General features: G+C 35.5%; 32 protein-coding genes and 1 long non-coding RNA gene across 42 annotated transcripts in view; 16 read left to right on the forward strand and 17 right to left on the reverse strand.

Moving 5' to 3' along the window:
- Positions 1-112: 112 nt before the first annotated feature.
- On the forward strand, positions 113-789 carry LOC18012519. The gene has a single exon (XM_006395781.2). The coding sequence runs from the start codon at positions 167-169 to the stop codon at positions 683-685; it is 519 nt and encodes a 172-aa protein (XP_006395843.1). The 5' UTR covers positions 113-166; the 3' UTR covers positions 686-789.
- Positions 790-793: 4 nt separating this feature from the next.
- On the reverse strand, positions 794-2,580 carry LOC18012561 (pentatricopeptide repeat-containing protein At2g01860). Of its 2 annotated transcripts, none has more exons than XM_006395782.2 (2): positions 2,511-2,580; positions 794-2,338 (listed from the first exon to the last, which is right to left on the reverse strand). In XM_006395782.2, exon 2 carries the CDS (start codon positions 2,282-2,284, stop codon positions 833-835), a length of 1,452 nt encoding a protein of 483 aa, XP_006395844.1. In that variant the 5' UTR covers positions 2,285-2,338; positions 2,511-2,580; the 3' UTR covers positions 794-832. The 2 variants fall into 2 exon arrangements, with proteins under 2 accessions (XP_006395844.1, XP_006395845.1); XM_006395783.2 differs by having other exon boundaries at positions 794-2,365.
- Positions 2,581-3,412: 832 nt separating this feature from the next.
- On the reverse strand, positions 3,413-5,749 carry LOC18012562 (probable xyloglucan endotransglucosylase/hydrolase protein 27). The gene is made up of 4 exons (XM_006395784.2): positions 5,396-5,749; positions 5,203-5,303; positions 4,812-5,020; positions 3,413-4,161 (listed from the first exon to the last, which is right to left on the reverse strand). Exons 1-4 carry the CDS (start codon positions 5,577-5,579, stop codon positions 3,654-3,656), a joined length of 1,002 nt encoding a protein of 333 aa, XP_006395846.1. The 5' UTR covers positions 5,580-5,749; the 3' UTR covers positions 3,413-3,653.
- A 10,089-nt stretch (positions 5,750-15,838) lies between these two features.
- Positions 15,839-16,915, reverse strand: LOC112083421. The gene has a single exon (XM_024151446.1). The coding sequence runs from the start codon at positions 16,913-16,915 to the stop codon at positions 15,839-15,841; it is 1,077 nt and encodes a 358-aa protein (XP_024007214.1).
- Positions 16,916-17,117: 202 nt separating this feature from the next.
- On the reverse strand, positions 17,118-19,342 carry LOC112083561. The gene is made up of 3 exons (XR_002897697.1): positions 19,214-19,342; positions 18,370-18,434; positions 17,118-17,248 (listed from the first exon to the last, which is right to left on the reverse strand). It is a non-coding gene; the product is annotated as an uncharacterized LOC112083561 (long non-coding RNA).
- A 7,684-nt stretch (positions 19,343-27,026) lies between these two features.
- Positions 27,027-32,166, forward strand: LOC18012645 (histidine kinase 4). The gene is made up of 11 exons (XM_024151783.1): positions 27,027-27,157; positions 27,798-28,336; positions 28,596-28,832; positions 28,922-29,091; positions 29,260-29,478; positions 29,562-29,800; positions 29,893-30,122; positions 30,211-30,309; positions 30,391-31,094; positions 31,179-31,688; positions 31,772-32,166. The coding sequence occupies exons 1-11, from the start codon at positions 27,124-27,126 to the stop codon at positions 32,007-32,009; spliced, it is 3,219 nt and encodes a 1,072-aa protein (XP_024007551.1). The 5' UTR covers positions 27,027-27,123; the 3' UTR covers positions 32,010-32,166.
- Positions 32,167-32,726: 560 nt separating this feature from the next.
- LOC18012646 (receptor-like kinase TMK3) lies at positions 32,727-36,130 on the forward strand. Its single transcript, XM_006395786.2, has 2 exons — positions 32,727-35,213; positions 35,324-36,130. Exons 1-2 carry the CDS (start codon positions 32,918-32,920, stop codon positions 35,872-35,874), a joined length of 2,847 nt encoding a protein of 948 aa, XP_006395848.1. The 5' UTR covers positions 32,727-32,917; the 3' UTR covers positions 35,875-36,130.
- A 2,604-nt stretch (positions 36,131-38,734) lies between these two features.
- LOC112083422 (glutathione S-transferase T3-like) lies at positions 38,735-39,613 on the reverse strand. The gene has a single exon (XM_024151447.1). The coding sequence runs from the start codon at positions 39,611-39,613 to the stop codon at positions 38,735-38,737; it is 879 nt and encodes a 292-aa protein (XP_024007215.1).
- Positions 39,614-44,449: 4,836 nt separating this feature from the next.
- LOC112083423 lies at positions 44,450-45,784 on the forward strand. Its single transcript, XM_024151448.1, has 2 exons — positions 44,450-45,269; positions 45,375-45,784. Exons 1-2 carry the CDS (start codon positions 44,450-44,452, stop codon positions 45,782-45,784), a joined length of 1,230 nt encoding a protein of 409 aa, XP_024007216.1.
- A 3,160-nt stretch (positions 45,785-48,944) lies between these two features.
- Positions 48,945-51,058, forward strand: LOC18012654. The gene is made up of 4 exons (XM_006395787.2): positions 48,945-49,057; positions 49,560-49,823; positions 49,999-50,157; positions 50,751-51,058. Exons 1-4 carry the CDS (start codon positions 49,049-49,051, stop codon positions 50,982-50,984), a joined length of 666 nt encoding a protein of 221 aa, XP_006395849.1. The 5' UTR covers positions 48,945-49,048; the 3' UTR covers positions 50,985-51,058.
- A 2,115-nt stretch (positions 51,059-53,173) lies between these two features.
- LOC18012655 (PHD finger protein At2g01810) lies at positions 53,174-56,347 on the reverse strand. The gene is made up of 3 exons (XM_006395788.1): positions 56,035-56,347; positions 55,566-55,812; positions 53,174-54,740 (listed from the first exon to the last, which is right to left on the reverse strand). The coding sequence occupies exons 1-3, from the start codon at positions 56,345-56,347 to the stop codon at positions 53,174-53,176; spliced, it is 2,127 nt and encodes a 708-aa protein (XP_006395850.1).
- Positions 56,348-59,120: 2,773 nt separating this feature from the next.
- On the forward strand, positions 59,121-61,350 carry LOC18013284 (vacuolar iron transporter 1). The gene is made up of 4 exons (XM_006395789.2): positions 59,121-59,408; positions 60,094-60,179; positions 60,273-60,387; positions 60,911-61,350. The coding sequence occupies exons 1-4, from the start codon at positions 59,155-59,157 to the stop codon at positions 61,206-61,208; spliced, it is 753 nt and encodes a 250-aa protein (XP_006395851.1). The 5' UTR covers positions 59,121-59,154; the 3' UTR covers positions 61,209-61,350.
- A 90-nt stretch (positions 61,351-61,440) lies between these two features.
- Positions 61,441-63,468, reverse strand: LOC18013285 (two-component response regulator ARR14). Its single transcript, XM_006395790.2, is given in 6 exon segments — positions 61,441-61,751; positions 61,754-62,048; positions 62,126-62,202; positions 62,302-62,694; positions 62,792-62,944; positions 63,035-63,468. Coding segments are annotated over 6 exon segments (1,119 nt in total). The 5' UTR covers positions 63,144-63,468; the 3' UTR covers positions 61,441-61,659.
- Positions 63,469-63,620: 152 nt separating this feature from the next.
- On the forward strand, positions 63,621-64,211 carry LOC18013151. Its single transcript, XM_006395791.2, has one exon. It carries the CDS (start codon positions 63,651-63,653, stop codon positions 64,188-64,190), a length of 540 nt encoding a protein of 179 aa, XP_006395853.1. The 5' UTR covers positions 63,621-63,650; the 3' UTR covers positions 64,191-64,211.
- A 138-nt stretch (positions 64,212-64,349) lies between these two features.
- LOC18013144 (F-box/LRR-repeat/kelch-repeat protein At1g09650) lies at positions 64,350-65,180 on the reverse strand. 2 transcript variants are annotated; one of them, XM_024151411.1, is made up of 2 exons: positions 65,025-65,180; positions 64,350-64,954 (listed from the first exon to the last, which is right to left on the reverse strand). In XM_024151411.1, exons 1-2 carry the CDS (start codon positions 65,048-65,050, stop codon positions 64,462-64,464), a joined length of 519 nt encoding a protein of 172 aa, XP_024007179.1. In that variant the 5' UTR covers positions 65,051-65,180; the 3' UTR covers positions 64,350-64,461. The 2 variants fall into 2 exon arrangements, 1 of the variants encoding a protein (XP_024007179.1); XR_002897651.1 differs by having other exon boundaries at positions 64,479-64,958; positions 65,025-65,173.
- An 829-nt stretch (positions 65,181-66,009) lies between these two features.
- On the reverse strand, positions 66,010-70,127 carry LOC18013145 (microtubule-associated protein 70-3). Its single transcript, XM_006395793.2, has 12 exons — positions 69,988-70,127; positions 69,594-69,886; positions 69,333-69,418; positions 68,460-68,525; positions 68,200-68,370; positions 67,927-68,097; positions 67,672-67,827; positions 67,414-67,560; positions 67,208-67,279; positions 66,596-67,123; positions 66,308-66,504; positions 66,010-66,172 (listed from the first exon to the last, which is right to left on the reverse strand). Exons 2-12 carry the CDS (start codon positions 69,853-69,855, stop codon positions 66,133-66,135), a joined length of 1,896 nt encoding a protein of 631 aa, XP_006395855.1. The 5' UTR covers positions 69,856-69,886; positions 69,988-70,127; the 3' UTR covers positions 66,010-66,132.
- A 1,244-nt stretch (positions 70,128-71,371) lies between these two features.
- Positions 71,372-73,196, forward strand: LOC18013146 (pentatricopeptide repeat-containing protein At2g01740). The gene has a single exon (XM_006395794.2). The coding sequence runs from the start codon at positions 71,431-71,433 to the stop codon at positions 73,108-73,110; it is 1,680 nt and encodes a 559-aa protein (XP_006395856.1). The 5' UTR covers positions 71,372-71,430; the 3' UTR covers positions 73,111-73,196.
- Positions 73,120-74,756, reverse strand: LOC18013129 (E3 ubiquitin protein ligase RIE1). The gene is made up of 5 exons (XM_006395795.2): positions 74,205-74,756; positions 74,000-74,119; positions 73,780-73,912; positions 73,540-73,698; positions 73,120-73,449 (listed from the first exon to the last, which is right to left on the reverse strand). Exons 1-5 carry the CDS (start codon positions 74,696-74,698, stop codon positions 73,285-73,287), a joined length of 1,071 nt encoding a protein of 356 aa, XP_006395857.1. The 5' UTR covers positions 74,699-74,756; the 3' UTR covers positions 73,120-73,284.
- A 287-nt stretch (positions 74,757-75,043) lies between these two features.
- LOC18013084 (cleavage and polyadenylation specificity factor subunit 3-II) lies at positions 75,044-78,326 on the reverse strand. Its single transcript, XM_006395796.2, has 13 exons — positions 78,148-78,326; positions 77,878-78,055; positions 77,701-77,773; positions 77,486-77,603; positions 77,284-77,357; positions 77,040-77,176; positions 76,890-76,953; positions 76,705-76,770; positions 76,511-76,580; positions 76,307-76,411; positions 76,044-76,185; positions 75,841-75,937; positions 75,044-75,748 (listed from the first exon to the last, which is right to left on the reverse strand). Exons 1-13 carry the CDS (start codon positions 78,170-78,172, stop codon positions 75,044-75,046), a joined length of 1,854 nt encoding a protein of 617 aa, XP_006395858.1. The 5' UTR covers positions 78,173-78,326.
- A 170-nt stretch (positions 78,327-78,496) lies between these two features.
- On the forward strand, positions 78,497-81,797 carry LOC18013085 (dolichyl-diphosphooligosaccharide--protein glycosyltransferase subunit 1B). The gene is made up of 9 exons (XM_006395797.2): positions 78,497-78,668; positions 78,758-78,869; positions 79,201-79,245; positions 79,544-80,175; positions 80,418-80,565; positions 80,776-80,955; positions 81,058-81,126; positions 81,217-81,306; positions 81,523-81,797. The coding sequence occupies exons 2-9, from the start codon at positions 78,765-78,767 to the stop codon at positions 81,646-81,648; spliced, it is 1,395 nt and encodes a 464-aa protein (XP_006395859.1). The 5' UTR covers positions 78,497-78,668; positions 78,758-78,764; the 3' UTR covers positions 81,649-81,797.
- Positions 81,798-82,284: 487 nt separating this feature from the next.
- Positions 82,285-83,722, reverse strand: LOC18013002. The gene has a single exon (XM_006395798.2). The coding sequence runs from the start codon at positions 83,571-83,573 to the stop codon at positions 82,578-82,580; it is 996 nt and encodes a 331-aa protein (XP_006395860.1). The 5' UTR covers positions 83,574-83,722; the 3' UTR covers positions 82,285-82,577.
- A 1,482-nt stretch (positions 83,723-85,204) lies between these two features.
- LOC18012901 (protein VAC14 homolog) lies at positions 85,205-90,266 on the forward strand. The gene is made up of 20 exons (XM_006395799.2): positions 85,205-85,638; positions 85,770-85,883; positions 85,970-86,035; positions 86,209-86,298; positions 86,392-86,511; positions 86,591-86,619; positions 86,728-86,870; positions 86,967-87,061; positions 87,194-87,280; positions 87,415-87,522; positions 87,611-87,702; positions 87,794-87,875; positions 87,964-88,029; positions 88,143-88,258; positions 88,338-88,458; positions 88,646-88,807; positions 88,899-89,027; positions 89,115-89,183; positions 89,285-89,575; positions 89,680-90,266. The coding sequence occupies exons 1-20, from the start codon at positions 85,549-85,551 to the stop codon at positions 89,821-89,823; spliced, it is 2,214 nt and encodes a 737-aa protein (XP_006395861.1). The 5' UTR covers positions 85,205-85,548; the 3' UTR covers positions 89,824-90,266.
- Positions 90,267-90,433: 167 nt separating this feature from the next.
- On the reverse strand, positions 90,434-92,827 carry LOC18012902 (ankyrin repeat-containing protein At2g01680). The gene is made up of 3 exons (XM_006395800.2): positions 92,352-92,827; positions 91,550-91,959; positions 90,434-91,470 (listed from the first exon to the last, which is right to left on the reverse strand). The coding sequence occupies exons 1-3, from the start codon at positions 92,671-92,673 to the stop codon at positions 90,601-90,603; spliced, it is 1,602 nt and encodes a 533-aa protein (XP_006395862.1). The 5' UTR covers positions 92,674-92,827; the 3' UTR covers positions 90,434-90,600.
- A 7,384-nt stretch (positions 92,828-100,211) lies between these two features.
- LOC18012153 (nudix hydrolase 17, mitochondrial) lies at positions 100,212-101,920 on the forward strand. The gene is made up of 5 exons (XM_006395801.2): positions 100,212-100,618; positions 100,734-100,839; positions 100,985-101,068; positions 101,180-101,308; positions 101,412-101,920. The coding sequence occupies exons 1-5, from the start codon at positions 100,533-100,535 to the stop codon at positions 101,556-101,558; spliced, it is 552 nt and encodes a 183-aa protein (XP_006395863.1). The 5' UTR covers positions 100,212-100,532; the 3' UTR covers positions 101,559-101,920.
- A 5,092-nt stretch (positions 101,921-107,012) lies between these two features.
- On the forward strand, positions 107,013-109,574 carry LOC18012279 (cysteine-rich repeat secretory protein 12). Of its 4 annotated transcripts, XM_024151422.1 has the most exons (4): positions 107,013-107,818; positions 107,998-108,126; positions 109,098-109,159; positions 109,437-109,522. In XM_024151422.1, exons 1-3 carry the CDS (start codon positions 107,095-107,097, stop codon positions 109,151-109,153), a joined length of 909 nt encoding a protein of 302 aa, XP_024007190.1. In that variant the 5' UTR covers positions 107,013-107,094; the 3' UTR covers positions 109,154-109,159; positions 109,437-109,522. The 4 variants fall into 4 exon arrangements, with proteins under 4 accessions (XP_024007190.1, XP_024007191.1, XP_024007189.1 ...); XM_024151423.1 differs by lacking the exon at positions 109,098-109,159 and having other exon boundaries at positions 109,437-109,574; XM_024151421.1 differs by lacking the exon at positions 109,437-109,522 and having other exon boundaries at positions 109,098-109,412.
- Positions 109,575-110,113: 539 nt separating this feature from the next.
- LOC18012280 (plant UBX domain-containing protein 2) lies at positions 110,114-112,034 on the forward strand. Its single transcript, XM_006395803.2, has 3 exons — positions 110,114-111,143; positions 111,253-111,531; positions 111,626-112,034. Exons 1-3 carry the CDS (start codon positions 110,253-110,255, stop codon positions 111,857-111,859), a joined length of 1,404 nt encoding a protein of 467 aa, XP_006395865.1. The 5' UTR covers positions 110,114-110,252; the 3' UTR covers positions 111,860-112,034.
- LOC18012512 (putative ribosome biogenesis protein slx9-like) lies at positions 111,956-113,185 on the reverse strand. The gene is made up of 5 exons (XM_024151766.1): positions 113,036-113,185; positions 112,874-112,932; positions 112,717-112,766; positions 112,377-112,525; positions 111,956-112,292 (listed from the first exon to the last, which is right to left on the reverse strand). The coding sequence occupies exons 1-5, from the start codon at positions 113,053-113,055 to the stop codon at positions 112,100-112,102; spliced, it is 471 nt and encodes a 156-aa protein (XP_024007534.1). The 5' UTR covers positions 113,056-113,185; the 3' UTR covers positions 111,956-112,099.
- Positions 113,186-115,041: 1,856 nt separating this feature from the next.
- On the forward strand, positions 115,042-117,802 carry LOC18012513 (glucan endo-1,3-beta-glucosidase 3). Its single transcript, XM_006395805.2, has 4 exons — positions 115,042-115,219; positions 115,951-117,204; positions 117,312-117,339; positions 117,444-117,802. Exons 1-4 carry the CDS (start codon positions 115,114-115,116, stop codon positions 117,604-117,606), a joined length of 1,551 nt encoding a protein of 516 aa, XP_006395867.1. The 5' UTR covers positions 115,042-115,113; the 3' UTR covers positions 117,607-117,802.
- Positions 117,297-119,161, reverse strand: LOC18012663 (F-box protein SKIP28). 5 transcript variants are annotated; one of them, XM_024151163.1, is made up of 4 exons: positions 118,725-119,161; positions 118,325-118,561; positions 117,958-118,228; positions 117,297-117,611 (listed from the first exon to the last, which is right to left on the reverse strand). In XM_024151163.1, exons 1-4 carry the CDS (start codon positions 119,052-119,054, stop codon positions 117,592-117,594), a joined length of 858 nt encoding a protein of 285 aa, XP_024006931.1. In that variant the 5' UTR covers positions 119,055-119,161; the 3' UTR covers positions 117,297-117,591. The 5 variants fall into 5 exon arrangements, with proteins under 5 accessions (XP_024006931.1, XP_024006929.1, XP_024006930.1 ...); XM_024151161.1 differs by having other exon boundaries at positions 117,958-118,234; XM_024151162.1 differs by having other exon boundaries at positions 117,424-117,860; positions 117,958-118,234.
- A 3,745-nt stretch (positions 119,162-122,906) lies between these two features.
- On the forward strand, positions 122,907-123,692 carry LOC18013451 (pectinesterase inhibitor 7). Its single transcript, XM_006395810.2, has one exon. The coding sequence runs from the start codon at positions 122,967-122,969 to the stop codon at positions 123,573-123,575; it is 609 nt and encodes a 202-aa protein (XP_006395872.1). The 5' UTR covers positions 122,907-122,966; the 3' UTR covers positions 123,576-123,692.
- A 2,101-nt stretch (positions 123,693-125,793) lies between these two features.
- LOC18012688 (HMG-Y-related protein A) lies at positions 125,794-126,891 on the reverse strand. Its single transcript, XM_006395811.2, has 2 exons — positions 126,680-126,891; positions 125,794-126,585 (listed from the first exon to the last, which is right to left on the reverse strand). Exons 1-2 carry the CDS (start codon positions 126,785-126,787, stop codon positions 126,052-126,054), a joined length of 642 nt encoding a protein of 213 aa, XP_006395873.1. The 5' UTR covers positions 126,788-126,891; the 3' UTR covers positions 125,794-126,051.
- A 442-nt stretch (positions 126,892-127,333) lies between these two features.
- Positions 127,334-131,067, reverse strand: LOC18012689 (putative clathrin assembly protein At2g01600). The gene is made up of 15 exons (XM_006395812.2): positions 130,784-131,067; positions 130,582-130,651; positions 130,372-130,469; positions 130,123-130,261; positions 129,889-130,016; positions 129,696-129,788; positions 129,552-129,602; positions 129,341-129,406; positions 129,187-129,252; positions 129,016-129,096; positions 128,845-128,925; positions 128,582-128,758; positions 128,405-128,483; positions 128,177-128,292; positions 127,334-127,897 (listed from the first exon to the last, which is right to left on the reverse strand). The coding sequence occupies exons 1-15, from the start codon at positions 130,871-130,873 to the stop codon at positions 127,517-127,519; spliced, it is 1,716 nt and encodes a 571-aa protein (XP_006395874.1). The 5' UTR covers positions 130,874-131,067; the 3' UTR covers positions 127,334-127,516.
- Positions 131,068-132,691: 1,624 nt separating this feature from the next.
- LOC18012690 (uncharacterized protein At2g29880) overlaps positions 132,692-133,516 on the forward strand; it is a 992-nt gene continuing 167 nt past the window's right edge. The window contains 3 exon segments of the mRNA XM_024151820.1: positions 132,692-132,931; positions 132,933-133,040; positions 133,120-133,516. The exon segment at positions 133,120-133,516 is cut by the window's right edge and continues 167 nt beyond it. Of these exon segments, the coding sequence (XP_024007588.1) occupies positions 132,692-132,931; positions 132,933-133,040; positions 133,120-133,516 (745 nt within the window).

Genomic DNA, 133,516 nt, shown 5'->3' on the forward strand with positions numbered 1-133,516 from the left:
GAAGGATAATTTTGAAGGCCCTGATAAGTTATAATCAGTATCAAATGACAATAAAACCCCTCAGAGAAGTCGTATCTTACTCATCGACATCAACGATGTCCACACACAAAAATTTATCATTACAGCCTACACAGAGCTGTAGAAGAAAAAACAGAGGAAACAGAGAATGGTGGTGCTAAGTTTACAGTCTCTTAATTGGTACGGACATGGAGGAATCATGGAGAAGAAGAAGAAGAAGAAGAGACATCTGACTGGTATTATCAGAGCCACTGACAAAAACGATTCTTCTTCTTCTTCTTCTTCACAGAGATTCGAAATCGATACAGATAAAGCTAGAGAAGCTCTGAAACAGCTTGATCAACAAATAGAATCTCAAGCCGATGAAAAACCCAGAATCTTCATCAAGACATCGTTGGATGTTGTCAGATCAAGTACCGGAGATTCATCATCAGTTGATCCATACACGTTTGAAGAACCATCTGAGCTCTCCGGATCGTTCCTCACAACTTTAGCTTTTGTTCTCTTAGCTCTTACTTTGTTCTACAACATTTTGTTCATTACAGTGATAAAACCATCGATGGATGGGCCACAATCAGTTCCAGAAGAAAACAGAGTCGCAATGTCTGATTCTGAGATTGTTCAGTTTCCACTTTCGTCTTTCCCTGAAAAAATCTTCAAACAGTAATACTACAAAGTGTTTTTTATATGATTTCTTCATTTTCTTGTATCTTAATTCTTGATTATCTTTAGTACTAAAATGTTACATCTCTAATCGAAGAAGACACAAACTTACAGAAAACAAAACTGGAACTTTCTCTTCAGTGCAAAGTGTTTATACTTGAAGAGACATTACTTGCTTTTCGAGCTGCAACAACCTAAATGAAGTGTCACTATCCAACCTCAATCCAGCATCTTCAACCTCTTTACATATCTCTTTACACTTTGTAAATCGCCCGGAAGCAATATATACACTAATCATATCTCGATAAATATCATACGTTGGAGAGAATCCAGCTTCCTTGAGTTTCGAGTAATACCTCATTGCTCTTCCCAAATCATCCAATGCCACAAACAGTTTAATGACTACTCTATAAGCTGGAAGATCAAGAAGACAGTTAGATTCCTCCATCTCCCAAACCATACTCATCGCCTCCCGGTATTTCTCTTCCGAACACCGGCTATGTATCATCGTAGTGTACATCACAACGCTCGGTTCTCTGTTCGATTCTTTAAACCAGTCAAAGAGACATTCAACGAGCTCGAATCTTCCCAGTTTCACACAGATCTTCATAACACTTGTGCAGTCTTGTTGGCTCAATCTCAAGTCTTCTCTTTCTTTCAGCTCGTCGAGAAGTGGAACAACGAGATGGTATTTGTCAGGGTTTTTAGCTATTTCCACAATCATCTTCACGTAAACACTCGAGTCGAGTATACGATTGTTGCTCTTTGCGATCAGTATAAGCTTCCGTGCTAGATTCAGCCATCCACCTTCGATGCACCCTTTGATCATTGCTTCGATAACGTTCTTGCTAGCCAAACTATTGTCGAATTTAAGAAGTTTCAGCTCGTGGTGCTTGGCCAAAACCTGAACAGTTGATGCCAGGATCCGGTTATCCGGGAACAGATGAGAATGCTTCTCAGCCCAACGATAAGTCTGCAAAGCTCTCTCAGGCAAACCCATGTGACCCAATTCTCGAATCGTCGTGGAGAGTGATCCTTTACGCAAGAAGCTAACCCATTTGTTGAGAACAAGAGAGACATCAGCATCAGAAGAAGGCAAGCTTTTGATCTCTCTAGCTAAACCGATGAGAAAGCTTGGATCTTTACACACTTGCTTCGATACAGAAGACGATGCAGCTGATTTGATGTTGTGCTTTGGAGTTGGAAGACCCAAAGGTCGTAACTTGTGAGGTTGTGGAAGCGGCAAAGGCCTAGCTCGGATCGGTTTCCCGGGTTTTTGAGGGATCCTTTTCTGGAAAAGCGATGAAATCGCCTCGATTTCTTCTGGCTCCCAGACATCAGTATCGTCCACTTGCTCCTCTTCTGGTTCTTGATCTTCTGCTAATGGTTCAGTAACTGGTGGTTTCCTCAGAAACAGATTAACACCGAAATCAGGAGGAAGCTTGGTGCGGCGTGGATTACGGAGATTCTTAGTGAGTTTCTTGGAGTGATTTCTTTGACTTGCGTTGACTTGAGCAGAGACTTTTGTTGCTCCGATACTGCTCGATTGAAGATTCAGGTGGAAGCTAAGTGACGAAGAAGAGACAGGACAATGCATTATCATTCCTAGAATTTAGGGTTCTAATTCGCAGCGAATCAGCTCGAATCCGATTATATCCTGAGTGATCTATAGGTCAGAACGTTTCTACAACAGAGTCGGAGAACAGCTAGGGTTTTAAGATGGAACATAAAGCTTAAAAAAAGGAATCCGCTTTAAGTCTAAAAACGAAATTACGTGACGAATACGGAAGCACTATATGAGTCTAGAGAGGAGAATCAAAGAAGCTTACCTCCTCGTGAGAGGAATCAATCAATCGACAGTATTACAGAGTTTGAGTCATTGAGATAGAGAGGGTACGAGGAAGAAGAAGATTTGTTTTTTTTTCCCTTTCTCAATAATCAAATCATCCGACCCGACCCGATCCGTCTCGATCTGACCCGGAACGTCCCGACCCGACCCAATAAAAGGCAAAATAGTTTTCTGGATAAGAACTAGATGCGTGGCAAAACCTTTGGAAGCATGTAAAGGTTTTTCCCAGTTGGAAAATAGCTGGCAAAAAAAAAACAAACATCGACGTCTCAACACAATGGGAATGAGCTAAGCCAATTTTGTCCAATTTTCCGCATTGTCTTTATCTTTTGGATGGTCCCTAAAATGCGAAATCCGATAACGAAAATGAGCTACGCCGAAACTTTTTGTTCATTAATTTTGTTTTCAAAATTTGTGTTGTTTTGATGAATTATAAATACGAACCAAACAAAAATAAATAAATAAATAAATACGAACCAAACTCGAAACAACCAAAAATTGTTTACTTAGCTCAAAATTTGTTGATCTGTCCAATGTTTTTCAATATCATGCACAACATTTAGAATTCCTGTGTGTTTTTTTTTGTTAATATAAGAAAAATTATTCAGATTTTGTTTCTCAAAACTGGCGTTAATTTTTTTTGAAAGTTATCATGATTCATGGCTTCTTCTCAGTATGCTTTAGACCCGGCCTAATGATTATATAAGTTGTGGTCATTGCTAGTATACATATGTGCATGAACATCACACAGAATTAAATCGAATGACATTCATTGGACCCAATTGAATAAAACAAGTACAACAGAGACAAAACTTCCGGTACTCAAAATTGAATTAAATAAGATCGTCAATCGACGAAGAAATGGAGAATAAAATATCAATGAAAAGTGAAATTACAACGCAAATATACGTAAATGAAAATATTCACAAAAACAAGAACTACACATAATCATATAAGTGTTCAAAACTCCAAATCTCTCAAATAAAAAAATTAATAATTTTATTTTTTCTTCATATACAAGCAACAAATGACAAAAATGCATTAAATCATAAATACCAATAGATGAACTTATTATAAACCCCCACTCTCCCCAAAATCCAACACCATATAATACTATAAGGAATCATATCGACTCTGTTCCATCAATCCGGCTTCTCTTGCTCCGGTGCTTTCCGTTGCGGTGGTGCCTCGGAATCCCTCCAAACGTCACCGGATCATAAACCCTAAGCCGTCGAGCCTCTGCCGGATTAACCACACACTCCGGTAAAGCAACCTTGTACCTTGTCCGATCATAGCAATAAGAGTAAGTCATGAGTTTCCGCCTGAAAATACCCATTTTAACCCTCTGCGACGGTGTGATCTCCTGCGCCGCACGAATATCCTCGGCCGCTCCTTCGTCGCACTTCGGAAACTGCTCGATCGGGTCCACGGCACAGCCGTGAAGGACTAAGTCGGAGAACCGAGCTATGTAAGGGGCATATTTGTAATTTACACCGTACTTGCCACCGTTTGTTGCCCATTTAGAACCGTCCCATATTGTAGTGTAGAGAGACATCGGCTTTGAGGGGAAGTCACCGCCCATTGACTCTGTTCGCTTCACTTCTCTGATCGGTACATTGTCTACATAGAATCTGTAACCATTAAAAAATTTACAATTTTGATCAGTACCCACATAAAAGATTAATTATCCAAAACAAAATTAACATTTAAGGCAGAAAGAACATCTTTTTATGAGCTGGGTTAGATTCTGTATGAGTCAATAATGCCAACTTTGGGGAAAAGAATACGAATTTGATCAATACCCTGAAATTTTTAACTTAAAAAGATAACATTTTTGGTATAAAAATTCCAGCTTTTGATGAACTATAAGTAAAGATTCTCAAATTGAATTGGACCCTCAAAGGAAAACATACTCTCTATGGGGTCTTTGTTGATGCCAAAAATCGAAAGCTGTAAACCATTTTGGGGGCTCACAAACTTGAAATTGACAGGAACAATACAACCAAAAGCAAATGATGTCCCAAGCATCACAAAACTTTCCACAAGAAGAAAAAATTAAAATTAAAATCCACCAAAGCAATTTGGGCATAAAAGAAAACCAAAAGATCTCTCCCCAAACATTAAACCCCACTTGGGTTTCCTTAAATAGAAGATGACATTATTGAATACCCAAAAAATACTTAAATCAAATGGGGTCAAGAACCTAACCTCCTTTCAAGATCCTAAGGTTTTTTTGATTTAATAACATCAAAACAAAACAGAGTTTTTTGTTTCAACTTACATGATGTGAGAATCAGACCAGAGGATGCCGTATTGATGAAAATCTTCAGTTGGATCAAACCAGAGATGATATCTCTCTTCTCTACCCGAATGTGTGCTTCCATTTCCGTAAATGTTTGTCTGAATCCTCCAATCTTTTCCTCTTATGTTACCAAGAAACTCAAAATCTATCTCATCATGGTTCTTCTCATACATATCTCCATTTGACATCTGAATATAACAAACAAACAAAAATCAGCAAACCTAATCCCAAAATCAATACTGAAATTAATCATATTTATCAAGAAAAATATCATTAATTGATTAGTTCTAACCATACCCAAGAGCTTAAAACAATAAATTTAAGCCAAATATGGTGAAATCTAGCTACAGAAGGAGGGTTATATACTTACATAAAAGGCAACAACAACTCCAGCTGAATAATCAGAAGGTAATTTGATTGAAGCACTGAAGAACCCATGTAAGTAAAGATCATTTGAGGCAAACCCAGAACCTGCAAAGAAAAATTAAACCATCACTAAACCGAGGAAAACAAATAAGCAAATATCAGGAAACGAGAAAACAGAGGAACAATTAAGATCGTACCGGTCCTTTCATCGAGTGTTAACCGGACAGATTTGCCGTCTTTATGAACAAGCAAGTTCTTATCACCGAAAAGTTGCGTGTAACTTTCTTCAAACGATGTGATTGGAAGGTTTTGTAGAGAAAATCCAGAAACCAAACCGGAGAACAGAGACATAATCACTAAGAAACGACTCAAAGTCTCCATTTTTTATAAATTATATCGTTTAGTACCAAACGCTTCCGTGTGTGTATAAACTGAAAAGCTTTTAGAGAAAGAGAGAGAGTAAAGAGATAATAGCTTGCGTAGGAAAGCTATGGATGTTTAGTGAGAGAGGAGACGAAAGGCTAATGGGAGAGAGAAAAATGAATATGAGGTTTCCATCTGGCTTTGGGTGGGTTTATATTTTCAATTTACAAATTTCCAAAATATTTTTCTTTCTATATTCCTTTTAATTTGTTTTTATCTTACGCGGTGACATGATCTTTAGCGAATGCTGAATAAATTAAAATCGTAAATTGATTACAGTACTTGTATTTTTTCGATATAGTTGGATATTATTGCTAAAATTTACAATTTTTTGGTTTATTATAATAAACATATCACTTTTCCTAATATTCTCTATGGTTCGCTTTTAGTATATATAATTCGGACTATAGAGTGAACAAAATTGATTTTTATAGAGATTTATCATTTATGTATTCGATAATTTTCATTTCGCTAGAAGTAGTTTTACTTATTAATCAATAAAATTGACATTTTAATTTCGGAATCGCATTAATGACCCTAAACCCGTGTCGTAGTTGATAACCCTAGAATAGTAGAATGTGGATACAGCCTAGAAATATAATAATTGATAATTTTAAATTTGGTACTAATAGTAATGATCCTAAAGCATTGGCATAATTACTTATTTTTGTGCACATTCACTTTCTTTTACTTTTCAAATGAATATAGACTCATATGAAAGTTAACATTTTAATATGATAAAGCTAAAAAATTTTCCAAAACAAAAAAATAATATGATAAAGCTTTCAAAGGCCGTGAAGAGAAAATATATATACACGTATAAAGTAGTAATATATCGATATATGAAAGACGACGAGAGAAAAACAAGAGAAGCAAGAAAGCATGAAGGGCTTTGCTTCTTACACATGTGTCCCGACAAATAGTCACAGGTGCTATGTCAGCTCTGTTCAACCAACACTTCATTTTTAATATATTTAGAGATTACAAACTCTGTAAGCAAAAATGTCTGATGAATTCTATTCCTACAAAATCTGAAAATGGTATGAATATAAAAATTGCCAACAAAAAATTGAGAATAATCGACCCATGGTGTAATCATTAAATACATTCTAATCGTTATCTTTTTTTGTTTTGCGTTTTAATGTATTGACAGTATTGTAGAGGTTTCTTTGAGGAGGGATAAAGTGCAAAAAAAAAGAGACTAAAATCAAAATACAAACCGAAAAGAAAAGAATATAAATTTGTAGTTGTCTAATAAAAAGCTGTGGACCAGAGATCTCACCTCGAAGACAAACGGGGTACATTTTAAGAAAAGGTGAATCATTAGGGTTTAAAAAACAATTTATCTTGAGACTTTCGGGGTCTAAAATAAAAGGAGTATCATTGAATTTTCAACTTTTAATCAGTATTTCGAGTTTTAAACTAATTGAAATTTCCCATAAAGCGCATAACGGAGCAAACAAAAGTCGGATTGGTTCAGCCGCCCCAATACACCGTCACTGATGTAATTCTCCGAAATATCCCTCTCCGTTAATTAAATACACGGATTTGCCATTATTTGAGAAACACCATTCTAGTGGGTATTTCCGTAAATAAGTCTGACACTGAGAGGACAAATGAGAGAATTGTGCAACGGTAAATTTTTAAAAATCGCGGCTCCATCAAATGAGAATCGCGTGAAGAGAACGCGGGTTATTTAAATCAACACTTGGCAAGTAATGTGTGAAGCGGGAGGTCAAAAACGCAAACATTTGGCGCCGCGGCTCTGTGCCAATGAATGCACACAGAGAAAACTGTGTCGTACCGGTTACTTAAACCACACTGCCGACGTTAATTAGCTGCGTTAAAAAAGATGGGTCCTACTTTCACCTAATATATCCGTGTTTGGATGTAATTTAAACCATTTAATTAGTTGTATAGTTTAAAATTTGTATATTATATTTTGCAAAAGTGCAGTAGGTATGGCAATTTTTATTTTAACGATCGTTTGGCGAAATGTTTTTGATTTCAGTCTCATATCCGACAAATATCCTTTTTGATTGGTTACACTAGTGGCTTTGACATAATTTTAGTAACAGTTATGTGTTTTGGCCGATTTTACGCACAAAAATTAGTGATAATTTGTTGATGTGGTGAAGGCTTTTCCGTTGGTTTGTTTTCCAAGATTAAAGGTGTTATATGTCCTCGATGAAGCTATAGGTATTATAATTTGATATAACTATTTGAAGACTTTTTATGGTTCTCGACTTCTCGGTTACTCTTGTCAATTACGATTCTAGCATATTATTTTTTCATGGTTCGTACCTTAATTTCTAAGTTTAACCAATTTTTTCGGTTTAATTTCGTTTTTGTGATTTTCTTTATTTCTACTTTGCGCTGTTGTATTTTTTAATAATTTTAATTTTTTCCTTAGTTTTATTTTTGTAATCTTCTTTAAAAAAAAAGAAGAAATAGTAGAAAATTTAACATTTTAACCCAAAAAAACAAAAATATATTTTCATACATACACACATACATCAATTATATATTATACAATATATTACGTACAGACACATGTCTTCCACTTAAGCACATAATAGCTCTTGGATCTTTAAAGGACCTTACTAAGATATCATATAAACGAACACGCATATAATCTAGCCTGCAACCCAATTAACGGCAACGTTAACGCCGTTAATTACTCTCTCTTTTTTTTTCTTTGGTAACAGACGCGTCAGAGGGGTCCAATACTCCACGCGTAAATAAATAATGATAATTATTTCTAAGTGATGATAATTACATTTTGTAAAACTTTGTTAGTCTTATTATTTTTTATTTTTAATTTCATATTTGGTGGACAAGAAGGAAAATGCTTCTTTTCGTATTTAAATTTATCTCGAGAAAGGTTACAACGGTCATAGTCTCAACTAGTATGTTAGGCGCAATTTAGTGCAAGAAATGTACTCCATGCTAACGTCTGCGCGATTTAGCATAAGCACATGTGAATCTAAACTAAAAGATCCCGATGTAGAATATTCACGTGAGGTTTTTGCATGCGTCTAATCCCCACGGATCAATCTGTCGTCTGAGCGAATCACAGCCGTCGATATCTGCATGGGGATCTTCTACGCGACTACACTCGTTTTTGGGGGAAGCGGCTAATCCCCAACCTCAACTGACACATATGATACAATTTAATACTGGAACTTTCACACTGTGCCGAAATATACTTCAACTGTTAAAAAATGGTCATTTTGTACCCAAACTCATGTTTTTTTGGCGAAAAACTACATTGACCCAAAAACCGTTAGTCAAACCCGTTATTCCGTTAACAGAAATGACTCATTTGCCACGGTAGATCTGCGTCAGTTATAGTTATTAAACGTCATCGTTTTGAATAATACGGAAGAAAAAAAATTTCCACTCTCTAGGAATTGAACCCTGAACCCATTGCTAATAAACCAAGTGCTGAAACCAGTAGACCAAAGGAATTTATCAATAATCTACCGCATGCTTAAACATATAAACAATTGTAATGCCCAATGGTTTAATTAAAAAAAAACTGATGACGTCGTTTTGTCGACATTCTGTCTTCTTCTGTTCGTGATTAAACAAACCCAGAAAATTGCATCATTTACATGTGAAATAAATAAAATAACAAACCCAGAAAAACATTTGCGACTTTGTGAAAGATATTGAGAAAAGGGGTTACGCGATTTGCCAATAGTGTGGTGAATATAGAGAAAAATTGATTGATTTCAAATAAACTGAAGGAAAATCTAAGATTTGTGTACTCAATTTCCCCTAAAAAATTGTACTCAATTTCTCTAAAAAAACTGAAAGAATTCACTGAGGAAGTCTTTTGATTCGATGAAGTAGCCATTATCTTGTGATTTCTTCAACCACCAAAACCCTATTTTTTCCCCAATTTTCTGTCTAAAGTCTGAACTCACGAATCTCACGAAGAAGGAGAAGACTGATGTCTTTTTTTCTTCAATCACAAATGTCGACAAAACGACGTCGTCAGTTTTTTTTAATTAAACCATTGGGCATTATAATTGTTTATATTGTTTAAGTATGCAAAAGATTATCGATAAATACATTTGGTCTACTGGATTCAGCACTCGATTTATAAGCAATGGGTTCAGGTTCAAATCCTAGAGGGTGGAATTTTTTTTTCTCACTTTCTTCAAAACGACGACGTTTTACAACTGTAGGTAACGCAGAATCCACCGTGGCAAATATAGTCATCTCCGTTAATGGAGTAACGGGTTTGACTAACGGCATCCGGGTCAATGTAGTTTTTCGCCAAAAAAATATGGGTTTGGGAACGAAATGGCCATTTTTTAACAATTGATGTATATTTCGGCACAATATAAAAGATCGGGTATGAAATGGTATCATGTGTGTCAGTTGAGGTAGGGATGAGCCGCTTTCCCCTCATTTTTGGCAAAAAGGTTTATAGATCTGACGGCTTAAATCTAGGATGATTGAATGATCAAACTGTAATTACCTTTAAAAAAACCCTAATAACCATTTTTATATATTTCGAATGACAAACATTTTCTTGATATAACTATTCCCCCTTTCCCACCGATGAGTGTTGAATTTGTACAAAGAAATTGAGATTGTTCAGTTCTTTAATTTTAAAAAGAAAACCCAGCGCCTAGTATTGAAATATACCAAAATAACAACCAAAGTAGTTACTCAAGAGCAGTTTATTTAAAACTTTACCTGATCTATTTTAATCTTAAGTTGAGCTAGCTGTACGTCAGCCACATAAAAAAAAAATTACGAATAACCTATTGCAGTTGTTGTGATTGTGTCACCTACCATTCAACATCATATATAATTATATATAATTATAGTATATGATAAAAAGCCTCGTCGTGATATTCAAGAAATAAAAGTAAAATACAAAAGTCTGGAAACATTATTACACACACGAGGACAGATTTGTTAGGTAAAAACGGATATATATACATATATATATATATATGGTTTGATCAGTGAAAAACTGAAAATCATTTCACTTGTATTTATTCAAATTAACAAGAGGAGATGACTATACGAATGTAGTGCCACTTGTTTTTTGTCAACAAAAATGAAAGATGACCGAGATACCCCTGTCAGGGAAGTCATATTACTTGTCTTCGTTGGATTCTCACACTGCTTACAACCAACGTCTTTGTCTTCTTGCGAACCAAACTAGTGCATAACTGCATATGATATAAATAAATTTATTATTTTACCCTTTTCCCTGCAAATTTCTACTATTATTTTGTTCTCAAAACTCTACAAATTTATGCTGAATTTGATCCATTCTTGTTTACTTATTTATTTCAAATAACGCTATAAGTTGCCGACAAAAATAAAATAACGCTATAAGTTATAACAATAAATGGAACGTTTGTGAGTCTTCTATAAAATAACATAAAGCATTCATAATATGCAATACTATAATTCTAGAAAACATTCATTTAAATTGTATATTATGTTAACTTTCAAACAAAATTTACCACTACTTACTCTGTTGAAATAACTTTATAGTTCCGACATAGTCGGGTTCACCGTTCCTAATGTGGTGTACAATTAAATAATAAGCTTCGCGACTGTATAGCTACAAAAATACACGAAAGCGACAAATGATAGATCAATAACCATGTGATTATATATCTTAATTTAAAGGAATGTAATATAGTGCATCATGTGAATATTATTGCTTTGTATTTAACTAACATGTTCCTGATCATATATATATACTATATCTTCAAAATAATACTCCCTTTATTCAGAAATAGTTAATGTTTAAGATTTCTACACACAAATTAAGAAAGCTTGTATAATACCATTTTTAACCTTTTAATTATTGTCATTATATTATTTGATTTTTAATTTGTTAAATAAATTAAATACGTAAGATTTTAAGAAGGTCAAATGTTGCTGATCCCAATTTCTTTAATTCACAATATTAATAACATCACAATTTCACATACTGGGATAAATGATCAATTTATTCTTCTTAATCAAATTTATTTGTTTTTGACTTGAAGATGGAAGAACACAGGATGGAAGAACACGTACAAAGAAAAATTCATTGTTGAAAATTTTTAAAAAATTTAAACATGGAACCAAATCAACAAAACATAAAATTTTTACTAAAACTTTTAAATTTTGTTTTGGAGCCAAACTTAAATTGACTATGCTTATAAATATCTACGAGACAAACAAATGAATCACAATTTCATTCATGAATTCTAATATTGATCTGAATCTTCCATTTATAAGTGATGAAAGAGAGTTTTTGTTTGATCTAAATGAAACTCCACCAAATGAGGAAGAAGAAATATATAATAACGAAGATGATGATCTTCCAATCATTAATAATCCAAGCAACGACTTTCTTCATGCAATTGATCCAGGTATAATTTTTGTTTTCATTGTCTAATCTATAAAACTAACAATTTATCATAATTATATAATAACTGTAAAGTTTGCACTTTCTGATTATTTTACAGTCAATAATTCCCATAATGGAGAAAATTAATAATTAATGTGAGTTAGGAAATATTTAATGGTCAACAACTTGGAAATCTATATCCTTCGTAAAACACTAAAAAATAGGAGTTAATTATGGAATATATTATGAGTTTTTGACTAAAAATGATCTCAAAAATATAAGGGTAAAAAAAGTCATTTTATGGTAAAATTTGCATTGAAAAATGAAAACATCAAATAAATCTGAACAAAAAAAACTCTCTAAAACATCAACTATTTCTGAACAGAGGGAGTAGTAGATTTAAGAAAATGATGATTGGTGTTTCTTTTAAACGGTTTACCATTAACTAGAATTTAAGACAAGGAGCATATATAACGAGAATCATTTGACTCTACTATTGTATCTACCGGCTTTATATAATTATTTTATTAAGTGTATCATCAATATATCTATCTATATATACATATATATATATACAGTGACAGAGTCAGAATTGTTTTTGACTGGGGCATATAGAAGTATATATAATTTAATAAATGGGGGCATTAACATTGATCACACTACTAAATTACATCAACTTTTGAAAATTGGTTGGGCGCGAATGACCCCATGCTAATGCATGTGGTTCCACCACTGTATATATATATATATATTAATAAATTAAATAACTTACAAACTCAGTATTTTATTATGTGACTCATGCTTCAAATTCTGGAAAAGAAGAATCGACTCTATGCATGAGTTTGTTTTCTTTGGTTTGTTTTGTTTGATTTTTTTAATGTTTTTATGTAGCTCTGCATAAAATATAAATTACGAATGCAATGTCCCTCTCTCTTATATTTTGCAAGTGGGTGGATTTTAACTCATTAGATTCCGCCGGACCAAAGGCAACGAGGCCAAAAGATATGTACCATGGTGGGGTGCAATTTCTTCAATATCAAATAGAGCATATATGGAGAAGATCATTTATTACTTCTCATGATTTTATATTTCTCTGAAGAATTTTGGTTCTTTCTTCGTAGGTCCGTTTTTCATCATATATTCCCGACAATACAAACATACAATGCAATCCTTCGGCGCAACCACTGCATATATATGTAGAAATCAAAGTCATCATATACCAAAGTTATACGCAGATTGATACATAAATTGAGTAATTATAACATATAATCATAAGTAATCTCTTTATACACAATAGAATCATATTAAAACTTAAAGGTTCATGATTAACATTCAAGAATAATTTTTTACAAACTTTTTAAAAATAAAATTTATGGCAAAATCTATACGTAATTCGTCGGAAAAATTGTTCTCTTTCAAGTGGGTATCGAACTTGGGAATTTATTATTTGCTATAATAAACTTATGTTCAAGATGACTTATTACCCAAAAATGGTTTATCAAAAATAAATGAAAAAATTGGAAATTTGTTGATCAACTATAATTTCGACATAAAAAAAAAATTGTTGTAATAGGTGTTCTTAATTTCTTTGTTTCATATATGGTTATCTTGTTAGTTATAATATCTGTTTGATGTAATAAGCGAACATTTATATTTTTAAAACTAATAAATAATGTTACATGGTAAAAAATTTACATTTGTTGTGGCTCCATGGCGGATTTCATTTAGTTGCTATATTCGAAGATAGGTATCTTGAGTTGACCAGAAAACAAATATCTTATTTAAATTGTTAATATGATTGTTTTTTTGGATAAAATATATCAGATTGTTTGTAGGTTCCTTTTGCTTTTTATGTTAGTGGCCGAGCGCTGGTGGCTGAAGAGTTATAAGACCACCTCCATCAGGGTTTCGTACTCATTTTTCGGTCTAATTTCCTAGACAAAATCGATTAAAATTAAATGAAAAGTCCAAAAATTTTGATGGACTGATCTTTAGCTAAGAGGTGTAGAAGACAGTCTCTTTAGCGATGTGGAGGAAGGTGATTGGTTCTTCAATTTTAATGTAATTGTTTAATAAATTTTTTATTTTGGAAATTCATAAAAAAAATCTAGATTTTCTTTTTTTTTTCTCTCTTTTGTAACGACGATGTTGAGATCGCCCTTCAAACTCCTCCAACTTACGCCTCTGCCATCGTCTCGCAGTTATCTTCGTCGTTCTCTATCTCCTACACAATCGCAAAGGACCCGGCTGTTCGCATGGCGGAGGCGGAGAAGACAAAGGCCGCTGGATCTGATTCGACCCTATGGCAACGACTCGATTCGTTCGGTCGGTTCGGGAAGTTTGTTGGAAAGTACATCCCTGAGACCTGAACCACACCGGTGCTCACAAGATCAACAATGCGGTGTCTCAAGCTCTTCTCGCCAAACGTTTAGGAAAGAAGATAATTATCGCAGAGAGAGGAGCTGGAATAAAAGATAAATGCTTTTGTCTTCAATGTGAGATTAAATTTTTTAAAAAATTTTCTAAAGATATCCAATAAAGGATTCACTAATAAAGAACAAAAAAACAGGAGTCTTTTAACCCAAATCAACTCTTCAACAAAATTAATAAAAAAATCTTAAGAGATTCATATTAAGTTACACTAATGGAACTGCTCTAATTAAGCAGTAGGGTTCATCATATTTGGATGATCCCGTCGCAAATCATTTGCTTTTATTACAAAAATAAATTTTGAACGATTTCACAACAGTCATCAATATCATCATCGTAACAATTTTTTTTTTGAGATTCTGAAAGGGTAAATTAGTTGTATTTAACTGTTCAGCAGTCTTATTTATTTGTACCTCTTTTTTTGTTAAAAAATTATTTGTACCTCTATGTATTTTATTTGTCTATCTAGTTTGTCAAAGTTAATTACTGATTTTTTAAAATTTATCAATATAAAGGTTTTGCTAAAAGATTTCTGTAGAAAATATTTTTTATGAAGCCTGCTTTTTTGTCGAATATATATATTTTTGTATTGGTCTCGCGTGAAGTTATATAGGATGTTGTCGTTTTATACTTCAAATAAACCAGTTGTACGAATCATTTACGCTGTATGAAAATAGCATTAAAATATATGAAATATATATAGATTATACTTTAACAAAAAAAGGAAATTATGACCTCGATATATATATACATACACATGACACATCGCTATAAACAAAGGATCCTTGATAATGTCGTTGTTGGGGGTTAGAGTTACGTACAAGTAACTTGAATGAAATAAAAGCTTTGGTAGAGACATAGACAGCTAAGATAAGAGCATCTCCACTAGTGAGACTCACTTAGTGTCTTTTAACAATTTTTTAGTATTATTTTTTGGGGAGAGAAAAGAAACAAGAGACTCATCTATTTGTAGTGTTCACTAGTGTTCTCTTTATGATGTCTCTTAATAATAAAATAATATTTTCTTTCGTGTTAATTTAAATTATTATTTTATTGAATAATAAAATTTTAAACATACAACTTATTGAATAAGAAAACATTAAACAATACAAATATCTTTTAAATAATTATTGAAGTAGAACATACAATTAAGATGTGAATTACGCGGGAATTGTGTTCCAAATGTGCTCCACTAGATCATCTTTTAAACGTTTATGTATTTGTTGATCACGAACTTCATTACGAATGCCGATCATATTGTTGATGTTCGTAGGCATATCTCTTGAATACGCCATATCAACATGTGATGATCTGCTTCCGTCTGCTTGTTGGAATCCAGATATATCGTACAAACTGCGGTTACCTCGTTCGTTTTCTACAATCATATTGTGCAATATGATTGATGCCCTCATAATCTTTCCAATCTTTTCCTTGTCCCAGATAGTGCCGGATTTTTAACAATAGCAAACCGAGCTTGAAGAACCCCGAAAGCACGCTCGACATCTTTACGGACATATTCTTGAACTTTGGCAAATTTTTGTTCTTTTTCACTTTGCGGAAGGTTAATAGATTGGATAAACTTTGCCCATTTTGGATAGATACCGTCAGTTAGATAGTAAGGCAACTTATAGTTGTGACCGTTCACAGAATACCTAACTTTCGGAGCCCGACCTTGTAATATGTCGTCAAAAACAGGTGAGCGGTCAAGAACGTTTATATCATTTAATGTACCTGGAGGGCCAAAGAATGCGTGCCATATCCAAAGATCGTATGATGCCACAGCTTCTAAAACGATTTTCGGTTTTCCTGCACCCCGGGTGTATTGACCTTTCCAAGCGGTTGAACAATTCTTCCATTCCCAGTGCATGCAGTCGATGCTTCCAATCATGCCGGGAAAGCCCCGTGACTCTCCAACATCGAGCAGGTGTTGGAGATCTTCCGGTGTGGGACGTCGAAGGTATTGATCTCCAAACAATTCTATTATGCTTGAAGTGAAATTTTCCAAGCATAAAATTGCGGTAGATTCACCTATACGCAAGTATTCATCCACCGCGTCTGCTGCACAGCCGTACGCCATCATCCGAATTGCGGCTGTACATTTTTGAAGTGCTGTCAGCCCTAATCGACCGGTAGCGTTCCGTCTTTGTTGGAAATATGGAACCTCTTCAGATAGCCTATCCACAATATGCATGAATAAAGTCTTGTTCATGCGAAAACGCCGTCGAAATATGTGTGGAGGATAGATTGCATCTTCCGAGAAGTAGTCATTCCATAACCGGATTTGACCTTGTTCCCGTTGTCGTTCAATGTATGCTTTTTTCTTCTTTTTCTTCTTGGCAGTTGCTAGACGTTCCATGATCTCTTCATACGCTTCCTCGAATTTTTGCTCAAATATTACATTAAAAGATTCTTCAAGTGCATCTTCAAATTCATCATCTTCAAAGTCATCTGAGTCATCAGAATTATAGTGCGATGAAGACGCCATGTAGAAGATATAATTTGGTGAAATGGTTTGCGAGAACAGATGAAGAAGAAAGAAATGTGTATTTCTAAAATTTTGGGTTTAGGATTTGAAGATTGAGAGAATAGATGTAAACGAGAGAATAGATGTAAAAGAGAGAATAGATGTAGAAGAGAGAAAATTATATATACAGCACCAGTTTACATTACACTCGTGATACCATCGTCAACAATTATTTTAAAACATCACTAACCACTAGTTTACAAACATACTCGTGACACAAGTAAACAAAAAAAGAGGAGCTCGTGACAGAATACTCCAAAACTTCTTGCCCCACATAAAGCACTCCACAAAAACCTGAAAAAAAAGACAGAAGTCATAGAAAACAAGTCAATAATTGCACTTCAAGCATTGAAACGAACAAATAAAATCAAACATTGAACATGACTTTCAAGCAAACATATCCGAATATATCCAAATATTGAAACAAACATACTCGTGACATTGAACATGAATTTCAAGCAAACATATCCAAACATATCCAAACATTGAAACAAACATATTCGTTTCAAAGGTTTACACGACTAACACAAGAACATGATATTGAAAGAACATGATATTGAAAGAACATGACATTGAAAGAACATGACATGATATTCAAGATAACAACTCAGAAATCAACTTGTTCTTCAGGGCATTTTCGATGTCAGATAGTGGCTCAGGTTTCGCTAGGAGATTGTCCAGTGTTTTGTGCTTTGCGAGTTTTGACTTCATCTCCATATCTTGTTGTCTACTCTTAGCAATTTCGGCCTTCAACTCCAGATCTTTTTGCCTAATACTCCACAAGTTCTGAAACTCGACAAGTGCCTTACCCTCTTCTGTACAGCCGTTTTGCTTCTTGGCTTTTGCTTTAGAAGCTTTCACTCCTGGTGGTCGCATCTCTGCAGCATCAGGGACTCCGGCCTCCACATTGTTAGACGACTGACCCGATCCACCTTCATCCAGCTTTTTTCTTTTCGAGCTTGCACTATCTTTTAGAGCAGAGGCTATGCACCATTTCTGGTCGTGTCTTAACTCGCGCCATGCATGTTCTAAGACAAACTTGAAGCCATGATCATTAAAAAAAATGTCATGGGCGCCTTTCATGACATCATTTTCATTCTGGCCGCTGGTCTTCTCTTTCGTAGCTGCTTCATAGCATCCTAGTAGGCAATGTTTTATATTGAAGATTTTATAGAGGAGTTAAAGTTTATGTTGTACAAGTTTTTTAAAGAAGTCAGAATTAAGCAAAGTGTCATTTACTAACCCTAACCTAACAAGCATTGATCACAATAGATCCTAAAGCACACGCAAACTTTCTATTTTCATTCAAGGCATTACAAAACTAACAACTTTAAGCTAACTACTTTATGCAAGCATTTATACCAACTCAATGCCTAACTACTTCCGCAAAGACAAAGGGGAAAAAGGAGACTAACCTCGTTGAGAAGACTCGATGATAGGATGCCATCAGTTGTTATCTCGAGTACCCCACCATGTTAACCTCAGAAACAAAAAATTTAAATAAGTAATGGACATATGACATTCATTTACTCCAACGACTAAGCCTTAACTCCTCTACCTAACCAAAAGCGAACTAGCATTAAACACAAACAAGTGCAAACGCAAACAAACTCAAACAAGCGATGTTGAGGCTCACTTAAGTAAACAAGTCTCAAACACATATGCCAACTTCATCGTATACCCTAAACCACGAATTACTCTTCAAAAAGTTGCAATTATTTGTAAACATAGGATGTGTAGTGTGAACAATGTTCTACAGATTCTATAGATAAGCCAACCAAATCAACAGAAACAAAAGAGATTGATTAATTGACAAAGTACTGATACTAAAGCATATTGAGCAATTGGCATGCCTGGAAAGTCAAGCCTCATCTCCCACCTTTATTCTCAAGTTTTTCCTCCAAATTCAACAAACCCTAAATTTAAAAATTTCGACAAACCACACAATTCGAGTGTAGCCGTTGTTAAAAAATCATCTACATGCAACCGCTAATACAGATAAACCCCTAATTTGAACTTTCAAACATGTGAAAAATTTCCCCTAAATTCGAGAAAACCCTAAATTCGAAAATTCAATTTACGAAAATCAATAATTCGACTGTAAACGATGTTAAACAACATCTACATGCACACGCCGATACACAAAAACGCCTAATTTGAACCGATGATTAACCCGATCAATTTCTCCCAAATCGACAAACCCTACTTTCCCCCAAATGTTCATCAAATAAAAGAATTAGAGGCTTTGCGAGATGTTACCTTACACAGATGACGGAAGAGATGGTCCCGCGGTGCAGAAAACGACCGGAAAAACGATCTTCAGGCATCGACCAAATCACCTTAGTCGTCGCCTTCGAGAGAGGAAAAAGAAGAGAGAGTTGTTTTCTGTGTTTTCCCCGAAAAAAAAATTTGACCCCCAAAATAATTTATTAAAATTGTAAAAACGTTTAAAATCAAACACCACTAAAATTCTGCCACATGTCCGACGATACGAGCTCGTCCGCTTCTAATATTAGGAGCGCTCCGTCTAGTTTTTAGCCGAGAATCATTTTAAAAATGACTGAGTCATATGAAACTGTGCCGAAATTTTTTTAAAATCTCTTACTGGAGATGCTCTAAGTGTGAAGTCTCGTATTATGGATAAACTGTTTGTATTGTTTTGTGGATGTGAATTTGTCTCAATATCAAATTGCCCCGTCATCTCTTTCGAACCATTGTGTGGCAATATCCCAAGTTCCCAACCCTCGTGACGCTTTTGATTTTGAAAAAGAAAAAAAAATCGAGGAAAGCATAATCGCTTCCAAAATATAATAAATGAAGAAGAGCTTGCGTTATGTATTGGTTTATTTAGTTAAATATTAATTTATCATGGATTTTCAACTCTGCAATTACTAAATTGGTCTGTTTTATATATAACTTTACACACTATCTGATTATCGATTTTCACTGACATTTTCTCCTCACGCTTATTAACATCTGAAATGTAAACTTTTGTGGGAACAACACCAACGAGGATGGTCCAACAATCAGATGGTTTTGATAGCATATTAATTAGAATTGCAAAAATCTATTAAAAAAAATCATAGAACAATTTTGAAATTTTGCTGCGTATTAAACCGATGGCGGTTATGTGCCAATATATACAAACGAGCGTATCATAAATTACGCTAGGATTCTTCATGTCTAAGAGAACTATCTAAACTAATATCATATACATTAATCATATCATATCAAATCTCATTAGCATCTTAATCAAAAATATATAATATAGACAGAGCCGTGCCCAAGATTTTAGAACACGTAAACAGTGTTAAAAAAAAAGGCCCTATTTAACTATCAACGTCTCAAATTCATATAACATGATTCATATAAAATAAATAATAACAAAAATCGTTCTAAATTATATAAAATCAATTATATATAAATAATTCTCATTATTGTTTTTAAATTCACAAAACTATAATAAATATCTATGATATAAAACTTGGTTTAATCTAAACTTTCGAATCATATTTCTTTGAAGTTGATAAATGAACCAATTATTTAAGTTTTTGTTTGTAATTTAATCTAAATTACAAATCAAACCAAATCTAATATTAGATAAAAAAAAATTATATTGAAAAAAATTCAAACTAAATATAATATTAGATAAAAAAATATATTAAAAAAATACTTAACTATTAATTTATACTACATGAACAAATGTTATCTTACTAATATATGAAACTAATAATTTTAATTAAAAAACTAGACCTTTTAATTATTTTTTAAAAAATTAGCCCGTAGGCGAATGTTTATTATTGTTGTACATAGGCACGGCTTTGAATATAGATACTCCATAACTGAAAAAAGTTGTTTGCCTTATCCATACCTTTGAAATGTAGCTCGTGTGGACCAGAGACACAAATGGGTCCATTGTATGTCTTAAGAGTCAAAACATCAATCCTCAAAGTTCGAATATGCATCTTATGTACGTTTCAAGTTTAAGCTATGCAAGGACCAAGGAGCCAGGGAATAATGTTCTTTTGATAAAATTGCCAGATTTGATTTTATTTTTTGTAACAGTATGTAATATGGTTTCTAAATTAAGAAAACGTTGGAATGTTTATGGATTAAGCAATTAATTGGTAAAATGTGTAACATCCAATTAAAAAAAATGTTCGATTTAACTAGCTAGTTTCAACAATGGTGGAATGTGTATATCATTTTCAAAAGAGCTAAGAAATGAAGAGAAAACAGATTTACCAAAAGTATATACATGTAAGTTGCTCTAAAAATGAAGTTGCTCGAAAGAAGTACATATATAGCTTTCATGACAGCTGTGGACCAAAATATTAGGCAGGTTATTTCCCATTCATTTCATTATTATTTTCCTAATATTTAAAAAGATGATTAAGTTACACTAATTGTGGCTGTCGCAGTAGCTTACCTGATGGTTTCGTAAACGCAAAATTGATCAAAGGACAAATGATTAATAAATATCATTTCGTATGAACACGTATAAATATTAAAAATAACGAAAAGTACTACAGGAAACTATCCAATTTAATAGATTGGCAATATAGATCTCATTCGTATGATTTATTTATAATTTTAAACTTTATAATTTTAAGATTTTCAGTCTATCCATTTGATTAATATAGTACTACATATTGATTTGCTGAACTATTTTCTGTACCACAACAGGGGCCCATTTAGATAGAACCAGAGGAGAAATATGGGCCAAAATTTATCAAGCCCATACTCACGAGTCACGATGAGCACTATCTTAGTACAGTATCTGATATATTTTAATCTATAATGGACATTTCTCGTCATAGAGGAATTCCACTATATCTAGCTTTTACAAATTAAATACCATAAAAAACCCATAGCAAAGAACTAGGGGTGAGAAAAAAATAATCAAAACCGAAAATACTGAACCGAATAAAAATAAAGGAAATGATTTGTTTTGGTTGTGGTTTAAAGACTAATAACTTACAAACAAATGATTAGAACAAAGACAAGATAGTTCAACAACAGAGCAACAACAAAGTGACGAACAATTGTCTCCATTCCATAAGGATCCACGACTACCATAGAGATTTTGGCCAACCTCACAATTAAGGTGGTTGTCACAACTAAAAACCCATTTCGTTATTATTTATTCCCCCTTTTGACTAAGAGTTTCCAAGATTTTACCGGAGAATTCACGGTTTTGAGCTCTCTCCGTCGCTGGCGATATCTTTGTCTCCAATCATGGCGTTAGTAACAGAGAGAAAGACAGTGTGACTTTACTGGTCGGTGATGGTGAGAAAAAGGTTTTTGGATTTTGGCCATTCGTGTGGACTCCGTGGCACAAAAACAAAATATTGTTAAGAATGACAATATTCTCGTTGAATTCACTCTAAAAAACTAACGCATGACATAACGAGTTGTTTAATAATCTAAATTGCAAGAAGAGATAACGAATTCATATTTCGAGATGTTAGCTCGAGTCACTAGACGGCGTTTGTCTTGTCTCGATAAAGCAAAGAGGGGAGTATTGTATATATGCAGAATTAATTTTTTAGTAATTCGAATTATATGAATAATACGATACGACCACATATTTTTTTAATGTCTTCTCTTTTTACTTCTGATTTCACTAATAACCTATTCGAATCAGACAAAATAGATGAAAATTAAAAAATGACTTAAAAAATACCTCAGTTGGACGGTTTGATATTTTCATCTAAAATCTATTATATAATGAAAGAGTTTTCTCTCCATCTAAGGTGTCCCTATCAACATGAAAAAAAACTTAAATTAATAACTTAATTAATACAGATATTTTAAAATAGTAGTATTTGATATTATTCTTATCTAATAATAAAAGAGAAACACTAATACTAAAATTAATGACTTAATTAATTTACATATTATTTATTATTATTATTTTTTTCATTACGAAGAATAAGAGTAAAAATTGAAAAAACATAAAAAAACATGATTAAAGAAAAAAATGATGATGAAAATGAAAATCATAGACGATAAAAAATAATAAGAACAATAACAAAAAGAAGAAAAAATCAAAATATAAAAAAAAATACGTAGATGAAGACAAATAAAAGAAGAAGGATACATACATGAGATACATAAAAATAAGAGACGAAAAAATCAAAAAAAGAAGATGAAGAAAAACCGAAAGAAACAAAAAATAAAAAGAAGTTGAACTGTTCTAGATACTTAGGGTGTTGACCAAAAAAAGAAATAGAAGTCGAAGAATATGAAAAAAAAAATAAAGAAGAAAGAGAAGAACACATAACTGATGAAAAGAAATTTCAAAAAATATGAGAACAAAAATGTTGAAGATGAAAAAAAAAACCCAAAAATAAAAATACCAAACTATGATAATATGATGATAGAAAATAAATCTAATAAAATCAATAAAAAGACAAATATAATGAATTAATTGTGTTTAAAGATGAAATTCTACGCAACGCGCAGATTATAAATCTAGTATAATATAACGAGGAAGTTATGTAGTTATGAAATATATACTTCATAACTTTAGATTAAGTTTAGTTTTGAGATTATTATTTTAATAGGATATATAAAGTTATGTATAGTATAATAATAAAAAGTATGATTAAAAAATTATGCTTTTTAGTTATGTTAGTATAAAAATGTGTCAAATAATTTTAAATAACATTTACAATGAAAGGAATGAAGTATGAATTATTATGATATAAATCGTTATGTCTTCGAATCCATTTTCTGATATTTTTACAAGTAGCCGCGATTACATCTGCTATTAGCCGTTGACTTTCTTAGTCTCTATGCATGTTAATGTGGTCGTCTTATAGACAAATTAATTTAAGTACGCAGATAGAAAACAAATATCGAGCGTTGACCAGACAAAAAATATCAAACCGTCCAGCCCGGTAAGGTAATTTAATAGGTTGCTACCTAACATTAATAAGAAATACTAACCCAACTATCAAATCTCAGAAAAGCCCAAATAATTATTTGAGTCGTGGAGAATTTTTTTCTTACTAGAAAGACTCGGGATAAACCGATATGAACCAACATACGCGATCCATTAACCGAGTCATATTTTTTTTTTCTTGGTAAAGAAAACCGAGTCATATGAAATCATTTTTTCTATATGAAAAAAGTTAAGTCATATCAAACCAAAGTTCTTTGTTTTTTAATCTAAAACCGAAATTCTTTAAATTAAAGATATATTTTACTGAAATTAGATTTTGAAACCATCCCATCTATAAACACTCAAGTCAAAACTGAACCAAAATTATGCAGGACTATCAATTTCAAATCTAAATATTTTATTGTAACATGCATATCATGTGGTTCCTAATATAGTCTATAAAAACTTCTTAAATCGTAGGCTTCATCAAAGTAATTTTATGATGGAAAAAGATATATTACTCAAATCTAACTTTCGTTCATGAAGTTAGCTTAAATAAAATGGAAAACTTTTATAAACAAAATAATTATAAGATGGAAATTCCTGAAAATTTTATATGATCTACAATACTCCTAGTGTTTAGATTAATCTGCCTATTTATTGACGCTTGTGACAATAATTTTAGCATAAATTTATGAACCTCCAAGGATTCGTTGTGTTGTTTATGTACATGAACAAGATCTTGAAAACAAATATTTTATACTCTGTGTGTCATTTGAGAGTGAAATCTTTGTTTTCTTTCGCTTAATTACACTTAACTTTCTCTCGGTCAAAGAATCATTGATCGATGTTGATTTATGAGTGATAATTATAGTTTAACAAAGGATATGATATTCTAATGAAATAATGAATGGAGTTTATCTTATTAGAATATTCTATTGGAATTTGAATTATGACTGATTGAGATAGTAATTATTAAATCGTGATTGTTTATTTAACCTTTGAAGAAAAGGACTATTATGCCAGTCTGCTTTTTTGACTCATGAAACATCTCCTTATAACTAATAACCACTTACGAAAATACAACAAATCCAGTTTATGAAATTGCTTTGCTTTTGGTAAACTAAATATACAATGGATTGGTTCTGGTAATATGCAATTAAATTAATTGGTTTAGTTTAGAGATTATCGAGCATGTGACCGAAACATAATATGAGAGTGATTACAAAAACTGAAAAAAATAAAATCTGTGACAAAATCTTTTAAAATCCAAATAGAAGAAGATAATTTGTAGCCACGAAATGATTTAATGATATAAAGTCAACATGAATCTCACATGGCCGACATACACACATTTTGCTAGCACCACTTCATTTGTGTGCCTTTTTTTTTTCTCTCTATGTCTACTCTTAAATCCACATATTCTACCTTTTACATCTTTTGTGAATAAATATTAAAAGTAGTAAAACTGGTCGAAAAATTGTGTGTCCTACATGAACATAGATACTTTATTAGTAGAATCTAAGGTCGGAAAAACCAGGAATTTATCAAAACTCGCATTATCTTGGAAACTAGTAAATTCAGTGTTTCGATCAAACATATAATCTTTATCACGCTTTAGTACGGAAAAAATAAAGTAGCTACTTTGCTTATAAGGAATTATTTCGTTTTAGGACCTCGTTTTGGATCGATACTCGAGTCTAACTGTAAGTCTTGGAATGGATCACGTGCGATCTAGCTCATCAAATCTGCCGGGCACATATGTGATATGTCACATTTTAAAAGCTGCTAGCTAGAAAATCGGCAACGACATAACATTACATGCTTCTAAAAACGGGAAAATTCACTAAAATGGATCTCTGTTATATAAGAAAGGAGCTTCATAGTGGAAGGACATTATGATTTCTATATACAAATTAACTATCGGCTCAGATATATCAACAGAAAGCATATACAGTCTTATTTATTCTACATTACTATATATTTGTTCATCAACGACAATCTGAGATTATATTATATAGTTTATGTCCATCCATTTTATAAACAGTGTTGAAGGCCATCACTTCTTTTTAAGAGATTTCCTTAAATAGACGATACAATCACAATTATTAATAGAAGAAGAAGAAGTATTTACATCGACCCATTTCCCCATTTGCATACGATAAAATACGGACGAAAATGTCTTGTACTAAAGTTAAATATCGTTGCATACTCGAAATTTAGACCACCAACTCATCATGCATACAATGAATTGTTTAAAGATTACACGTGGATTTATGATGGGCCTTTAGCCTCAGGCCCGTTATATAAAAAGAAATGACTGGGGCAGTATCGTAATTACGTGGATACAATGGTGGCATTTCAGGCAAATGTCTCTGGGGCCAGATCTGCGCTTTGTCGCGATGTCATTATCGCCAAGATATGCGATAGCGACTCTCGTACAAAGTCTCACTCACCACTATTTTTTTTACATAACTTCTATTTTCAGATGACAAAAACCTTCTATTTTCTGATTTATGAGACACAAAAATGAATATAAAATTGGAAAGATAGAAAGTCAGCAACTATTACTTAATTTTTTTAAAAAATTAAGACACTATAAAAAATCATTAATCTAATTTATTGTTTAACATAGTTTTCATTTCTGGAATTAAGTAAAAATGAATATAAAATTGTAAAGATAGAAAGTCAGCAACTAATACTTGTTTTTTTTTTTAAAAAAAAATAAGACACTATCAAAAATCATTAATCTAATTTCTTGTTCAACATAATTTTCTTTTTTTGTTCAACACTTCAACATACTTTTCATTAATCAAAAATCATTAAAGATTGTTTAATTGACAAGACAAACCCAGTGTAAGCAATAATTGTTACCATTTCCGATAATGATGATAATTTTGAGGAGATGTTGCTAAAATAAATAACTTTTGTTGGATCATTTCATATCATGAGGCATTAAGAAAAAAAGTCCAAAACTTTTCTTCTTCAAAGATGGACTCAAGTTAGAGAGAGAAAAACACAAAGGATAAAAAGGAGTAAAAAATGAAAAAGAAGTTCAGAGCAAAACTGATATAGACGGAGAGAGAGAGAGAGAAACGTATCTGAGAAAAATCTAAAAAATTCGATTCAATTTTTTACTTTTAAAAGCAATAAATCTCAATACATTTTACAAAAGAAACTAAAATAAAAAACAAGAACAAAGAGGAAAGAAGAAGAAGAGAGCTCGAAATGGAATTCATTTGAATCTGTTGAGTACTGAGTAGAGATTCAGCGTTTAATAATGCAATGTTCAATCCTTTCACAACTCATTACAGGTAATGAAATCAATTTTTTCTTATGAATAGTTTCAGCAACTTTCTCCATGTGCGATTCTCGAAATTGTAGGCTTTATTATTATTATTTTTTTTTATGTTTTTGTGCTTCGTTGTTCTTCTGCTGTTGTGTGTTCTCTGTGTTCTTTCTTTCTTTAGTCAAAGCTCCTCTTGAAACCAATTTTAAATTCATAAACTTCATTTTTTTTGTTTGGATTTGAGACAGTGAACGTAGCTGTGTTCTCGTTCCGAGAAGAAACAACAATAACATTCACGCCTGTAAAGAGCTTATGATTAGTGTGTAGTTTATTAATTTCTCTGACATTAATTAGTGTAAAAATTAAACAATTTTTAATTCCTCTATGTAGAAACCTTCGGAAACTGAGCAAAGTTCCTTCTTTTGAGAACCATGCGTTGAGAAAATTTGTGTTTTTCTTTTCTTTCTTCCTCTGGATTCTTGAATTCGCAAAAACCCTGTCTTTTTTAGTGTACAAGTTTCTAGGGTTTTTGCTTTTTAATCTATTGAAAATCACGCAAACCATGTCTATGGTAAATTCTAATCATATCACTACGCATGCTTATTTATATGTATAAGAATGCACAAGGCACACTAACATTCGTTTTCTCCATTGTTGTAGCTCAGATATGAACTGGGCACTCAACAATCATCATCATCATCAAGAAGTAGAAAACCCAGAAGAAAAGGAGCCACGAATAACCGAGATATCTGATTCGACAGTGAAAAGCAGCGATTTTTACCAATTGGGTGTTCTAAATTCGACGGAAAAGCCCAGGAAAGTCGATTTTTGGCGTTCTGGGTTAATGGGTTTTGCCAAGATGCAGCAGCAACAACAGCTTCAGCATTCAGTGGCGGTGAAGATGAACAATAGTAATGATCAAATGGGTAATAAAAAGGGGTCAACTTTCATACAAGCACATCGAGCATTGCTACCAAAAGCTCTGATTCTGTGGATCATCATTGTTGGGTTTTTAAGCAGAGGGATTTACCAGTGGATGGATGATACTAACAAGATTAGAAGAGAAGAGGTTTTGGTCAGCATGTGTGATCAGAGAGCGAGAATGTTGCAGGATCAATTTAGTGTTAGTGTTAACCATGTTCACGCTTTGGCAATTCTTGTCTCCACTTTTCACTACCACAAGAACCCATCTGCAATCGATCAGGTCAGTGTGTGGCTTATTCAATCTCAAAGCTTTGAGGGGAAATTTTTGAGATTTGGTCATCTTTCGAGTTGCTTTGATTCATAATTGAAAACTTAACTTTTTTGGGGAACCAGAAGTTTTTGAAATTTCCCTCCTTTATGTTTGGTTAATGAGTAAATGAAGGGAAATTTTGGCTCTTAGCTTTGATTGGGATTAAAATTACTAAAGATATAAAAAAATTAAAATCTTTGTTCTGTGTGTTTGTGGCAAAATTTTGCAGGCAACGTTTGCGGAATACACGGCAAGAACAGCATTTGAGAGACCGCTACTAAGTGGAGTGGCTTACGCCGAAAAAGTTGAGAATTTTGAGAGGGAGATGTTCGAGCGTCAGCATAATTGGGTTATAAAGACAATGGACAGAGAAGAGCCTTCACCAGTTAGGGACGAGTATGCTCCTGTCATATTCTCTCAAGATAGTGTCTCTTACCTCGAGTCACTCGATATGATGTCAGGCGAGGTAGCCTTACATTTGATACTTCTCGTTTCGATATCTTGGTTCCATAGCCATCAGTAGCACAACTTCTGAAATTTTTGCTCCTTTTGCAGGAGGATCGAGAGAATATTTTGCGGGCAAGAGAAACCGGAAAAGCTGTCTTGACAAGCCCTTTTAGGTTGTTGGCTTCTCACCATCTCGGAGTTGTGTTGACTTTCCCTGTCTATAAATCTTCTCTTCCTGAAAACCCCACGGTCCAAGAGCGTATTGCAGCTACTGCAGGGTAAAGTTCTCAAATCCCCATTTAGTAAAGTAAATGCCTTTCAGATTTCAGGATAGGTTTTATTTATGCGTGTGATCATGTAAAGAACAGAGCTTTTGGAGATTTAAAGGTTGGTTTATATGTGTGTGATCATGTAAAAAGATTGATGCTTGAATGTTTTTAATGCAGGTACCTTGGTGGCGCGTTTGATGTAGAATCTCTTGTTGAGAATTTACTCAGTCAGCTAGCCGGTAACCAAGCAATAGTAGTGCATGTGTATGATATTACCAATGCATCAGATCCACTTGTCATGTATGGCAATCAAGACGAAGAAGGCGACACATCTCTCTCTCACGAAAGCAAACTCGATTTCGGTGACCCCTTCAGGAAACATAAGATGATTTGCAGGTGACCACAAATAACATTTTTAGGCCAAAATACTTTTAGAGATCACAAAATTGAGTTCTTAGCTAATCGTTTACGCAATGCAGGTACCACCAAAAGGCACCAATACCATTGAATGTTCTCACGACTGTGCCATTGTTCTTTGCGATTGGATTCTTGGTGGGTTATATACTGTATGGTGCCGCTGTGCACATTGTAAAAGTGGAGGATGATTTCCATGAAATGCAAGAGCTTAAGGGCCGAGCAGAAGCTGCTGATGTTGCTAAGTCGCAGTTTCTTGCAACCGTGTCTCACGAGATTAGGACACCAATGAATGGCATTCTTGGTATTATACCCCTTCTGAAACGTTTGAGGTACTTTTCCTCCTGATCTTTGGTTTCTCAATTCGTCTCACTGCATTTATTCATTTTTATGCAGGAATGCTTGCTATGCTTCTAGATACAGAACTTAGCTCGACGCAGAGAGATTACGCTCAAACCGCACAAGTTTGTGGTAAAGCATTGATTGCATTGATAAATGAGGTTCTTGATCGTGCCAAGATTGAAGCTGGCAAGCTGGAATTGGAATCTGTACCTTTCGATATCCGTTCAATATTAGATGATGTCCTTTCTCTTTTCTCTGAGGAATCGAGGAACAAAGGCATTGAGGTAAGTTTTTCGATCTGAGGTGGTATAAAGATTAGTCTTTTTGGAGTTGTTGCCTACTGATTTTATTTTATTCCGACGAATTTGGCAGCTTGCGGTATTCGTTTCAGACAAAGTACCGGAGATAGTCAAAGGAGATTCAGGGAGATTCAGACAGATAATCATAAATCTTGTCGGAAATTCCGTTAAAGTAAGTTCTATTTTCCAGCTTTTGATATTTTCCTGTCGAACCCGAGATTCTTGTTTGATCAAGATGTTGTCTTTTGGATAGTTCACAGAGAAAGGACACATCTTTGTCAAAGTCCATCTTGCGGAACAATCAAAAGATGGAGCTGAACCGAAACCGGCATTGAACGGAGGAGTATCTGAAGAACTTATCGTTGCCTCGAAACCATCGAGTTACAACACATTGAGTGGTTACGAAGCAGCTGATGGTCGAAACAGCTGGGATTCATTCAAGCATTTGGTCTCCGAGGAGGAGTTGTTATCTGAATTCGATGTTTCCAATAACGTTAGGCTCATGGTTTCGATTGAAGACACAGGTATCGGAATCCCTTTAGCTGCACAAGGCAGGGTTTTTATGCCGTTTATGCAAGCAGATAGCTCGACTTCAAGAACCTATGGAGGTACAGGGATTGGTTTGAGTATAAGCAAATGTCTTGTGGAGCTTATGCGCGGTCAGATAAGTTTCATAAGCCGGCCTCACATCGGAAGCACGTTCTGGTTCACCGCTGTTTTAGAGAAATGCGATAAATGCAGTGCGATTAACCATTTGAAGAAACCAAATGTGGAGAATCTGCCTTCTACTTTTAGAGGAATGAGAGCTATAGTTGTTGATGCTAAGCCCGTTAGAGCCGCTGTGACTAGATACCATATGAAAAGACTTGGAATCAATGTCGATGTTGTGACAAGTCTCAAAACCGCAGTTTCTGTGGTTACTGCGTTTGGAAGAAACGGTTCTCCTCTCCCTTCCGGGTACATAAAAACATCGAAAGCTTCGATCTTTTCTTTTATTTTTGTTTTACTTCCATGGAAATAACTTGTTTTTGGCTTTTGCAGAACAACGAAACCGCAACTAGATATGATCTTAGTAGAGAAAGATTCATGGATTTCAACGGAAGATAACGACTCAGAGATGCGTTTATTGAATCCAAGAACCAACGGGAACGTTCATCACAAGTCTCCAAAACTCGCTCTTTTCGCAACAAACATCACAAACGCAGAATTCGACAGAGCTAAATCCGCAGGGTTTGCAGATACGGTGATAATGAAACCGTTGAGAGCGAGCATGATCGGCGCGTGTTTACAGCAAGTTCTTGAGCTGAGGAAGACGAGACAACAGCATCCGGAAGGATCATCTCCCGAAACGCTTAAGAGCTTGCTCACAGGGAAGAAGATCCTTGTGGTTGATGATAATATAGTTAACCGGAGAGTAGCTGCAGGAGCTCTAAAGAAATTTGGAGCAGAAGTGGTTTGTGCAGAGAGTGGTCAAGTTGCTTTGAGTTTGCTTCAGATTCCTCACAGTTTCGATGCTTGTTTCATGGATATTCAAATGCCACAGATGGACGGGTAAGTAGAAAACATTCTGCTTGTTTCAAGTCCCGGTTTAATTCGGTTGAGTCAGAGATGTTGATTGATTGATTGTGGTTCAGGTTTGAAGCAACTCGTCAGATAAGGGATATGGAGGAGGAAGCTAAAGAGAAGACGAAGCTTGAATGGCATTTACCGATATTAGCCATGACTGCAGATGTGATCCACGCGACCTACGAGGAATGTTTGAAAAGTGGAATGGATGGTTACGTCTCTAAACCATTTGAAGAAGAGAATCTTTACAAGTCTGTTGCCAAATCATTCAAAGCTAACCCAATAATCTCAGATTCATCATCATGAACCAGCAGAAATGAACAAAAGATTGAGTAAGCAGCTTTTTCTCTATTTATCAGATGAGGCGTTTTTGTCTTCTTGTTTTTTTCTCTGCAGCCGGAAAATGTAACGGTGGATTCTGCTGATTGAGACAAATATATGCAATTTGGCTCGTGTACATATAGTTTATTACAAAATCCAGAGATTTTGAGAGTTTGGTTTTGACCAGTATGTTGTGAAGTAGATGGTTTAGTGTTGAATCAATGTTGATAGTAATTGCATCGGAGTCCCGTTTGTACCGAATCAGTTTTTGGTTAGCCGTTGGTTTTTAATGATATATATACATCGTTACGTTCGTGTAATTTTTTGTAATTACTTTTATGATGACAATTAAAAATTAGGATTTTTATTTTTCAAAATGCCATATTTATACCTAAATTAACAAAATATTTCATATTATTTTAATAAAAAAACTAATATAGTAGGCTGAAACTAAACCTTAATAAGAACTAAACCATAAGTCAAAGTTAAATCCTACACTCTTAAGCTACTGTAAACTCAAAATTCTAAACCTAGCTACTAACATTAAAATTATAAACTCTAAAATAAGTGTGGTTGATGAGTTTTAGAAAACATTGTGGTTTTTGGTTTGTCCCACATCGCTCAAACTTGGATATTTGAGAAGGGAAGCTGCACTATAAATAAGAGTCTTCAAATTTTTTTCTTGTACATTTATCTCACCCAAGTTGTGGGCTTACATCGTATACCGTGAACGATTCACTTCACAGCTGGGCCTGTTATTGGGCTCGATTTTTATAACATCTCCGATTTTACAAGAAATCGGTTTTCGGCGGTATAAAATCCGTTTTCCGCCTAAGTCTAAGTTGACTGGCGTAGCCTAATATCGCGGATTCTCGCCGAATTCCACCGACAATATGACGAAATTCCATCTGGGTTTTCTCTGTTACTTAGTCTCTTTAGTGGGTTTTGCTAATTTCCCTATTGTGCAGGCCGGTGTCGATGATCCGATTATGCAAGCTCTCAAATCAAGTCTGAATCTCACATCAGATGTCGATTGGTCTAACTCTAATCCTTGTAAATGGGAAACTGTTCAATGCGATGGGAGTAATCGGGTTACGAGGATTCAGCTTAAGCAGAAAGGGATTCGTGGAATTCTTCCTCCCGATATCCAGAATCTCTCAGAATTGACTGTTCTCGAGCTCTTTCTCAATCAACTTTCCGGTCCGATTCCTGATTTATCGGGTCTCACTCGTCTGCAGAAGCTGAATTTACATGGCAATCTTTTCGATTCAGTACCAAAAAATCTCTTCTCCGGCATGACTTCGCTCCAAGAAGCGTTTCTCGAGGACAATCCGTTTTCTCCTTGGCAGATTCCTGAGTCTATCAAAGAAGCAACGTCTCTGCAGAATCTCACTCTCTCCAATTGCAACATAACAGGGACAATCCCTGATTTCTTCGGCTCTCACACACTCCCAAGCTTGACGAATCTGAAACTATCTCAGAATTTTCTTCACGGCGAGTTACCGGCGACCTTAGGAGGCTCTTCACTGCAAACTCTCTATTTGAACGGTCAATTGGGCGAGACAAAACTAAACGGGTCAATCTCGGTATTGAGGAACATGACTTCGCTCGTTGAAGTTTCTCTGCAAGCAAACTCTTTCTCAGGTCCAATCCCTGATCTCTCTGGTTTACAATCTCTCCGCGTGTTCAATGTAAGAGAGAATGATCTCACTGGTGTAGTTCCACAGTCTTTGACTCTCCTCAAATCGCTTACTGTTGTAAATCTAACCAACAATGAGCTTCAAGGACCGACCCCAGCATTTGGCAAATCTGTTGCCGTAGATATATACACCAATACAAATAGTTTTTGTCAGGATAAAGCTGGTGCTCCGTGTGATCCTCGTGTAGATACTTTGCTTTCTGTAGCTGAAGCTTTAGGATATCCATTGAAGTTCGCGAGGGCTTGGAAAGGAAACGATCCGTGTGTAAACTGGGCTGGGATTACTTGTGCGGGAGGTAACATTACAGTGGTTAACTTCAGGAAACAAGATCTCTCGGGGACGATATCTCCGTTTTTAGCGAACCTTACTTCATTGGAGACCATCAATCTTTCTGATAACGAGCTCACTGGGAGTATACCGACCGAGCTTACCAAATTGCCTAAGCTTAAGACACTAGATGTGTCTAACAACAATATATACGGAGCTCTGCCAAAGTTTCCGAGTAGTGTGAGCGTGGTGACTGAAGGAAACACTAACATCGGAAAGGAAGGACCTAGTTCGCCGACTGGATCTCCTGGAACTTCAGGGAAAGAGCCTGGAGGAAGTGGAAGCAGTGGAAGTCCTAAGAAATCAAGCAGTGTCAAGATTATTGGTCCTGTGGTTGGCGGTGTAGTTGGTGCATTGTGTCTGGTCGGGCTCGTTGTGTGTCTCTATGCAAAGAAAAGAAAGCGACCCACTAGAGTTCAGAGTCCAACAAGCAACATGGTTATTCATCCGCATCACTCGGGTGACAACGATGCCATTAAACTCACTGTTGCAGCTTCTAGTCTTAACAATGGCGGAGGAAGCGAGAGCGGTTACAGTCACAGTGGAAGTGCGGCGAGTGACATTCACGTTGTGGAGTCTGGGAACTTGGTTATATCGATACAGGTTTTGAGGAATGTGACAAACAACTTTAGCGAAGAGAATATCCTTGGGAGAGGCGGTTTCGGGACAGTTTACAAAGGCGAACTCCATGATGGAACCAAAATAGCTGTGAAGAGAATGGAGTCCTCGGTTGTAAGTGATAAAGGACTTGCTGAGTTTAAATCTGAGATCACTGTTTTGACCAAAATGCGTCATCGTCATCTCGTTGCGCTTCTTGGGTATTGCCTTGATGGTAGCGAGAGGCTTCTTGTCTATGAGTACATGCCACAGGGAACACTGAGCCAGCATTTGTTCCATTGGAAAGAAGAAGGGAGAAAACCGTTGGAATGGACTAGAAGGTTGGCGATTGCTTTGGATGTAGCTCGAGGTGTCGAGTATCTGCACACGCTTGCGCATCAGAGCTTCATTCACAGGGATCTAAAGCCATCAAACATCCTCCTTGGTGATGATATGCGCGCTAAAGTCTCTGACTTTGGATTAGTCCGTTTAGCTCCTGATGGCAAATACTCCATCGAGACTCGAGTTGCTGGTACCTTCGGATACCTTGCCCCAGAATATGCAGGTTTGCCATTTCTTTATGTTTTATGCTTTTATTGATTTGCACTTAGCCCAAATGTTAAAGTTTTATGCTTTTAATTGTTTTGCAACTGTTATCTGGTTTGATTCTGGCAGTGACGGGAAGAGTGACGACGAAAGTTGACATTTTCAGCCTCGGGGTCATACTTATGGAGCTAATCACTGGTCGTAAAGCCCTAGATGAGACGCAACCTGAGGACAGTGTCCATCTAGTCACATGGTTCCGTCGGATAGCAGCCAGCAAAGACAAAGACGAAAATGCCTTCAAAAACGCAGTAGACCCAAACATCAATCTCGATGAAGATACCTTAGCCAGTGTCGAAAAAGTGTGGGAGCTTGCTGGTCATTGCTGTGCACGTGAGCCTTACCAAAGACCTGACATGGCTCACATCGTTAACGTCCTTTCTTCACTCACCGTCCAATGGAAACCAACCGAGACCGATCCTGATGACCTCTACGGCATAGACTATGATATTCCGCTTCCGCAGGCTGTTAAGAAATGGCAAGCTTCTGAGGGACTTAGCCAAACTGCTGATGACTCTGGATCTTCGTCTTCGGCTTATGGAAGCAAAGACAATACACAGACAAGTATCCCAACTCGCCCTTCTGGATTTGCTGATTCGTTTACTTCTGTGGATGGACGTTGAAGAAATAAAAGTCTTGCGTTTTCAGATTTCGTTGAAACTTTTTAATAAGTAGAAGAAGATGAAGTATAATGTGTGAAGAAATTTCTCTTTTCTCTTTTTGTTCTTTCTTTATTTTTCTCTGAAGTTTTTTACGTGTGACTTGTTATTGATTTTTCCTGCAAGCTTTTGGTTAGTATGTTATCTAAGTTGTAGTGTTTATGCAAATATAAACGATCTTTTGAGAGGTCTCAGATTCTCAGATATGAAACTCTCTCTTCCTATTACGATGCTTTTTCAAACTTTTATTTACTGAACTCGGAACAGAACTTTGTATTCAAGTTGAAAAAAAAAATCAATATTATTTTGGATCAGAAAACCAAGTACTAAGAGTAACTAAAATTTTAAAAATCCGACTCCTTATCCACAAAAGCTGAACAAAACAATATTTTGATTATTATTTTTTGGTCAGAACTAAGTAATAAATTTTAAAACACTTTACTTTCTCTATCTTATATAAAAAAATTTACGTAAAACTAGATTAGACATCGATTAGACATCGATGTTCGGGTTTTAGCCGTAGGTCAATTTGGGTTGGACAATCCAATCTAAAACCTTATATTAGAGCATGTGTACATGCTATTAGTGATACTCTTAGTGAGTATCATTAGATTAAAATACTAATTTTTTTAGGTTTTTGGTTATGGGATGAATCTGTGTTTTTTTTCGGGTTTCATCAGTGAACCTGATAATGGGGTTCATCCCAAATATAATAATATTTTTTTTTTAATTTTTGAATTTGAAAAAATTAAACATAGAATTAATTTAAAAGAAGCATACAATTTATTACAAGTACTTTAAAAAAACATGAAAAAGATAAAATACATAAAATCTATAACCATAATTGGACATTTAAGAAGAACCAAATTTATTCCATAGATTTTCGATTAAATCCGCTTTTAACTGATCATGCACCTGTCTGCTACGGACTTCATTTCGTTTCGCCATCATCAAATTTCTGACATTTGAACGATTATTTGAAGTATACGTCATATCGACATGCGAATTTCTGCTTCCTTCACCTTGTTGGAATTCTTCCAAATTGAATTGACTGCGAGAATCTCGTTCATTTTCAACTATCATATTGTGTAATATGATAGATGCCCGCATAATTTTCCCAATTTTCTCTTTATCCCAAAAAAGAGCCGGGTTTTTAATTATTGCAAATCTAGCTTGTAAAACTCCAAATGCACGCTCCACATCTTTTCGGACAGATTCTTGAGTTGTTGCAAAAAACGTGTCTTTGGCTCCTTGAGGAAGGTGAATTGATTGTATAAATGTAGCCCATTTTGGATATATACCGTCGGTCAGATAGTACGGCAAACTATATTGGTGACCGTTTATCCAATATCGCACTTTTGGTGCTCGACCATGCAAAATATCATCGAAGACTGGAGAACGATCAAGAACGTTAATATCATTTAACGTACCTGGAGGTCCAAAAAAGCATGCCATATCCACAAGTCATATGAAGCTACTGTCTCTAAGACGATTGTCGGTTTGCCGGAACCACGTGTGTATTGTCTTTTCCATGCGGTTGGACAATTTTTCCACTCCCAGTGCATACAGTCGATGCTGCCTATCATTCCGGGAAAACCCCGTGACTCTCCAATATCGAGAAGTTGTTGGAGATCGTGTGGTGTGGGTTTTCTGAGGTACTCATCCCCGAACAAGTTTATTATTCCCTCCGTGAAATTTTCCAAGCATAACAAAGCCGTACTAGCACCTAGCCGGAGATATTCGTCAACCGCATCAGCTGCCGTACCATAAGCCATCATACGAATAGCTGCAGTACACTTCTAAAGGCCAGATAGACCAAATCTCCCGGCAGCATTTCTTCTTTGCTGAAAATATGGAATCTCAGTGGAGAGGCGGTCAACTATACGAAGGAACAACTCCTTGTTCATTCTAAACCGGCGACGGAATAGATTTGACGGATAGATTGCATCATCACTAAAGTAGTCGTTCCAAAGCCGGTGATGCCCTTGTTCCCGCTCTCTTTCAATATATGCTCTCTTTTTTTTGTTTTTTTTTTCTTTCAAGACTATCAAGTGCTGCATAAAACATTTGATCAAATTGTTGATCAAGTAAATCATCATCGGAATCATCAAAAACATCATCGATTGAATCATCATATGGCCCATCATATGGCCCATTATTTGATGATGATGCCATACAATTTTTTAAAAGGAGATGGAGAAAGGAGATGGAGAAAGGTTTGTAAAAGAGATGGAATTTTGTTAAAGAGATACAATTTTAAGAAATGTTTGTAAAAGAGATGGAGAAATCTTTGTAAAAGAGATACAAGTTTTTTGGGTAAAGAAACGTTTGAGAGAAAAGTCTGTAAAAGAAATAACAACAAAGATATCAACTGAGAATGAATATATGTTCATCGCACACATTACATTTATAGAACAAAGAAAAGAAGAATATGTGGCTTACAAAGACATCACTAACACTAGGTGTACATTACACTAGAAAAATGAATGGTGTAGCAGAGAAAACAACAAAAACGACATGGACCCAGGTCTTGGACACATCCATCTAGTGGACAAGTGCTTTCCCGTGAGTACCCTGCAAAACCAAAAAGATACATCAGCAAGTTGACAAGTGATTCAGATGAGCAAATGATTCAGTTGACAAGTGAACCAAGGACATGCACTAACTATATTGAAACAAGGCGATGCACTAAATGGTAAAGAGAGACAAGTGATAAATATATTGAAATTTCATAAACTTTAACAAAGTAAACAAGAGAGACAAGTGATAAAGAGAGACATTTAACAAAGTACCAAAGTACCAACTTTAAAAAAAAGTTCATACATCACTTAAGCAAATCATTAATTATCTTGTTTTTAAGAAGTATTTCATTCTCATTGAGTGGCCCTGTTTTAGCTAAGAGTCTTTCAAGAACTCTTTTGTCAGTTATCTTGTCTTTCAGTTCCAAGTCTCGTTGTTTGATTTCCCACAAACTTGCGAAGTCCTTCACCTCCTTCCCTCCGGTTGTCTTTTTTGCTTTCGCCTTGGACGCCTTGACACCAGGTGGCCGAGCCTCAACGAAGACATCATCGGCAACTCTTTCATGAACCGAGCTGGAGGAGTTAGCCGAGTCTTCAACTTTTCTTCTTTTGGCCTTCTCACCATCCTTGGAAGCAGGATTGAAGCTGCTGCACCATTTCTGGTCATGCCTGAGCTCCCTCCATGCATGCTCGAGGGTGAACTTGATGAGATAATCATTGAAGAATATCTCATGGGCTGCCTTCATGACGTCGTTTTCGTTTTGGCCGCTTGTCCTCTGCTTTTGTGCAGCCTCGTACGCACCAACGAATTTGCAGACCTGGTCGTTGAGACGACCCCATCGCTGCTTACACTGAGACTGGCCTCGTCTTGGTAGTCCGATCAGGTCATCACTTCCATTATAATAGACTTCAATCCTCTGCCAGAATGCACCAGCCCGTTGTTCGTTCCCCACAATAGGATCCTTGCTCGTATTGAGCCATGCGCTTATGAGGACGAGGTCTTCCTTCGGAGTCCATTGCTTTCTGGCTGTAGTAACCGTAGGTTCATCAGATCCTTGTGTACTAAACACAGGAAAGTCTGATGATCCAAGTTCAGTACAAGGCGAGTAATTGTCAGGAGGTATCTGACTAGTTAGAAGGTTAACGAATCCTTCAGACTGAGAGAAAGCGTTTTGAGAATCCATGAAGTTGAAAAAAGAAAGATGGAATTTGAAAGAAGAAAGATGGAAGATGAAACAAGGAATATGGAAGATGAAACAAGGAATATGGAAGATGAAAGAAGAAATATGGAAAATGAAAGAAGAAATATGGAAGATGAACCAAGGAATATGGAAAAAGAAAGAAGAAATATGGAAGATGAAAGAAGAGTCTTTACGTAAAGAAGCACTTACTAAAACGGGTTTATAGAAACAGGAAGAAGAGTATTTTATGGTTGAGAATTTAAAGTCTTTTAAGGTTTGTCTTTAAGGCTGTTAAGAATTATGGTTGAGTCTTTAAGTCTCCTAAAATTTATGATTGAAAGATGTTTGCTTTAAAGTTTTTTAGTTTAGTCTTTTAAGTGGCATTTATCACACCTAACAAGTCATATCAATTGAAGATCCATTCATCATTTCACCTAAACGATACTAAACCAAACGAACTACCTAAATACAAAGCAAACCTTTTTCACGACACATAACCGACCAACAACAAAACTAGCAACCTAAACAGGTAACAATACAAATCAACTAAACCATTCAAACAAACCAGAGATCTAAACCAAACGAGACATTTTTATGAAAGTAGAGTTACTTACTGACCTGTATTCGGAGACACCATAAGCATGTAGCCGATGCTCCATCAAATAGCCCCAAAGCATTAACCGATGCTCCATCAAATACCCTCACAAAAAAATAAAAGATAGTGAGCATTATCAACATCATAATCATCATTTCAATATGGCAACTAAACAACGACCACAATTATCGAGTAATCATCTACATTTCATCATCATCGTCATCAGCATATCCAGATAAAAACCCCCCAAATTATCCCCATTTTTGAAAATCTCCCAAATGGAAAACCCTAATTTGATCCAAAATGAAATTACTCAATCGACAATCACTCGCAATTAGATTCAAAATAGACCAACGTATGTAATACTGGAACCGTAAGCCCCAATTTTAACCCCGATAAAAACCCCCAAAATTTTTCCCCAAATTCGAAACCCTAATTTCATCGAATACATTCGAAACCAAATTCACAACAATTTCAATTCGTACACAACGAAACATACAAACCACAAGTAGACACAAACAATCTCATCAAATTTCCCCAAAAAAATTCCCCAAAAACAATCCTAAAATTTTTTCCCCAAATCGCAAACCCTAAAAATTGACGATTCGATTTCAAATCAACCACGAAAAGGACGATGAAGACTAACCTGGATGCTACGTATGGATGGACGACGATGGGAAGACCTTTTCACCGATAGTTTTCGCGGCATCGCCGCCGACCACGAAATCGCCTCCAGATCGCCTAGGGTTTTCGAGGAGAAGAAGAGAAAAACGAGAAATGAAAATGGGTTGATTTTTTTTTTGCCCCGAAATTGTTCTCTTTTTTCCAGCCAACCACGTCTCGCCACGTCACCGACGATCCGGTATCACCAGGCTCGTCTGGACGATACGGGCTCATTAAAATTGGGCTATTTTTCTTTTTTTTTTGGTCGATTTCTTCTTGGATATTGGGCTTGATACTCAGCTTAAACCACTGATGTACCTGCTCTTAGTTTGGGTTTGAGTTTCTTTTTAAACTGAAATAATACATAAAACAAAGAAAGAAAGTGGAAGCCATATAATTTTTTTTTCTCTCCTATATACAGAAACATGGCAGTAGCTGCAAAGTGTCGAGGGCATGTCTTTTAGCCTTTGATATGTTTATAAAAAAAAGTTTACTTTAGAATATATTTTTAGTTAATGATATTGAAAGATAAATTGGAAAGTGGAATTAAAATTATAACTAAACACATTAGTCTATCGGTCAAATTAAAAAAAAGTTTAACTGAATGGTTGGATTAAATTTGGGTTTGTTTGAACTTTTTTTTGTAGTTTTAATGTCACAAATTTGGAGATATTTTAATTAATAAACTCTAAGTAATCAATTATTTCTTATTTTAATTATAGATTTAATAGCTAAAAAATTCTTAAATATAATTTTTTTTATAATACACATGATGGTCTCACAAACATAAATCATCTCTTTTTAAGTATTACACATGGTCTTCATACGAATAAGTTAACAAATAGGTTTATCTTTTGCATTGAAGAGAAACTTAACTGAATAGTTGGATATAGGTATTGTTTCCTATATTTTATTATTAGTATTTTTGATTTCTAATTTAACCGTTTCAAATTATTGATATTTTAATTAATAAATTCTTAGTAAATAATTAAATTTTCTCTAAATGTAAATATATTTTTGATAATACATGTGATAATCTCAGAAACGTAAATCATCTCTCCTTAAATAATAGACACGTTGTCTTCATACAGATAAGTGGAAAAACTGGTTTATTTTTTGCATTGAAGAGAAACTTAATTGAATAGTTGGATACAGATTTTGGTATTGTTTCCCATTTTTCATTAGTAGTATCTTTGATTTTTTATTTTATTTTTAGTTTAACGATTTCAAATGATATATTTTAATTAATAAATTTTAAGTAAACAATTAAAACATATTGTTTAAATAATTCAGTTAATAATTAAAAAAAAATGTAAAACTGTTATTGATAGTACACGTAATAATCTTACAAACGTAAATCATTATTTTTAAGTGTAATGTAGTAAAATTGTCTTTATATAGGATAACACGTTGGTTTAAATTTAATTGAATGGTTAAAGATAAACTTTACTTTGATTTGTTTTTGTCACAGTCTAAATTATTAGTATTTTGGCTTTTTATTACCTGCTTTTATCTTATATTCAAACTAATGATATTTTTATTATGAGCTTCTTGCATATATGACCTCAAAATTGAAGTCAAATGCAAATCTAACTTCTTTTTTCTCCCTCTTCAATATTAACCAATTTCTCCCTACTTTCTCCCTAAAGCCACATATAATAACATAAATGCCATTATATTTATAATTATCGAATTTTTTAGGTAATTCGAAAAAAACATACCCATCCTAAGCTATTTTAAGTATTCACGAAAATGCCATCATCTTCAATTTCGCCAACTACCATTACCAACCAAAATGGAAGCTCTTAATGCTTGCTCATCTGCACTTGAAGCTCTAAATGCTTATTTGGCCGCTCAAACTTCATTCTATCTTCAAATTTTTATATGGTTTCATCTAAAAATCTCTTTCTTAGTCGACATTGATATGTTTGAATTCGCAAATCATATATTTTGTGAGATTCTTGGATAACCGAGTTCTGGGCTGGTTTCCTTTCCGTGCATCTCAAAAATTCTGAACTTCTGTCAAAGTTAATCGAGTTCAAATTGGAAGGAGGTAAACATCTAAATCTTTTCTTTAACATTGGGCTATGTTTCGCGAAAGTAGACTTCTTTTACAGTCTGCTAGTCAAATTTTTTTTTTAATTTTTATTCTTGTTTAGAAGGTATATTTCCTTTACCTGTATTAATTTTGTATGCTTATGTGTTATACATTAATAGTTATAATTTTTGTAGATTTGAACGGTAATTGGCACATATTAGCAGACTTCATAAGAAGTCTGCCACTGAAGTCTGCCTGTCGAAGGAGAATAACACAGCAGACAACACTTGAAGTCTGCCTAATTATTTTAACAAAAAATTCGTTTTCGAATTAATGGTATATGCTAAAATAAATATATTGTTTGGACATGTTGTTCTGCCTTTCTTGGTTCCATATACGTGAGTTTCACGTTGATATGTGTTATAATTAGAAAGTGATGAATTTTCTTGAATGTTTAGACGTTTAGCCGATTATAGCAGACTTCTTTAGAAGTCTGCTCTATGTTACTTGGAAAACACGGTTTATCTTGTGTGGTTTACCTTTTTTGTAGATGGCGGCTCAGTTGCCTGTTGTATTTGGAGAATGGGTTATGAGTGCTCAGTCGTGGCATTTTGAGGTGGATAATCGCAAAGGAGGGAGGTTGTTCTTCTTGAATGATGGTTGTACACATGGAGAACTCGTAGCTATGGCTCTAGATGATTACATGCTGGATGGAAATACGGACAGCGTGTCTATCACTTATGCATTGCCAGATTCAATGTTAGCAAACATGGCTCCGGATATCCCTCCTATGCATATTACTAATGATAGACAAGTACAGAGCTTGATTGGGCTGAGTAAGACGCATGTTATACGTCTTTGTGTATCTAGTCGCAAGGACAATGATGGACGTACTGGTGGTGTTGATGCTGCTGATGGGTGTTCTGTTGAAGGTGGGAATCAAAATACTGAGGAAGGTGAAGATGAAAATGTCGATGAATATGATGATGATGAGATAAACGAGAACATCAAAACCGATTCAGTAAAGGAGGAAGACAGTACTGACTCTGAGGGTCAGGACTCTGAGGATCAGGACTACAGCCAATATGGGAAAGTGAAGGATGAGGATTCAAATTCTGATTCAGAGGGTGAGGGTGAGTGGATTGAAGAACCGGTGAAGGCTCCTCAAAGAGTATATGAAAGAAATTGGGTTGACAAAATAAAAGTAAACGGAAGTTTTGCTACAAAAGACGACCTGATTTCTGAGATCAGGTTGACGGCTGTTATGTTGAAGTTTGCATTCAGAGTTGATAAGTCATCAAGACGTCTGTTTGTTGCTAAATGTGCTGTTAAAGGATGCCAATGGAGAGTTAGAGCAGCTGTAAAGAACGAAGCAAAGACGTTTTGGGTCACTAAATATGTCAAAACTCATACCTGTTCAGTTTCAGATCGGTTGGCTCACTGAAAACATACGACTCCAAGATACATTGGAAAGTTATTTATAGAGCGTGTGGGAATAATTGATGGGATTACTGCAGAACACATCAAAGATTCAATGCAGACGATGTTTCAATTGAAAATAGACTACACAACTTCGTATAGAGCTTTGATGTATGCACAAGAATGTGTGAGGGGAAGCCCTGAGGATGGATATAGCCGACTGCCTTCTTATTTGCGTCTGATCGCTGAAGCGAATTCGGGTACTATAACTGCCCTTGAACGCGACAGTCAGAATAGGTTCAAGTACCTATTCTTAGCCTTCAGAGCCTCCATAGCTGGTTTTCAATATCTCAGACGGGTCATTGTTGTCGATGGGTGTCATCTGACTGGAAAGTATGAAGGGACTCTGCTAGTGGCCACAGCACAAGATGGTAACTTCCAGATATTTCCACTAGCTTTTGGAATAGTGGACTCTGAGAATGATCACACATGGGAATGGTTTTTTAGAAAATTGCGGGAGTGTTTTACAGACGAGTATCCATTGGTGATAGTTTCAGACCGGCATCATTCCATTAAGAAGGCATGTGAGACTGTATTACCATGGGTAACACGCGATATCTGCTATTATCATCTGCAACACAATATTGTCACTAAGTTTAAGGGGAACCATCTTATGTACTTAGTCAAACGTGTTGCGTATGCATATACGGTACATGATTTTAACCGTTATATGGACGAGATAAGGCATATAAAACCTGACCTTGCAACGCACCTGGAGGAGGCTGGCATTCAGTTGTGGTCAAGAGTTCACTTTCCAGGTGATAGATACAATATAAAGGCGAGCAACATCGCAGAGTCTATCAACTCTGCTCTCAAACAGGCACGGGGATTTCCCATAGTATTCCTGTTGGAGTACTTACGGGCGAAGCTAACAAAGTGGTTTTGTAAAAGGCGGGAATATGCTTTGAGTCTTCCAACCAACCATACTCGAGGAGTTGAATATTAGTTGGCAATTCGTTTACATTATGCTGATAAGTTGACGGTTGAAGGCATAGATGGTTGGCGATTCAATGTGAAAGGAGGATCACATAACTGTGTCGTTGATTTGGAACTTCGAAAGTGTGGGTGTGGCGTGTATGATATTGAGAAAACACCTTGCACTCATGTTATAGCCGTTTCAGATGCAATGCATATGCATCTGGCCACTCTTCTATGCCCGACATACTCTAAAGATTACTTGTATGCAGCGTACTCGCATAATATATATCCTCCAAGCATTGCAATGAAAACCGATGAAACAACACAATGTCTACCTCCGGATGTCCAACGTAAAAAAGGCAGGCAGAGGAAGTCAAGATGGCAAACTTGGCTGGAAATTTCGAGGCATAAGCAAAAGAAACCCCGTAAGATCCACAAGCAGTACAGTTGTTCGAAATGTCACCAACCAGGACATACTTGACCGGATTTTGTAAGTGTTATGTTACCTCATACTTTAAGGGTTTAGGGTCGAAGTTAATTTCCTCTGTTTTTTTTTTTTGCAGACGTTGAAGTCAAGATAAAATCCTAAAACTACAATAGCAGACTTACACTGAAGACTACTACTAGAAGTCTTCTACCGTAGTCTGTACAAGAAGTCTGCTTCACCAGGTAAGGGAAACACTACTGAAATATGTCTGTTTAATGTCTATGTACGATCATTCTTAATTATTGTCATAAACATGCGATATAATAAGCTATGATTAGGGTAAACCTTAGAGTACGTGAATTATCACAAAAGCCACACTAGTCTATTACAAGCGTTTAGCCTCCAAAACATACAACCACACCATTGTTCTAAATATTACTAAACAAACTGAAATTAGTTAGGAACATTACAGTTAAATAAGAGAACAACAATTCTGGCAGGTTAACCAAAAACACAAAGTAGGATATCAGAACCTCGATTAGCAAGTGCTTCTTTCACTCCAGCAATTTCACTCTGAATGAACCCTATGAACTCCTCGATCTCGCTAATGGTCTTCTCGGTTGCAGCAAGGCGATCCTCCAATGCATACAGCCGATTCTCATATGATTGCAGAAGGGCTGTTCGGTTGTCACGGAACATGTTTTCGCTCTGCTTGTCAATTCGTATTTGAAGAATGGTCAGCTGCTCTTCAATGGCTAGATCCCACCATTTGGAGATGTGACCCGGTTTATCCTACACATATGACAAACGAAAACTTCAGTTATACTCGATGAATAACATTAAAACTATACACATATTGAGAAAAACCTCATTAAAACTATACACATTCGCCTAATATTTCAGGGCAACTATAGAACTTCTTGCCAAACGTCTCTGGAGCTGTAGACTCTTCCAATCTACATCGAAGGCCGCAATAGCATCGTTCAGGTATCCCAAAGTCTCCATCAGCTTTGGCACACCCGCTGTCATAGCTTGCTTTGAAAGTGAGCTGTTGGTGTAGCTTATCGGCATTACTCTGTAGAGATCAAGCAAACAAACTTGGAAGTTAACAAACAAAAAACTAAAACAGATACGACCACATAATAACTTTGCAGCTAAAAACAAAACAACAAAAACAAGCTTTCCAAACAAATATTTCTTACTCGCTAAACAACAAAATAACAAAAAAGGTAAATCTTGAAATAAAGAAAAAATCGAAATATTTTTACTTACTTGCTCACGGAATCTGTGAAAAAAGTATTTTTACTTAGATCTGTTAAAAAAACAGTAAAGCAAAAGGACAAAAAAACAAAAGAACAATTTTAAAGGACACACCAGTAAACAATAAGATACGGACTAAACAGAGAATGTAATGGCGAATAACTCACAGATCTGGAGAGATAACTAAGAACGATGAAGACGCCGGCTGAGATCTGCAGCAACAATATATGTAGTGATATATATGAAACAACATATGCATCAGAAACAGAAAAAAAGAGATGAGGAGCGCCAGGAAAGGCTTACTGCGAGAGAGAGTCGCGGCGAGAGAGACCAGAGTGCAGCGCCGTTTTACAGTGATCTAGGTTTTTTATTTATGGTAACGATTGGTAAGTTTTTTTATATACTATGTTAAAAATTCCGGTTAGGTTAATTATTCTGGTTTGACTAGGCTTCGATCTGTAGTCTGCTGAGCAGACTGATAAAGAAGTCTGCAGCCCTAGTTTAAAACTTTTCACTTTTTATGTTTATCCTAGATGGTTAAAAATGATTCTATTTATTAAATTATAATTTTTCTAGATCATACTTGTTGACATTTGATTTATAGAAACAAACTTCAGTTTACATTATTTTTATATAACTTTTAAATTTAAAAATAAGATTTAATAATATAGTAGACTTCTTTATCAGTCTGCTGAGCAGACTTCATTAGTATTGGCAGACTTCGAAGGGTTATAATCGTAATTGAGACATCCGTTTTATTGTTTACTCATGTAGGAGATAATGGTAATTTCTCTACCCCTCTGACCTATTTTTGCAATAGGTTGAATTTGAGATATACTTTTACATTTGGAATCAAATTGTGGCCTATTTTTAGCAATTCCCCCTTTTATTATCTTAACAAATTGTTTTGTCTTTTGCATCAAAAGAGAAACGTAACTGAATTATAGATTTTTAATATTAGTATTTTTAATTTTTAGTTTAACCGTTTTAAATTTTGGATATTTTGTATTAATAAATTATAAGTAAAAAAGTTAACAATTAAAATTTTCTTTAAATGTAAAACTGTTTTTGATGATACACGTGACAATTTTACAAACGTAAATCATCGTTTTTATAGTGTAATATAGTAAAATTGTCTTTATATAGATAAGATAACATATCGTTTTATCAGTCAAACCAAAGAGAAGTTTAATTGAATGATTGTTTTTTTCTTTAAGTGTAGTGCTAGGATGTGCTGAACTTGAATTTGACTATGACAGAATACAGCATCTTTCTAACTAATCAATATTTTTGTTCATCTAATAAGTTGAGTAAATTGCACTAAGATACAATGGTGATTATGTATTGACAACCTGTTGATTCTTGCTGTTAAGTACGATAATATATTGTGTTTTGATAGTAATATACTATTTGCACTGCAAGCGGTTTATCTTCGACATCTAATATTCCTATGTATGTGTATGTGCAAAATGATATCATTCTAAATTGAATAAGCTGGTTTCCTTGGAAATTTCGGAGTAAATATAGGAAGCTTTGCTTACCTTTATCGCACCATCTAAATTATAAAGACTACCTTTTTGCCCCTCAAAGTCAAATTGTGTCCACTCAATTAAATTATTATAATTTGCAAAATAATGATATCATTAGTGGATTTCATTTGATGTAGGCTTATTCGGAAAAAATGATAAATTTTGAAGGTTAAAAACTTAAAAGTTAATATTACTTAAGACATCTTTCACATTCCCGCCTGCCATCCATTTTAGGTATAAAAGAGCCACAGTTATTGTTGACTCTTTAGACTTTTGATTTTTCCATTATTTAATGAATTATAATTTTTTTAATTATAATTTCCTTATTTAATTTATAATTTCTCGCAGAACACAATATACAATTAATTGAAACATTCCTAATATCACTTTTTATTATTTACATTTCCTTTGCCTTCTCCTATTTATTCACACTAAATCACTTCTTTTTTGCTTTTCGCTTTCTCCTTCTTCTCTCCCAAGAACCCTGCTGAAACTGATCGATTGAAGGAACTCAGTTTCACAAAGCCAAATGAATCTGGTACACACCCTTTTATACATTTTTCGATTAATTTCTGTTTATCCCTTGTTTTTAATTCGACATCAATTCATCATCATAATCCCAGTAGGTTAGGAAAAAAAATACAGATTTCATTGGGATAAAATCTCACTTTTCATGCAAACAAAGAACAATTTCTGCAGAATTTTATCCTTATAACAATATAATTTGTTTTATATCCCTTCAATTCAAATTTGTAGTTCTTCATTCAGTTTCATTGAAGTTCGAAATTTCTGCAGATTCCATCCTTCAAAATTTATAAGTTTTTTATTTATTGTAATTCAAGTTTCAAATTAGTTCATATATAAACTCACTATATTCTCAAAAAATTATACAGAGTTTAAATTAAACAAAAAAAAAAAAAGTATTTTTTTTTTAATTTTCTTCATTCAACAATTTATAAATTCATTGTAAATCTCAATAAAGTTTCCACGGTTCTTCAAATTTCACAAGAAAAATCTAAATTTTAAAATTTTATTTGCAGAATGAAAAGAGAAGAGTTGATGATGAAGATTGGATTGAGACACTATTAAGTTTAGAATTCTTTGGGATATGTATGAATCATAAGTATCTTCGCAAGAATGAGAAGAATGTCTTTTGCATTGACTGTAATGTCGCAATCTGCAGACATTGTTGCAACACAGAAGCTCATTTTCTCCATCGTCGTCTTCAGATCTGCAAATATGTTTATCAAGATGTGCTTCGTCTTCTCGATATTCAAAACTACTTCGACTGCTCCGAGATTCAGGTTTTTATTTCAAAATCATTATAAAACTAATCAAATTTTATTTGATACGACCTGAGTTTTTCAATTTCTGTTTTGATCGAATTTTCAGAGTCTATAAATTCAAATTAATTTGGTTATCATTTTTTTGGTTCTGCTTTTTGGCATTGGTTGGCAATAATTTATTTGTGGAAAAAAGACATATAAAATAAATGGAGAAAAGGCAATACATTTGAATTCAAGGCCACAAGCAAAAGATGCAAGACCTTCAACAAAATCCAAAAATGGAGCTTCATGTGTGACTTGTAAAAGATATATTCAAGACCACCCCAATCGATTTTGCTCTATCTCCTGCAAGGTAATACATGATATTTCAATTTCAATTTTATTAAAGTTTGTTTCCTCTATGATTTTTTTTTTTTTGTTAGTCTATTGTTAACTATCCATCTCTTACCTTTTTATAATTAGTTATCAAAGGTAAAAAAAACACTGCTACACAGAATAATCTTGAAATACTAAAAGAAAGCTAGTCTTTAGTAGAAAAATGAGGCATATATTTTGACATTCAAATACAGCGATTTTTTTTTTCGTTTTAGAGTATATTCAAATAATTGTTTAAGAAGTGTTTCATTTTTTGTCAACGATAAGCAATATGCGGGTTTAGTTTTCTAAAACTCATAAATTTGTTTTGGAAGAACACATAAAAATTATTTCAATAATTAATTGCGTTTAATACTTTGACACGTAATCGACATTAACATAGGACTATAATTTTGGTAAAACAGTTAATTTGGAACCATTATGTTTGTATACACGTCATAAACACGTTTCAAAAACGTGAAATTCGCAGTATTCCGTTTAGAGTCAAATACAGTAATTTTTTTGAGTTCAGAGTATGCTCAAATAATTGAAGGAGGTTTGTTTTATTCATGTTTTTGTTTTGTTTTGTAGATTTCAACTCCTTCGAAAAAGCATAAGTTATGTTTATCTCCAAAATTGGAACAAAGTGTTTTGGATAAAGAACACTCTAATCAAGATGGAAGCTTAGAAGAGAAAAAATCGTGCACATCATCACTCACTGATGTTTCAGAAGACTCGGAGGTTTTATTGAGTAATTTCTCAATGAGACCACTCATAAGAATACTCAAGAGAAAAGGAATTTCTCGAAGATCTCCTCTTTACTAATTTTTTTTTTTCTTTTGGATTTTGTTATCAAAGCCATACAATATTTGTATTTTCTTTCTGGAAAGGATATTATATCGAGAGATCAATATGATGTTTAAAAAATAATAACTTATGAAAAATGAAGAGTAGGGGTCTGGCCAGAAGAAGACCAAACACACACACACACACATAAAAGAAGTAGTAATGTGTATAGTGTAACGGCTTATGAGTGATTTATTTATTATTCATCATGCAGAAAAGATAGGTATGGGCCCGAAAAGTTTCCAAAGTTTGGTGTTCATGAGATTATGTTGATTCCCTAGAACCCACAAATAAGAAATGTGAATATTATGCAGTGTTATTCTTAATGCTTTTAAGAAATGTGAATATTTTGCAATATTATTCTTAATGCTGTTTAGGGAAAAACTGGTAATGACGAAGATATAAGCATACATTACATCAAATGATCACGATAATGGTCTCTGGCAGCCTGTTTATTTTTATTTTTTATTATAACAGACAGCTTTTTTCCAATTAAAATAGTATTACCCATCATTATCATTTCCTCTCTTTATTATTTATGATAATATATTCAAATAAACTAATGTTAAGAATTCATAACTTTCAAGAGAGAAGCACTGATTGACAAAACAAAGAAGAAGTACGTTAGTATAATACAGTATAACTGCGATTTTTTTTTCGAGTGAATTTTATTCAATTTTTGGAGTGTTAGTATAACCGCAATTATTATACGAAAATTTTAAATCAATATTTTGGCATGCTATAATTTCTTTTAAAAGATATCTGAAATTGAAGACAATATAATATAAACATAATGGTGACCAAATAAATAACTAATCAGACTGTATCTACCACCATATAAAAAATGAAATTTATCAGACCCAGCAAGTATTGTATTTTAATCAGATACATGTATAATGAATGAATTGTTTAGTGAAAAAAATATCATTTAGAAAACAATTAAAGATATATATATATATATATACTGATTATTGACCACCTGGGCCTCATTAGTCAACATGGCGCGTTTATTGGGTCAAGAGACCTTTGTCGCGATATTTGTCTCGAACAAAATAATATAAAACAAAAAACATTAAACAAGACTATAATTATCCTTTAAACCAACTCTGTAAAACATAAAATCTTTAACCATATAGCATTTTCTACTTATGTGGATTACTGTTATTGATAATCAATGATACAAAAAAGAAGAATGATGGTCATAATGTTATGGCAGCAAAATCCACTTTAAATTAAATTAAATCACAATAGAAAGTAATACAAAAAAAACTAGTAATTGGGTATGATTATGGCAGACAAAAAGTAAAGAATAAAATAGGAATGTTGCGAGCCAATTGGATATGACATATTTAACTGAAGGAGACGAGAGATTGGAGCAATAGAGAATAATGCATGTGCTTTTTAATCTCAATGTTATGCATGTTCCACATGTCATGTATTCATCTCTCTCTTATACATCCTCACTATTATATACTCAAGTTGTACAATATTATCTACGTACTCAATTTACAATTACAATACATTTGTTAACCCTGGCAATATCATATGCCACATTAAATCTACTTTTTGCAAAATATTTTTTTTTACGATTACAAAGCATTGTTTTATGTAATTTGGTAATTACAAAACTGAATATTAAAAAAAATTGTAAAAAATCAACAAACAATTTTAAGTTGATCATATTGTTCATATTTATATGTATTCAGATTAGGACATCCAAGTAGATCAATGTAACAACTTAATTATTCGGTTAGTATATACAACTCATGAAATCGTAATAAGCAAAATGGTAACATTGATATTGATGAAAATGAAATATTATAACCAGAAACTGAATTAAAAAAAAAGTACATTATGAACCATATACCTTCTCTGAAAGAATGCTTTTCAGTTTTGAGTTAAGTACCGTTTTTGTTTTTATTAATCCAATGTTTGGAGCAAAATAGTGATTATCTGGGAGAGAGATATATATAAATGCGTTATAATATATACAGATACTTTCTCTTTTGGCTTCGTACCATTGATCTAAGGACTAAAGCTAAAATAATCAACGGCTTGAAAACTTCTACCAATAATTAAATAAGATGGTCAATAAGTAAGTTTTAAAATATGTAGAAAAAATAAAAGATGCTCCCGCAACACGTTCTGACTTGTTGCGCAAGTTAGAGTTAACGAACGGCGAGACTGCGTTTCTTGGATCTCATGCGATCTCCAAAACACCTGTTACAGAGAAACACCGAAGGCACAGCTTCATCGTCTTCTATGGAATTGCACTTTGTGTGGTGCCAAACCTTGCAAGCATCACAAGCCACCATTCTTTCACCGTCATCATCTCTGGCTCCGCATTTGCAGTTAACAATCCAGTCATCGAAACCAGCTTCGTACCTTAGCTCAGTCCCTGTATCCAGACCAAACCCTGTCACCAGAAACTCTGTCTTACTCTTATCACCTTCTGTTTTCAGACAAGAAGTCTCATCCATCTTCTCAAGTTCTTTGCTTTTGATCTCCCACACTTCAAATCTCTCCATTATGCAGTAAGTATCCCTCAGAGCTTTCTCTGCCGCAGATTTAAGCTCTCTGATCGTTGCGTTTTTAGGAACAATCACGAGTTCTCCAGGAGGTAATTGCCTGGTGAAGTCTCTGAGTAGTTCTTGATGATTGGGCAAAACCTGGCAGCTTACTGTCAAACTGTTCTGTTCCTGGTAAGACGGTAAAGGCCATTCTTTCACAAAGCTCTTGCAGTTCAAGATATCCTCAGAGGCATCGCTGTATATGTCTGAATCTGGATAAGTTAACAAGAGATTCTTATACAGATAGAAAATGTCTTCATACGGATCCAGTCCAGGAGTGGTAGATGTCCGTTCATTGGCATCACGCGGTTTCGTTTTCTTTCTCTTTTTCGCATCTTGATCTAGACCACCACGGGCATTGATTTTCCGGAGGGAGAACTGTAACATCCGTGATTCCGGGTTTGTGAACCTCTGAACTATTTGGTCACCTATCAGAACTTTGTCAATGTGTTTGAGCAAGAAATCAATCAACCCTGTATCACCAATGCTATTTCTAACAGCATCACGAAGCTCTTGGCGAGTAATGATGCTTTTTCGCTCTCCAAATACTTTGAGAACCGCTTGTGCTGCCTCATTCAACCTCCTTCCTGGATATCTTGAGTATTCTCCCTTGGCCAAAGCATCAAACGAGTCATACACAGGGGGTTTTATGTCAGCGATTGGAATATCATCATCACTTAGGACATTGTCTGCGGCAGAATCATTCTCGTTACTATCTAACTCCTGATCAGGGGATGAGTAAAAAGGGCTTTCCTCAGTGTCCTCATCGTCTCCAAAACTTGGACTTGAAACAGAATCTAAAGACATTGCTACTAGTGCCAATGCAGTCTTTTTCTCAACGGGAGTTTTGGAACTGAAAGCAAGCATGAACCGAAGCAAATCAGAGAGAGTGACCAACGGGGTTTCGCTGGATTCTCTGTAAAAACCGATCATAATCTTCATCACTTTCTCTTTTTTTGTTCCAGCGAAATCTTCCATTATCTTGTCAACTTCTATAGAGCTAAGAATATGAATAGCTCGAGTATATTGTTCTTCTGTGACCCCAAAGCTTCCATGAGAGAAGATATAACCCCATTTTCCAAACCATGGTCGACCATATGCAACACCATGGAGCAGCCTCAGATCCATCGATCCCTTCCTCGATATATCTTCCAATGAAATCTTCCTGAAGCCATTACAAAAAGACAGAATCATTGATTAACAACTTCATAAACACTACTCATTCAACTCACTTTACATTCTCAAATCCATAAATATTTACCTATATTATATGGTTTGCAATCTTTAGAATCGAAGTTTGTTTTCTAAATCATCAAATGAAACAACAATGTATCATAGTTAGTAATCATAAATCGGTGACAACACGTCTTGATACGAATTTCAAAATCAGGGATGGAAAACACAAAATTTTGCTTAAAATTAATCAAAAAAATAGTTTATATTGGAAAGCCAAAAACAAAGATTTAATTCTCAAATAAAATTGTGATTCTATCTCAAAAATGAGCATGCAATATATAGATTAGTTCATATCAATGTGAGATATCTAACATCAATGTATAGTCTTTCCTATAATTAGTAAACTATCAATTTCATCCCAACTTATTTTCGATGTAGAATTTCAAACACCAATGTTACTATCTTCCTTAAATCTACTAGTCGACATGGAAATGCCATAATCCCTATAACTAGAAGAAAAAAAATTATTCGTCCTAAACCAACGTGAAATTTCTAACAACAAAGATACAATCTCTCTTACGATTAGGCAAAATGTATTCGTCCTAACTTACTTTCATTGTAGAATTCCTATAACATCAAATGCGCGCCATAATCTTTCCTAAAATTAGCAAAAAAAAAAAAAATAACTCTTCACTATTCATACCAACAAAAAATAAAGAAACTCTTCGCTACCATTAATTAGTGTATATCAAATCTTGGTAAAACAGCAATAAGCTTGAGTGAGTAAAGAGAAATATGTTAATGATCTCTTTACCTTGTGTGAAGAGTGGAGCAAAGACGGTCCCAAAAGTCCATGATTTGACCACCAGAGAGATAGTTATTAGAGACATGATCACCACCGTTGATGCAGAGCAAGTGACCAAAGCCATTACAGTGAATCACACCATGCATCAAATGAGAAGTAACCTTCAAGCTACGTTTCGTTAATGGCTTCTTCCATTCATTACTCTTCGAGATTATCAAATGATATCTTCTCTTTGATACATAATGATGACCCCAACCTGTAACATCAGATTTTACAATCATCATGAGAAAACTCGAAATCCAAAAAAAAAAAAAAGAACCCTAAGAAACGATTAAGAACATATCACGAGATTTGGGTGAGCAACCTAATTAAAACGTGGATAAACGAAATCGGGAAAGAAAAAAAAAATCAGAAATTAATCGAGGGTTTTAGATTGGAGATTAAACGATTGATATGTAGTGAGATATGGTTTAAATACCAACGCATCTACAGAAATCGCAGAGAGGATTAGAAGATGAATCGTCGGAGATTTGTTCTTCGATGATGAAAAGAGGGAAAACGACGCCGGTAGCTTCGCTGGCAAGGAAAAGACAGGAGACGGCGTTGCCATCGACGGTGTAATCTTCTTTCTCGGCGTAGTCACGGAGAAACAATCTGATGTTATCTCGGAAAGTCGCGGAGAGGTTTAAGAAAGGAGAAGAGGAGGAAGAAGGGGTGGCAAAGTCGTTAATAATGAGGATTTTGGTGGGTTTTTGCCTCTCCGTGCAGGCGTCGTATACGGTTAATGCCATGACTGAAAAGGGACTTTGCGAGACGACGACGAGAAGAGAAAGAGAGAGAGAGGAGAGAGAGGTTTTTTCTCATCATTAGTGTCACGTGACCTTGGCCGATTTGTTGGGAAGGAAAAGGTTTATTGAATTGACGTTTTTACCCTTATGGCGGCGATGTTGTGAGCAATCTCGTACTGTTTTGTCGTGTTATGTGATTTGGATTCATTAGTCATTTACTGTCAAAGCAAGAGTGGATCCGGTTTTACGTGGTTTTGGTTTCGGTTGAAAATTTGGTTTCACGGAGTAGTGGTCTCATTTGGTTTTTGTAAACCAGATTTTTGGAAAAGCTCGGTTTTGGTTGGTTCGAGTGTGAGAAGATGTAAAATAACCATAAACACGCAAAATGTTTCTCCAATAACGAATCGAAGACGAGATTATACAATTTCAAAATTAAAATTGCACCAAAGCACAAGTCAAAAGATCAAAACGTAAATTGTACAACCTTGAATTTGAAGCATCAACTAATTACACTACTGGAGAAACAACAACTATTCTTTTTGAATTTATCAAGTCGCTTAATATATATATTCAAGAAAATGGTGAATTGGGAAAAAGAATTGAATATTAGCTAGGAGAATTTTGAAAACCAGTAGATACAAAGGTTTCGAGAGGAAGCTTTAAGTTTATTGGGCTGAGTGATAATTACCAAGCCTATTTTAAGTTGGCCCATATTTATAAATAGATAATTGGACAAACTAATAAATTATCTTTCTCATAGTTAAATATAGTCATTCACAAACACACATGTTTATCTTGCAGTTGGGTATAGCGTATAGATATATAAGCTATTTCAAAAATAAAATGATAACTGTCAAAATAAAATTTTAAGTTTAAAAATTATAGCCAATAGTAAATTTACTTTTCCAGTTTCAAACCTTTTTCTTTAAATTTGTTAGTTTTTAAATTTGACTCATTGTTTTCCAAAATTGACAAGATCATGAATTAATTGTTGATAGATTTGGAAGTAGTTTAAAATTCAATCAAATTATAAAAACCAAACTATATTTTTAATAATGAAAATTATTATTCAACAAAATCACATAAGTTTGGATATTCTCTTCTTAAATGTTAATTTTATGTCACATGAGACTTTGAATGTTTCTAATAACCTCGAGAATGCTCGGAAAAGTTAAACAAGAATTACATGAATGGGTGTGAATTGGAGCGTTGCATATGGCTTCATGTAAATAAACTTTTTTCTCATGCGTTATTCTTTTCCAGACTCATACTGTAATCTGTAAGGATTTGTAGCTTTCACATATAACTTTCTACAGATAAGTTTCGTGTGTTGTCCACGTATAAAATACATACCTGGCTTCACGTTGTAGACATGCATGTGGCAAACACGCGCACTTTTACCTGAATTCTGATCAAAACTCGATAACTATTTCCCTTTGTCTTATCGAACTTGTGTGGAACGCAAAGGATGGGATCTAATTATCGATGAATAAAGTTCTGGTGATGAAGTCAAAAGACTTAGCGGTTAAAATTAACTCATATGAGATGGTTCAGGGATCGATGTTGACCAAAAAGACAAAGAGATGGTTCGCTTAAAAATATTATGAGTGGTTAAAATAAAAAGAAAACATTAATTTTTGAAAATGATTGGTGATTTTTTTTTTTTTAGAAACATGACTGGTGATTGGTATGATAATTACAAATGAAAAGTATAAGTTCAGTTTAAATATTTATGATTACGTCATTCATTATAAATGGCCTTCGTAGATTACATATTTATTAGTTTTTGTTTTTTTTTTGTTTTTTGCTAAAATTTGGTAGAATTATTACTGTTGGGATGATTTTACGGTTGCCAACCAAACCAAATAACACATATAGTTAAAACTTAAAATTGTCACAAAAACTAACGAATTATTCAATTTTCCAAGTGACCAATATGCAATGCAATATATAGACACCAACGTTATAAGCCGCACTAGACGTTGTAGTGTTAACTCGTCTCTATGCACTATCCCGACTGGTAGTTAGGTAATATTTTTTCTTGACTCGCGAGTTTTGGTTTAATAACCCCCAATAGTAATCGATGTAATATAAACTATGCAAATTATCGGTTAATCACATGCTCACACATACATAAAACATAATCTCATTAACTGAATAAAACATAATGAGATTTATTTCTTTAGACCACTTTACTTTTCTAGTTCCGTATCATACAAATTATAAACATTTAAGTATTTTAATGGGAATGGGATTATTATATTAAAAGCTTGGTTTCTGGTTTAAGAAAAAAATATGAATATATATATGTGCTTTGATGAGTTTTTATTTTCCCAAAAACTAAACTAAAAAACCATATTTTTATATAATTAAAATCTTAGTAAGTCTTTATTGTGTAATTTTATTATAGTACATAATTTAGGCATATTTAAACTTAGTGTAGTCAAACTTTAAAGTTTTAACAGCTATAGATTTGTGTGATCTCTGGTGTAGCCATGTGGCAGACTTAAGGTAAAATTTAACAAATATTGTTCAAACTTATGGTAATTACTTGTAGAAATACATAAATTACATTTTAAATAGCTTTATGATAAGTGGTTATAAATAAATAATTATAAAATATGAAATTCATAATATTAAAATGAAATAAATGGGAAGAGATAAATTCGAAAACCAAAAATAAAAAAGAAACAAACGGTTTGATATTACCCTCGTTCTTCGCGTGTATATAAACACAAACAGATATCATGTAGTTTCCACACTTCACCACTCCAAAGAGAGAGAGAGAGAGAAAAAGATTCCATCTTCAAATGTCGTCGGAGGAAGATAAGATCACGAGGATCTCTATCGAACCAGAGAAGCAATCACTTCTCGATCATCACACCGAGAAACACTTCACCGCCGGTGAAATCGTCCGTGACATCATCATCGGGGTCTCCGACGGTTTAACCGTTCCTTTTGCACTCGCCGCCGGACTCTCCGGTGCTAATGCTTCTTCTTCTATTGTTCTCACCGCCGGTATCGCCGAAGTCGCCGCCGGCGCTATCTCCATGGGACTCGGCGGGTTAGTTAATTTTGAATTTAATTACACATAAACTTTTATTTCGTTCTATTCACACGTTTGACGTAAACTTCTCCAGTAAATTTCGTTTTAAATGGCTAGAAGATTGAGTTTGATTACTCTTTTGTAAATGGAAAAAACAAATCCTACATGCAATGATATGGTTGATTAATTGCTACTTAGTGCATGACAGCATAATTATCAGAAACAATACTCCTACTTTTTATACTTGTGGGTATAAACATTTAGTTAGCATTCTTTTAGATGTAGTTAAAGAGATATTTACATGTTTCATTTTTATTTACACTTTAATAACACTTACTGAAATTTCGACTTAATGGCTACAAAAGAAAAGAGTTTCTTAGTCATATACATTGAGAAAAATAGTCCTACATTTTTAAAAATTAATGGGTTGCTTGGTTGCAACTGCGACTTTTTACTATTACTTTATATTAGGGACTTTATAAACTTTGTCTTTTAAAAATAAAACTGTGATTTTTAGAAAAAAAATCTAGGAGTTTATTTAGGACTTAAAAACATTATGCAACATGCAGTGATGGTTTACAATTATGTTATGCATGTAGACATATGTCATTAATCATAATCATATGTGTTACAAAGAATTAATATATCTCCGTTAAAATTCGTTAGTTGCTTATTGACATTAAAAATTGAAATATAAATTTAGGTACTTAGCGGCCAAGAGCGAAGCGGATCATTACGCCAGAGAGATGAAACGAGAACAAGAAGAGATCGTAGCCGTTCCTGAAACTGGTAAGACTTATTTTGACTCAATATAATTAAATCCTCCACCGGAGGAGTTTTTCCGGTGTAAGTAACACAGTTTACGACAATGGATATAAACAGAGGCAGCTGAGGTGGCAGAGATTCTGGCACAGTATGGAATAGAGCCACATGAATATTCACCTGTTGTTAATGCTCTTCGTAAGAATCCTCAAGCATGGCTTGATTTTATGATGAGGTTAGTCCACTTAATTTGATTAATTACTTTGGTTTAAATGATCAATAAAGCATTATTGTTTTGAGTGTACGTTGGATTTTTCTACTATTAAGTAGAAAACCGAGGGAAACTTTTAGTTTTCTGCAAAAGCTGGGATTATACTTTCCAGGTGTGGGCAAGATTCTTTATTTGGTCCAACTTCCAATTTCAAAAAATAGTGACTTTTGAGAGTTTTTGTTCTTAAAATATTTGAAGTGAAACTGAACTTACATGCAAACTCGGTTTGATATGATTTTGGTGGATTTCATTTTTAAACAAACATTTGTAACCCTTGGAAATTATTATGTTTTCATTCGGTTCGATGTCTATATGAAGTCGGTTCGGTTAAGAGTTTTTTTTTTGTTTGGTTAAGAGTTTATTGAATGGGTTTATCAAATTACACTCTTCGGACCAAATTTTTACATACTAATAAACGTTTATGCATTTTTATAGAGGTGAGACGTTACTCGTTAAATTTTGAAGTTAAATTGATTGTTTCACTCAGGTTTGAGCTGGGACTAGAGAAGCCTGATCCAAAAAGAGCGTTACAAAGTGCGTTCACGATTGCAATCGCTTACGTTCTTGGCGGTTTCGTACCGCTGTTTCCGTACATGTTCATACCGCAAGCCTTGGACGCGGTAGTAGCGTCTGTGGTTATAACGCTGCTCGCTCTCTTCATATTTGGCTACGGAAAAGGGCATTTCACCGGCAGCAAACCCTTTAGAAGCGCGTTTGAAACCGCCTTTATAGGAGCGATTGCCTCAGCTGCTGCGTTTTGTTTGGCTAAAGTGGTGCAACATTAACCATATAACACAACTAATTAATGTTGCCTTTCATGCTTTAACTTCTTTTGTTGCATGCCATGTGGGTTATTTATCACGGTAGAAGTAAAAACTTATTGTGACAAAGAAAAACCCCCAAAATAAAATAAAAATTGCAACAAAAGCCCTGCGTTTTGAGAAAGGTGTTTGCGTTCAATGGTTGTTCACTGTTGAGAGATATCTATAAGCTTCTATGTTCAGAAATAGTCAAATCTTCAGATTAAAAAGATACCATTACTTTCCCATTAATAGCATTAGCATTAGCAATACAATACAAGACTTTGTCCTAAGCTCGTCATCTTCTTACACTTACCCTAACTTTGCCGACACACAAGTTTTCTTATGACTTTTTTTAATCCATTCTGAAGATGTGAAGGAAACAGTTGCAGAACTTATACGAGCCCTTCTCCTCTAAAGCCATCCATGGTGTTCATTATCGATGATTCTTTCGCTGTCTTGGAGGCCTTTCCAAGATCCAAGATTCTTCATTGACATGTGATCCATTCCCTTGTTTGACTTGAAACCATCACATTGCTGCCTTAAATTTGCAGAGGAAGATAGTCCATGAACCACGGCCATTGAAGAGGATGATACATCAATCGAAAAGTTTCCATTTTGAGACCCACCACTAGGTGTCCAAACTCCAAAACCACCAGACATATGATTGTCTACTGGTCGACCAAACAATGCAGCTAATGTCTGTGGAGGTATCTGTCCTGAGGAAACCAGAGCTTGAATGTTTTCATATCTTTCCATAGACTCGGTGTCCCTAATCTGCGAAGCTACACCGCCGCTTAATCTCCTCAAATACAATCGGTATTTCTGCAATTATTGATTCAGTAAAAAAAAACCTTAAGACTCTTAAAACAAGAAAGATTCATTTAATCAAACAAACAAACCTGTAAATGACTAGCGACGTTTTCTCTGCTTAAACCAGGCACATTCATCAGCTCGAGAATCCGCTTTGGTACAGCTTCTGAAACAATAGGAGAATCCTGGTCAGGAAACAAACTCACAAGCAACAAAATTTTCAATCAATTTGACCTTATAAGCAATAGTGTTTTAGGGATCATACTCTCAATTCCAAGATGGTTTACGGCACTGGCGAATTGTTGATGCAATTCAATCGACCAAACAACGCGTGACTTCTTCGAATTGTTTCCAGGATCAAGAAGATCATCTTCTTCATTGTCTTCTCTATCAACCCTTCTCTTGTTCTTCCTAAGTTTACTTTCCTCTGAGCATTCACTAACCGAGAAAACAGTCTCCAGGCTGCTGCTACTGTTCTTGTTATCCTCTAAAGCTTGGGAATTTCTTTGAAGCTCTTTGTTCATTGTCCATTTTCTGCGAACTACATGTTGCCAAATGTTCTTGAGTTCTTCAGGACGAATTGGTTTGATGAGGTAATCACAAGCTCCATGGTTGATTCCTTTCATGACTGTCGTTGTTCTTCCATCAACAGACATCACTAGAGAAAGGTAAACAAAAACAGAGCAAGTGTAAGAAACACTGAATAAAAGAAAAAAAAAGTTCAAATCTTTGAGACAATTATAAAAGAATCTTACTTATGACAGGAAGATCCATTTCGAGTCCAACTTGTTGGAGAAGTTTGTATCCATTCATGCCAGGCATATGCACATCGCTTAGTACCAAATCGAAACAGCCTTTTCTTTCTCTTAGAATGTTTAAAGCAACATCGGCTTGTGAGCAAATGGTAACTGCAAACAAAAGAAAAACAGAATTTAGAAAAGAAAAAATAAGTAAAATTTATTGGGGAAAAAAAGGATGAAACTTTGAGAGTAATCGACCTTGGTACATGAGACGAAGAAGCATTTGCTCGAGAATTCTCAAGCAGGAAGTGTCGTCGTCTACAACAAGAACTCTTAACCCAGAAGGAAACTGATCGCTGATCGTCATTTTCCAAACCGAAAAAAAACTATGCCTTTCGAACTCGCTAAGCAAATGATTCAGCTTTGGTACGAAAATTGAAAAAGACCTTAGCGAGAGAGCTGAGAAAAGGGATTTTGGGGAAGAAGAAGAAGAAGAAGAAGAAGAAGAAGAAGAAGGACGAGAGGAAAGAGAGAAATGGGAGAGAAGAAATGATTGAAACCGTACAGTGTTGAGTAAGTAGCCACTGGTTTGAAGAGAGAGGCATGGAAAGCGACTGTTAATAGCTGTAGTAGTGGCACTCAGAGGTAGTTTATCTCCATGGTACTACCCTTATTTGTCAAAATGTAACCATTTTTTTATTTTCCATTTTAATTATAAAAACAACGAAAAAAATATACTATGAAAAAACTAGGCCCAATGCCCAGGAAACAGGCCCAATGGATGCTAAGTTCTACAAAAAAAAAATCTTATCCAAGAAAATACATAATCATTGGTCACCTCACAGTCGCAGACTATGACTCTTGTCAAATTATAATGCTTGTCACGTCGGCGAATCCATGCGGTGGTATGGCCGGATTATTCGTTTTCCGGCGAATTTTCCGGCAGAGAGCTCGACTGACCAGAATAACCTCGCTCTCAAACTCAAATGACCGGAATACCCTTTTCACCGTTCCACCAGCACCGGTGGCGGCGAGAGCTTCGAAGACGTTCCGGTGCGGTGCTCGGAGAAGAGTGCGAGACGACGGAGGAGAAGGAGATGGAGATGATGAATCGTACGGGTACAACGAGGAGATAGCGATGCTGGAGTTGTACAGCCAGTCTTGTAGAGAAGAAGCGCTTATTGTGACGGCCATTGTTGACGACGAAGAAGTGGAAGTTCTCATCTTCAAAGGGTTTTCGTCGTGTCTGAGCGGAGAGACGGCGGTGGATCCGGCGAGAAGCGTGTTGCCGGAGAGAGCAGTGATTAAACAGATAGATAGAGTGAAAGGTCCTTTTGATCCTTCACAGATTCATTACATTCGAAAGGGACTCTCTTTTGATGCCTTCAAGGAGACTATGATCACGCAAACTTAAAAAGTATTATTTTTTTAGATTCATACACATCTTGAGATTTTGGTTATGTGGTCAATGAATGGTGCGTTTGGATTTGATGAAAAGAAAGCTAATGAAAATTTATTGAAATTACACACATATGATTGATTGACAAGTTAGTTAATGTGATAAAACAGATAATAAACTTTCGAAATAATAAACGCAATGTCCGATGGTATTTTCGTCAGGTTTGAAGAGTAATTCAAAAGAATTGGTATGGAGATCATGAATCACCAGTGGTTGCAAGTAAACCTTACCAAGAAACAGTTTCGGTGAGATCGATTGAACACATTTCTGTCCAGCAGCCTGAAGAAGAATCAAAAGACCATATGACTTGAGTTGGCCAGAAGATCTGGGATACGCACAAGCGGTTATCAAGGACGCACATGGTGACGTTGCAATGGTCAGGTAAATGTGGAAACGGAGCTTTATTAGAGATGACTTGAAAAGTTTCAGAGTAAAGATGGAAAGATACGACTTTGGTTTCTTGGCACTCGGTGAGCCAGTAAAGAGAGCCATCGAAATACACAGGCCTCTGGTAAGCAAGAATCCGACAAGGAGAAGCAGGGACAAGTTGCCTCCTAGCGTTGGTACTAAAGTCGAAAACTTCACAAGTGGTTACGTTGTCTAGGCCGAATTCAGATGAGTTATACAACCAAACCGGCTTGTACGTCGTGCCCTTGTTGAATTTGTCTTTACCAAATCCAAGCCTAGCAGTTGTGGGGAGCCATCGTCCTTCATTACACCTATCTGGATATTACAGATTTCATCAAATAAAAAAATCACAATAACAAATAAATTAATCACAGTGAGTACCTCAGGTCCTCAGTCAATGATCGCATCAAATCCTTGCTCCTCCTCAGGCTTTTCCAAACCCCTCAAGAATCTATTTAGAACAATTTTTATTCTGTACCACCAAGTGTCGATGTCGATGCGGAGGCTCTCACGGTCACCGGGTCACGGGCGGAGGAGAGAGACAGAGATCGCATCGGGAACACAGACCCAAGTTGCAACCCTATGGGCTATTATTTTGTTTTTCATATTTTGGGCTTTTATTTGTACTTGGGCTTTTATTGAATGTTTGAATATGAATGTTTGATTTCAAAGCATTTACAAAGTTTTTTTTTTTTTTTTTTAATAATTGGATTCTGTTGCATTCTATCAAAAAGCTTGGAATTGGTCTAACTATGTAATTTTTAACCATTCCAAGCTAATGAAGTATGTTGCACATGTTGTTGACTACATATTCCCGTTTTACATACTGTAATTCTTTAATCAATCAGGTGTTGGCAATACAACTCACCCTTTGGATCTTCCTTCCATATATATATATTTTAGCGGAAAAAAAAACTATATATATCATCCAATGAAGGCTAAATTTTACAAACAAATTCTTATTTAATAAAATACATAGAATCATTGGCCACCTTACATACTATGACTATTGTCAAATTATAATATTTAAAATTAAAATCAGTTACAGAAACCTTAATCATTATCCTCCAATCAAAAAGGAGATAAAGCTTTAATTGTTTTTGATACCGGATGTATGTATAAACGTTATAAGAAAATTGGACAAAGGTAAGAAAGGGAGAGAAAGAAAGAAAACAGATCACACACTAAGCTCAGTTGCTATAGTTACTTAAACACAAGCCTAACTCATTTCTATATATATAAGAAAAAAAAAATAACTCATTACTTAAACAATAGCCCAAGAAGATAAAAGTCAGTTTTCTCTACCTTTTTTTTTTTACCTTTGAAATCTTACTATGTTAGAGAAGCACACAAACTTCCCCAGTTGGAAGTTCTACATCTGTAAGCTTTTTTTTTATATATCATCCTTCAATACATTGAGCACTGCTTGGACTGAAATTTTGCTCGTGGGATTCGCCTTTTTTTTTGTGTGTTCTGGTTACTTCTTCGATCACTGGGTGCTCCTTGTCATCCCCATTCTCCCTGAGCCTCTGCTAAACACCAATTATGCGATTAACATTGATGTATAAGTTAAAAACTCACTTAACCACTAACTCATGACTCATATTGGATGACTATACTTACCAAAAAAAAAAATTGTAATAAAAAAAGGAAGATGGAAGTACCTTCCAGAAAGCAAATGTGCAGTTGTTGAAGATCCTTTTGAGTTGGTAGTAGAGAGACGTCTCGTTCTATTATCCGATCCTTTATTATCCACACGCATGGCTGAAACTTCTTTCTCCATTGCAGCTACTTCTCTTCTCATCTTCTTTGCCTCCACCTCCATCGCCTTTGTTAGCGTTTCAACCTTCCTCGCCAACATCTAAGCACACATTTTTTTTTTATCTCACTCAGAATATTATAAAATATAGAAGCAAAAACATTTTCCGGGAAAAGGCAAAAGTTAAACTGACCTCTATAGCTTCGTCCTTATCTCTTAGGCTTTGATCTTTATCGTTAGCAGCTTTTCTTAATGTTATCACCTCCTTTTGAAGCAAATCATGTAAGACTCCTGGGACACTATCACTATTTGTTCCTGCCGGCTTCTCTGAATCTCCTTGTTTTGATGAATTAGGTGACTCGCCTTCGCTGGTTCCTTCAGAAGATTGGTGGTTCATTGGAAACTTCGACACCGGTTCGTTTATCAGCGGTTTACTCCTATCTAAAGATCTGCTGCCTCCGTCGAATGACCTTGATGTTCCTTTGGCATGCTTCAATACTGTACTTGCACTCGCATTCAAAGATCTAAACTGAGAACTCGGTGTTCTCTTGGAGAAGAATCCATTTGAGGTCAGTTTTGGAATTATATCAGCTCCGCCAAGGGATTGTCTCCGAGAAGGCCCGTTGCTAATACTTCTTCCATCCGGTGTGGCTCGGTTGCCACTGCTTGAAGGCCCTCTTAAGCTCTCTTCTAAGACTCTAAGCCGCAGTTGAAATTTCTCCTGAAAAAGGCAAAAGCACCAATTCTAACTAAAAGCCTTGATAAAGAACATATTAAAGATAGGGCTTGTAGCAAAGATTCTTACCTTCAGCTGAGCTTCAGATTTTGCAGCTCGATCAGCTATGGCAAGTTTGTCACGTAGTTGTTGCATTTCTCCCTATTTAAGGAAAAAAAACAGGAAAATGATTTTGTTAAAAAGCACTTATTCTAATTATATTAGTTAGGCCATGAATATGAGTCACAACTTGAAGCAGCAAGATACGCCCCAAAAATATAGTTAGCAAAAGTGACCTGCAGAAATCTTCGTTCTTCGAGCCATTGCTTCACAGGCATCACCTTGTCGCTACCATCTTTCCACTCATTTGCCACTACAGTTGCCACCCTGCTTGCACTTACCTTTGCACGTGCCAGTTCCCGATCAAGGATTCTTCTCTCTTCCTAAGGAAACGATCAATTACCACAGTTAGGATCAGCAAAAGGAATCATATTTGAATAAACAATGGAAAAAACAATGCTACCAAGGCACTATAGGAGTAAACGAATTATTACATTCATTTCTTGGAATTTCCTCTGGTAATCTCTCACTGCATTCGCGGCTGCACCACCAGCAAGAACAGCTTCTTCTAGCTCTCGCACAGTCTGGGTAAACTTTTCAACTTCTGCAACCTTCTGTCTGTGCAATCTGTCCAGAATTCTGTTCTCTTCCTAGTTTAAACAATTGGTAAACAAGGCACGCTCAGAATAACGAAGGAAGGATGTAGAAAAAATTCAAGTTCCGCCAAGTAAAGGAGATGAAAGCAATACCTGACAAATTTCTATCTGTTTCATTAACTCTTGGTTTTTATTTTGGAGATCATCAACCATTGAAGCCTTCGCAAGAGCAGTCTGAACAGTTCTTTCAGCATCCAGCAAAGCTGCTTCCTTTGATTTAGTTAGACGGTCCAATGCTCTGTTGTCGTCTTGAAGTTTAACAATCTATAAATGAAGAATATAAAACCCGATTTCCAATGTTTTAAGAGGTTCCAAGACTCAACAGGCCAAATATAAGACATATTTGGTTGAAAGGAAGCAAAATACCTCATGTCTCGCTAACTTGAGTTCAGCCTCCAAAGGGGCAAGAATAGCTTCAATTGGAGGCATATCATCATCCTTTTGAGCAGCATGGACCCTTCTAAGAGTGGCTTCTGCAGCAAATTGAGCTGCCATGGAAGCCTTTTTTTCTTCATTAATTTTCCTGATTTCAAGGTTCTGTGACAGCATGTGATATCATCAAGCACAGAATCCAGAAAAAATAAATTGAGAAATGAAAAGCAACGGAGGGAACATTGCTAGCATACTTTACTCTCGAGAAGGTTTTCAGTTAGTTTGAGCTTCTCCGACATCTTTCCCAACTCTTCGGTAAGCTTAGGCAATCAGAGCAAACAGTAGAACGTCAACATATACAAAGATGGAAAAAAAAGATGATTTATGTCATTATGTGACAACATATAAACTACATTATAAATGTGATTTCCGCTGGCACGATTACACATCTTTTTCCTCACAATGCATTTCAATATCTAGCTAAAAACAGTAGTGAGAGCCAAATCATAACGTTACTTCTGGGGAACAAGGACTTAAGAATGTATATCCTTCATAGAACGAGGTCACAGGCCAAACAAGCGTGAAGTCAAGTTAATAAAGGAACGGTAACAGAAAAGCACTAGGACCACAAATAGGAAAACAAACCAAGATCTAAAAACCAACGCGATTTTTTTTTCAGTTCAACCACCTGTACTGCCTAACAAAGAATTCCAATGCAACTTGAGCAGAAACTACTAGCTCAAGGATAACAATTTTAAGGATTTTTTGAAATCCAAATTGTGTTTCACAAATTTAACCTCTTCCTAACCATTAATACGACCCAAACAAAAGAAAAAACATTATGACAAGATATAATCTCAATGTCCTGTTCATGTGAAGAATTCAGTTGCATCAATCAAAATCCAAACAACCTTACAGGACATGGTGTTAAAAGTATAGGGAAAGAATAGAATAACAGTAGCTATCACAACTAATGAAATGGAGCATCAATAATGAATGTACCAACACTGTAATAATATCTAGCAAAACTGTTCATCAATCACCTCTAAAGCAAAAAATGGAAAGGATGTAAATTCACTGCCAGTAACAAAAACAAATTCGGTAAGTCGATCTTAATAAGAACTAACCTCTTCAACAGCCTTCTCTCTTTGCCGTTCAGACAACCTCAATGCCTTGATCTCAGCTTGGGATTCAGATAACTCCCGATCTTTATCTGCAACAAAGTCAATGTTCAAACCAAGAAATGACACGCATGCACGTAATAACAGGTGAAAACGTATCCCAAACCCAAATTCGTCTTTTTTTTTTCTTTTCCAATTGCAAAAATGAAATGTCAACGGAAACTTGAATCGAACAAGAGAATAAACAGATCGAGGATCATTTAGTACCTCTGACTTCATTCTCAAGCCTATTGAGCTCGACTTTAACCGGATCTGAGCCATGGAGTAAGGTAATGAACTCGTTATCCGCGTCAATACTCGGCTTCATTGACCTCCGTCGTGATAACCCCCTACTTCCTCCTCCTTCACGGAAGGAAGACGACTTAGTCAATGAAGGAAGCTGCGGCGAAGAAGTCCTCGCCGAAGTCCCAAACTCAGTCGCCGTCGGTCGCACATTGTTAACCTCAAACGCATATCCTCCTTCCTCCATTTTCCCCGATCTAAAAACCCTTTTTAACTAACTACAAATCAAAATCCGAAACAATCCATTTTACTATTGAGTTCCGAATCCACAAGAAGGTGAACAAACAAAAATCAACAAACAGAAACGAAACGCACATACCTAAATCAGCACATTCTCGAGGAATCGAGTAGAAATAAGAAGCGGAGCACTGAATCGTCAAGGAGACTACTCGTGATCCAAATGAGCAAGCTAGGGTTTGAATTTTGGGCTAAATAGCTTAGAGATACAGAAAGAGAGAAATGGGAAGTTTGTTTATAAGTTTTGGAGAGAAGGAAGGATTTAAAAGAGGTTTATGGCTTTTTAGTTTTTAGTGGTTTTTTTCTGTGTAATTAATAAAGTAACAGCGAATAGAGACAGATGATTGCGTCGTCACACAGTAGTAGATTTACGTTAATTAATTCGAATTTATTTTTGATTTAGGGATCCCGATTTGCTAATGACTCCAATTATGCCTCCGTGATAAAATTCCTAACTCTTTACGTTTGTTTTTTTTACTCCATTATCCAGTGGGAAATGTTTCTAAAAATATACCGCACTTGTTTTTTTTTTAAATGAGTATTCATATATTTTTAGAAACATTTCCTGCAACCTGATTTAAAATATTTGATCTGGAAAAGATTTTTTGAAAAATGAAAATATGTTATGGTTTCTAGGGGAAAAATGTGATGTTTATATTTTTGGTCAATAATTAGCAGCTATAAACAGAAATTTTAAATTCGTATATAAAAAAAAAAATAAACAGCTCAATTTTAACATTTTTGCAAAATTTGTCACTCAACAATGACTTTTGTCAACTGGCAGTCACAATAATCATTTGAAAGAAAAAAAACTCTCACGATTTCTCGTTTTTCTCCCTTTGTTTAGTGATGACAAGTAAATATCAATCGGGCCATTTCTTTAGATTTTCATTATTAACCTACCAATCTGTCCTCACGTGTCCGAATAAAAACACTACAAATCACGTCCTCATGACTCGAAAATCTTATTAGATTTTTTTTCTTTTTGAAAAGTCAATTTTCTCTTCACACGATTTTGTAGTTATATGTATGTTCACAAGTCACGAGCCTTTCTTCATACGTTATATATGCAACACAATATTCAAATCGTTAAATTTTGGTTAGGGACACTGTATTGTTGTTTGATGGTTTGAAGTTTGAACAAATTTTTAGTATTAAAACCATTTTAAAACACTAGCTGGTTCTTACACTTTATTTAGTAAGCAATCAACGTAATGTTACCTAACGAATTTAATACAGGTTTGCAGGACAATCATGAATTTCCTTTGATTTAAAATTTCTTTAGCACATAAATTATACAGGTTTGCAGGACAATCATAAATATCCTTTATTTATAATTTCTTTAGCACATAAATTACTGTAGAGGAAGCGAATAACACTAAAACGCTGTCGTTTAAGCCACCATCGCTTCTTTAACATTGTAGTTCTAGGGTTTAAGCCTCGCCGTTAGATTTGAGGTTTTTAAGTTAGAAATCTTTTGAAAGTTGTTAACTTTCGAATCGTCTGAAGAATCCCATGTCCATGAATGGTCAGAGAAGCTCTTCAATTTATTTCTCGGCTGAGAAAATCCTCGAATTTACCGGACCCAATTACCTGCAACAAGTATATTCATCAGCTCATCAATTCTAATTGCGGCGTTCTCTCTCTCAAGTTCTTGGCTTACTTACTCTCCAGAGGTTACACTCCTCATCGTTCTTCATTCAATTCGGTCGCATCGTTTGTTTGCAAACTAGGACAAGTTAAATTCGCTGAATATATCGTTCACTCGATGCCCAGATTCGGATGCTTACCAGATGTTGTATCTTATAACTCTCTGATTGATGGGCATTGTAGAAATGGAGAGATCAGAAGTGCTAGTTTGGTATTAAAGAGGTTAAGAGCCTCTCATGGGTTTATGTGCAGACCTGATATAGTTAGTTTCAACTCACTGTTTAATGGGTTTAGCAAAATGAAGATGTTGAAGGAGGTTTTTGTGTATATGGGTGTTATGTTAAAGTGTTGTTCCCCGAATGTTGTTACTTATAGTACTTGGATCGACACGTTCTGCAAATCCGGGGAATTACAATTGGCGTTGAAGAGTTTTAACTGTATGAAGAAAGATGCTTTGTCTCCAAATGTTGTTACTTTCACTTGTTTGATTGATGGGTACTGTAAAGCTGGTGACTTGGAGGTTGCTGTTTCGTTATACGAAGATATGAGACGCGTTCAGATGTCTCTGAATGTTGTTACTTATACTGCTTTGTTAGATGGTTTCTGCAAACGAGGGGAAATGGAGAGAGCTGAGGGATTGTATTCGCGGATGCACGAGGATAAAGTGGAACCAAACTCTCTTGTATACACCACGATTATCGATGGCTATTTCCATAAAGGAGATGCTGATAATGCCATGAAGTTTCTAGCCAAAATGCTTAACCAAGGGATGAGACTTGATATTGCAGCTTACGGCGTAATCATATCAGGCCTTTGCGGTAATGGTAAACTAAAGGAGGCAACAGAGGTAGTTGAAGATATGGAGAAAGGTGGTTTAGTTCCTGATAAGATGATTCTAACAACAATGATGGATGCGTATTTTAAATCCGGGCTCATGAAGGCAGCGTTGAACGTGTACCGCGAGTTCATAGAGAGAGGCTTTGAGCCTGATGTTGTAGCTCTTACGACTTTGATAGATGGGCTTGCGAAGAATGGACAACTACATGAAGCTATAGCTTATTTCTGTAAAGAGAAAGCTAATGATGTTATGTACACTGTGCTTATTGATGCTTTGTGCAAAGAAGGAGACTTTATAGAGGTTGAGAGATTCTTTAGCAAAATATTAGAGGCTGGACTTGTTCCAGATAAGTTCATGTACACTTCTTGGATAGCTGGTTTGTGTAAGCAAGGGAATTTGGTGGATGCGTTTAAGTTAAAAACCAAAATGGTTCAAGAGGGTCTCAAGCTCGACTTGTTAACCTACACGACATTGATTAACGGGTTAGCTAGCAAAGGTTTGATGGTCGAGGCAAGACAAGTTTTCGATGAAATGTTGAGAAGCGGAACAAGCCCTGATTCAGCTGTTTTTGATCTCTTGATTAGAGCTTATGAAAAGGAGGGAAACATGACCGCTGCTTCAGATTTGTTTCTGGATATGCAAACAAGAGGGCTCGCAACAGTGGTTAGTGATGCGGATTGCAGCAAACAATGCGACAATGAAGTGAGCTGTACTTGAACTTACTGGTGATTTGAAAAATCTGATCTTTTACATTTAAAAATACTTTTAACAAAAGATACATGATTTTGATTGTTATACATATATGTACAGAAGAGTTTTAATTGAGGAAAAACTGGAACTTGTTCCCTTGTGTGCAGAATCTTGTGTCTTTACTTTTTTAGCATTTCATCTTCAAGATTGATCAGTGGTTCCTTTAAGAATGTTGTATTTGCAGAGAGGGCATGTTGCTCTCATTTTTAGCCATTTAACGATACAGTTGGAATGGAAATGGTGGTTGCAAGGAAGAGCATGAAGCTCTGCTCCATCCTCGTATGAGCTCAAGCATATACAACAGTCCTGCAAAGAAATCAAGAAGACTTCTTTCAAGCTTCATAAAACAGAATTCGTAAGTAACAACAACTTGTTTCATTATAGAAATGGCTTTACCGCATCCTCGGCAAGCAGTGTTCTTTCAGTAGCTAAGCATAAGCCATTGATCGGAACAGGAACCATTTTACCAGTTCCGGTAGTGTTCTTCTCGTTGCTATGGAAAGCGTGAAATTTGTACATGGGAAGAACACCAAGCTCTGCTTCAGATACTCCTTCCTGTACAAACCCGCCAAAAGATTAGTCCTTTTAAAGACAACAAAGATCTCTGACGTTTTGAGAGGCTATTCATGTTCATACTGTTCCTGCAACGGCATAAAGAAGGGCGATAATGCAAGGGAGGCAACAGCAAAGAGCTATTCCAACAAGGCAAGCCAAAACGACACAGAAAATGGCGAAGAACACGTCAATCGCCAGGAAAATCACTGACAACCTGCAATAAACCGGAAGATTTGAGAAACTAAGAGCAGAAATCTTGTGTTAGAGTTTAAAACAGAGCAATGTTGATAAAGCTTTTTACCAGTAAAGGTTAGGAGCTTCTGCTAAAAGCCGATCTCCACCGTCTACAACCCAGTAGAATCCGATTATCCACCATATGAACGATATCACAGTGTTTATCGACTCACATCTTTTCGCAAAACTGATACAACAACATTCAATTTAATCCTCATATAAAGACCAAACAGTGATTGTGTCCGAACCCTAAAACTGAGATAAATCAAAACCTGTAGGTTGCTGAATTGTCAGCGTCTTCTTCATAATCATACTCACTGTAATCCAAAAGCCCTTGAGGATCTCCGGACTCCAAATCCCTAGCTCTACGGCTCGTGTTTCTCCTCCAATACTCGGACCAAACCAAAACCACATGGATCAAGCACTGTAACCCATAGCCGCAGATCCAGACCCGAATCGGCTCGTTAGGCCTTTCTTCGATTGTACCGACAAGCATAACCGCTGATGCAACCACCAGAGCAGCGTTCCACAGTATATCAGCGGCGACTACAGGCTTCGAGTAGCCCCAGTCGATGCGTCTCTCCTCTAAAGCACGCGCCGCCGTCTCTCTCACCAGCATCGACGGAGCTCGGTGGCCGGTGATCCGTCCCAAGAGAACGGCGAGAGCCGTAGGCCGGGCTGAAGAAGGAGAGCCGTCTTGGCGCGGGCGGAGCAGTGGCGCATGTTGATCACGCGCCGCCGTGGAATCTGATGAAGACGAAGACATCGGTTTCGTAAAGTATTTTTTTTTTATGATTCTTTCTTCACTTTCTCTCTCCTCTAGAAAATGCTAAGCCATGGCGGACATTTTAAAAAACAAAATTGGTTTTAACTATAATTAATCAGAGTTTAAGTAATTAAGTTGAAGATTAGACAAAGTCATACATGTTAATTAATCACTATAAAATCCCTTCTTTTGACCTTTAGATGTTTCCAAACTAAGAAATTGGCGGTAAAGTAGTAAAGCTGGTCTTTTCTGTTACTGGGTTTATCCTGGTCAAAAAGTAAATTTATAACAAAAAAAGGTTTACATAAATATTAGAACGACAAAACCGAAATCAAGAATCTCGATTCACAGATTTTGTTTTATAACGTTGATTATTTCCCAACCTAGCTCTAGATCTGAAACAGACCAGTTGCAACACAAGAACACAGCTTCACTACTACTACTACTTATCTCTCTTCTATGCGCACACTTCTCTTTCAGACACAAAGAACCCTTGAAAGATCCAACCTGCAGACAGTTCCCAGTTTCATGGATCTCAGCACCAGACACTTTCTCCGAGATCTTTTCCGACAGCTGTTTGATGATCAGATCTACATCTACATCATCTGATTCTTTCTTAACTTTAACAGGACAACAACAAGCCAAAGAGACCACATGGTTTTTCTCATGTAACACCTCAGAGACTTCATCTAGGTGAACAATCTTTGCCTTTTTGCTCTTCTCTATTACCAAAACTCCGTCTGCGGTTCTCTGGTCTGTAACACGGAGCTCAGTAGAGGAGTTTGAGAATCTGAAATTTGGGCTAGAGCAGCTTTTAAGAAACATGTCAGAAGCGTTTGCTTTTATAAAAGTGGTCGAAGAGACTGAAACTGTTTCCCCATTGGCAGGGACGAAACAGGGGACGTCAAGCTCCGAGGTTATCTTATCCTTGAGAGACATCATGCTGGGTTTTTCACCGTGCACGAGTACAACGTTTTTTGGGGAAAGAAACTTAGTGAGATCCATTATTCCTTTTGCATCTGTGTGAGGACTAAAAGCCACTTGATGTATCTGATTACCAACAACATCATGACTTCTAAGATTAAAATTAAAGTTCACAAATTTTTTTTACTTGTGAGAATCAGAAGAAAGAGCAGACAAACCTTGCAACGGACATCAACCTTGGTGCCATTATAGAGATCAACCGTTGTGGGTTTACCAGACATTAGCTTGTGCCCGACGGTTCCAGCCACAGAATAGCTGTATATAACGGATCCACGAGGGGGAAGAAAGGAGATATAATTGTGTGTTAGATGGTAGCAGAAAAATGAAATGCTAAGAAAGGGGAACACAATAGATTTAATACCCGGGTAAGGCAACAAGATTCAGGGGAGAAGGAGCCCAATGCTTGAACACTTCAAGTGAGAAGCCGGCACAAAGCATGCCGGGTGTAGCAAAGAGAACACATGGCCCAGGAGCATGTATAAGAGATCGATCGAAATCTTTAACTGCAGAGTGTGAAGGTAGTAGTTACAAAGCAAGCAGAGTTGTGAACTTTGATACCGCGGTTTCAGTTCCTTTTGTACTAATGTAATTTTAACATTTAATTCCAAAGATTAGTCGGCATACCATTCTTAAAATCAAAGGGGTTATGCGTAGCATGCTTTTCTTTAACGTTCTGGCTTGTCCAGCTGATGAGCATTTTGTAATACATATTTGCTTGAATGGTTAACCCTGGAAAACATATGATTAATTTTTAGAAGATAGAGATAGCTACCTAACAATTGTTGAGCTGATTGATCTGCAGTACTGTGTGGTGGTGATTTAACAGACCTGACGAGAAGTAAATCGGAACCTTTATATTCATGCGCTCCCAGTAATCATCGAGCAGCATGCAGAGTTCCTGAACAAGGAAACACAAATTTCAATGAGACATAAGAGAAGCACAGACAAGTTTAAGTAACGGTTCTTTTTTCTAAGAAATGAATAAAGCTATCACAGTGAGCCTTTTCTGTAAGAAGACAGACCTGAGCCCTTCCAAGAGCAAATGAAGGAATTAGCGCTTTCCCTCCGCCAGCAACACATTTATGAACCTGGAATATTTTTCAGAGATATCAGACAACTAACAAACAAGTTCCTAAGTTTCATATATGAGTTGTTTAGCATATTGATGAGGGAACAAGACAGCAATGATATCATTAAGTAGACATACAGCTTGGAGAAACTCTCTCTCCCGGGGATATTTTGAGCCGCGAATGGTAGTTGCATATGTGGACCTAAGCCGCATAATCAAACATACATCAAAGTATTGTATGGACATAAAAGAACAACCAGTGAACAAGATAGTATTTGTTTTTCATACTCTGATATGAGAAGATCCAACTGGAGCCTGTCGATTTTAGCTGCTCCAAGATGTCTATCTGTAGTCATATTGTAATCTCCAGTGTACACAATGGCTGCATCTCCCACCTTTGCATAAACCATCACTGCTCCAAGGACCTTATGACCATTAGAAGATAAGCTTTAAGAAATACAGAAACTATGAATATAACAAACTTAGGAAGAAGTCCAAAGAAGCCCTTTTAAAACTGCAACGAGTGTCTTACATGCCCTGCGTAATAAGCACGGATCTGAAGATCTTGATCAACTTGAATTGTTTGCTTCAAATCCAATGCGATTACTACAACAATGCAAAAAACAAACAAAAAGAAGCCAACTTAAAAACACTGCATCTCTAAGTCACATATCCATCAATCAGATGAATTTAGTTCGTGAACGAGACCTAGATGAGATTGAATATTCAAGCACCTTTTTCCATGCAGTTTGCGATATGGGCAGTGGTGAATAGCTCCTCCTCGCCTCTTCTATCCACCATAACTCTTCGGTAGTCCTCAAGCATCAACGGAGACAACGCTTTTGTGGGATACTGCGAAGGAAACAAAATCAGAGTAAACAACCATTACCTGAAAAATCATGAGCCACTCAAACATTTCATCGAACACCTTGAGGACACTAAAACTCACCGACATGTAGACAGGGCCATTGTATCCACAGACCTCCGTGAAGTAAGGAAGCGCACCAACATGATCCATATGGCTATAGAATTCGAAAAAAATTAAAAATTAAGAACCCACGATCTCACGAAAAAGCTAAGAGAATTATGTAAACAAGGGACAAATTCTGGGCTTTTAGATGTATACAAGTGAGTGATGATGATACAAGAGATCGCGTTATCAAAATCACCGGATTTCGAGAGGAGAGAAAAATCTGGGTATCGATTATGATCATCGCAGCCCATGTGCATCCCACAATCGAACATTATCCTTTTACCATTAATCGTCACCACCACGCAGCTCTTTCCTATCTCTTGCCCAGCACCTGGAGAAAAACCAACAAGGAAATTATTAATACTCTTATAACGAAATCGTGAAACTTGCAGAAGGAAAGAAAGAAGAAGAAAAAACAATTACCGAGTACGAGGCAATCAATCGCCATGGCAGATAATACTGAAGAAGAAAAATACAAAATAAAATTAAGAAACTTTCCAAGTTTTAAAACTCTCCCGTGGCAACAAATATAAAAAATATTGATTCTGTTCAAATCAGAACACGAACTTGAAGAGACCAGAGAAGTAACAAGTATAGGTCGACAAACGAAAGAGAAAGAGAAATGGCGGCAAATCAATCAGACTCATGGATGTTTTAAAGTTTTAACCCTTATGAATGGGCTTACAATAATGGGCCTTAAATTCTCACAGCCCATTAAGTTTTTTAAAAAAGTTAAGTCTCGTGACGTTTATCGTTCTGAGGGAGAAAAGGTCCCTAAAGAATAAAGACTCATCCCTAAATCGTGAGAGAAGTGAGAGAGACTGAGACTTTGTAGTTGACCGGATCATTCATTCTTCCTCCTCCCCCATTAGTTCGCCGTCCGACGATCCTTCTGCCGTCTATATCTGTTTTCCCAGACTGCGATCTCGCTCTTTTTTCCACCGGTCTGTAAATCTCTCTGCTTCTGATCTTCCAAATCCTATCAATTCGCCATTTCCGAGCTCTTTCGTTAATGATTTTGTTCTTAGTGCAGTGACGAAATGGCTGCTCGTATCTGGATATTAGCCGTCGTCGTAGCTGTATTCCTATCTCTTTCTGCATTTTCCTCAGCTCAGGATCTCCAGATCGTAAATGCCGAGCGAAGGGTAGATTCTCCGATCTATTTTCTTTCTCTTCTGTCACAAATTCATTAATTTCTGCTTTCACTTAATGGATCCATTTTATGGAAAATCAAGTTAATGAAGGTTCGTAGAATTACTGTGTGATTGGTCACTTCACGGTTGATCGTCGATAAGCATCGTATATATGTACATTAACAGATAATGCAACTCTCTGCGTGTGAATTTCATCAGCGATACGTTTAATTTCAGTAATCTGAAAATATAATTGATAGATGATGTTTGCAGAATCGTCTTTCCTGAAATTAAAATTTTGATTCTAAAATGTTCCCCCTTTGTGTTGATTTTTTTTCTGCAGATTGATTTAAGCTCACAGATCGTGAAGGCCTTTTTGACTCTCAAGGTATCTCTCTGCAATTGTTTATTGTAGTTATTCCTTTTGATAATACACTGGAAGGTTGGAACTTAGGACTGGGATTTGAACCCTTTATGGATATGTTTTATGCAATTGCATCCCCTTTTCTTTTAGTAAAATTTTGTTGGTTGTAGTAGTAAGTGATACTTGTTGAAAAGGTCGGAACTTAGTGGCTTTGGTTTGTTGTGAAATGTTACAATTCTCTGATATTATCCCTTTTCTCCTTCATCATCGCTAAGTTATTCTATTCAAAGGTAACGTTTTCTTATCTGGATTGTATCTGTAGGTCGAAAATATTGGGAAAGATCCTGTCGCAGAAATGCTTCTTGCTTTCCCACCTACCCAGATCAAGCATTTGGCTATGGTCCAAGCCCTGGCAATTACTGGCAAGAAGAAGAAGAAAACTTACTTGCCTCTAGATGTAAAACCAAGTGAACAACCTGATGCACCAAATGACGCTGGATTCTTCATTGTTTCGTTTGCTACCCCCTTAGGCCCGGGTGAAACTGTTAAACTTGAGGTGCTATACATATTGACTCATTCCTTGGAACCTTTCCCAGTGGAGATAACCCAGTCAGAATCTCAGTTGGTTTACTACCATGATAGTGCAGTGATACTGTCACCGTATCATATTAAGCAACAGACAACTTTTTTTAAGACTCCCAGTACTAGAGTAGAGTCGTTCACTAGCATCGAACCTGCTAACAGAGCTGGAAAAGAGATAAAATATGGACCATATGAGGATCGTACTCCATACTCTTACACACCTGTTATTGTTCACTTTGAGAATAACAGCCCGTTTGCTGTTGTTGAGGAGCTAGTGCGTGAAATTGAGATTTCACACTGGGGTAGCCTTCAGATAACAGAGAATTACAGGTTGACTCATGGGGGAGCTCGCCATAAGGGTGTTTTCTCAAGGTATATACTGGGCCCTAATGGCTTATTTTATCTAGGAGGTGACCTCTGGAACTTTGCCTATAAAAATTATATGAAAATATATATTTTTGAACTAATTTTTAAGGTTACATTTTCTGCCAGCGTTGGCAACTTTTCTCTGTTACTGTCTAACTGAAGTAAAGTTATCTTCTCAATAGCTATTCATGATTACTGTATTCATACGTATGCCATTCTGCTGATTCTGACCTTTTGAGTTGTGGCAGGGTTGATTATCAATCTAGACGTTCCATAAGTGGTGCATCCTCTTTCAATGCTCTCCTTGCAGTACTGCCTCCTAGAGTTAACTCTGTCTACTACAGGGATGACATCGGAAACATCTCAACTTCACATTTGCGTACAGGCTTTAGAAAGGTATGGCTCTTCTCTTGATCTTTGGCCATTTAGGCAGTGATATTTACTAAGAAATTGTCCTACGACTTTAATTGTTCAACGGTGTGTTACATCAATTCACAATGGTGCTTAGGGACATATACTTCAAACTTTCTACCTCAATAAATGGGCGATCTGATATGTTGTTCTTTTTGAGTCTCTCAAAAGCAAATAAATTGTTGGTATTTGCAGTCGGAACTTGAATTTGAGCCGCGATACCCGTTATTTGGAGGGTGGAAAGCAACTTTTATCATCGGCTATCGAGTACCATTGGAGGACTATCTCTTTGAAGCACCCGATGATAGACGTTACTTGAACTTTACCTTTGGGTGCCCGCTCGTTGAAACTATAGTTAACAAGTTGACTGTCAAAGTAAGTTTAGTTAGCATTTGCTACTCATTGTTATCATTTCGTCTTTCTATCCAAGCTCTGTTGTTAGCAATCACTCACTAACACAGGAAGATTTCGTTTCAGGTCGTGCTTCCTGAAGGATCAAAGGACCCTTCTGCTGTTTTGCCCTTTACAGTCAATCAGGATTTGCAGGTACCTCATGTGCCACACAGATACATAAATTGCAATTTCAACTGTAGTTATTAGTTCACAACAAGAATCTAATATTGGTCTTCGCCTCAGGTGAAATACTCATACCTTGACATCGTGGGAAGGACCGTGGTTGTGTTGCAAAAGGATAATGTAGTTCCCACTCACAACGTACCCTTCCAGGTAAAATTTACCTTTAAAGTTAGCTTCTGTGCCAGCCCTAGACTAGATCATCATGAATCATGATGAACCAAATTCGGTCTTCTTATTATGTGTTTTAATAGAAAAACATGTGCATCAGTAATTGAGCTTGTGATATACTCAAATAATATTCAAAACTCATCTTATGTACAAATGGTTTGTAGCAAAACGATAATATTATGTGATGGTTTTTGGCAGGTGTACTACACATTCAAACCAATATACATGCTTGCAGAACCATTCATGCTTGTGTCGGCTTTCTTCTTCGTCTTTGTGGCTTCTCTGGCGTATGTACACATCGATCTCAATATCGCCAAGAAGTAGAAATCTTAAAAGATAAAAATCCGCAGTTTCATTTATAGACATACTTAAAAGAAAGATCTTTCATAACAATTTTCGTCTTAATATTTAATTTTGTAGTTGTATCTTTTTGACGCTCTTTCCTTTTTTTTAATGAAGTGTTGGAAAATAGTATTTTGCTCTCCAGACTAAATTTCCTCAGTTTTGGTTAGAGATGAAGGAGTTAACTAATCCATCAAGTCAATTCATGGACATTGAATTTCTCGGCTTGAATTATGGTAATAATATGCATGGCTTGTCGACGTAAAAGTTTCATTGAAAACAAAAAAAAAAAATCTCTAATTATTTGTGTTAACATTGTAGTTTCATATAATATGGATTTTTACCAGTTTTGAAAGATTATTGGCAGATAGAAGTGGTTATTAACAGTTTAAGTTTCAGACGTCACTGGCAGGTACCTCGAAATGTAATTATTTTTCTAAAAGCACTTTGAGAGTACTAAAATTTACACGACTTCAGAACAGAATTTCTAAATCTAATTAATAGAATTCAACCGCACAATTTCAGATAATCCATCATTAGTCATCATCCAAACACACAAAAACACCTAAACTACACTGAACAAGTGTCGAACGTTTGTGGCATTTCAAGAAGAACATATTGTCACTCTAAGAGTAGTTGTATAAACCTAGAAGATTTACACACAAAAATATCATTTTTCAAAGCAAACTATGATACAAGAAGATTTCGAATAAGAGATGTAAATGAAAATCCTGAACACAGCCGGTGAAGGTAGAAAACAACAAAATGCAGAGAAAAAAGGCAAAAAAAAAGGAGAGAAAAATGCATAAAGTTATAAAGAACTTAAATTAACCAAGTAAGATTACACTAAGACAACAAACACTGATCCTAATCTTTCTTGCCTTAAAAAAATTGTCTTTTTTCTCCAAATTTCACTGATTTTTCCTAGGCCTTCCTCTTCCTCTCTTCTTCGGCATTCCATCTGAGTTAACTCCGTCGTTGCTGCTCCTCACCGCCCCATTATCTCTCTTCGCCGCACCACCTGACCATTCATCAAAGCTAATCGAAACACCATGAGACGAACCAGCATGAGCAGAAGGAGGAGGATGAGTAACCCCTGCAACGCCGCCGTTTACAGTGGCGTTTTGGCCGGAGGAGAAAACCGGAGGCATCCAATTCGGGAATTTCGTCACCCCATTATCAGTTGCAGCGACGGCGGCGGCAGCGGCGGCTTCACCTCCTTTGCCGCCGACGAATCCCATCGGAAAAAAACCCCAACAACAGTAATACTCGTCTTTCCCAGGAACCAACGGAGGCAATTGCGGAATACTCGCGGCGTGAAACGCTCTTTGGCAGTTTTGGCATCTGATACAGTACTCTTGGTAAACCCTTGGATACTCGTGAAGACCGTAACAGTAAGGACACGCCGTCCAAAACGTAGCCATCTTCTCGCTCGTTGATTTCTTCTGCCTCTGATTGCTCCCGTTGAGATCTACTCTGGTGAAGATTATATTCAAATCGCGATCGAATTGGGACTTCTTCGAGGGTGTAGATAGAATCGCCCATGCATCGAGGACGAACCTGAAGGCTTGATCGGCGAATGGGTAACGGTTTTTGTCTGGGTGGAGGAGGAGAGCTAGACGTCGGTACTGCTTCTTGATCAGATCGTTGTCCGTCGAGGATTGGCTTGGATCTTCGATTTGAAGGATTTGGTACCAATTTGGTTGGTTGTTGACGCGATTCTCCGCCGCGGAAGCGAGTAAGACGTCGACAACGGCGAGTATTTGATCGGTGCCTTCGAGGAGAGGCTCTGTCTCCTGAGCTAAGATGGCGAACTCTTTTGAGCCGTTCAGATCTCGTGACTCGAGAAGCTTCTCGGCGATTCCGAGTAGACGTTCGGCTTCTGATCGATTGGAGTTTTCTCCCATCTTCTTCTTCTTCTTCCTTTCGTTTGGTTTTAATCAAAGCTTCTTCGTTTGAATCGATGAACCCTTATCTTTTGGTTTTTGTTAAGCACGGGCTATGGCGGAGAAATGGAAGCAGATCTATTTTTATTGAGAAGACGATGAAGAAAGCTCTGATTGGCTGTGGGATAAATGGAAAACAAAAAATTACATTGGAATAAGCGAAATAAATTAGATTACTTATTAAAATAAGAAAATGATACGTTATTTTCCAAATTGTCTCAATTTTCATTTCCGTTTAAGAAAAACCCGTAGTTAATTTCAGTTTTGCCTCAGTTGTCCATTTAAGACCAAGAAAAACAAATTACATCAACAAATAAAAATTAGTGTGAGTAAAAACCAAAACAAAAAGTTTCCAATATTGTGAGTTTTAGAGATTCATATGTGCCATATTGTGGAAGAAATACATTTATGATTTTTTGCTCAAAAATGGTCACATTAATATTCTCTAAACTAGAATTCCTATTTGGACCAGATTTACTAATGTAACTTTCGATTTGATCTCTGATTTGGGATTAAAAAAATCAACAAGACTGGTGAAGATTTCATTAATGTTGTAGATTTTCATTGCGCAACATCACTGGCCATTGAAAATTATCATGTTTTGAATTCAAAACCAAAACATCTTTTCCAAATTTTGATGTGCCAGCTAAAACTTCCGGTTAAACCTTATGTTATTGTTCATGTCTCAATAGGCACTGAGATTGCAATTACGTCGTCATTATATCACTCATTCATCAGTTCACACCACTCAAAATCTATTGTCCTCATCTTCTGTCCAACAAGTTGAGAATGTTATGCTAGAACAGGTTGCATCAAACGAACAGAAAGCATATATGTTGAAGATTTTGATTAAATTTTCACACATCAACTATCCAATCTCAACCATCATTAATTTACAAGGTTTTAAACATATTCTTTTTTTGTCAACGAGTTCATGAGATTATTTTCTCACAAGCTTAAAAAAAAAGCTTGAGAAGTAAAACTTTAACCATTTGACCAAAAACATTTCCTCTGAATCCTTATTTGGTCAAGCACCAATAGAAAAAAATAGCACGAGTCATTATTTCATTGATTATTAAGTGAACTGACAAATTTTTGTTGTTGATTATTTAACACGTGATAGGAAAAAAAAAAGAATTATATACTTAATAAGGATATGGTATATGTGTTTAACGTATTGTAATGATTGAAACGTTTAAGAAGTTTGATTATACAGTGCAATAATCTTCTTATATTTTAACAAAAAATAACAAAAAAGTTTCTGATTATAGTTATAATGTACATATTACGGTAGAATATTTTTTTTAAAATGCCAAATAAAATGAAAATGAAAAACCTACAATTTATCAATTTCACTCGAACTCGATATACCACATTCCCACTTTAACGAAATACCTTTATTACCCCCTTTCGTTCTGGTCTCCAGAAAAAGGGTGAATTTGTCATTTACTTCTCTGATCACGCACTTTTCATTTGTGTAGCTAATATTTTTTTCATTTTCTTTTTAGGAAACATCACTTGTGTGTTGATTATTACTATTTATTAAAAAAGATATCCACTAAGGATTAAGGAAGCAAAGTAGGGAAAAAAAAAAGCAAAGAGAAAAATATTAATAATAATAATCAGAAATTTGTTTTTCCGGAAATCGAATTCGGGAAACCGAGTAACTGGTAGCCGCAGATGAGTTCCTCGTTTTTGACCAGATCTGATTGTTTTCGTCTCCTGAGTTGAATAATCCGCCGTCCTTGTGATCCATTTTGGAAATAAAATTTTTCTGATCGCGAAGATAGAATCTTCCTTCACCGATTTGAGGAGGGAGCTCTTTGTTTTGTTTTAAGGGGGCAAAGACGATTTAGGTCGTCGGAGATTTGGTTTCCTCACTCTGGAAATTTCGACTCGGAGAAGGTTGATTTTGGGTTCTTGATTTTCATCTGACATGTCAGACGCTCTTTCTGCGATTCCGGCCGCTGTTCATCGCAATCTCTCTGATAAGCTCTATGAGAAGCGCAAAAATGCTGCGCTTGAGGTTTGACATCCGAGTTTATCTTCCTTTGCGTTTGGACTTTGCGTCTTAGGGTTTTTGGATTTTTCTGTTTTAGATGAAGATGATGATGAGGATGATGATGGTATATTATTTTTTGCCATTTTTAATTGTAGCTTGAGAATACTGTGAAGAATTTAACTTCTGCGGGTGACCATGACAAGATCTCGAAAGTCATTGAGATGTTGATTAAGGAGTTTGCCAAATCCCCTCAAGCAAATCATCGAAAGGTTTGCAACTTTATTGATTGCTTAGAATTTGCTTTTACTTAGATCCCGAGGACTTTCGTTTTACTGCAACATTTCTCTTTTAATAGGGTGGACTTATTGGATTAGCTGCTGTAACGGTTGGTTTGTCTTCAGAAGCTGCTCAATATCTTGAGGTATATATATATATAGGCACTGAAAATTATTTAAACCTTTGCATTACAACACAGTTAATGACATTTATGTTTTACTATAATCCAATCATTTTGTTGATCCATCTATGGTATTAGTGTACTTCCTTTCTTGGCTTATAGGATGTTTTCTAATTGTTGTTTTTTTATTCATGAAGCAAATAGTGCCACCTGTGATTAACTCCTTTTCTGATCAAGATAGCCGAGTTCGGTACTATGCATGTGAAGCTCTCTATAACATTGCAAAGGTAAAGACTATAGTAGTATCCATTGTTGTTTGGTTTATCCTATGTGTTATTGGCATTGATGCACCACCGTCTTCGTTGTCTTGTTTGCTACAGGTTGTGAGAGGCGAATTCATTATTTTCTTCAATCAAATTTTTGATGCTTTATGCAAACTCTCAGCAGATTCTGATGCCAATGTCCAAAGTGCTGCTCATCTTTTAGATCGCCTTGTTAAGGTAAGCATATTTTTTTCTCACACACGGGTGGTATGTTGATTTAATCCTATGCTGATTAGAGTTATACATTGTGGAATAGGATATTGTGACGGAAAGTGATCAGTTCAGGTGTGTTAAGTTAGCCTTTTTTTTCTTTGTATGAAAAATAACTGTGGTATTAATAGTTTTGAATACTTACTCTCCTGGCTCCACTTTTCTGGCGTATGGATTTTTCAGTATTGAGGAATTCATACCTCTGTTAAAAGAACGGATGAACGTTTTAAACCCTTATGTTCGACAATTTCTGGTAGGATGGATCACTGTTCTTGACAGTGTTCCAGATATTGATATGCTTGGGTTTCTGCCGGACTTTCTCGATGGTAATTACAATTTTGATGACTTCAGCTACATATATGACCTTATTCAGTTTTGGTTATTTGTGTGTTCGGCTGAACTAACTTTTCAATAAATTTCAGGGTTATTCAATATGCTGAGCGACTCGAGTCATGAAATACGACAGCAGGCTGATTCCGCTCTTTCAGAGTTTCTTCAAGAGATAAAAAATTCACCAGTAAGATTTTTGTTGTCGTGATTGGACAATCCTGCTATAAAATCCCTTTTCGCTCAGTTTTTCTGTAGAATTCACATTTCTTGTTAGTTTCCATCGGTAAATTTCTGACTGGAACAGTGCTACTGTTGATAGTCTGTAGATTACGGTCGCATGGCTGAAATACTGGTGCAGAGGGCTTCGTCTCCTGATGAATTCACTCGGTATACGGCCATCACGTGGGTAAGAAGAAAAGACCATGCTTCTGCTTGGCTTCTTCTAGCTACTTATATGGGTGCTACTTTGTCATTCCAGGAGATTCATATATTCAGAGTAGGTGTTTTTCATAAATAAATAAAAAATCTGTACTTTTGTAGATAAACGAGTTTGTAAAACTTGGAGGTGACCAGCTCGTGCGTTACTATGCTGATATTCTTGGAGCTATCTTGCCTTGCATATCTGACAAAGAAGAAAAAATCAGGGTGGTAAGTTTGATTCCTCCTCCTTAATGGTGGAAACTGTAGGTTTCGTATGCAACTTTTCACTTTCTTTGTGTTTATTTATTTGCATAAGGTTGCTCGTGAAACCAATGAAGAACTTCGTTCAATCCATGTTGAACCCTCAGATGGTTTTGAAGTTGGTGCAATTCTCTCTGTAGCAAGGAGGTTAGTTTATTCCTATGTCTTTGTTTTTGATCCTTTTGAGTGCTATCAATGTTTGCCTGATTTTGTGATCTGCGAGTGTTTTCATCGCCAGGCAGCTATCAAGCGATAATGAGGCTACCCGAATTGAAGCATTGAATTGGATATCAACACTTTTAAACAAACATCGTACTGAGGTGAAGAGACCGGTTTTTGTTTGGCATCATATTTTTGAAGTTAACGCTTTTGTTCATCGCTTTATAGCTAAACTGGTAGTTGTAACAGGTCTTGTGCTTCCTGAATGACATATTTGACACGTTGCTAAAAGCACTATCTGATTCTTCTGATGACGTAAGTTTTGTTTCCCTGAGTGTATTGTTGAATTTTATGTTGTATAAGTTTTGTTTCGTCTAGTAGGAAATTTATATGATATTGAACTATCTGGACATGAAAATATATCATAGGTGGTGCTCTTGGTTCTGGAGGTTCATGCTGGTGTTGCAAAAGATCCACAACACTTTCGCCAGCTCATCGTCTTTCTAGTTCACAATTTTCGAGCTGATAATTCTCTATTGGAAAGGTTAGTCCCATCTTATTACCTGTCTTAAAGATTCTGGAAAGAACATATTATTTAGTTGGTCAAAATATATCTTGTTTAGGCGTGGTGCCCTTATTGTCCGGAGATTGTGTGTACTTTTGGATGCCGAAAGAGTCTATCGAGAGCTCTCAACTATACTTGAGGGAGAAGATAACCTTGAGTTTGCGTCAACCATGGTTCAGGTATTTCAACTTTCCCAAATTTCTTTGATCAAGGAAAGTTGGAAGGTTAATACAGATAGATGATTGGTTTAGTATGCATGCTTTGTACGGGCCTTTATGGTTCAGGCTTTTCATTTATGTTATTTCTCACTTTGTTTTGTTAATAACTAGACTGTCTTTGTTCTTTTTCTTTTGTTTGATGTTTCAGGCATTGAATTTGATTTTGCTTACATCCCCGGAGTTATCAAAACTAAGAGATCTTTTAAAAGGTTCACTCGTCAATCGCGAAGGGAAAGAACTCTTGGTCGCCTTGTATGCTTCATGGTGCCATTCACCAATGGCAATTATAAGCCTCTGCTTATTAGCTCAGGTAAATACAAAAACAATAAAAGGTTTTTGCTGTATAGTTCTTAAAAGATCACCATCCGATATCGAATATCAGCAAATGGAATAATCGACAGGCTTACCAGCACGCGAGTGTCGTGATTCAATCATTGGTAGAAGAAGACATGAACGTCAAATTTCTCGTGCAGCTTGATAAATTGATCCGGCTTCTCGAAACTCCAATCTTTACGTACCTTAGATTGCAGGTTTGCGTGATTTATTTCAACCGAATTAGCTGTCTCTTTTTCTGGCTTCTTGTTTGCACCGCGATTGAGACCCTTTCTCTGTTGCAGCTTCTGGAACCAGGAAGATACACATGGTTGCTGAAAACACTTTATGGTCTTCTAATGTTACTCCCTCAGGTAAAATAATAATGACACGTGTTTAGTTTACTGCAAAATTGATTGTACCCTTGTTTTTATAGTACCTGATTTTTTTTTTTTCTTAAATTAATTGTATGCAGCAAAGTGCGGCGTTTAAGATACTAAGGACAAGACTGAAAACTGTCCCAACGTACTCATTCAGTGGCGGAGAGCAAATAACCAGAGCATCTTCAGGAGTTCCTTTCTCTCAGTATATGCATGATCACGAGGACGGTGACACAAAAGACAATAATATCAAGAGTTCTCACCAAGGAATCAACTTTGGTGCACGGCTGCAACAATTTGAGAACGTACAGAATCAGCACCGTGCCCAGGCAAGGACTAAAGTGAACTACTCATATAGCACTTCTTCTTCTTCTTCTACATCAAAGGTACACGCAACGCAACACATTATTTCTCGAAGCTTTGATTGGTAACAGAATGATTTCACAAGTCTTGCAGTTTATACTCATTTTGCTTTAATTTGATGTGTTAGGAGGTGGGGAGATCTGAAGAGCAACAGCAACAACAACAACAACAGCAGCGACCACCACCTTCCTCGACATCATCATCAGTTGCAGACAACAATCGACCTCCATCAAGATCCTCAAGAAAAGGCCCTGGTCAACTACAGCTATAACCTGGTATGATAAAATGATACATAAATAATAATAACCATCCCCGACATCATCATCATCTTCTTCTTCGTTTGGACACCACCGATCCCTTTTGTCACCTGTAAAATTGTATATCTCTTTTTTTAGTAACTCTTCAAGTTTCTTCGGAACTTGTGGAAAAGCTACGGTCGTGTCCATCCTCTCTCTGTCTCTCTCTCTATCCCTTTGTCGGGTTTTTATTTACGAGAGTTCTTCAGTCTACCTTTTTTTTGGGTTTCTTCTCTTGAATTTGTTTCATTGTTGTTCTTCTTTTAAAGGGAGATTATTTTTTTTTACTTTCGTGGATGTAAGAAAAAGAAGTCATCATGTGGTTTTGTGTTGTGTTTTTTTAACCGGAAAACCACATGAGGAGAATGGTGTAGAGATTACTTATTGGATATTTATGTTGAATGATACCCATTTGATTTTGGAAATGTTGTCGTTTTCTTCCACAGATCTCTTGCTCTTACGATCACTCTTTCTTGTTTGCACAATGATAATATATCTTCTCCAAAGGTTAAAATGTCATTAACTGAGTGATTCTGGTGTTTTAATTGTGAAAGCCATGTTATGTACCTTAGTTTTGAATCTTTATTAGTCGAATACGGAAAATATTATTTTTATTTTTTTCCTAAGAATACAACATTACATTTCTTCTTTTTCTCCAAAATATACAACACAAACTTCCGTGGAAAAATAAAGAGGACACGATTTCTTTGCACTATACAAGACGAGGCAATGACCTTGAGTGAATCAATACTTCAGAGAGCGATAATCTTCTCGAAGTCGGATTCATCTTCAAAATCCGAAACATGAGCAGAGTAAGACCACGAAAACGATTTACTCCCACTCCCTCTCCTAATCCTTCTCTGCGAATCACTACCGTTCCTGAAACGCTGCCGAAACACGAAATAACACATACTCGCCAATGTCCCCGCCAGAATCGGCGTTCCAAGCAACGTCACCGTGATCGCCATCCACGAGTTCCCTTTCCCCACAACCGCAAACGCAATCGCCAAAAACGCTCCAAACGTACAAGCACAAGCCGCCCACATTAACTTATTCACAACTGACACCACTTTCTTCTGCGCCCGTGTGTCCCACGCAACCAGCGTTATCTGAACCACCACAACCGCCAGCGATATAAACAGCGAAGTCGCGTTCAAAAGATAGAAAACGCGGAATCCTACACTCCCGGACATCTGCGCTTTTCCCGGTCTTGGCCCGTCTGTGAAATACTGACCAGGCATGTTGAATATCGCCAAGAACGCAATGGACGCAAACAGAACCGCAACGACCGTTATTGAGTTAGTCGTGTTCTGAACCGCTTCTCTGTGTAGTTTCCTCAGCTCTTTAGCGATCCCCGAGACACGACGGTTTGTTTTCTCGTTCTGTAAAAGCTGCGATTGAACCTCGTGTTTGATATCGCTCACCGCTCGCTTCAACGCTCTAGCCTCGTCTTCACGACCAATGAACCTCCCGTGTTTAGCCCCTGCTTCTACTAAAGCCTCGTTTATCTCCAAAGCAGATTCACTATATTGAAGCTTATCAGCCAAATCCATAGCCGTTTCTTTCTGGTTATTTACCGCGTTCACTTCAATCGCCGTAAACGTCAGCAACAAGCTCGTTATCTAAACATACACACAAACCAAATCTTCAAGAAACATTCGTAATAACACTAAAACAAAGACAAGAGCGATATAATAATACCTGTGGCCGAGACTTTCGAGTAGAGATATGCAGAGCTGTGTTTCCTTTTCGATCTCTATCGTTCAATATGGCGTAATCAGCCTGCAAAATCTCTTCGACTACTTCAACGCTCTGCCCTTTAACGGCCATGTGAAGAGCGGTTTGACCTTTCTTGTCTTTGATACCGACGATCGCTGCGTCTTTCTCTATAAGAGCTCTCACTATCCGAAGCAGCCCGTACCTTCCAGCTGTGTGCAGCGATGTTTTCCCGTTCTTTCTAACGATCATTGCGCAGCTCGGATCAACATCTAGCATTGCGTTTACTATTTCCAAGTGATCTTGAACCGCAGCTGCGTAAAGCGGGCTCGTGTTTGACGCGTCGCATATTCTGCAGAGCTCAGGCCATAGACTCAGTAGCTCCTTCACAATTCCTGGAGAGTAAAGACAGTAAATTTTCAAACCCTTTTTTAATCCAATTTCAGAGATTCAAGCTTAAAGCTAGCAAGTCCAAAGAACAGTGAAAATTTCAGAAATTGGATTATATACAGATTCCTGTACTTAGTTCGAACTTTGAATTCTAGTCTTCAAGATGGATACAGAACTTACATCTAAGATCTGTGTTTTCAAAATTGTAGATTCAACATCCTAGAAATCATAATCAGAGAGCTAAAGCCTGAAGATTTGAAGTCAGCAACTCCAAAACTCAGTGAAAAATTGCAGAAATTTTGGATAATATAAAGCGTGATGATTGAAATTTGGATTATCCAATCAAAAATCACCAAACATTAGAAGAAGCAGAAATTGGGAAATTAGAGAGACATACCCAAGTGTCCTCGCTTGGCGGCGACGTGAAATGTGTTCATGTCTGATTTGGATCTGATCTTCACTGTTTCTAAACTACAAAACTTGATCAAGTATCTGAAGATCATTTCCAGATTCTCCGCGGCGGCTATATACACGGCGGTTTCTCCGGCGTCGTTTTGCACAGACATAAGCTCAGCCACCGCAGAAGACGGCGATGACTCATCGATTAGCTCGTCTCCGGTTAACTTTTCGACTAATTCTTCGAGTTGATTGATGTCACCTGATCGAACAGAGGAGAAGAAAGCTTGGTGAGTAAGAAACCTCATCTGTTTCGCCTCCATCTCCGTAAAGCTCTGAGCTTTCTTTCTCTAAACAACAAAAGTTCTCAACTTTTCACACACACACTTTTGTTTGAGAAACGGTGGTGGCTTCTCGCTTTTGTTTGAGAAAAAGAAAGTGTTTTTTAAGGTTTTTGCTTTTGTTGGAGAGTTGACACTAAAAAGAAGATATATGAGAATCTTTCACTCAATCAAAACCTGAATGGTCTGTGAATTTTCCCCTTCAATAATTCGTTTCTCGGCATTTGATTCATTTTTAAATTTATTTTGCCTATTTTGATTAGACAGCAACGTTTTTCTTATTAAAAATATCATTTCATTTTTTCTAGTATAGATAACGAATGATCATGTGGACCGTTGACAGTTGGAATGATTTTCATTTTTGAAACTATTTAAAATGATATATAACTATCGTTTTAAATGAATTCTAATTACAAATTCAACAAAACATAATTTCATACATAAATCTAATCAAAAAATTCCGTTTATATTTTTATTTCAAAAAATTTCGTTTTGCTATTCAAAATGTTATTATAATCATAATGTACAGTATACAAAACTAATACTTTCACTTTTCAGTTGTCTTATCGACGTTATCGTTACGATTCCATATAAAGCCCAAACCCAGTCGACTAAGCCTAGCTCGATCATTTCCATGTAAGGAAAATTGTCTTAAATAATACAGTGCAGGGCTTCTATTTTTACATAAGCATATATATGGGCTTCAGCCCATTATCATAATATAGTATTTAATAAAAAAATACTATTTTTGGCATTGAATGCGATGCTTCACGTTGATGACACTAGCGCACCGTCAACGTCGCCGTAACGGAACTTACCACCGACCCAAATGACCAGCATCACCGTCATTTTATTCGTCACCGGTAGCTTTATAAGTTTCATATGAAACTAATTTTCGAAATATTATTGATTTGTTCTAGAATATTAGGAATACTACAACTAGTATAAAACTATAAACTATGATTAATAATATGTTTGTTATGAAATTTACAAATAGCACAGTTCTTTTATTATGCTCTGAATTGACTATATCTAGAAGAGCATAAAAAAACAATAAAGCTACAACGTAGAAAAGGGATTGGGTCGTGAGTGAGCCACGTCGACAGATAGTGACTTTAGTATTTTGGATTTTATCCACAAAACAATCAAAGTAAAAGAAGAGAAACAAAAAAACAAACAATTAATTTAAATTATCGTATTGTGGAAATTTATGTGTTCTAGAAAATTAGAATTTTTAAAACGACTTTTATTAAACAGTTAATCTATAAGTAAGACTCTGAAAAGGATGTGCCCTTCAAAGTCTTCGAAAATCTAGTTGGATCTAATACGTAAAAACCATTTATAAAGTACATAGTTTTCTAGTCTTACAACAAATCATATCAAACTAAAAATAAAAGCTCGTATGGAAGCAATGAAACTGAATTTAAGTTACAAATTAATTTACAATGGTATACATTATATTAGCCAGTATTTAGTAATTGTTCGTGAAGAACTTGGATCTTTGACATGATTTGGAAATAATTATAGAGTCATTAAGGATCCATAGTTGGAATGTAGATGAACATACAACATGAAAAAATGGTTAAGATCACTCAAAATACCAATATGATGTTTTCAAAACCCTCGCTATAATCAAAGTGTTCGATCAAGTTAGATAAAAAATTATATGTTGAGCAACAGCATATAAGAGAGTGATGCGGATGTATACTCATAAATTATTTCGTTTAAGTTATTATCTTTAAAATGTATATCTTCTCTAGTTTATTCAAGATGAATCTTCTATTATTTTCGGACGATGTTTATGCCTTTATGGTAATATATAAAACAATAATTTTACTAAATTCGGATATCGGATATCCAAAACATTATGATGGTATGATTTTAGATCAATCTTCCTTCCGCTTGGCCATTGCTCGTCGTGATCTTCTTTAAGGGTTCAAAGTTCACATGATATGTTTCAGTTGGTGCATACTTAATAGTTAAATATGATATAAGATAATTTTGTTTTGAACAAATCATACGCTGTTCAAAAAAAAAAAGAACAAATCATATAAGATAATCATATGCACATTTTAGTAGACAACAAGATAGTTACTTCAAAAACATTGATAAAAATCATAAGCCCAAAAAAATTGATTCGGACTTAAGAATATACTATATGTTTTTTTTTTAAAACCACATTGACGATAATGCATGCCAATATTTGTTTCCGAAAAAAAAAATCGAATTGTGGAACGCAAACTCAAATATTTGTTTAGTAAATTACCTAAGTTGGTTCTTTCCGACATTTGTTATTAAATGATAATATGATATGTTTCAATTGTATATGTGCATTTAGAATCATTAATAAGATCTGACGTCAATAAATTATTCAATTATATTATGAGTTCGTTCCAAATTCGTATAAATTTGACTCTAACCATTGTTTATTTACTACATTCAATACCAATATATTTTTTTTATAAATGTTGGGTTTGGTTGATCCAACAGAAATTGCCCCCACACCTGTCTACGAGGAGCCGGTCAGGTCACATGGTGGTACTAATTGAATCTCACTTTACTATTTCTATAAATATACGCATTTTCATTATCGTCCCTCGTGTAATCATTGTAATGTTGGAAGATTATCATACATCTGAAATAAACAGATTCATAATTAGAGGGGGGGGGGGGGGGGGGAACTTACGTATAACTAAAGTGTAAGGAAGATTTTACTATCATAAAACCATTGTGTCGTTGAGGTATTGGACATAGTCATTTTAAGCACATGCGAGTGCAACAGTCGGACCTAATTTAGATTTAGCTACAGAATTTATATTAAAAGAATTTGTTACTTTAATTTGCCCACCGAAAATTGTTGGATTGACCTTGAGTTTTAATCTTAGTTGTAAAATTTCTATTTTTATATATACTTCAAATTTTATCATTGGATTCGGTTCTGAATTTTTCAGTTATCAGAAAGAAAGAAATATTCTTAAGATTTTAAACAGTATATGTAAAAAATTTGAATTTTGCGGTCATAAAGATATTTTAATCATTTAAAATCATTTAAAATAAATACACTCCTAAAAGGACATAAAATCATAACTTGACTTTTTTTTTAACAAAAGAAAATCATAACTTGTCAAATTGTCATAAATGAACAACAACAAGAAAACAATATATAGAGACTTAGAGAGATAAAGTTGATGGGCTCGTGAGGTATTATTATTAAAGAGGGTCAGAGAGAGCATGTGGAGTCCGACCATTTCAACCATAACGACTTGCTCCAGTCTTCCTTTGATGCCGACATTTTCTTAAATATTTCTAAAATTTATAGACTATAGGTTCTAGTAAAATCAATTCTCACATATCAAAATTTAAACTGATCTCTTAAATGTATAGCTATTAGCCTATTACATATTAGAAATTTGCAGTAAAAATAATTGACGAGAGATTTCGACCAACGGAAAGAACGGTATTTTATACTAAACCCATGCAACCACTCATGCTTTATCAGTTTATCTTATCATACGTAATAACTATTTAAAATATAGACATCATCAACGTCGCTTTCATATTTTGTTTTATTCAGAGGTGTACATAACAATATCACTATAGTATGCGAGAGAGAGGGGTTAGGTTTAGGTTTCGTAATTAGAATATTAATATATTATATCTCATAAACTACAGAAGATTTTCTTTCTTCTCAGTCTACTTCTAAAAAAAACTAAAATATATGTTTGTTAAACGACTAAAATTCAAATTAAATTCTAGAAATTCGCTTCTCCAATTTCCACATCCTCTTTATAATTTTATCATTTTAGATGGGAAAAATCCAAAATTTTAATAGAAGGAATTTTTTTTTGTTGGGAAAGTCTTATTCTAATAGTTTGCTTTCTAGAGACTGCAATCATTTTTAGAAGAAGAAGAGGAGAAAGTTAATTGTCTTCGTGATATTATATTGGATTTTTAATATATATATATATATATATATGCAACATTATTACTTATACCATTTCAAGACACCAACACATACTACACAACCCGAATCCTAAAGTATATAATATATTTTTACATAAAGGCAACTTGTAATTATGTATTTCTATGTGATTTTTATAGTTTTTTGTTAAACATCTTTAAAATTCTAGTGTTTCATTGCAACAAAAAAATGTGGTGTTTTTTTGTTAGTACGTGTGAAAAAAAAACGGTTGAAACAAAAGAAGCAATTGATAAAAGGACTATAAAATATGAAAATATATTTTTGTGTCATTTATTGACGATCCAGAATAGTAGAATGCCATGATACCCTCGTGGTCGTGTCCATTTCCTTATTTTTCGGAAATATTCTCTCTCTTTTTTTTTTTAACTTGGAAAATATTCTTATATCCTTAATTTAAGCTTAAAACTATCAGCTACTCTATTTAATTAAACACTCATGTTATTATTATTATTATTTTTTTTGTGGTGAAAGTCGCATGGAAGCTATATATGGTAGGACAAAAAGAAGATGCAAATGATTATTGATTTTATTTGGAAAAAACATGATGTGATTATTGGTTAATGATTTTTAAGACCCTTTCCAGTCCATGTAATTTGTAAGCGAGTGTCTTTGTGGCTGAGAAAAATATATTGTGCGGCGGTCTCTCTTTCAGACCAATTATTTTCGATGATTTTTTCCATTTATTTATCTTTTGTGTTATTTCTTATAATTTATAAGAGAATTAGCTGTGATTTTTTATTATGTTTCATGTTTTGTACATATAAGATAACAACATTTAGTTAGAAAAACAAAACAAAACAAAAAAAAACCGGCGTATGGATTGGCATTAGAATTTTCGCATTGCTTAGTAAGTTTGAATAGTATGACACTTCTAGTTGTAGTAAATCACCAAATGAACAATGTTAAACTTGCCGTTAATTATATCACCAAGTGGATATATTGTTTAGTAGAACACAAGAACAATATATGATGCATTCTGTAGACTAAAGTCATGCGTGCTGGTGAAAAACAGAAAAAATATCCTCTCTTGTTTTTTTCTTTAATTTTGCCGATAAAAGATTATCCGTTATTGGATTTATTGAGGAAATATTCTAAAACGGTGGCCAAAATTTGAATACAAATAGGCTTGTAGCATTTAAAGAATGGGTTCATATCCACGTACCACACTTTGCAGGAAGTATTCACATTTGATAAGTCTATCTAATAATAGTATTTTTATTTAGCAAAATTCATTGAACCTTTATGCTGCACTTAGCTTATAAGTCTACGTAACTACCTACTCAATCCTCGAGATCGTTTCTTTTCGTATTTTTCTACAGTCTGATTTAATAATTGGACTAGAAAAATATAACGAAATAGCTAGAAGGTAATAATGATTATATATATATATATATATATTGTTTATCAATCTGAGCCACATTATATATTGAGTACTGATCACATACATCTGATTTGTGAATGGTGATAGTGCTCACACCAATCCTCGATTCATATTTTCGATTAATAGGATTAATCACAAAATCAATAAGATTTTGATGAGGTTATGCTAATTCTATTAGTCTTTAGTTTAAATGAGCTAAACAAAATCATCGTTGTAGGTGTAGACACATTAAAAAATATTCTGAATTTTTGTAAATATCAATAATTTGCTCCGTTCTATAAGTAATCATATATAGATTAGTATATAGTTTGTTCTGTATAGAATCACAGTCATCAAATCGAAACAGATAACGTATGTTTAGCCGAGCCCTACTCGGTAGTCATTTTTTTTTTTTGCGATTTTTCTGTTCCATGCATGGGACTACATATCGCAATCAAAAGAAGTTTAAATTAATCATAATATATCCATGACGATGGTATAAGTCAAAAATTCAAAGGTGTAATATCGTGTTAAAAAGCGGTCCAAACCACGCATTATATATTAGCGGTTTATATTGAATAATATGATCGAATTGCTTGCAAATATATGCATGTAACGACTGCATCACTCAGGTTAGAAAAAAAAAAACGCAGATACACCGAACATACATCAAACGCAGACGCGTCCACTAGCCACGATTCAAACACGCACTTGATCAAGGCTAAGGAAATACATAATAGGAGACATCGACGCACGTGACCATGTCCCTTCCAAAGTCAACATAAACGTGCCGCGTAAGGATAGAGACTTTTGTTGTTTTACTACGTTTTAGGTTTTAAATTTACAACTTTTGTTTAACTATTAATTAGAATTACGTTATTAATCATTAACCTATAATGTCTCTCGTTATTAACCAACTTAGCCTACAAGCCTAGACCACGAAACGACAGAGAAACCCCTTAAACACCTTCGACAGGGACAACGTCCAATTATTAATTAAGTTGAATTATTGGCTATGCCTTAATTGATTCTCCATATTTCTTAATTTTGTTGACCCACCAATATTTACCAGTTTAAACATCCTCTATATAACCGGACGTTTAATGTTGAAATCTATACTATTTTCTAAAACTGCGAGTAAATTGAACTATTGTCAAACAAAAAACACAAAAAAAAAAAAAAATCGATATTTGGCTACAAGCCTACAACTAACATAACGATGATTACTCCATGTCATGAATCATGATTAACTTGGTTATTCAAATATACTTTTTATCTGCTACATCTTTATATTTTGGTTTTTTTAAAAATATCTAAACGCGAGGCATTATTATATAGAGTGCGTATCATATATTGTTAGTGGTTATTGATGTAAGTAAGTATGTCGTTAGACGATAACTAAAATTTCTTCCACACTTGCAATACAAATTGTTTTAACTACAAATCCAAAAGTTTGGTTGGTTTGTCCTCATTTATTATAATACACTTGTCGTTTGGGCCTACTTTAAACTACACATACCAACTTTACAAATTTCTCGAATTTCATTTGAAAAATGTAATATATTTTGCGAAAATAAAAGTAATATATACGTAGAGAAACTAACGCATCAATATATTATCGTCGTTATCAATGAATATATTAAAAAAAAATTGGCCTTTTTTTACCCAAAGTGTGAATCAAACTTAAAGAACGACAACAAGGCAAGGATTCGTCTACAGGCAAAATTATTATATTTTTTGAAAATTAAATAATAATTTAATGAATAATGATCTAAAAATGTTTTAAGATAGGATAATTAACTTCTTGCACACAAAAATATGGGATAATTAACTTAAAAAACAAAACTGAGGTGATTAATTGATAAACCTGATAGGTATGTCAACAATATTAACATAAATTAACTAAAAAAAGAATATGATAGAGAGAAATAAGTCTGATCTATATATTTTAGGAAGTGAGATAAATTTAGTTAGACTTCTAGATATGCTATGGTACTTTTAATTAACATGTTTTTCCCCAAAAAAAAAAACAACATTAGCTAAATTAGCTAACGTCTTAGCCAATGAAGAAAATTCCAAGAAAAGAAATAAATATTTACGAAAAAAAATTAAATAACAAAAAAAAGGAGAGCGGCCGTTTTTTATATAAAGAAGATAAGCCATTGGAGGTTGAGACAACGCTTTTTGTCTCATCTCCTTCACCTTCGAACTTCTTCTTCTTCTCTCTCTCTCTCAAATCTTTTCAGGCGTAACGAATCGAATCATAAACACTTAAGCATAACTAAAACTTCCGATCTATAAACCGACCAATAGATTCGTGGGTTCTTCTTTATTTAGACAGATTCTGATCCGTTATAGTTGTTTCAAACGAAACGGTGAAAATCTTTGTTTTTGTTTTATAATATACTATCAAACTCGTTTCTTCTCCCTCTTTCTTTTATCTGAGAAATTAGGGTTCCTTCTTCTTTCTTCTTCAAGACTCTGTAAAATTTAGCTAAAATGGGCGTTGAAAAAATGGTGTGTTTGGTTTCTCGCACTGGTCGTCAGTTTCAGAGATACAACAAAGGTCGTCGTCAAGTCGTCGGGTATGTTCATCTACAGATCTGTCTTTCACAAAATTTACCTGAAAAATAAAGTCAATTACTTTTGAAATTGAGTTTTTGTGTTTCTGAAATGGAATTATTTTGGGGAACTTTGCAGATGTATTCCGTACAGATTCAAGCTTTCAAGCGATGGCAAGATTAGTGACGAATTAGAAGTTCTTGTTATCTCTTCTCAAAAAGGTCACGCCATGATGTTCCCAAAGGTACTCATCTTATTATTTAGAAATTGAAAAAAAAAAATCAATTTTCTTGAAAGTTTGGATTTGATGATTTATGGTGATTTAAAAAGATCAACCGTTTTTATGGGTATTAATTGTTTTTTCTGTAATAAATTAAAAAAATATTCAGGGTGGTTGGGAGCTTGATGAATCCGTAGAAGAAGCTGCTTCAAGAGAATCTCTTGAAGAAGCTGGAGTTCTTGGCAACATCGGGGTATTTTTTTTTTATAAATAAAAAACCCTTTTTTCCTGTTTTTATTTGATTTTATTTCTATTTCTTTTATATTAATTTTTGTTTTTTTAATTTTGTTTTAAATTTTGGCAGCATCAACTTGGACAATGGGATTTTTTGAGCAAAAGCAGAGGAACATACTATGAGGGACTAATGTTCCCTATGCTTGTTACAGAACAACTTGAGCTTTGGCCTGAACAACATGCTAGGCAAAGAGTCTGGGTCAGTAGCTAAAACACTATTCTATGTTTTACTTTTTATATATTTTTTGAATCATATCGACGAATATTTATACTGATTGTGTTTTCTTTCACGAATTTTACAGATGAACGTAGAGAACGCAAGAGAAGCTTGTAGAGATTGGTGGATGAAAGAAGCATTAGATGTTTTGATTGAGAGACTCTCATCACCAATGAATCAACCAAAGGAAGAGAAGACTACTATTTCAATCTCTATTGAAACAATGTGCTGATGATTGCTAAACCAGCTGATTGTGATGGGAGTTTATGAACTAATGTATCTCTGTAGATATAAATAGATGGGTTTTCAACTAGTATTGAGACAGCGATAAAAAATCGATTTGAGAAGCAGAGGCAGAGCAAGGAAAGAAAGATGGGTAGATTTTGTTAGGTTTAATTTCGAGCAAAGAAAAAACATCATGTGATTTAAGGAGTCTTGTGTTTGTGTTTATAATGTTTCTGCAAGATTTGCTTAAGGGATGGTGAAGAGTTTAGAAGATAAACAAAGAGTGCAAGCAAAAAGCTGTACAATTGTGTTTCCCTCTGTTTATGTTTTTCATCTCTCTTTGAATTTGCAATGGAGACATTTGATTTAGTGGTGCACTTTGCCACTTTGTGGTTGAGAAATATTGAATAATGCAAGTAGGTGATACGTGTCAGGATGTGATTGATTACAAGAGAAAACGGGAATAAATTACTCCAATCATATGCTCAATATAACTGATAGAATAATACTGAAGGGAGTCATTTTCCAAAATTGATTATGAAAATATCAAAAAAGGTTGATGAGTCATTATCAAATTTTGGCTTTATCTTTTTGAAAAATTTGGTTCACATTTTCAGTAACTTGCTTTTTTTTTCCTAGCTAACCTATTCATTGTCACCAACCAACATCTTAGGCTTCTTAGCCATTTGTTTTTCAACAAATGTTTATGCTGCAATTGAAGAAAGACAATATTTGGAAGTCTACTATAGATTGATTTTAATACTATAGTTTGTGGAAAAAAATGGAAGATCCCACGCCTTATATTTAATACATATTACTAATCTTTTTATAATACAAATCACGAACAAGTTACGCTTTCAATAAATAAAAAAGCTGACGCATGTATTGTCTACCAGAATTGTCTAGCATTACTACCTTTAGATTAGTTATTACTTAGTTTAAATTATAACAGTTAAAAAGCCTTTTGCATCCCATTTCTTAAATCAGTAAAAAACTTCTGTGGTTTCGACCACTTCTTAGTTTGCATTAATTTCTGAAAATATAGAAGAAAAACGGCAGTACAACTTTATAAGTTGGTTCTAAAATAACAAACATAAGACAAGTAAGTTTCAAAATTTTTAATCGTCGTACCCATTTTCTATTCAAACATCTTAAAATATAACGTTAATTATCTGTGTTTCTGCTAGTTAACTTACTAGTAGATCTTTTACCAAAAAAAAAACTTACTAGTAGATTTTGATACCCGAAGAAGAAGAAAAATATGAATTATTTGTTTACATATTTGTGTTGATTCTATCAACTTTAATATTGGATATATCATCAATCTACAGTTATATACTTTAATAAATGGATGACTTTTGAATAAAATTTGGGCCTTTTCATGCCCGTGTCCAGTTCCATTTGGGTGGCGGTCATTTGTTAAGATTTGGGCCACTATTGATTCCTTGAAAATTCGTAATCATTTCCCTCTTTTTGCCGGCATCGAGTTCAGTTCTCCGGCCACCACCGATTGAAATATTGTAATAAGAATACTTCTTTTTGTTGAATTAACGAGACATACTGTATTGTAAGTAACAATATCATTCAATTTTCTAAAACGACTAAAATGTTTAGAACTCATAAGATTAAAAAATATGACTTAGAAATTAGTGTATATATATATATATTTTTTTTTTTTTTTTGCTCATCAGTGTATATTTCTATTATCCGATCACAAAGTGAGCATATTAGGGTTTATGTTTTTACAATTGCAGTTTTATATTTGATTTTACATTCATAAATGTGTAATTGTATTTATATTTGATTTTTATACAACAATTATTTGAAAGTTTTTATTATTTGAGATAACAAAGATAACTTATTCATGATTTTTTTTTCACTAATAGTTAAACCTAACCATTTCCATTAGTGGTTGATCTACATACTTTCTTTTATTCAATTAGAATTTCATCCAAAAAAAAAGTAAAAAAATCATTACCGTGCGCACAACACTAATCAAAATATGTTAAACCAAAAAATAAATATAAGAGTTAGATACATCGGTCCATGTTTCAACGATTCTCCTATTAATTTTTTTGTCAACCAACTCTCCATTCTTTAATTTTATAAGTTTCCTTTTTCTTCAGTTAAAAACTTAAAATCATCAGTATAATGAACAGAGAAGTAACCAAAACGGTATAACAAAATAATCACTCCAGTTTAGTTAGTTAAAAGAAAGGGAAAACGACGTATTTCTCCCTCGGAAGTATTATATAGTAATAGATTCATCTAAACTTTTGACTTCATCTTAAATCTTATTTGAAAGTTAAAAACATATTTCTTCCCAATTAGAAAGTTTAAAACATATTTACCCAAAAATTATTGGTTTAGATTGTTAAGAAGCTTAACCAAATATAAAACCACTTAACCCATATCAAATCGAAAAAAAACACGCCCAAACTAAAATTTGATCCCCAAACCCGACCCGAGTCGACACCAAACCCAACCCATTATTATTCTTCTTCTTCACCCAAAATCATCAATCGCAGCATAGATTCCCCAATCAAACATGACTAGAGAAACAGGATTGAATCACAATTCACAGATTGCTTCACACCGACTCCACCACGAAAGAAAGAAAAAAAAAATGCTTTCATAATTCTTCAAAATCACGCTCACAGACCCTCTCTCTCTTTCTTTCTCTCACATGGCTCTTCCATTAAAGCGCATTAGATCGGCGTCAATCTTCTCCTTCGCTCTAAAATTTCTCTTCACGTTTGCCGAAAAGTCACTCGCAGAAGGCTTACTACGACCGTCCGATATTCCCCTTCGCTCCCTAAAGCTTCAGCTGCAGACTGCAGCGACGACGATTCGTGGTGGTGAGACCTCGTTGAAGGAATCAGTATGCTTATAGATGCCATCTTATTCAATATTGTATGGGAAATCACAGTCTTTTGTTGTGTTTATGAATTTCTGGAAAGCTGTTGTTTTTTTGGGTCTCTTTGTTGATGCTTTCAAATTGGGTAGTTGAAAGCAAAAAAGAAAAAAAAAAATTCTGTTCTATGATAATGAGTAACGTAGTTGTGTATCGAGAGCCTTTGATTAGAGTCAAAATTGTATCAATTTTGTATCAATTTTGTTTGAGTATGTTTGAGAAATCCAAATCTTGTTCTTCGCAATGTAAACTAAGTTCTTATAATAGTGTTTAAACATCTTTCCTGCATACATATACAATAACTTGAATAAGAAACGCAAAATTCTCAAGGGATGAAGCAAAAGCTGTGAAATATATTTGAAAATGATGTTGGAGATGGAGTCTTAATTCACGAAACACTAAAAGAATTGAAGAAATTGGTTCAAACAATTTAACAGGCACGCAGGAAACATTCTTGCGGAGACGACAAAGAGTGAGATTCCATATTTGAGGTTTGGATTCTCGAATTTGTCACATTCTTTTAGATATTTGAACTAGGGATTTGGGTTTACTTTGGGGATTTCTAGGATTTAGTTTTTAGGTTGGTTTAATTTCGGTTTACTTATTTGAATCGGGTCATAGTTTGGTTTATCAGTTTTCATCAAATTTATATTTGGTTTTAAGTGGTTAAACTGTTTTTGGTTTAAAGTAAACCGAATAAAATTATGGTTTAGGTGGTTTTTAGTTTCGAACTTTTATTTTGTGGGTAAATATGTTTTAAACTTTATGATTAGGGGGATATACGTTATTAACTTTTAAAATAAGGGGATCTAAGACGAGGTCGAAACTTTGGGTAGATCTGTTACTATACGATACTTTTGAGGGGGAAATAAGTTGTTTTCCCTAAAAGAAAAAAACAAGGAAAATACAAGAAAACTTTATCTGACCAATAAAACTATGACATCTATTATATAAAGACTCAGTTGAGTCTCACAAGCTTGACACATAAGCACTCTCTCTTTTGACACATCAGCTTTTGAAAAAAATAATTTTCTCAATTCCAAAAAAAAAAAATTAATTCATCAGCTATGACACAAATACAAAAGTAGTTTCTATCTCGAAAAGTCATTCTCTTACAATAAAAAGGAAATGCATTGAACTTGTAGTGTTACCACTTCGTAAAGCACACCCGAGAAAATTGAACGACGCTAAAATAAATTCGAAGAATCAAAAGCCATAGTCATATGTTATTATAAAATGAAGCGGCATTCCACCTATTTTTCATCTTTCTCTTACACGCTCAAAGAGCTCCAGAAATCAGATATAGCGTCATTGCAGTCACGTTCATAACCAACATTGAGAAAGAATTATAGTCTTCAAATAACATATCTAAAATGCAGATTTTTTGTGTTACTTTTGTTTTAGTGATTGTGGCTTTTGGTGTTTCAGATCAGAAATGCGATCAAGTACATGGATATAATCACTCTACGTGTCTACGAGGACGCAATGATAACCAATCCTTCCCTCATAGAAAGAGAGCTAGGAACAAGTTGTATCTAGCGTAATTACACAATATATATATATATATCAATATTCCTATTTTATGTATATATAAGAAAAAAATTGTGAGCCATTAAAATAATTATTTCTTGTTTCCATATTAATTTAGAGTTTTATGCGACATTTTTTGTTGTTCGCAAAATATTGAAAAAACCATAAATAGTTTTTGTTTATTGCATGCATGAAAAATTATGATATTTTTGTATTCGTAATGTTCTGGTGCCTAACAATATTAGGTTTAGAGCAGATGATATAACAAACGAAGATGAAGTTTTAGAGGCATTTTCTTTTCTGTATATAGTTTATGTACATCTTTTGTAGATATATAAGATTGACATATAGTGAATGCTTAACTCAATCTAAAATTAGCTATAAAATTTTCATACGTAGCGCCTTATTTTCTGTCACATAGACAAAATTATTTATGTATCAGGAGAATATAATGCCCAAACTTTATCATATTTATTCTATTGACGCCCGAACTTTATATTTTTTTAACTAAAAAATGAATATTTAGAAAGAAATTATTGTTTTTAATATATATTACCCTAAGCAGAACTCAAAGGATTTGAGATGACATTTAAAGCTAAGCTGAAACAAACAAACTCAATATTTTGTATTTTATTGTGTATCGATGAGTGTACGAATTTGTTAACTTTATTTCATTAGTAAAAAAACAGAAAATATGTAATAAACAGACAAATATATGTCTGATAATAATTTAAAAAGATAATGATTTGCGATTACATAATTCTATCATGATTTAAAACTTAAATTTGCACATATATATATATATTATTGATAAACTAAACTATTATATATATATATATATTACCACGTGTACACGCTATGTTTTATCTAGTATAAAATAAAATTCAAGTCAAGACACAAAATAGCTCTATAATTTTATTCAAATGTATAGATAATTTTGTAATACTAAAAGTTAAAACACAGTCAATAAATATAAAGTACATAATATTTGTGTTCATAATCATGTAACAACGCACCAAGCATTAAAAAAAAAGTTGCTACACTCTCATATTTTTAACAAACACACACACACACAGAACAGAGCAGATCGGCAAAAGCCATGTTCTCAACAAAAACGATCCTCTTTATCGCCGTCGTGTCGATTCTCGGAGCGTTTTCATTCGCAGCCGTCGATACTTTTGTCTACGGCGGCTGCTCGCAAGCCAAATACTTCCCGGGATCGCATTACGAGTCCAACGTCAACTCGCTCCTCACATCGTTCGTTAGCTCAGCTTCTCTCTCCACATACAACAACTTCACCGTCAACGGAATCTCCGGCGGCGACAGTTCCGTCTACGGATTGTACCAGTGTCGCGGCGATCTCTCCTCCGCCTCCGGCGACTGCGCTAGATGCGTCGCTCGAGCCGTTAGCAGACTCGGAAGTCTCTGCGTCGGCGCGTGCGGTGGCGCGTTGCAGCTCGAGGGGTGTTTCGTGAAGTACGATAACTCGACGTTCCTCGGCGTGGAAGATAAGACGGTGGTGGTTAGACGGTGTGGATCACCGGTTGGGTATAACTCGGACGAGTTGACTCGGAGAGACTCGGTGGTGGGTTACTTAGCGGCGAGTAGCGGTGGGTCCTATAGAGTGGGAGTGTCGGGGGAATTGCAAGGTGTGGCGCAGTGCACCGGAGATCTCAGTGGGAGCGACTGTCAAGACTGTTTGATGGAGGCAATCGGACGGCTGAAATCGGATTGCTCAACAGCCGCTTGGGGTGACGTGTACTTAGCCAAGTGCTACGCGCGGTATTGGTTGCGTGGAGGCCACTCGCGATCTAATGGCTACGGTAAAAGTTGCTTTTGTTTCTATTTTAAGATCGTTATTTCTATTTAGTTCCTCCCTATGATTTGGCAGGACCATTAATGCAGAGAATTTGCAAAATTTGTTTATATAATTAAGTATGCATGTTAAGTATTTCTCTATTTGGTAAACGTTCATATTTATTTTTTGATAATTGGGATTTAGGTGGGGATCGTGACAATAATGACGATGAGATAGAGAAGACACTTGCTATCATAGTTGGCTTAATTGCTGGAGTTACGTTACTCGTCGTTTTTCTTTCTTTTATGGCAAAATCGTGCGAGAGAGCTAAAGGTAAGTGAAATGGCTCATCCTTAACCTTTTTCATTTTTATATATACGTAACGTAATGGAACATAATCATCACAATCAAATGTTTTTATGATAAACGGATCCATATGTAATTGATGGACCCCAAGATATATAAAGGGTGCTATGGTGGATCCAACTTTTTTACAGTGTCGTTTCGAACAAATTTGAGACCCGTGCTATTAATTTACAATAGACCTTATAATATATATTTTTTAAAATATTTATATGGTGAACTAATAAAAATATTTACCATTATATAAGAGTGAAAGGTGAATAAACAATCACTGAATAATTAATTTAATAATTTTCATAAACAATGATTATTATATAACATTAAACACTTCAACTATCAAAAATATTTGAAAAAAATCTATCAAAAACCAAATGTATACGTTATAAACTACTTAAAAACAATGAGAATAAAATTAATTATGATAAAAAAGTTTTTGTAAAAACCTTCTATTATGTTAACACTTGATACTATATCTTGTTCTTAAAATTTGTTTGTATTTTTTCCATAATTTTTTTTTTAAAAGCAAATTTTTTAAAAATTATATTAAGTCTAAAATTATATTAGACCATGTGTTATATCCCGCCGGCTTTTACCTATATCCTCTAATATGTATTTTTTTTTAGGTGGAAAATAAACTTCGTTATGGCCTTTCGCCTCTTGACTCGCGGTATCATCAAACATATTTTTTAAAAAATAATTAAATGCGTAAAGGAGAAAGAAAAGCGAAGAGATTCTTCATATTCTCCACTCAAACCCTAAAAGATGTTTCTTTTTTGACCCACTTTAATTTAAGTTTTATTTTTCAAATGTAGAGAGAAAGCTCACGCCGTTAAGATCTGTATCCGTATCCTTGTATAATAACATTGATCCTATTTGGTAAATTTAATGTTATTTGTTCTATATCTAACATTTTTCTATATCTCCGGTATTTCTTTCTGAAGTTTTGGAGCGCCAACGATACGAAAAAAACACACAAAGTCGAGTTCGAAATATATGATAAATGGTGGGTGTAGTTGGTTGAATTTTAATGCTACTTATACAATAAGATATTAATTATTTAGTGTATAGAACTTTATAAAGTGGTCGAGTGGATATCATTATGTTTCAAATTTCATACAAAAGTAGGAAGAAATAACAGCAGAATACGTGGAACAAACGGCTTACGTGACACATTTTCTATCATCAATTATTCACCCTATAGTTTATATTGAAATTTGTTTTGAATGTTCCTTTGTATTTATTTAACTTTTAAACATTTTCTGTTCTCTACCTTATCCTAGGCCAAAAGAAGCAGCTATAGCCTACACGGCTACACTATTTTTATGAATCAAAAACTTCTTTTATGTTATGTTATTTTATACATGGAGTCATGGAGTGCTAAAAAGTATGTATGAGTGGCATGTGTCACTGCATTTTGATGGACCAATGTTCTTAAAGTAGCCGTAACTCTACTAGTATATTGTAGATAAAAAAAATTTCAAGTCTAATTCGAATTAAACATCAAATTTGTAATTTATTTAAAAAAATAATAATTGTGATCAGACTCAATGTATTCGAAATGAATGAATAGAAAAAGCAACGAAGAATAAAGAACAATTTTAGCAAAAAAAAAAAAAGAATAAAGAACAGTATCGTTTGGAGCATAGTGGGCGTAGATACTAGAAATGTTTGGCTGTTTTTCATCTCAAAGTAACGAGAGACGAGGGTACGTAAAATCTCAATTCCATTTACGCCATGCGAAGAGAAACACTGTTACGAGTTTGCTGGTGGTAAACAAGGCTCTTAACAAAAAGATTTATGCTTAAGCCCGTTTTTTTCAGAACTGGCCTGGATTTTATAATCAGTAATATTAGGCCCAAACCGGCCCAGTAATATTATGGCGCAGCAAGGTCACGTTTTCTTCTTGGGGAGGTTTTTAAATATGAAAAGAAGCAAAAACAGAACAAAACAATAAGTTTCGACGACCAGAGCTGAGCAAGATCATTTGTCTGATTCCTTCTTAAATAATTCAATCTTTCTAAATCTCAGAATTTGATTGAAGTTATTTCTCAGACAGATTCTTAGAGGTTGTAGCTTTTGAGATTACGGACAAGAAGATGGATGACGTTAAAGATAAGCTAAAAGGATTCATGAAGAAAGTCAATCTCTCTTCTTCCTCAGGCAAATTCAAAGGCTCAGGTAGAGTTCTCGGATCTTCTTCTTCTTCTGGACCCGTTAACCCGATTCAAAACCGGTTTAACCCTCCCCAAGCTCCGAATCCGAATCCGACTCCTAGACCCACCAAACCTTCTCCTTCTCCTCCTCCACCGATTGGCTCCTCTCTAGCTCCGTTGCCTGAGAAACCCATATCCTCCGGGTCAACGACAAATCCGGATCCTAACCCGGTTCGTCCTCCGCCACAAGACGGGTTCGACCCGTACGGCGCGTTGATCACGTCTTCGAACAGATCTCAAAACGGATATTCTCTCAACGTGTTCGAGTGTCCGATCTGTGGTAATCATTTCAAATCAGAGGAAGAAGTCTCCGTCCACGTAGAGAGCTGTCTCGGGAACACCAATGGAGACGAATCTGCATCTGAGAAGATTGGAAACGACGACGACAAATCCGAAATGGAGAAGCTTGTGGTTTTGTATCTCTCTGGGAAACCAACAGAGAGCTCGATTGATGTTTTGCTTAGGTTGCTTAAGAACATAGTGAAAGAGCCTGAGAATGGCAAGTTTAGGAGGGTTAGAATGAGCAATGCTAAGATTAAGGAAGCCATTGGTGATGTTGCTGGAGGCGTTGAGCTTCTTGAGCTTGTTGGGTTCGAATTGAAAGAGGAAAATGAAGAGATATGGGCGGTTATGGAAGTTCCTGGAGAAGAACAAACTCAATTGATCAAGAAAGTTGTCGGAATTTTAGAAAACAGAAAGATTGAGATTTCAGGATCTTCACCTCAGGTAAGTGTAGCAGAGGAACCAGTGGCTCCAAAGAAGATCGATAGAGAGGTAAAGTTCTCTGCTTTGTGACATTTTCTGGTGATTTCTTGATCTTACGATAGCTTGTTAGTTTTGTGACTTAGTTCTTAGAGTGTTTTGTTTTTGTGTCTTGGTTTAGATCCGTGTGTTCTTCTCGGTTTCTGAAAACGTAGCATCGAGAATAGAAGTACCTGATTCGTTCTATAGCCTCACGGCGGATGAAATAAAGCGAGAAGCGGATTTGAGGAGGAAAAAGATTGCGGAGTCACAGCTTTTGATCCCGAGATCTTTTAGGGAGAAACAAGCGAAAGCGGCTAGAAAGAGATACAAAAGAAGTTTGATAAGAGTGCAGTTTCCTGATGGAGTTGTGCTTCAAGGCGTGTTTGCTCCATGGGAACCAACCATTGCTCTCTACGAGGTTAGAATATGAATTACATCTCTTTAAATGGCACACAAATCTGGTTAAGACACAACTTTTGAATTTTCTATTATGGTTTTTGTTTTCCTCTCAGTTTGTGAGCTCTGCTTTGAAAGAACCGAGTTTGCAGTTCGAGCTTTTGGATCCTGTGCTGGTTAAACGGCGAGTGATTCCACATACTCCAGCCCCAGGACAGAAATCAAGAACCCTAGAGGATGAAGAACTTGTGCCATCAGCGCTCATCAAGTTTAGACCGATCGAAACTGACTCTCTTGTCTACACAGGTCTCTGCAATGAACTCCTGGAGATCAGCGAACCACTCTCATGATCATTTGTGTTCCACAGAAGATTTGGCTTGAAACCATAAAATATGGTGTGATTGAATAATATTCCGAGTTTGTGATTTGAGCACATTATATAGGGGTTACGAAAAATTTGTGTAATTTTTTGCACTAATAACAATCAAATTTGAAGATTCATCATGTCCAAAATATTGTTCTTTTTTTTTTCCTTCTTCTTACTATAACAACAAAACAAAACATTAGTGACTTGTGTCTATTACTCAAAATCACATTTCCATGGATACAGCCTTTCCCTTCTTCCGATTCCTTTTCTTGCTTCCGTTTATGTTAGTCTTCTTCTTCGGTTTCTCCTCAACCGGTGGCTGTTGACTCTGCAAGTGCTGAAATATCGAACCCATTGGATCTGCTTGGAAAGCTGGATGGTCTAGAACCTTGTTCAATCTATCCCCTTCCGTCAATCTATACACAGACACAAACAATACATTACTTTCAGATGCAAATCGCAACAACGAAAGTTTAACCATAAATGAAATGGAGACATACACGAGCTCTTGTCGTCTTTTGCAGTTCATCTTCAAGTCGGGTGCAGGAAGAGCTGACTTCTGCGAAGCATTAAACTCGGGAAGAAACTCCGATAGGGTTGAGAGATCATAAGCCTTCAGTTTCTTTTGACGGCTGCGAATTTTCTTCTTCTGATCAAACCGTAATTAGAATTTCACTCATTAGCAAATCATATGGCAAAAACAGAGCTCAAAGCTGTAAAATTAGCTAAACACTCCATAGTCGAATCAGCTTCAGATTGCAGTAGAGGAACATTCTGCAATGGGATATATAATGAAGATTTTCTATAAAAGATGTCTTTTTTTTTTTCCGAAGTGTTTACCTTCCCAATCTCCTTTTGGACAGACAAAGAAGTAAGTGTGTCTTTGACCTCTGCATTAACAAACACAAAAGTATTAGATAGTTTTAAGACATAAACACAAATTGCAATCTGATTATCTATGAGATATTTCTTCAAATTCGAGACTACCAATGCTTACTTGTGTAAAATTGAAGCTTCTTCTCAAATTTCTTATCAGATTTAGAAGCTGCTTCCGATCTGAAAGTGAAACAAAAACGCCAGAAGCTTGGCATCAGTAAATCAAATCCCATAATCAGGGCCCAGATGATACATCGTTTGAACAAGAGAATGAAACCCAAACCCTTTGCTCGGTTTGCCCATTCTGAAAGATCAGAGTGTCTTGAATCTTCAACGACTTCAAACTCGGGTTAATGGCGAATGCTGATCGAATCAGTTTTTAGGGTTTTAGCTGAACACAGAGAGAGAGTGGATTTTGAATCCTTGTAAGTTCGGATCTTTTAACCCGACCCGGATACTGGAATTTATTAGTATAACCGTAATGTTGGGCCTACCCAGACTTATATCTCCCAACCCATTATGAGCCCAAAGGAAAAGGACACAAGTCACACAATCAAATGAGTTAAATATTGATATTCCATATATCATTGTTTTCGGACAATACTAAATACTAAACACTAAACAGTAAACTTTATTTTCTTTCTATCTGACGTCAATTTGGTTCGAGTAACAAAAACAATATCTATCAGTTAGCATAAGACAATATATAAAAAACGAAGTCGAGTGATATAGATTGTTGAATATAAATTGTATTTTATTTGTTTGATATCAAAAATTTAGAGATACGAACCTTATTAAGACCCGAAATGGCAAGAGGAAATAACAACAACAAATAAAAAAAAGAGAAAACCATAAAAGAGAAAGACTGACAAAAGCAACAAAAAAATTCCAGCCTGTAAATGATATAGGAATCTCTCATATATTACTTTTAAAACAGAAAAGAAGAATGATTACTCGTGGAGTATAATAAAGAGTGAAGACACAAAATTAAAAGAAACAACCATTTTATAGAAAAAAATTTGCATAGATGACCGTTGAACTGAATTAACTGTGATTCACTGCCACTACAGCAGAAGTCTTTTTTTTTTTCATTTATTTAACCATGGAATTACACACACGTCCACAGATCAAAACTCTTCCGCAGACAAAGCTGAAGGAACATAAGACACTATCTCGGAAGTTAAGACGAACTACAACAGAAAACGAAAATACATGTAGAAAGTAATTGGTGGACTAATTGAACATCTACTTGTCGAAACATATTGATAGTTGAAACGCTAACACGAACTTATTATATTGTTTATTGTTCTGAAAAAGACCAAAAATCTTTTGAAACCACGAGTCAAAATCAAGGTAAAGCAATCCTCTATAACACATATTCTCCGCCACAAGAAGCTCAGGACCAAACACAACAAAACCATAAACAAGTGGAAGATAGGCAATATTGAAGAGACTTCCTTAAATTTGACAATTGAGATCCAGACAAGCTTAGCAATCTTCAAACCTCTTTCACGGCCTAAAAGTGCACCACCGTTAGTGACATACCCACATTTTGCTAAATCACCATTTTTTTATCTGTCGAATTATCTCTAGATACTCGGCCAGAGTATTTGGTAAACAAAACCATTAAACCTTAAAACTTCTTTCTACCTCAGTCCTAAACTATATTTAAAATTATTGACATTCACCATATAAATGTAGAATCTAATCCAACGACAATTACAAAAAAAACATATCAAATATCTAAACCTCAAATAAGATAAAAAACGCAAAAATTTAAATATAAATACAAACCGGACTAATGCTATGGTTTTGAAAGCTCACGGCCATTGGCTGGAAATGAGATTTGGGCTGACAAGATAAGATTAAGGAAAAAAATTAGAGAAAGCTTTAAGAAAAAAAAGGTTTATGCCTTGCTAATAAAGAAGTCATAAAAAACTAAAACACAGCAAAAAAAAAACACAAAACATGAAATTATTTATTTAAATAAATTTGAAGAAAAATATAGAATCCTAGAACATTTATTAAAAAGATGATTTCTTTTTTTTTATAACTAAAAAGGTTATTTATAAGTATAGTTTTTTAGACGACAAATAAAAGCATTTTTCTCCACCGAAATGGAGTATAAATTATTATTCTCTTTTCGTACGCATTACATCTTTTTCAGCAAATTAAAAAAACCAAAACTCAGAAACCCACCTTTAGGCTTCAGTTATATATAAATCTTTTGAAGCGAACCGATTCTTTCTCTCTCTCTTTTCTTTTTCTCTATATACTTTTATATATATATATATTATTTGTCTTGGTTGGATTTTGTTCTCGTGGGTTACTTCAGAGAACCTCGAGACTTGTCTTGTCTTTATGCTTCAGAAGCAAATCAAAGCATCTCCAAGATTTGAAGCTCCATCAATGGCTGCCCTTCTTCTCCTTTTCCTTTTCCTCTTTGCAAGTTCTGCTCTCTCCCAAGGTAAAAATTTCTGAAATTCCTTCTTATGAACCTTCAAATCAACCTAAAACCCATTTGTTGATTTTTCTAAGTTTCTTGTTTGTCTGTTTCTTTGTGTGTTCGTTCGCTGGAAGAGATCTCTCTGTTATACAATGTCTGTTTATACTTTCTAATTAGAAACGTGCTGTCAAATGCTCACTTCATTTTGTAAATCTTGGTTAATAAGTTCACTTTCTACCTAATGCAAGAAAGGGTGAGAATTTCTGGCTTTTTCAGTATATTTCTTTTTTTTTTTCAATTCGAGATTCTAGGTATTCTTCATTTCATCAAGGATTAACTTTTCCCCCAAAAAAAAGATGGGTACTTTATTTAAATCTCTTATTAGTCTTCCCATCTTTTCAATGTGACTGAGAATCTCAAGGTATTGCATCCCAGCTCATATGCTCCCAGTACTCTGCAATCTGAGAATTTATAACTGGACCAAACTACCCTTTGAGCTAGTTGAATCCATACCCTTCTTGCCAAGGGTTGTTTCGACTTTCCGACATCAGCCAATACCTCCTCTTTAGTGTTTCCACATATTTGGAGAAACCTTTTGACTCTTTGCATTAGCATTTTTGATTTTAAATGTTTATTGTGGACCGACCAAGTGTCTGATTTTCATGCGAATTCTACTGAAACATGATTTCGTTAATATATACATGCTATTAATGTTCGTTTTTTTCTTTGTTTGTTTAATATATACATGTCAGATTCTTTAATCGGTGTGAATATCGGCACAGAAGTCACAAACATGCCAAGTCCAACACAAGTAGTAACACTCCTCAAATCACAGAACATAAACCGCGTCCGACTCTACGACGCAGACCGCTCAATGCTCCTCGCGTTTGCTCACACCGGCATTCAAGTGATCATCTCTGTCCCAAACGACCAGCTTCTCGGCATCAGCCAATCAAACGCAACCGCAGCCAATTGGGTCACTAGAAACGTAGCCGCTTATTACCCCGCGACCAACATTACCACGATAGCGGTTGGATCAGAGGTCCTTACCACACTCCCAAATGCAGCTTCCGTCCTCGTCTCGGCCCTCAAATACATCCAATCCGCTCTCATCACGGCCAATCTCGACCGTCAGATCAAAGTATCGACTCCACATTCCTCAACCATCATTCTTGATTCTTTCCCTCCTTCTCAAGCTTTCTTCAACAAGACTTGGGATCCAGTCATTGTCCCTCTCCTCAAATTCCTACAGTCCACGGGATCGCCATTGATGCTCAACGTTTACCCTTACTTCGACTACGTTCAGTCTAATGGCGTTATACCGCTTGATTACGCGCTTTTCCAGCCTCTCCAAGCCAACAAAGAAGCTGTGGATGCCAACACGTTGTTACATTACACGAACGTCTTTGATGCGATCGTAGACGCGGCTTACTTCGCAATGTCCTATCTCAACTTCACCAACATTCCTATTGTGGTCACGGAATCGGGTTGGCCATCGAAGGGAGATGCTAAAGAACACGATGCAACGGTAGAGAACGCAAACACTTACAATAGCAACTTGATCCAGCACGTGATCAACAAGACTGGAACGCCGAAACATCCAGGAACCGCGGTTACCACTTACATCTACGAGCTTTACAATGAGGATACGAGGCCTGGACCGGTATCTGAGAAGAACTGGGGGCTGTTTCATACGAACGGGACTCCGGTTTACACATTGCGTTTGGCAGGTGCTGGTGCGATTCTGGCAAATGATACTACGAACCAGACGTTTTGTATAGCGAAGGAGAAAGTTGATAAGAAGATGCTTCAGGCGGCTCTTGATTGGGCTTGTGGTCCAGGGAAAGTCGATTGCTCTGCGCTAATGCAGGGTGAGGCGTGTTATGAACCGGACGATGTGGTTGCGCATTCTACTTATGCGTTTAATGCTTATTACCAGAAGATGGGGAAAGCTTCAGGAAGCTGTGATTTCAAAGGAGTTGCTACAGTCACCACCACTGATCCAAGTATGTGAACCTCTCAGCATAGTCATTCACTTCTTTGCAAAGAGAATACATGTTGCTCTGTTTCTGAAAATGGATTTGTGTTCTTCTGATTTCTTTCCTCTCTGCAGGTCGAGGAACGTGTGTTTTCCCTGGAAGGTAACTTTCTTCTTCTTCTTCTTCTTACAAAAGATTCATACTTTTTGATATTCGAATGAATCAACCTCACTGCTTTTGTATCTGACTTTCTCTACATTTTGCAGTGCGAAAAGCAATCAGACACTTGGAAACAACACCACGGCATTGGCCCCTTCAGCAAACTCCACAACCTCTGGCTGCATCCCACAGTACTATCACCCTCACGCTTCATTCACTGACTTAACACTCCTCTCCCTTCTACTGATCATTGCCTTAGTATTCTTGTAGAAACTCTGAAAAAGAAGAACAACTCTCAATTCTTGCTTCTTAATTATAACTTCTTTCTTGCAACACTTGAGACAAAAGAGCTCTGGTGGGTTTGTTCTCTCTGTGTCTACCCAGTTTTGTTGATCATCTCCTTTGACAAGGAGTTCATTAAGGGTAGCCTGTAGTGTTCAGCTTCAGGATCATCGATGTTTGTAACTAATTCCTGTGTTGAAAGCTTGATTCTTTCTTTTTTATTTACTACTCCATCAATGTCTCTGAATATTTCATAATCCAAGCTTTTTTTATACAACATGAACAAAGAACAACAAGTGTTTTAGATTTGATAGTCGAAAGCGTCATATGGGTTTGTACCTGCCCTATAGTAACAAGCTTGGCATTCAAATACAGGCCGAGCCGTAGCATCAGTGGTTGCAATCTCATGTCGCAGGCTGCTGTGACTTGTGCAGTAGGGTTTATTACAGAACCTGCACTTGGGAAGCACAAGCCAACATTCAAGACACAGTGAGTCGCCACCGCACGCTGCTTCCTGTACCTCAGTGTCTGGTCCGAGGCACACTGAGCACTCGACGCATCTAGGGATGCAAAACCAGCATCCCCTGCACTTGCGTTCGTTCGTTTGCCTCTGGTTCTTCAACCAAGAAAAATACATGATGTTAGTATTAGAGTCTAAAAACATTCCACTTATCTCTCTCTCTCTTGAATCTTCAAATTTACTTACACATGATCCTCTTGAGCAAGCCGGAATCATCCTGACTTCGTCGCATCTGGGACAGACCTCGACGTCGATTGCTCCTTCTTGAGGAAGGTAAGTCGAAAGTGCTGAGAGATGGTGTTTGGTGAGGCCATAGACGCCATTAATGTGAAGTGTCTCCACTTTGTGATTGTTCTTCGTCAAGCTCTCAACACATCCCATGATTCCTTCAGGGGTTAATTCAGTGCATCCCGGCACAATTATCTGAGAAAAGAAAGATCAGTCAGAGAAGCAGATCAATTTCTTCAGACAAGTAAGGAGAATTTTCCAGAAGAAATCAGCAAAATCCCAATTCCAGATAAATCTAAACTTATAAGGTTTCATTATGAGCCAATCCAATTTTTTCGGGAAGAAACTAACACAATACCGTTCTGATAAGAGGATTCGCGTCAATTACACGTCGAAGCCCCTTGTCGGTGACCCTAAGACATTGCCGGAGAATCAGAGTCTTCAATTTCCCGGCGGATTTCGAAGTGATTTCCCATAGAGTCTCATCGGTCAAACGAGAACTCAACGGTGGTTCAACAACGACGTTTGTCCATAACGCGGTTTCATCTCTGATCGCGTCTCTGAGCGACCGTGAAACGCGAGTCATAGAGAGAAGCTCAAACAGAGAATGAAGATAAGGAAGAACAATCAGTAAAACCTCGTGAACTGATCGCCATTGCTCTTCTTCTTCTTTCTCCTCCGTCTTCATATTATCAGAGATTTGCCAGTTTCTCAATTTTCGTTTCTCTTCTTCTAATTTTTGTTTTCTTCTCTTTTTTTTCTTATCCTCCAAGCGATGAAGCAATGCCACTCGCAGATGTTACCAAAAGAAGAACCAAAAAGTTTGAATATTATCTGCTCGCCGAGATCTTTTGGGCTGGTTTACTCTGAGCTCATACCTTGTGGATTTAGAATGTACTGGGCCTAAAGCCCAATTAAAATTCATTTACAAATGGCAACGACGACAAACGCGATCGATAGTGGTGAAGTTTGTCTATAAGAAAATTAAAAAATGTTTTTTTTTTTTAAAGTTTGCATACCATAAAGTCTAGGTTGGAATATGCTATAAACTTACATACAATCCACAACTATTCGATCGATACAAAGCGCCAATTACATTGCAAGAAGCTCTAAACAAAAGGTGATAGTAACCTATGTTGCTTTGCTGAAGCATCGAAGCCCTCAAATCAATAGCCTTTGGTACAGGATCCAAAAACAGATGGGGCACAAACTTACATTATATATAAATTTTATCAAATTATACATTGAACTTACATTATAAAGCAAACATGTTGTATATATGGGGCACTAGTTCCACCTTCTATCAAGCTAGGTCCACCGCTGACCACATTGGTAAAGGCAGGAGAGAACTAGATTACCTTGCTCTAATTCATAGCCTAAGGGCATCTTCTCACTATATATGCTTTGGGTATTACTTGGGTAACGTTATGGGGAGACTCGAAGTCAGCGTTTCATCTTTTGCAAGAATCTATTTCCTTAGCAAAGTAATATGGATGGATGGAAACATCATTTTCTGGCTCTGTTTATCAAAGACATCATCAGCGTAGCTCAACCTAAAGTACACACAATTTAAGTTTATGTTGGTGTAAAGAACTGCTTAGTGTAGTAGATGTTTTAGCAAAAGAAACTAAGACTATCTCCAGCAATGAGATTTAAGTATTTTTTTTTTATTCAAAGAAAGGGAATGAATTTTGATTAAAAAAAATAATAATAAACCCTTCTCAATCAGAATCAAATACATCGTTTATGAACTCCTTTTTTCAGGTTCTTAGCGAAGAGGTGGTTCATAGCTTTATAATGGGCCAAGAATCCCTCACAAACTTTTGATGGAGATGTTTTAATGTAAAATTTCAATTAATATACAAAATTTGTGTTATCGATGAAATGTTTTTTTGGTTAATAACAGAAAATTATAGTGATTTGGATTTGAGTGGTGAATCATCTATACCATTAACAGTTGAGTTTTAAATTATTTTCCTGATATATAATTTCTGTAGACTACTAAAAAAACATATGCATGACAATTTTTGGTTTTTCAAGAACAAACCACGCCTTTAAACAATAATCATTTTGTGCTGCCATAATTCACGGCGTTCGAACGTTGGATATGATTATAGGTGGTTAATTATCCTTTTGACTTTTTCAGTTGACCTGAAAGTTTAACTTTTGAGTAAAAAGCAACAAGAAAATCCAATACTCCCATCCAAAATCGCGAACCCTCAAACCAACTTTTTTCATTCATTATTAGTCAGTTTCTTTTATTTTGGTTTGTTTGTCAACATTAACATACTGGTTTTAATCAACACCACGGCTAAAACATCATTATTTCTTCTCAAAAATAATTTGATCGAGTTTGTTGGTTAAGACAAAAAAAAAAGGATGTCAAAGATGGTTAGTTAAATAGAGAGTGCTTTTGGTACAAAAGGGAACGTCATAGGAATAAATGTTCACATGTGGACCATCTTTATGTTCCCATCTAATTTTCATTTTCCTTTGCAGAGTGTAGTCGATTTTGAGCCAATCTCGCCACGAATCTCTACAAAGTTAAAGCCAGTCATTAATTAGAATCATCATTATGTATTTCATTTCATTGTGTTTTTGAAAAGGTGACTAAATCAGAAGGGACCCTCCTCACAGAAGATAATGTCAATAGCCGTCTTCTAAAAGAAGACAACAGAAATTGTTACTTACCCTCCATCACATTCTTAACCAACACTCTTCAAAAGGCCAAATAAATATTATTAAACATCATCTGGAAGATTATTAATAAGCGTATATCACAAACGAAACGTAAACAAAAAACGAGTATGCGTGTAAACAACAAGTCCGCTACATCCCCACTATATGTCTATTGTCATTATAATTAACCTAAAGCATTTGCGCTTTCCAAAAGAATACCATAGTGTGGAATTTTATGTCTACTTAAAAAGCATGGTTGGTCTATTACCATAAGAAATTATTTTCAAATTGTTAGTCTCCTATCAACATGCTAATCCTATACTATGCAAAAAGTTTAAAATTTAAATAAGAAACTTGTACAAGTTATCATTTACACGTTATATATATATATATATATATATATATATATAGTAAAAATGTGGAACATAATTTTAATATGGAAATGCAATCGGTCACTCTACTTATCATCAATTGGTTATGCCATACAATCTAGTATATACTCAGTTGTTATTTGAACATAAGAGATCAAAACTAATTGTATTTTCTATCAATTGAATGGGAAAAGGTGATATCTTAACGTGTACTCTTGTGAACTGAAACATACATAGATTTTCCATCAACTAATTTGGATATGTATCATCTTAACCTTCAGAACATATGTTCGAACTAATTTGATAGATTGTCTCGTTAATTCCACATAATTAGACCATTACAATTTTTGTATGAAAATGTTGAAAATTTATGTACTCGACAACAAGACGTAAACAAAATGAATTTCATGATCATGATGATGCCAATAAATGAATCAAAGATTTTGGAGAAATTTGAAAGATGAATGGTGTTTATTAATTGTTGCGTGACTAAATATTTTCTCTAACGAAATACTTTTGGTACGGCAGATGAAAACACCAACCCACGATCGCAAAATAAAGAAGGTAGGCGAATCTCCAAAGAATCTCCGAACTTTTGGTTGGTCCCATTCGAATAGTAAGGTTTATTTTTGGTCAAGTTTTATTACAAGTTTATGTCCACCATTAATTAGCCTTAACACCGAATACGTAACTGCAAAACGTCGAAGAATTCCATTGTACACGGGATTCTCCGATCCTTATCTCCAATATATCGGGCATATGTGATGCAATATAAAACAATTGTCACCTATATTAAGTTGCCAAGAAAATTGTGAACAATATTGTTCGATACGAGTACTCAGAACTTGGCAGGTTTTGTCCTAATGTTACTTATTCTCCAACATTTTGAACTATTAATTATTTTGTTTTGTGCAACCACATTTTAAAGCTAATGTACTTAATTCACTGTATTTGTTTGGAATCATTAAAAATACAGAACCAAGTATACAGCTCCGTAATATGAAACTATATTGGTCTTATACTTACTTATAGCCTAAAAGGCTAAAAATAATCCGTGAATTCATCACGTATCAGACAAAATGATTAGAGGCAATGAAGGGGCGGATATAGTACTTAAGGAAGGCGTGGATTGGATGCACTTTCCCCATTAACATTTTAAATATTTGTAAATTTTGATTGAATAAATGCAAAAATTCCTTATCTTTTCCCCCATTAACTTCATTATCCGATTTCGAAATTGCCCACACTCATTTAAGCTTATTTCCATGAAGTCCTCGATTTCCTTTTCTTTTAGAAATTAATTCCTTTCTATGCTCTGAATCAGTCACCTAGCTATCTTAAAATAACTACATTAAATATATTGCTAGATTCCCCCCACTGGTGGCATACTAGTAAATCCATAGAACAAGGGTGGGTAAAATTGTTAAATCAAACCCTATCCTTAAAGCCCTATATAAACCGCCAATCACTCCCGTAAACTCTTTACAGGAGCAAACAAAGAAACAAAAAAAAAAAAAGAAGAAGCAAGAAGCTCGAAAAAAACAGTGATAATGGTAAGCCAAAGTCATACGTCGATGATTCTCCTCTTCACCATCTTTCTCTTCATTTCCTCATCAGTCTCAGCCCTTCACGTCCCTCCACAACTAAACGCAACAACGAACGATCTTGATTTCATCAAAACAAGCTGCAACGCCACGACATATCCAGACGTGTGCTTCAAGTCTCTCGCCGGCTACGCTTCCGCCGTTAAAGACAGTCCGGCGAGGCTAGCAAGACTCGCAGTCGGAGTTTCTCTTTCTCAGGCCAAATCCACGGTGGCTTTTCTCTCCAATCTCTCACGCACCGCTTCTCAAGTCAGAGACTGCGTTTCGAGCGTGGAAGACGCAATCGACTCTATGAGAGACTCTCTCCAACAACTACGCGACATGAAACGCGGAAAATCGGGAGAGACGTTTAGGTTTCAGTTGAGTAACGTGCAGACGTGGATGAGTGCTGCGTTGACTGACGAGGAGGATTGTACGGACGGATTTGAAGAAGTGTATCATGAAGAAGAAGATGTTATAAAGACGACGGTTTGTGATCGTGTCCAGGAATTGAAAAGGTTCACGAGTAATGCTCTTGCTCTTGTTAACACTTATGCCAACAATGGTTCTCCATGAGTTGAGAGAGACCATGAGGAGTTTTAATTAACTTTTTAATTTCATTGTCTATTTTGATTTTTTTTCCTTTATTTTTGGAGCAAAACTCAAAACTGTCTCTTTCGATAATTTGATATTTTGTGGGATTAACTTTTAATTTGTGTCTTCTTTTGATAATTTGATATATTATGGATTTTTATTATAAATGTATATAGCGTGTGAAAATTAAAGTTAAATTCAAGCTTCTAAAAGGTAGTTAGGGTCAATTCTTCATTGCTTCGTTTCTATATATGTGGACATTCTTATGTTTTATCATTTATGATTGTATTAAATTTGGAGTTTTGTTTTAATTTGAGTGTAATGGGGGTTTTTGTAGTGGTTTTCTTAGGTGGTCTTAATTCTTCAATATGTGAATCTATAGATATGGACCATATGGTCAAAATAGTAACTAGAATTTACATTTACAATTTAGAAGACTATAAAAGTATAAAGCTAAGCCCCCATCCTGGCTTTTGATAGCTCGTCTCGGTTTGCGAAGGCACTTAAAAGTGTAACACAAACCTTTGTCCGATGCTCGAGCAAGGCCGAGAGAGGGAGAGAGACAAATAAAGATAATATAGCCCCCACAAATAAGTCTCAGTTTTCTCAAAAGAAAAGAATCATATTGTATAATGTAAGGCTTGATTATAGTTTAAATCTCATGCATTCTCAAATATGGTACAACATTTTTATGACTAAACTGCACATATAGGAATGTGGATACAGTGGGACGGATCGAGTAAGTAGGTGTTGGTGCACTTACCCCCGTTAGCTTTTTAATAATTATAAATTTGCTAAGTAAATTTCGGATGATTGAAGAGATTAAATGCAATGTTCCCTTTATCACCACTCGTTAAATATTTGTTTCTTTTTTTTTTCCTTATTTTTCTAGCCATCCTAAAATAACTGCATTATATGTTTTCTTTTTTATAAAAATGCTTAAATAAAAGGATTAATTTACATAACATATTATATGCGATGATACAAAAACGTATCTAAAACAATTATAACAATTTTGCCCCCAATATTGCTAGATCTGTGTGTCTGTGTATATATACTGATATCCATATATACATTATGCATATATAGATGAATAAAGTAGATATAGATCACAATCATATGGAGTGGTTATAAGTTTTGGTGTGTTTTTTCTTCTTTCTCGACCCGTGAAATGAGTAAGACATGTCCAAGGAGACCAAAATGGATGTGTTCGTACTCATTTCATATATTCGTTGTTCTGTGTTTTAATTTTGTTAATGGGCCCACTCACAAGTCCTTCCAAAATAAATTAAAAAACGTCTAACTTTTTTGTTCACGAGATTACACTGTCCAAAATTTCACACTGGTATTTTTTTCACTACATGCCGGTTCTTGCGTACATATGAATTGGTTTTACTGGTTATGAGAAAAGGATATTTAATTAGATCGTTGGAACTGGGGAGGTTTTTTATACTATAGTTTCTCTTAAGCAACAATATTCCAAAGATGTATGTAAATCATTCCACTGCTTGTAGATTTGACTATTACTTAAATGTTTATATACTCTTAACTCAAATCATTTTTTTTTTTTGTTACAAAGGTAAGTTGTGTTACTTTTACTATTTCGATATATATATTCTCAAAACCCAATTCTATCTTTATTTATTTTGATGTGATGAATTCCGCAAACCCACCCCTTCTCACAAAAAAAAAAAAAAATTCAAATAGTGCATACAATTACAAAGGTAGGAAAGGTATTATGACCCAATGAAGGATTATACATGTATTTGTACAGCTAGATTGTCTTTTGGGGCAGAAGAGGCTCAAACATGTTGAAATCATTAGTCTGAAAATATACATTTTCAACTTTTTTTTTTCTTTATCACTTCGGCCCAATATAGGTCCATAAATTGATTTAAGGCCCTCTTCTCTTCTAAGTATAAAGCAAAAACAACATTTCTTTCTCTTCAATCGGGAAGATTAATCAATCCATGTTATTCATCACTCATATTAATCCAAATGTTTTCAACTTTTTTTTGCTATCTTTTGAAACCTATAGCTCCCGCCTAAAAAGAACCAGAATTTTCGATGTCTAATTTTGAAATTCCGCTATCAATTTCGGGAACATTGAATTGTTTCTGCTTTATACCATTTTACAAGAAACAAAGTTTCCTGAAACACTCAATATTAAAACAAATAAAATACTCCACCACATAATTTCACCCAAGCGTTACTTTAGAAGAGGGCAAAGACCCGAAATTTACATCACACCCCACATGCAAAAAGTCGAATTACATTCTCCAGACGACAATTTCTCTACTAAAACCTCTAAAATAACAAACACATCAACACACAAATTAAAGATTACAAAATAAGATAAGAAAAGTACTAAATTAAAAGAGAACTGTCTAGAATCTTTGATTAAAGTTTCTAAACAAAGCTTATTTCAGTTTTGATGAAGTCTCAGAGCTCGAGCAACTCAACAGCCAACAGGCACCATCACAGGTTTCACTTTCGGTGGCCTTCCACGACCTCGACGCTCGCCGGTAGGCTGAGCCGTCGGTGCCTCATCAGCTTTAACCGTCTCCGAATCCGTCTTCGCCTTCTTCGGTGGTCGTCCTCTTGGCCTACCGGAAACACTCGGCGCCTTAGATTTCGCCTGAACCGACGACGGCTCCGACGAAGAAGAATCCTTGGACTTAGGCGGACGACCTCGAGGCCTCGGCGGAGAAACGGAAGGAGCTGGGACCGGCGCGAGGCTTGGATCGACCTCAGGTTTGGGTTTCGGAGGACGGCCACGGCCACGCTTAGGCGGAGCATCCGGATCTGGTTTCATGTAGTTGTTTTTCGCCATGACGATCTGGCCGGAATTTTTCATCTGGTTGAGATGGTAGTTGAGAAGCGTCGTGTGAGACGGAGGTAGAGCTGGCTGAGTTGACTCGATGTGCTTTGAGATCGCCGTTTTGTTGCATCCGTTCGCGTCGTTACATGCTTCGATCGCTTCCATGATCATCTGTTTCCAGATTAAACACAAATATTTTCAGATCTACGAAAAGAAACGAGTCACCGTAAAATCGAGAATACAGTTTCGAAATCTGAGAGCATACCTGAGGATACGGTGGGAGAGTGATGGAATCCGGCTGTGTCTGCGGCGGCTGCTCCGGCAATAGAACTTGTTGAGGATCAAACCCATTCTCCATCGTCATGTCAAACATGAATCCACAGAGAGAGAGAGAGAGAGAGTGTGTGTGTGTGAGAGAGAGGTAGGAGAGAGAGCACTGTTGCTTGAATGGGCGCTGAAGCAAACTAACTGTGTGGATTCAAGGGATTTAAAAAAAAAATGAAATTGGTAAAAGTGGTTTTCCTGGAGACTAAATAAAAAATTGATTTAGTTGAAAAACCTGATCGGACGGTTAGGGTGTGAAGAACACAAGAGAGGATCTGACGGTTGTGGGACAATCAGAATATTGTCCCGCAGGATTGCTGACGTGGTTGAAGGTGATAACTGATAACTTTTTGCAAGTTTACGAATTTCTCCCTGATTGTGAACTTTACGAAGAATAAACCAATTGGGTAATAATTCGGTGATTCGACTCATTAAAGTCAACACGTGTTGAATCATCAATGGACGCAAAGGGAAAAATGAAATGAGAACCTTAGACAAGACACGTCATCTCGGATTTTAGCATACAATTACGGGAAGATAAGGGGCACTAGTTCTCTCGTTGAGCGCACAAAATAACATTAGTTGCAAAAAATAATTTTGAGAGTGCAAAGAAGGGGATTTACTCATATATATGCATATATCCCAGAAATATATCATCGTTCTACAAGCAATAAGAACAGAGATCAAACCAATCATGAGATTCCATTACTCACAAATAAAAACCATCTCGCTCTCTCCCTCCACCAAAACCAATGAAGATACAAACGTGAAAACATGATCAAAGGAGGCCAGTGCTGCGGAACGGGTTATTTTGTTGGTTTACCGCGAAATCACCAAACCCGCTGGTATTTGGCTGCTGCGAAACCGGGTTAACCGGGAATTCACCAAAATCACCAAATGGATTATTATTGGTAGGGGGGCTGGGTGCTAGCTGCTGCTGCGGCTGCTGAGGCTGAGGCTGATGATAAGTTGGTTGGTAAGCACCGAACGGATTGTTGACAGCTGGCTGCTGAGGTGTCGGAGTGCTATTGGACGATGCAAAAGGATCCTGGACCTCAAATGGGTTGGGAGCTGGTGCACCGTAGACAGGACGCTGGGAAGCTATGTAGGCTCCATCATCGTATAGACTGTTCAGTGTAAGCGTATCCAAGCCTCCAGCCTAAACATTTTTTGATGCACACAAATAATGGTTTTCAAGATTAGCTTACAAATTATCTATAAACATCTTACACTATAATGACTTATTTGCTAGTGCAAACTGCAACAAGTTCTACTCTGAAGACTATTATTCAAATATTTCAGATTTCTGGCCAATTTTTTTGTGGAATATCCAAACTCCAACGCTCCAACTACCCAGCCAAATCTTAAAGCCGAGGACTAACTGTTTTTAATTTGTGATCTACTGTTTAAAACATAAACAAATAGAAGAATGCTTTACCAATTGCCTATCAGTGGCTGCAGAGATATCGTTGCTTGGTGTTGTTACCAAGGCAAGCTCCCATCCTGAAGGATCATAATCGTTTGCTTGACCAAAACGAGGCGTTGAAGGGTTACCTGGAAATAGCGACAAGGAACCAAAATGAGTTACACAAGTAGATATAACCATCTCCAGACTGGGAGAATGTTAATGGACATGTAATCAGAGAGGGTCTAACAAAAAGCTTACCATCAGTTGGAATAATGGCTAAAGCAAGTGCATTTTGGTTCTCGATCGCTGATGCATCAGGACCAGCAGTGTTCAGACCCTGCGTGGAAAATTGAACATGGACAACCTGAGACTAAAGAATAGCAATTGGAAACGAAATTGAAATCAACACTCATAAAGGAATAATAGGATTTTCACCAGTAGATCATCTGTATCAATGATGTTCTGAGTGGTAGCTGCAGGAGGAGGCGGGGGAGAAGGTTCAGTCTCTTCAGGTAAAGGAACGACATCATCTGAAGGCAACATTTCACGTACTTCATGAGACGGTTCACTATCTTCGGCAGGAAGTCCATCATCAGGCCTATAAGTTAAAAGCTGCATGTAGACCATTTCATTAGCACATAAAATGCAGAGAGAGAGGCCAAAATTCTGGAGTCACTAATATGAGAAAATATTCATACCAGGGGCTCAGCTGGGGCATCGACAGCACGCGGTGCTTCTTTAATATACTCCTCCATTGTCGTCAGAAAAGATTGTGGGGGCTGGAGAAAACAAAAATAAAGTAGTCTATTAAGAAACAGATACAAGCAATAATTATCAATTTAATTTAGCACAAATGTTCCATCTGGTACCTCTCTTAGTACAGGAAACTGAAAATTCCTTGCGAGTTCCAATCCTTTACAGGCTTCATAGAAGTCAGAAAGGCTACGAGCCTGAAAGAATAAATTAGCCCTCGTTAGACAAGACAAGACAGTGACTATACAAGTGAACTCAACGCAGAGAAAATAGTCCAACAACATTACCTGCTGACCCGCACGCTTGTATATTTCAAGGGAAGTCATGGCTTCATGTTTTGGCATTTCAAAGAACTACATTAAATGAAAAACTGAGCAGTGAGAAAGGAAAGAAGATACTGAGACATGATAACTATGACGGCAAAAAACAAACTAGACCTACCTTGTCAATGAGATTGATAATTCCGTCATTGATAGCACAGTAGACTTTAAAACTCTCCTTCAACACCTATCAATCCATCACAACGAAGGTAAGAAATATTTTTCGAGCTATGCTCTTCCAAATGGAACAGAAAGCTTTCGCAGAGCAAAACACCAACAACTGTCCAGTTGTGGAAATGTTAATTCTATGACCAAGGATCAATATCACGTACCAGGGCAAGTGCATATTGTATAACATGATTGTGGTTAGCAGCGCCTTCTGGCTGAAAAAAAAAGTAAAGTGGCAAGCCACTGCATTGATCAGCAAATGTAGCCACAACACAATGCCACAAACTATCAACTACAAAAAAAAGTACCCTGCATCCGATGAGACGATAGAGAAGCTGCTGCAAAGCTGGCAACTGCTCCAAGAGTTCTTCACCATCTAGATCCCTGGTTCTACTGTACCCCTGCCAATCCGCAATATCCAACACCAAAACCATCAGAAACAAAAAAAAAAAAAAAAGTTGTATCGCAACAAAGAACAAAGTAAACGAACGTGTTTGATACCTTATCCTGCCCTGGGGTAGATTTTGGAAGACGTTCTGCCTCAGTATCATATTTTAAAACCCTGAAGCATTCAAGCCGCTCCTCAAGGAATAATGCATAAGTTCGTACCCAAGCTGAACAATCCCAGGCTGTGAGGGAAACAAAAATTTGCCAGTTACCGTTCCCACTCAATAGAAACCTCTTTTGATTTCAAAACATGCACGCAAATGTAGCAGAAACACTGAATTGACTCACCAATAGGGCTTGAATCATCCTTGAAATTAGAAAGCTGCAGAATTCGACCTCTCTGCGAAAAGTTCAAGAGCTCCTCTCTAAATGTCGGGTCTCCTTCCCTTAGAAGTCGGTGAATCACAATTAGTGTTTTCAGTGCAACCTGTTGAAGCAACACAATAGAGAAAACACATAAAGCGATCAGTTCATGAGCTGCCTAACTTCAACTTCAAAAACAGAGCAAAGCTTTTGACTGGAGAGAATAGTCAGTACCGTCCAATTTCTGGTTTTATGCAAGCGACGGGAAAGGGCGTGAATGCAATAGGCAACATCTGCACGAGCACGGGTCACTGATGTTGCAGCGAAGATTTCTGCGAAAGTGAGACAATAGAGAAACCATTTCAATGAGCAACAATCAAACCCAGATCTAAAAATTCGCCATAAAAGTAACTGATAACACGAAAATGAATAGTAATCACTCACTTCTGAGATGCCGATCTTTAGGAGGACACTCGACGTGATTAGTAGCTTTGACTATGGCAACATCTAAGTCCTAAATCCATGAAAATTCCAGAAAACCAAAACCGAATCTACTCAGAGATTTTTCTTGTGGAGAATTAAGCATATAAACAAAAATCAATCAAAGAAATGGTTATAAAAATAGAGGGAATCGGAGAGCGCGTACGGCGTAATCGCTGTTGACTCGGACAAGGCCGACTTTGGTGGTGTCTTTTAAGGCTCCATAAGCTTTTCGCCATGACTGAAGCGTTCCCATCGGAAATTACAGGAGACTCGGTCAGATCTCACTCGCTCCCGAAGATGCCGGAGATTACGTGTCTCAATCTCGAACCTTCTTAGATTTTTTTCCCGAGAAAACCTCCGCGAAAAATCACGGGAATTCACAAAGAAGAACGAAAGAGAAAAAGAGAGAAGCAAAGTGAAGAAGCAAAAAGGGGACGCGAGATTGGAATCGTTCCGTTTCAATTTATTTTTCCTAATTTAAAGTCAATATTCTCATACCAAAAAAAATAATAAAGACTCAATTTATGTGATATTGAGTTTACAATACCATTTTTTATAGTTTTTTTTTCAACTGAACGTTTATAAAATTTATTTCTATAAGACTTCACGAAATATGTAAATAAGGATGGAATTGATGTTTTTGTTGTCCAAAATAAATAAATGAAAAAGATGATGTTTAAAAAGAAAGGGATGCTTAAAATAATCAAAGAGAATACAAATAGTATTCATAATCATTCAATAGAAATCATAATTAGAGCTCACGCAAAGCATAAATGGTAATGATATATCTGGAAAATCTGACAGTACTAATGACCCAACTAATAAGAATCGAATCTGCGCCTCTGGATTATAATCAGGTTATAGCACATTTTACATATAAAATCACAAAGCCATGTGTACCTATGCAATATAATAGTATTGTACATAATACACATAGAAGCTTTACAGACAAATTATAAAGATGATGATTAATTTTCTATTTAATAAAAAAATGAAGAAATGCGATGAGAGAGTGAGAAATGTTGGCCACCAACCGCTAATTACTTAAAATGGCCAGCTTCATAGATTCTAAATTTTGACTCACCGTCCCTTGAGTAGAGAGCGAGAGTGTATTCTTTTATGAGCAAATTGGTTGGAAGGGAAGTTTATTGGATTAAGATTTCTATTAAATTCTTGTGTTATTCAATGAAGTATTCCATCAATTCTTTTAAATGTATGTGTTATTGGATCTAAGTATTTGTAATCATTCTTTTGAAATGCTTCAAAATCTATTATTATTGGATCCATGAGTATTTTAATTCTATTAAATATCTGTGTTATTCAATATTTGGTGGATTTAATGGTAACATCATTTACAAAGAATTGAATAGAAAATTGATTGTAAAATGTATAGAAACAATTCTGTGCTTTTATGCTCTGAATTGGAATGAATTATGAATTGGTCGTAATAATTTTTTTTTTCATCCAAAAGTAACAATCAAAACATTAGGGGCATTCTCTTTCACAGATCTTTTCAACTGCAAAACGTTATTCTCCTGTCCACTTCCACCTGGTCGTACAAATTCTAATCAATATATAATATTATATATCATAAAATCTCTAGTTATCTATACATATATCCTAAAATCTCTACAAAATGGTATTTGAATTTCAAATATTGTTCATCATAATTTCCAGTTAACCATATATCATAAAATCCCTACAAATTAGTATAATTTTTAAAAAATTTAAAAACTCAAAACTTATCTGTTATGTAATTTCCCTTCTATATATATAACATTGCATCTCTCTCTCAAAGCAACAAAAAAAAACAATACCACTAAGAAAAAAGGTATCGTTTTTTGCATTCTTGAAAAGAGTAGTTCTTGTAGTCAATTACATTGTTTTGTATACTTTTACTTATAATAAATTGTTTTCCATTTTTCTCTACAGGTCTTCAATCTCTCAATTAATGTTTTTTCATATGTTCTATCATATATATATATATATATATATATATTATTGAATTATTTTCACACATGCACATGTATGTTTATGTACTTTAATGTTCATGTAATTTTTTCTTAATTAGATGGAAACTGGAGAAGCTTCGCAACCAAAGAAAAAAGGTGGATATTTCCCGTGGACATCCCAGGAAAGTCAATTGTTGAAACGTTTATTGGTGGATGGTATCAAACAGGGATGGCGCGACTCAAATGGTTCTATAAGCAAATCAACGATTGAGACGAGGATACTACCAGTTCTAAATAAAAAACTCGGCTGCAGTAAGACTTACAAAAACTATGTAAATCGAATGAAATCTTTGAAAAAATGAATATCAAAGCTACGCAGAACTTCTCCGATGTAGCTCTGGTTTTGGGTGGGATCCCATTTTAAAACAATTCACTGCTTCGGATGAGGTGTGGGAAGAATATTTTAAGGTATTTTTTAATCTCTTAAATATTATCATTAAAATTTCATAATTTTTTTTTCACTAATGAATATGTCACAATGATTCAGGGACACCCTAATCATGAATACATGCGGAGTAACACTTTTGAAGACTTTGAAGATTTACAAATCATTTTTGAAAGTGCTATTGCAAAAGGAAACAACGTGTTTGGACTAGGTGGTGATTCAAATGCTGCAACTTTTGAAGTTGAAAATGATGTTCAAGAAAGAGAAGATGTTCATATGGAGAATGTTTGTGAAGCTAACGAAACATCATATGAAACTCCTAAAGAAAAACTACCTTCTAGGAAGCGAGTCAAAACCCATGGTAATCCATCAGAGTCAATTAATCATGATGATCGTTCTGAAAAGGTAATAACTGAAATGATTGGAGTTAGCACTAATCTCATAAATCTTATTCAACAAAGAGAAGAAAGGCATCAAAGAGAAGAAGATGTACGAGAAA

Source organism: Eutrema salsugineum, unplaced genomic scaffold (genome assembly GCF_000478725.1).
Source record: "Eutrema salsugineum unplaced genomic scaffold, Eutsalg1_0 scaffold_6, whole genome shotgun sequence".
Taxonomy (NCBI): Eukaryota; Viridiplantae; Streptophyta; class Magnoliopsida; order Brassicales; family Brassicaceae; genus Eutrema; species Eutrema salsugineum.

Coding starts and splice junctions, on each gene's coding strand:
- LOC18012519 (XM_006395781.2), top strand. CDS start 167: ATGGTGGTGCTAAGTTTACAGTCTCTTAATTGGTACGGACATGGAGGA.
- LOC18012561 (XM_006395782.2), bottom strand. CDS start 2,284: ATGATAATGCATTGTCCTGTCTCTTCTTCGTCACTTAGCTTCCACCTG.
- LOC18012562 (XM_006395784.2), bottom strand. CDS start 5,579: ATGGAGACTTTGAGTCGTTTCTTAGTGATTATGTCTCTGTTCTCCGGT. Junction 5,021..5,202: donor GAGTTGTTGTTGCCTTTTAT/GTAAGTATATAA, acceptor TGTTATATTCAG/ATGTCAAATGGAGATATGTA. Junction 4,162..4,811: donor TGGTCTGATTCTCACATCAT/GTAAGTTGAAAC, acceptor TAATGGTTACAG/ATTCTATGTAGACAATGTAC.
- LOC112083421 (XM_024151446.1), bottom strand. CDS start 16,915: ATGGCGTCTTCATCGCACTATAATTCTGATGACTCAGATGACTTTGAA.
- LOC18012645 (XM_024151783.1), top strand. CDS start 27,124: ATGCAATGTTCAATCCTTTCACAACTCATTACAG. Junction 29,479..29,561: donor AAACATAAGATGATTTGCAG/GTGACCACAAAT, acceptor TACGCAATGCAG/GTACCACCAAAAGGCACCAA. Junction 31,689..31,771: donor CAAATGCCACAGATGGACGG/GTAAGTAGAAAA, acceptor ATTGTGGTTCAG/GTTTGAAGCAACTCGTCAGA.
- LOC18012646 (XM_006395786.2), top strand. CDS start 32,918: ATGACGAAATTCCATCTGGGTTTTCTCTGTTACTTAGTCTCTTTAGTG. Junction 35,214..35,323: donor CCTTGCCCCAGAATATGCAG/GTTTGCCATTTC, acceptor TGATTCTGGCAG/TGACGGGAAGAGTGACGACG.
- LOC112083422 (XM_024151447.1), bottom strand. CDS start 39,613: ATGGATTCTCAAAACGCTTTCTCTCAGTCTGAAGGATTCGTTAACCTT.
- LOC112083423 (XM_024151448.1), top strand. CDS start 44,450: ATGTTTCAATTGAAAATAGACTACACAACTTCGTATAGAGCTTTGATG. Junction 45,270..45,374: donor GAAGCTAACAAAGTGGTTTT/GTAAAAGGCGGG, acceptor TGACGGTTGAAG/GCATAGATGGTTGGCGATTC.
- LOC18012654 (XM_006395787.2), top strand. Junction 49,824..49,998: donor TCGACTGCTCCGAGATTCAG/GTTTTTATTTCA, acceptor TGTGGAAAAAAG/ACATATAAAATAAATGGAGA. Junction 50,158..50,750: donor TTTGCTCTATCTCCTGCAAG/GTAATACATGAT, acceptor TTTGTTTTGTAG/ATTTCAACTCCTTCGAAAAA.
- LOC18012655 (XM_006395788.1), bottom strand. CDS start 56,347: ATGGCATTAACCGTATACGACGCCTGCACGGAGAGGCAAAAACCCACC. Junction 55,813..56,034: donor CGATTTCTGTAGATGCGTTG/GTATTTAAACCA, acceptor CTGATGTTACAG/GTTGGGGTCATCATTATGTA. Junction 54,741..55,565: donor TGCTCCACTCTTCACACAAG/GTAAAGAGATCA, acceptor TAATGGCTTCAG/GAAGATTTCATTGGAAGATA.
- LOC18013284 (XM_006395789.2), top strand. CDS start 59,155: ATGTCGTCGGAGGAAGATAAGATCACGAGGATCTCTATCGAACCAGAG. Junction 59,409..60,093: donor ATCTCCATGGGACTCGGCGG/GTTAGTTAATTT, acceptor ATATAAATTTAG/GTACTTAGCGGCCAAGAGCG. Junction 60,388..60,910: donor TGGCTTGATTTTATGATGAG/GTTAGTCCACTT, acceptor TGTTTCACTCAG/GTTTGAGCTGGGACTAGAGA.
- LOC18013151 (XM_006395791.2), top strand. CDS start 63,651: ATGCTTGTCACGTCGGCGAATCCATGCGGTGGTATGGCCGGATTATTC.
- LOC18013144 (XM_024151411.1), bottom strand. CDS start 65,050: ATGCGATCATTGACTGAGGACCTGAG. Junction 64,955..65,024: donor TCATTGACTGAGGACCTGAG/GTACTCACTGTG, acceptor ATATCCAGATAG/GTGTAATGAAGGACGATGGC.
- LOC18013145 (XM_006395793.2), bottom strand. CDS start 69,855: ATGGAGGAAGGAGGATATGCGTTTGAGGTTAACAATGTGCGACCGACG. Junction 68,526..69,332: donor GAGAGAAGGCTGTTGAAGAG/GTTAGTTCTTAT, acceptor TGATTGCCTAAG/CTTACCGAAGAGTTGGGAAA. Junction 68,098..68,199: donor TCAAGTTAGCGAGACATGAG/GTATTTTGCTTC, acceptor CTTCATTTATAG/ATTGTTAAACTTCAAGACGA.
- LOC18013146 (XM_006395794.2), top strand. CDS start 71,431: ATGGTCAGAGAAGCTCTTCAATTTATTTCTCGGCTGAGAAAATCCTCG.
- LOC18013129 (XM_006395795.2), bottom strand. CDS start 74,698: ATGTCTTCGTCTTCATCAGATTCCACGGCGGCGCGTGATCAACATGCG. Junction 74,120..74,204: donor GACAATTCAGCAACCTACAG/GTTTTGATTTAT, acceptor TTGTTGTATCAG/TTTTGCGAAAAGATGTGAGT. Junction 73,913..73,999: donor GAAGCTCCTAACCTTTACTG/GTAAAAAGCTTT, acceptor GGTTTATTGCAG/GTTGTCAGTGATTTTCCTGG.
- LOC18013084 (XM_006395796.2), bottom strand. CDS start 78,172: ATGGCGATTGATTGCCTCGTACTCG. Junction 77,177..77,283: donor GTGCTTATTACGCAGGGCAT/GTAAGACACTCG, acceptor AATGGTCATAAG/GTCCTTGGAGCAGTGATGGT. Junction 76,412..76,510: donor TCCGATTTACTTCTCGTCAG/GTCTGTTAAATC, acceptor TATGTTTTCCAG/GGTTAACCATTCAAGCAAAT.
- LOC18013085 (XM_006395797.2), top strand. CDS start 78,765: ATGGCTGCTCGTATCTGGATATTAGCCGTCGTCGTAGCTGTATTCCTA. Junction 80,176..80,417: donor CATAAGGGTGTTTTCTCAAG/GTATATACTGGG, acceptor GAGTTGTGGCAG/GGTTGATTATCAATCTAGAC. Junction 81,307..81,522: donor CTCACAACGTACCCTTCCAG/GTAAAATTTACC, acceptor GGTTTTTGGCAG/GTGTACTACACATTCAAACC.
- LOC18013002 (XM_006395798.2), bottom strand. CDS start 83,573: ATGGGAGAAAACTCCAATCGATCAGAAGCCGAACGTCTACTCGGAATC.
- LOC18012901 (XM_006395799.2), top strand. CDS start 85,549: ATGTCAGACGCTCTTTCTGCGATTCCGGCCGCTGTTCATCGCAATCTC. Junction 85,884..85,969: donor CTCAAGCAAATCATCGAAAG/GTTTGCAACTTT, acceptor CTCTTTTAATAG/GGTGGACTTATTGGATTAGC. Junction 86,299..86,391: donor CTCTCTATAACATTGCAAAG/GTAAAGACTATA, acceptor TGTTTGCTACAG/GTTGTGAGAGGCGAATTCAT.
- LOC18012902 (XM_006395800.2), bottom strand. CDS start 92,673: ATGGAGGCGAAACAGATGAGGTTTCTTACTCACCAAGCTTTCTTCTCC. Junction 91,960..92,351: donor CGCCAAGCGAGGACACTTGG/GTATGTCTCTCT, acceptor TTTACTCTCCAG/GAATTGTGAAGGAGCTACTG. Junction 91,471..91,549: donor CTCGAAAGTCTCGGCCACAG/GTATTATTATAT, acceptor GTGTATGTTTAG/ATAACGAGCTTGTTGCTGAC.
- LOC18012153 (XM_006395801.2), top strand. CDS start 100,533: ATGGGCGTTGAAAAAATGGTGTGTTTGGTTTCTCGCACTGGTCGTCAG. Junction 101,069..101,179: donor GAGTTCTTGGCAACATCGGG/GTATTTTTTTTT, acceptor AAATTTTGGCAG/CATCAACTTGGACAATGGGA. Junction 101,309..101,411: donor ATGCTAGGCAAAGAGTCTGG/GTCAGTAGCTAA, acceptor CGAATTTTACAG/ATGAACGTAGAGAACGCAAG.
- LOC18012279 (XM_024151422.1), top strand. CDS start 107,095: ATGTTCTCAACAAAAACGATCCTCTTTATCGCCGTCGTGTCGATTCTC. Junction 107,819..107,997: donor CTCGCGATCTAATGGCTACG/GTAAAAGTTGCT, acceptor ATTGGGATTTAG/GTGGGGATCGTGACAATAAT. Junction 108,127..109,097: donor ATCGTGCGAGAGAGCTAAAG/GTAAGTGAAATG, acceptor TTCTTTCTGAAG/TTTTGGAGCGCCAACGATAC.
- LOC18012280 (XM_006395803.2), top strand. CDS start 110,253: ATGGATGACGTTAAAGATAAGCTAAAAGGATTCATGAAGAAAGTCAAT. Junction 111,144..111,252: donor CAAAGAAGATCGATAGAGAG/GTAAAGTTCTCT, acceptor GTCTTGGTTTAG/ATCCGTGTGTTCTTCTCGGT. Junction 111,532..111,625: donor CAACCATTGCTCTCTACGAG/GTTAGAATATGA, acceptor TTTTCCTCTCAG/TTTGTGAGCTCTGCTTTGAA.
- LOC18012512 (XM_024151766.1), bottom strand. CDS start 113,055: ATGGGCAAACCGAGCAAAGG. Junction 112,767..112,873: donor GAAGCTTCAATTTTACACAA/GTAAGCATTGGT, acceptor TTGTTAATGCAG/AGGTCAAAGACACACTTACT. Junction 112,526..112,716: donor TCCAAAAGGAGATTGGGAAG/GTAAACACTTCG, acceptor CGGTTTGATCAG/AAGAAGAAAATTCGCAGCCG.
- LOC18012513 (XM_006395805.2), top strand. CDS start 115,114: ATGCTTCAGAAGCAAATCAAAGCATCTCCAAGATTTGAAGCTCCATCA. Junction 115,220..115,950: donor AAGTTCTGCTCTCTCCCAAG/GTAAAAATTTCT, acceptor TATACATGTCAG/ATTCTTTAATCGGTGTGAAT. Junction 117,205..117,311: donor AGTCACCACCACTGATCCAA/GTATGTGAACCT, acceptor TCCTCTCTGCAG/GTCGAGGAACGTGTGTTTTC.
- LOC18012663 (XM_006395809.2), bottom strand. CDS start 119,054: ATGAAGACGGAGGAGAAAGAAGAAGAAGAGCAATGGCGATCAGTTCAC. Junction 118,562..118,724: donor CGAATCCTCTTATCAGAACG/GTATTGTGTTAG, acceptor TTCTTTTCTCAG/ATAATTGTGCCGGGATGCAC. Junction 118,235..118,324: donor CTTGCTCAAGAGGATCATGT/GTAAGTAAATTT, acceptor TCTTGGTTGAAG/AACCAGAGGCAAACGAACGA.
- LOC18013451 (XM_006395810.2), top strand. CDS start 122,967: ATGGTAAGCCAAAGTCATACGTCGATGATTCTCCTCTTCACCATCTTT.
- LOC18012688 (XM_006395811.2), bottom strand. CDS start 126,787: ATGTTTGACATGACGATGGAGAATGGGTTTGATCCTCAACAAGTTCTA. Junction 126,586..126,679: donor CTCTCCCACCGTATCCTCAG/GTATGCTCTCAG, acceptor ATCTGGAAACAG/ATGATCATGGAAGCGATCGA.
- LOC18012689 (XM_006395812.2), bottom strand. CDS start 130,873: ATGGGAACGCTTCAGTCATGGCGAAAAGCTTATGGAGCCTTAAAAGAC. Junction 128,759..128,844: donor ATGCCCCAGCTGAGCCCCTG/GTATGAATATTT, acceptor GTCTACATGCAG/CTTTTAACTTATAGGCCTGA. Junction 127,898..128,176: donor CAGCCACTGATAGGCAATTG/GTAAAGCATTCT, acceptor AAAAATGTTTAG/GCTGGAGGCTTGGATACGCT.